The sequence below is a fragment of the Vicugna pacos genome, chromosome 11 (assembly GCF_048564905.1).
Source record: "Vicugna pacos chromosome 11, VicPac4, whole genome shotgun sequence".
NCBI classification, from domain to species: Eukaryota; Metazoa; Chordata; class Mammalia; order Artiodactyla; family Camelidae; genus Vicugna; species Vicugna pacos.
Window position 1 is genome coordinate 17,694,307 of NC_132997.1, and position 144,179 is coordinate 17,838,485.

The following is a 144,179-nucleotide window of genomic DNA, read 5'->3' on the forward strand; positions in this document are numbered from 1 at the left end:
AGGAGCATCAATCAGACTGATAGCTGTTTTCTCAAAAGAGAACTAAGAACCAGAAGACAATGTGATGATGTCTCCAAAATGCAAGAGAAAAAAACAAAAATATCAACCTGAAATTGATTATCTAGTGACAACATTTTTCAAATGTGAAGGTGAAATAAACAGTTTTCTAGACAAACAAAAACAGAGAAATTCATCACCAGGAGACCCACACTAAGATACATGCTAAAGGGAATCCTTTGGACAGGAGGAAAGTTACCCCAGAAATCCAAAAAGGAATAAAGAACAAGAAAAAGAGTAGGTGGTAAGCACAATGCTATCGATAGTTTTGCAGGGCTTAAAATATACAGAGAATTACAGTTTAGGAAAACCGTAACACAAAATTAGGGCGGGGTGTCATTTAGACTATCATTTATTATTGGAAGACAAAAAACCTCAATCAAATTGAATTGGTCAAGGCTTTGTGATCCCTCTGAAGGTATCTGGGCAGAGTTCAGTCCCAGTGAAGTTAGGTACAAAAGGGGCCAGGGGACCTTGGGAGCATCAGGCTAAGGGCAGTGTCCAGGGCTGAGGGATAACAGGATTACACGGCCCTCTCTGAGCAGCAGGACTACCCGTGCAACCAACACTCTCATGTGTAGACTTTTAAATACCCTTACGTGAAGAAATATTTTTATTAATACTCTTTCATTGTTTTCCCCCTCAAATCCCAACTCGATTTATGTTTGGTTATTATACACAAGAGTCATTTGATGAATAGCAGGCTCTTCTATTTTCATTTTGTTATCTAGAAAAAAAACTGAAACTGAAGTTTAAGAACTTGAATGCCATTCTGGCAGATCAAGTGAATTTGATCACAAGACCGAAACTCCTAGATAGGACAGAAGGAACAAAGTCCTGGTGGCCTGATGGGGAGTTTGTCATCAGGAGGCAGAATGAAGCTCCAAAACTGTATAGAAAATCATCAGTTTAAGGTGGGCAGGAAAAGATGGTAAGTTTTCCTCTCTCCCTTAGCAATATAAACACATATAATCACAAAGTTGGCCACATATTGAAAAGTTAGTGGAATGTTCAAATCCAAAGAAATAAACTTATCATTTCGGGGCCCTTGCTACTTGTGGGCTATTGGGCACCTCTTCTCCAAATATGGGGCTACCAATATCTAATTCTCTCTTATTGTGTGTCTAATCTGCTATTAAAATTTTCTATTAAGTTTTTAATTTTTGGTTGTTTATTTTCCTTTTTTAGATGTTCTATTATTTCTTAAAAGAAAAATTTACACTGCCATTTTTATGGTTTTCTGCTATCAATCCTGCTCACTCTTTTCCTTTAAGAAGAGTAGACACTCTTGCTCTCTAAGTTGTCTCTGATACTTCTAACAGCCAAAGTATTTGCAGATCTGTTCTTGTTGACATCCTGGTGCTCTAGTTAATTGTGTAGCCTATTTTCTTGCTGACATGCTAGGTCCTCCTGCTTGGGAAATCATTTATAGGAGTAATCTGAGGCCCAGAATAAAGTATATGTGCCTTCATCCAGATGTGACATATCTTTGCTTCTGAAAGATGTCTGGAGGAACTATCACCTTCAGCCAAGTTCAAGGCTAGAGGGCCTTGATCCATGTGGGGGTGTGAAATGTACCTGCTTATTTGCAGGAAGTCAGCTTCACTGCTGGCTCCCTTTTACCCCTGGGCTTATTCCCTTTGAGTTTCAAGTAGATACTACTGGTGATTTTTTAAAGATTTTCTAGCTTGTACAGGCCCTAGGCTTTGATTCAGCCCTGATCACCCCATGAATTACCAAAAGCAAAGTTCAGTTTTGCCAGGATCAGCAAATAGTGTCAGGGCAGAAGCTGCTTCTGAGCATCTTAATATTTTCTCTCCTTTTAGGTCTGGTAGTTTCTTCCTACCTTGCTAGCTGTCAGGTGCTTTTAGGTAGATGCTTTTTGTATTATATTCAGCTTTTTCTGTTGTTTTCAGTAGGATACTTGGTATGGCTAACCACCCACTATCCCCAAAAACCAGAAGCCCGAGATAATAAATAATCTGCACTGTGATGATGTTAGCTCACAGAATTTGCAGTACAAGTAGATAATATGTACTTTCTAAGCTGAAAAAAGCTGTTAAATTATCAGTTATTATTATTGTTAGAAAGTAGAAGAAAGAAACCCAGTTATTTTGTGCTAGCTACCACCTCATATGGGGCTGTGTCATCCCCTCAGGATGGCTTTGGTTTTACAAGCTCCCATTCACTATTTAGCCAAAGAACAAAATTTATCAGGGCTTTGCCAGGAAGCAGAGGTGAGCAAACCATTACCTAAGAGCCAAAGCTGGTCTGTGGCTTGTTTTTATAAATAAAATTTTATTGCAACAAAGACACACATTCATTTACGTATTGGGTATGGCTGCTTCTCTGTTAATAAGGACAGAATTGAACAGTTTCAGCAGAACCAACATGGACCACACAACATATGATATTCACTCTCTGGCTCCTTACAGAAGAAGTTTGCAGTCCCCTGATGTGAAGTATTATTCCACCCAGCTCTTGCCTGACAAGTGGATGAGCTGGGAGCAAGTCAATTGTTTTCTGAAATATTTTCATGTAATTTTAAATACTAGAAGCTTAGGCTTGATGTGATAGACCCTTCAGTCACATTGAAAAATTTAAATAGGAAACAGCAGTAATGCACACAATAAGAATGTCTTCAAGTAGCAACATGGTAATTAAATCTTCACTCTTATTTAGCTTAAAAAAATCTTTTCTTTATCCTGCACTGCATTTAGTTCACTTAGTTTTTGCTTTTTTAGAGAATGTATTTTCCACTCTCTTTATAAAGTCATGATCTTCATTTTTTCATTAACCTCTGCTCCTTGGGGCTACATGAGGAGAGAAGGCTTGGAGGAAATGAAAATTCACAAGCAGCAAAGAAAAGGGAATCCAGGTACCCATATTTGTGGGAGAGTGGCTTTGAGCAGACACACAGCCCTCTTCCTCTACGCTGGACTAGCAGGGTTTGTGGGGCAGGATGAGTCAGCAGGGGTTTCTGCCAAAGAGCAGGATACTTTCTGAGATGGTTCCTGCTTCTCAGGAATACTGATAGAGACCTTAGCACAACAATCAAAGAAAAAGAAACTGGAAGAGGAAGTAATGTTCAAAGCCCAGTACATTTCTTTTTTATTCAGCACCAGCTCTAGTGAACAGATCCCCTGTTTCTGTGCATGATGCCCATTAAGCTCCTGCTCTGGCTCCCAGACGTGCAAGGGCTTTCTATATGTAAATGGTGGTGATGTCATTCATTCTATAATTGTTAAGACTGTATCAGTGTCTCTGCAGAATTTTGGTTCAATTGTGAATACCACAGAGTCTAGAAGACGACCAGGTTGAAATGCACCTTTCTGAGGTGAATCAGGAGTTGTGAAAAAATGCACTGGTCCCGTGGTGAAAGTGTGCTGCTAAATTAAATACAAGGAACACAGTAATTTCCCCGACCCAGAGCCCTGTTGGGCAGACGCCTTCCAAGATGTGGTGAGTATATAATAGGCACGGGATCCAGGACTGAGGAATAAAGAAATAATTAAATCATTTCTTTATAATCAATTGCCTTACATGCATGCCACTTTGCTTATTAAGCCATCTGAAATTCCCTGGGGATCTGGAGCTGGCTCTTTGCCTACTGATGAGTCTGTAACTCTGTGATAATTAACTGTAATGACTTTGAGAAATGCCCCTCTAAATCACCACCCCATCCTGGGTTGTCAAATGCCACCTGCACCTAGGTGGCTGACTAAGAGCACCCCCATTTTATTCCATTTTTCATGTGGGATCCATTGTCCTCTGTCTTTGCTGGAGAGCCAAGATGCCTCTAAATTCCCTTCTGTGATGTGGTGTGGTAGCGAAGGAGAAGCTGCGGCCACAGAAGGTGGGTATGTGGGAAAAGCTAAGGGGTTCTCTTCTCTAAGACCAGGACACAAAGCCCCCTCTGTTCCTGACCACCTGGGCTCACCATGCTTATTCTGTGAGAATGTGGGTGTTGACCAGACAGTCTGAGGACCCAGGAGTGTCAGAGAAGGGAGTTCTTATGTGGCCAGTTCCTGGTGGCCTGGTGCAAACTACATGAGGCTGCTGGTAATTTTCTGGGCACTCAGCGTGCCCTGTGGTGCCCCTGATGCAGGCACATGGCCACGTGGCCAGGGAGCCAGGTGGACTCTGTTCTAGGCAAAGGCAGGAAAGGGATGAGAGAGTCTGGGTTTGCTTAGCCCCTTAGCCTTGCTGCTGGCCCTCTGTCTTCCAGGGCCAGATTTACCTTTCAGTGGTCCCCAAAGGGAGGGCACAGCCCAGCTGGGTCCCCTGGGAGCTGTAGATTTGATGACTTGCACCTTTGTTGTGCATATATCTATGTGGGCTGGGAAAACAGATGGCTCCATCCAAGTTGCTGAAAACCCAGCTGGTTACTGCTACACTTGAATGACCTGGGTTTGGGGACCTGAGTTTTCCTTACCAGAGCCTTGGGCAAGTTGGGAAATATGTCAGTCTTTGAGTTGGAGCACAGGTGGATGAGGTCTGAATCACTGCATCCCTCTGTCCTGTGTGTGGTGGGGATTACAGGAAGAGTGATGCTCAGCATAGTACAACACACCCGGTGCCCCTACTCCCTTACACCCTTTTGTTTTAAATTAGGCAGGATAAAAATTAATTCCAATCAACCAACCAACCAACCAACCAACAACAGAACCATCCTATGGTCTCTCCCACATTTTAAACCAAACATGCACCCCACCCTCCATTCTAGGTAATGATGAAATAGACCTTCATAAAAGAAATTCAGAAATCATTTCAATTCAACATTTACAGAGCACCTATGTTTCAGCTGGGTGCTGAAAATACAACATTGAATAATGCAGGCCTTTTTGATCAGAGAGCTCCTAACCCACCTGGAAGAGATATGCATAAAAAGAAGATGTCTGTTTAAAAAAAAAGAAGATGTAGGAGCTATAATAGAGGCTGGTATAGAGTGGCATGGAGGCATAAAGAGGAAAGAATTTCTTTTCCTTAATAGCAGGACCCAGCCCTGGAGCGGTGATGTTTGTGGGAAAGTAAGCCTTTGTGTCCACTCCCCCGGCTCTCCCTTCCTAACCTCCGTCTATTCGGGTGTCTACCTCTGCTCACATAATTCTGGGGAAGCCTACCCCACCCCCAGCTCTAGGGGACAATCCCGGTGAGTGTAAGATAATCACAGCAGCCTCATTTCTGCAAAAGTTAGATTTAGAAATGGGTACTTGACCAAAATATTCTGGCCAGTGAGACAGCTGCTTTGCTGTGGAATACCTAGAAATCTCTCTCCTTCCTTAGAACACAACCCTTGAAGAAAGTTTCCCCTTTCCCCCACACATGTTGCCTCATCTTCCCTAAGCAAAGGGAGGGTTTTCAGGAGGGAAGAGATACGGTTTGCCTGGGGTTAAGTTTAACCAGAGCAGGAAGCATCACGGGGAGATGCGGAGATGGGGAGATGGCGGGAAATAACTGCTGGAGGGCTGTGGGTGCATCTGCGGCCCTGCTTCCCAAAGCAGGTGATGGGGTTGTTACAGTCCTGGCCGCGGCACGGCAACAACACAGCACCTTGACTCAAGGCGACCTTGCGCTGGGTTGTAGGAAACGGTGCAGGCAGGGGAGGTGGTGCAGCTCTAGAAACGGAGGCAGCTCTTTCTAGCAAAGACTATGGCAAAACAACAGCCTCTGTAGGAAGCCTTAAAGCCACACACTTGCCTTTTCAGCCACTCATTATAATTACTCACCACTGGCATACTATGCGTAAGGTGCTAAGTATAGTATCAGGAGCAGGGCAAGTGCTCAGCACACATTAGCTACCGGCAGTATTGCAGACAGAAAAAGATCCCTCCCTGATAATCTATAAAAATATCCCCGGGGGATCTGTCTCCCCTTCTCCGCCAGGTGGGAAGTCGGATTACCCCGTTGTATCGTTACGCTGGGAACGCTCACCTTCTTCCTCCGGTCTCTCACTGTGCTGCTGGGCCCCCGGACTGGTGGTGCTGGCAGGGCCCTGGCTGCAGGCTGCATGCGGCCTTGCTGGTCCAAATCCTCAAACTGAGGTTGCTGATCCCACAAGCACAACCCCCTTGGCTCCATGTCTGGGTCTCTCTGCTTTCAGTTAGACAGGAAACCAAGGCTGGGCAAACCTCCAGGGTTTCAGATAGGCCTTCTGTTTAGGTAAACTTCCAAGGAAGCTTCTGCTTGGGAACAGTAACAGCTCAGGTTCCTTCCTGGGTTTTGGCGTGTGCCTCTGTGACATACCACCCGGTTTGAACTGATGTTGTACTTGGAGTGAAAATGCCCACACGTGACTTGAATTAAACAGACCTTCGTGGATGAGAGATGCAAGGCTAACTAATCTCAGGGTGTTAAACTGACGTTTTCTGAATGGCACCAAGCCATCTTCCCTGTGGGAGGTAGGTCTTTGGCCCATGTGCTTGTTTTTAACTGAGTTCAGCTTCATGTTGGATACAAAGCAGCTTCCTGGTGTCCTAGGGAAGCAGCACAGCAAGGTGGAAAAATCAGCTTTAGCCTCCTTCTGCCCTGAGTTTAAACCCTGCTCCAGACCCTGGTAGGAAGGTGTGATGAAAGTATTGAATTTCTCTGATCGTATGGCCTTCCTCATAGGATTATTGTGAGGATCAAATTAGTATGTGCTGAGTGACCAGAATGTAATAAATTCTCCACAGATGGTGGATATTATTTCTAAGGCCCCAGGAGAGGAGATTGCTATTGTACAAATTTATTCTATAAATCAAAAATAATGTAAATAAAAATAATGGCACTATTGGAAATAGGCTAGTTTGCTCAAGAGAAATGCTTTCAGACTTTCTCATTACACCTGATTCTTTCCAAATCTTTCCTACTGGTTACCCAGGCTAAAGAATGTCCTCTAGAAGCAATATATGGGGAAGAAGTTCTTTAAAATGCTACTAAAACTAACAACAGTGTTTTCCAGCTCAGTTTGGAAGAATGAATATAGCCCTGGGGGAAGAAGTTCTTATTTTACCTTTGCAATCAATTCAGTTTTATCAAAAACATGGGGAAACAAACTAGCATTCAAAAAATAGACAACTACTTTGACAAAGAGAGAAATTCAGCATTTGTCCCCTTTGAAAACAGAGCAGGGACCCTATCCTGACATGGAGATCTCTTTATTCAGGTTCAGCTTCAGAAAAATGTGTGATGTTGAAGTATCTATGAGGATTCGTTCAGCAAATGATATTTGAGCACCAACATTGAAGGGTTCAGTAATCATAGAAAAAGAGCCTATGTCTTAGGTCAGGTTTGAATCAGAGGGGCTCTAAAGTGAGGCATTTGCAGCCAAGAATCTGAAATTCAAAATTCAAAATCGCTCAGTTCCGTGCAGCACTGCACCTTTGGGCTGGCTGTCCCCAAACCATGCCCTTGGGCCATCTCGCTCATCCTTCCACCTTTCTTTCCCTTATGAGAATTTGTCAATTTTATAATCATTTATCAATTATCTGAGAAATGGCTCTCGTGATATAATTCATGGGACTCCAACTGGTAAGACCTGTTCCTAAAAAAATATTTTTTCCCATTTTTATTTTATTTTTTTGCCTTCATTTTTGTTTATTGAGTTATAGTCAGTTTTAATGTTGTGCCAATTTTTGGTATAAAGCACAATTCTTGTCATACATGAATATACATATATTCATTATCATATTCTTTTTAACTGAGCTACTATGAGATATTGACTATGTTTCCCTGTGCTGTACAGTATAAACTTGTTTATCTATTTTATATATACCTGTCAATATCTGCAAATCTCCACCTCCCAGTTTATCCCTTCCCACCCCACTCCCCCCGGCAACCACAAGTCTGTATTCTAGGTCTGTGTGTCTGTTTCTGTTTTATATATAAGTTCATTTGTATTCTTTTTTTTTAGATTTCATATATGAGAGATATCTTACAGTATTTTTCAGTGAAAAAGGAAGAGAAATTAGTATCAAAAATCTAAAATAACCAATTAGAAGCCAACCACTCTGCTTGATGGATACAAATAAATGTTGGTTTTTGCAAAAGGAAAGTATTGTTTTCTATTTGGAAATAGGTGAACCCTGTCAAGCCAATAAAAAATAAGTCAATTATGAAGACAAAGAAATACTTTACAAAAATGTATCATAAAAAGATAAGGAATAACTACATACCTATATACTGGCCATGTTAGGCTACATGAATAATTTTCTGGAAACAAAAGTTACAAAATTGAGTCTCGAGGGGAGGAGACAGCTCAAGTGATAGAACGCATGTTTAGGATGCACGAAGTCCTGGGTCCAATCCCCAGTACCTCCTCTAAAAATAAAATCAAGTGAATAAACCTAATTATCTCCCCCCCATAAATAAAATTCATGGATCCAAAATTGAATCACAAAAGGAAAGAAACTTCGGACAGACCACTTTCTTAAAAGAAATGGAGAAGCTGGTTACATCCACCTCGGATGTCCTGAGGAGCTGATGCCTTTGAGTTGTTGGAAAACTTAGCAACTATTTTACAAAGGTAGCTTCTCCCCACCCCAGCATCCACCAGCTTCCTCAGGATGATACTGGGGCTTGTTTAAGTTTAAAACACACAAGTAAACATTCCTATAGACACAGAGATTATTTGTTTTATATGTAGTACTTTGTGTCTCTTAATCCTTTACCCCATCTTGTCCCTTCTTCCTTCCCTCTCACCACCTGTAATAACTAGTTTGTTCTCTATACCTGTGAGACACTTTGGGTTTTATTATACATGTTCACTTGTTTTATATTTCAGATTCCACATATAATTGATAACATCCAGTATTTGTCTTCTCCGTCTGACCTCTAAGCACAATATCCTCCAGATAATTCCATGTCATTTCAAATGGGAAAAATGTCATTCTTTTTTATGACTGAGTAGTAGTCCATCCTATATGTATAAATGCAAATAAAATTAATTATGTATTCATTCATTCATTCACCTATTGTTGGACACTTACATTGCTTCCATTTTTTTGGCTATTGTAAATAATTCTGTTATATATATTGAGGTGCAAGTATCTTTTTGAATTGGAGTTTTTCTTTTCTTCAAATATATATCCAGGTGTGGAATTTCTGGATCATATGAGTTTTACATTTAGGCTTTGAGGAAGCTCCATGTTTTTTCCAAAATGGCTGCAAAAATTTACATTCCCACCAATGGTGTACAAGGTTTCCCTTTTCTCCACTTCCTCGTGAACATCTGTTACTTGCGAACTTTTTGATGACGGCCTTTCTGGCAAGTGTGAGATGAGATTTTATTGAGGTTTTGATGTTCATTTCTCAGATGATTAATGATGTTGAGCATCTTTCATGTGTCTGTGGGCTATCTGTATGTCATCTTTGGAAAAATGGCTACTTAGTATTTGTACCCATTTTTCAATGAGACTTTGTGTGCTATTGAATTGTGTCAGTTTTTATATATTTTGGATATTACCCCTAATCAGATCTGAACTGCAGATATTTTCTCCCATTTCATACCTCAGCTTTTCAGGGTGTGCATGGTTTCCTTGGCTGTGCAGAAGCTTTTCAATTAGATGTAGCCTCAGTTGTTAATTTTTACTTTTATTTCTTCTACTTTTTGTAGTCAGAGCCAACAATTAAAAACCAAATCTGATGTTAAGGAGCTCACTACCTAGTCTTTCTTGCTGTTTCATGGTTTCAGGCCTTCTATTCAAGGCTTTAATCCATTCTGACTCCCGTTCTGTGGATGATGTGAGAGAGCAGCCCAGTGGGCGTCTCCTGCCTGTGACCGCCCAGTGGTCCCCACGCTGTTTATTGCAGAGACTGTCCTTTCCCCGACTCTGCATTTGAGGCTACTTTGCTGTAAATTTCTTGACCACACATGTGTGGATTTACTTCTGGGCTCTGTAGTCTATTCCATTAGTCTAAGTGCCTGTTTTTATGCTGGTACCATTCTGTTCATGTCACTAAACTTGTGGCTTGCTTTCTCCTTCTCTAAATTACATGTGGAAAACCAGCAGGGGCCAGGGCTCCTAAGCAGTGCAGGGCCTTTTATCCTGGGGTCGCCCAGGTCTGTAGAGCCCACTGGGCTACCTGCTAGGCAGATGCAGGATGAGTCATGGGACTGGGGACCTGAGGTTTTCTAGAGCCCCAGCTTCCTGCCACTTCCCAGGCAAGCCCTGGGACCCATAAAACCAGACTGACATCTCCCAGGACTATGGAAAGAGCCCTGGGGGAGGAACCGAGGGCCTGGGGCAGAGCAACCTCCAGCATTTCAGGTAAACCTGAAGGAGGAGTCACCCAGGTAAAGAGCTCAATGGGCTCCCAGCTTAGGGCTTTTGAAGGTAGGGCAGGGGGTGGTTCTTGGAAGAACAGACAGAGGCCAGAGTGGATGGACTGAGGGCAGCAAAGCCAGGTGGGCTGCTGGCAGGAGGAGGGCCTTCAGGTATGGCTGAGGACTGGGGCTTTTCCCCAAAGTGCCTCTGAGAGGTTCCCTGTGTGTTAGCAGAGTGACAGGAACAGATCTGTCTTTTAACCATCCTTCCCTTGGGTCAGAGGGAGTGAGAAAGGGAAGCAAAGAGCATGAATCCAGGACAGTGTCACTGGTGGCCTGGACAGGGAGGGGAGGGAGATACAGAGGGGTGATGAATGCACTTGGCGTTGGGACCCAGGGACAGGGGAGGAGCTGGCTGCATGTGAGGGTGAGGAGGACAGAGGGAGCAGACAGGGCCCCAGGGTCTGGTTTGAGCAGGTGGGGAGATGGAGCTACTGCATGGATGGGGGAAGGGTGGGAAGAGAGTTCCAAAAGGCACATAATCTTGGACACTTATGAGATTAGACCAATTCTGATACACTTTATTTTTACATTGAGGCATATTTGATTTACAGTGTTGTATAAGTTCGTGGTGTACAACATATTGATTCAGTTATACGTGTATATATGTTCTTTCTCACATTCTTTTCCATTATAGGTTATTACAAGTTACTGGATATAGTTTCCTGTGCTCTGCAGCAGGTCCTTTTTTTTTTAAATCAATTTTGTCTATACTGCTGTGTATCTGTAATCCCACACTCCTGATTTCTCCCTGCCCACCACCACTTTCCCCCCCGGTAACCACAGATTGTTATCTATGTCTGTGAGTCTGATGCTGTTTTGTCAATAAGGTTACTTGTATCTTTTTTTTTTAGATAACACGTATAAGTTATAGATTTATGTTTCTCTGTCTGACTTACTTCACTTAGTATGCTAATCTCTGTGTCAATTCCATTTAGCTGGAAGCAACATTCTTTCACCCCCTGTAGTGACTACTTACTATTCCGAGGTGCGCATATACCACGTCTTCGTTACCCACTCACTGCAGATAGACACTGACTGCGCTTCCACCTCTTGGCTGTCGTAAACAGAGCTGATGTGAATATTGAGCTGTATGTCTGGGAAGTCTAGAGATTATTATACTACATGAAGTAAGTCAGACAAAGAGAAATATTATATGATATAATTAAGATGAGGAATCTAAACAAAGGTAAAAGTGATTCCATTTTATTGAAGTCACTGGGAGAAACTGCTTCCTGGGGATTTCAAGCAAGATGCAGTACTGCTGGTGACAAAGAAAGACTCTGTACCTGTTGACCTGGACTCTGTTAATACTGGGTTTGGATAAAACCTGACAGCCATCCTGACGCTTGGGGAGAGTGACTTAAGGACAGGAACATAAAGAAGCAGCAAATGAGACTGACAAGCCTGTCTGGTGATGGCAGCCATCATCTATCTGTCCCTGAGCCACTGTGCATCCAGCCAGAGAAGCCCAGCCTGCCATTCTGGGTGCCCCATGAAGGGGACAGTCTCCTGCCTCCAGCACTGTGGTTTTGAGTGTAGACACTTGAGCCAGACTGTCTTTGAGTCTTTGATTCCATCTCCAGCCCCTGCTACCTGTATAGCCTGAGTCACGGTGCTCTGACCTGCTATCCAAGACCTCAACCCCTTTCAGCAGCTTTTCTTTGGAAATTAGAAGCCCTCAGGCCTCAGGATGCTCTTGCCCAACCCTCCCACGTGCGGGCAGTTTTCTGCTGACCACACAGAGAGTGAGCACTGGCTTATAAGCCTGAAAACACAACACACAGACACACAGACACACAGACACACAGACACGAAGATTGACATTAAATATGGGCCATGGGGTGGGATCAAGAGAAAAACAGACACAGAGGAGGAAATAAGAGGGAGAAACGGTACTGGAGTCATCATCTTAATGTGAGACCGCTCCTACACTTTTCAGGTCTTATCTGACAAGCGCTTGAGGATGTCCCTAGAAGTACCATGTAGAATCACCCCCACTGTGCAGGCGGGGAGACAGACAGGCCTGGACAGACACCAGGACTTATCCAGGGTGGAGAACAGGTAAGAAGGAGGAACTGAGTCTGGAAGCTAGGGCGTCTCCTCACAGCTGTGCACAGAGCCTCCCCGGGAGCTGTGGGGAGGGCACGGCTGCTGTAACTGGAAGAGGTGGGTCTGCGTGGACAAGGGGGTGAGCAGACAGCAGTCCAGAGGGCTGTGTGTGGAGGTGTTGTCTGAGGAGGGGGGTCAAGGAAGTGGACCCCAGGAAGTGACATCACTTCCTTGATAGCAGACCCCAACAGAATTGGAACCCAGTAACCAGGCACCCACATTCTAGTGACAGCCCCTGCGCCAGCTCACTTGGCTGGAGACAGTTGAGAGAGAAACATGTTCTCCTTCTGTGTCCTGAACTCCTGGGCTTCACCTTCAAGAAAACCTGGCATGAGAGGTGTCTCAGAGGTTGTAGGTTTTGGTTCAGCCAGCAACTAGGCCACCTCTGGGCTTTAACCAGGAGGTCACCTAAGGTAAAAAATGTGGACTGGAGCAGGCCAATCTGGGCCCAGCCTCCTCTGGGAGCCACCCTGGGCAGGCCCACTTCCCCTCATCTCCTTGTGGGGGAAGGAGGACTTGCGGGGAGGTGTCCCCTCTGGGCAGGAACCAGTCATTGAACACGTGGTAACCTGGTGGTCCTGTCATGGCCACATCCGAGGACAGGTCTGGCCGGGGAGAAAGAGGACTCCTGAGGGACATCTTACATGTGCCAGTGGGAATCCAAGGACTTCAGGTTGTCAGCTTTTTTCTCACTAATGTAGATCTGTGCAGAGTGGTATGTGTGAGTCTGGGGTGGAGATGTCCTGTGGATCTGAGAACCAGCTGAGACATTCAGAAAGGGCTCTGAGGTTTCTACCTGGCTGCTGGGGACTGTGTTTGCAGGACTCCACACAGGAGATCACACAGGACCTTGTTCATGGAGTCCCCTGCTCCATCTCCTTGTAAGAGTGGCAGCGGTCCCAAGACACCAACAGAACCCAGGACGGGCTCAGGGTGAGTGCAAGCAAGGAGAATCCACGCCCTGGAAGCCTTGGGTCCCAGAGCTGCCCTCCACCTCTCCTGGTCTCCCTCTTGAGACCTGCTGGCAAAGAATCTGATTCCCCATCTCTCCCACTCGCCATTGCAGCCCAGGCCTTGCCTTAGCCAGATGCAAAGTCAGTGCCCACATATGAGACAGAATCTCTGAAAGAGTCTTTGATAGAATTTCAGTTCATGTTATGTCAAGGGTGTTTCTGTATTTTTGTACAGATTTTCATGTTTTCCTTCCATCCCCATGTGTCCATGTTGGCCCGACAATCCTGATCCCACACAGTCCGGGAACAGCCTCTGGGTTCTCATCTCTAAAATGAGATGCTTTGATAGCAGTCAAAGGGATGATGTAGTTAATAGAGGGAGGTGCTGTCAATACTGGGCTGACACAATGATCTGAGAAACTGATGCACTTAGTCATCACCCACTGACAATTTTTCTGCTGATACTGAGAACCTTTATTCTGCCGAGAGCTCTCTTGTCCCATCTCTTGGCACAAGTCCCTGAGGCTTGTGGATTCAATCTGAGCTCCAGCCCTAAATCCCCTGGTGGTCTACGGTGTTGCCTCTGACTCATGTCTCTCCTCTGTTCCACCCCAGGGGGAGGATGTGTCAACAGGGAGCAGGAATGAGGACTGCATGGTGTGGAGCATCCAGAGAGACAGACTGGAGATTCTTGTGGCAAATTTGGTGCCTGCCGTCCTGGGAAGCAACCCCTCCTACCTGCACACACTCCTGGGCACCTATAGAGCTTTGGCCACTGCCTACAAGGTGCTTAACCTTCTATTCCAAAGGTGAGCACTCTGCCCTCATGGGACATCAGTGATGCAGCCACATACTAGTGGTGAGGTTTGGGAATGCCACTCCACCAATGTGAATCTGGTTTGCTGCTCTGCACCCTAGGGTGAGAGAGCATCGGGCCCTAGGATGATACTAAGAACAGAGAGGGCCCTTCATGGAAAGTGCTTTCTGGGGCCCTGGCCCCTGGAAAGGTCAGCAGGAGGGGCTGTGGTTGTGCTAACTGGTCATCTCCTCCTGTCCTTGAGGCAGTTACTGCATCACTGAATGTGGCCTTGGGTTAAAATGTTTTCCTATTTCAAGTGTAATTTGTGATTCCATTAGCTGCCCCTGTCCTAGGTCAGTGAGAGCAGGGAACCCTGGGAGGGAGAAGTAGGGTCCTAGGCCCACTCAGCTCTGTGTGGTGGGGTTGGTTGGGCTCATTCATTCCTCAGGTATATAGGAAGGCCCACCAGGGACAGGCACATTTATGGGAACAGAACAACCACCATTTAATGCACTGAGCAGACAACAGCCCTGCCCTCCAGGGCTTCCATACTCCCAGGAATCACACTGTCACACTAGACATCACATCCAGGTCGTGTTCTCAGGACAGTCCATGTGACAGAGTGTTGGCTTACATCCTCCCTTACACTGATGAGGATGGACCCCTGTATGAGCTGAAATGGGGAGTTTCTTTGATTGAAGTGAGGGGCTCCCTCTCTTGTGGAGCTGTGGTCTGTGTTGATAGTTTAGGAAGGCAAACCCTGAATCCCACACATCTTATGATTTTGGCTTGAGAGTAGAAGTGTTAGGGCTTCTTCTGGCAAAGGGGAAAGGTCTCTGGAGACCCAGAGAGCTGTTGTTGGGGCTGTGGTGCTGTGAGAAACATCTGAGAGGTCAGAGGGCAGAATCAGCCCCTAAGTGAACCCACAGCCATTCCCTCTCCATCCCAGCCCTGTCCCCACCCCGTTCCTGGGACCCAGAACACAAAGGGTAGAGAGCATTCTGCCCACCCTCTGGTGGAGCCTCAATGGTGGGGACTCAGCTGGTGCTCAGGGGACCCAGTGAGCCTCAGGGGACAGCTGAGTCCACCCTGTGGGAGGTGAGTGGCAGGGACAGGAGGGGACCCAGGCAGGCTCCCTGGAGGATTAGGCAAAAGGCAGGGACAGGAGCTAAAGACTGAGGTGTGAGGAGGCCCATGGGAAGCCTGGGAGGCAGACACAAGCTTCTATACCCTCCTGGGTCAGACACTCATAGAGCAGCTCCTGTTTCCCCAAAAGGGCAGTGCCCAGAGCAGACAGCCTGCCTGTCCTCACAGAGGTGCCATCCAGTGGGGAGAGGCTGGGGGGACAGAGCAGTGTGTCAGACATCCCTGAAAAGGGGAGAAGTGGTCAAACTGCAGATAAAGGGATATCCCTTCAAAAGGCTTGTAGCAGCCCCTCCTCTGAGTCCAGGCCCTCCTCTGCACAGACTGCCAGGTGAGATGGGACATGGAGCAAAACTGGCCTCTGGATGGGCAGGAGCCAAGGGCGGAGTGGCCCATGTCCCCACAGGGTTGCCATGAAAGCACAGCATGGAAGGCAAGGCCAGGTCTGTCACTCTGCTTCCCCACAACTACCCCCAGGGCCATGTCCTCCGTCCTGGGAACCGGGCTGTGCCAGTACCCAGAGGATTTCCACCAGCCCCCAGAATTTCCCTGCCTGAAGATGGTACTGGCTTATGCAGAGCTGAGCATGCCTGGCTCAGACCTGGAGCACCAGGCCCATCTTCTGGCAGAGCTGGAGCTCCCAGAGGCAGAGGGTGATAGTGGGGAGGATGCAGGGTGGGTGATGGGCTGAGTCAGGAGGGGAAAGCACTGGACCACACAGAGCAGAGCCTCCTGAGGCTGGAACTGGACCAGAAGCAATGCGGAGCCTCAGATCATTTGCCCTGGACTGCATCTGAGAATGCTTCTTGGGCATGGGATCTTGGACTGAGGCTTCACTGACTGGCAGTGAGGACTTTTCTGTTTGGGGAGACACGTGGAAAAGCATTCATATTGATGAGAGTTTCCCTTCTTAGAGCTACAGCAGCAGCTCAGAGCAAGCTCTGGAAGCACCTGGAGACCTAAAGCCTGCTGCACCTCTCCTGCCCAGGACAGCTCCAGAGCCAGAGCCTGCACCCGCCCCAGCTCTCATTTAAGTTCAAAGCCAGGAAAAGCACCCGCACAGGCGCCAATTCTAGAGGAGGTTCAGGCAACAACTGTCCTCCATCTCAGAGCCTGAAACATCAGGAACAGCTGCTCTAGCACTTCCTCTACCACCTCAGCCAGCCGCCTGCCCGGCCTCACATCCAGAGCCTCAGCCAACCTCAGCCAGAGCTCCCCCACTGGCCCTGGGGTGCCACTGTGCTTTGGCCCAGCTGTGACCCCACAGGGTTATCCAGTTCTAGATCAGAGACCACAACACACCCAGTTCTCCTAGTTACTCAGGTGTTAGAGCCAGGTCCTCCCCGGATACACCTAGAGCTGCTACCCGATCAGCAAGGAGCACCAGCACACGCAGTGCCTTCAGGGCCGGGGGCTGAGCTGCCCCGGGTGCCAGCAGCTGCACTGGAGACGTCCTTCCCCTTCCTTGTAATTCCTTATTTAAAAAAAAATAAATTTGCTCTCTTACATACACTAAATTATTTATTCTATGATATAATGACTTTAAAGTTTAATTTTTTGATTATTTTAAATTGTAAATGTACTTGGCATTAAGTACATTCACAATGTTACAATAACCCCTTTTAACGTCCATTCCAGAACATTCTCATCAAAGGAAAGTGCTGTACGCACCAGTCAGGCTCTGCTGCCTCCCCTCCTCTTCAGTGCTGGCACACCCGCTGTGCCTGATGTGCCTGTGAATTTACAGCCCCTGGGTATTCTTATTGGTGACATCATACTACAGTAGCCTGTTGTGTCTGGCTGAGTAATGTGAGGAGACTGATTATCATGGGTCTTTTTTTTTTTTTTTTGCTTTAAATATAAATTTTAAATATTAAAAATATGCCATGTCACCAAATTAAAGGCAAGGCCTTGGATGTGTTCCCTCCAGCGGAATTTCCTAGCTGCAGCAGCGGCTACCACTTGAGATCATATGAGCAGAAAGAGTTGTAATAAAACATATCAGGTGCTCAAGGAAACTGCAGGAAGGTCAGAGCTTCAGGTCAGGAGCTTCAGAGATGAGCACAGGCCCTTCCACACCTCAGGCTCCCCCAGCAGTGACTCCCTGCCTTATCCCTGATCCAGACCCCCCGTGGCTGACATCCTGTCATTCAGCTTCTGCAGGGGAAGGGTCTCTGCCTTTTGTCCAAAACCACAAATGGGGAGGAAGGAAGGCCAACATGTCCATCAAAGTAAGGTCAGGGGAGTCCCATGGTCTGAGTTAATGAGACCTCAGTCAGTGACCTCCCGCCTCACCACCCAGAGATGGAGCCCCCGATGCAGAGAACATAGGTCCTCACAAAGGAAATTCGAAGCTCTCCCTGGAGGGGGAAAAACAGAAGCCCTTGTTTAAACTGGAAGCAGATGAAGCAGAGATCCAAGGGCCCAGGGGAAGGCCTGCTTGGGCTGAGGCTCTAACCTGAGGCTTAGGAGCACAGGCTGAGTGTTGGTTTGTAGAATGTTACTAAGAATCATCATTCCAGGGTCTCTATGCAAAACCAAATTTGCCCCCAGAAAACACATTCAGTACAGATCCTCAAACATCCCTTTTCTACCTTAGATCCTGTAGAAGGTTGAGATGTGTAACTCGTAAGTAGAGAGAATGATAGGGGATGGGGTGTCCACAGAGCCAGGGCAGCTCAGGTTCTCTGACTTGGCAGGAGGGGACCACTCTCATTGGATGCTGATATTTCCCTAATAGAGCAGAAACCCAGAATACCACAGGCATAGAGTGGTAAGGTTTTTCCTTTCTCATGGAAAATAATTACGAGTGTAGAGAGTTCATACTGTCAACAGCACACCATGGTAGTCAGCCATTATCCATCTTTCTGTCCCTTTCAGTATTTTTAGCTGGTGTTCATCCTCAAGGCTGTCTCTTGGTCCAAAATGGCTGCTGGAGCACGGGACTTGATCCACCACCATGCGTTTACATCTGAGGCAGGAAGGAGGAAAGAGGAAGGGTCAAAGGGCCAACTCAGCTGCATCTACTCTATCTAAACAGCCTCCCTCAAACCCACATAGTCCACACAATCCTATTGCTCACTTCTAATCTGCCTGAAGTTCATCTGGCCACTTTCAGCTACAAGAGACCTTAGGAAGTCAACCATTGATATGGAGAATTTCTGTCCTCATTTAGACCATTTTTCTCTTCTTAAGTAAAAAAAAAAAAAATGAAAGCCATGTGGTGATGACCTGGGCTGTTTGCCTACACTAAACACCAAGAAGAAGGGGAGGAGATGGAGTGATTTTCAGATGAGTTGGGTTTCGTTTACCCACCATAGAGGCCCTCTGCTTGGTGTTTCTTCATTCCCAGGGGAATTAGAGATGCATTTTTTAACCAGGATTTTCTAGAGGCAAAGATTCTTTCATTTCCCAGGCAGGCGGCTGGAACCACAATGGGGCTTTCATCTGCCTGTTCCTTGGAAGCAGCTCAGAGAACATCCTCTTCTGTTCCCTGATGAGGTGGGCCGAGGTGGAGGATGGGAACTTGGGGAAGCAGTATGTCCAAATCGCTGGATCAAAAATTGAGATCTGCCAAAAAAAAAAATGTGTCATCAAAAATTAGGCTTATTGGACACCCAAACTTTCAGCCTAGAGGTACATACGACATCAGAGTGATTATTAGTAAAAATAGTTCACATCCAATAAAACTCCACATGGTCAAATGCACTACTGACTGATGACGCAAGGAAAATACACTACTGAACAATTTTGGTACCTGCTGTTTGACTCAGGTCAGTTGATGGAATCCAAATAATGGTCACTAAGGAAATCTTACAAAGGCAGACTCTTTAGTCATTAAATAATGTTTTGGACAAGAAATCTTACCATGTATTTCTTTTACATTTGATCCCAAGTGAAATACTTTCAGTAAATGAAAAATAAACATGGCTATCCCTGAGTCAGTCCTGAGGCTGGGAGCCGCCCCCAGCCCCCCATCCCACCCCCCCAGGAGCCAGTGCGCAGGCGTGAGCAGAGGCAGGTGTGAGGGCTGCGGGGAAGGGGATTCACCCCTGAACTGGGTGGGTTCCTGGGAGGCCCTGGGTCGTGACAAGGAAGTTGACGACTGAGTGGCTCACTGACTATGTGACCCTCCCGGCGGCCGGGGAGAAGCACAGAGGCTGGTAAGTGCAGCCCTGCCTGTCGCTCCTCCCCGCCCGCCTGCGCGCCAGCAAGGGGCCCGGCTCTCCAGCTGCCAGGCCGCGATCCTACCCGGGTCCTCGGCTCCGGGGCCGCCGCTACCAGTCGCAGCCGCTCCGCTGTCGGCAGCGTAAGGCCGTTGGGCTCGGGCCACGAAGGCGGGCGTTGCGTGGAGGGCGTCCCTCCTGCGCGCGCCCCGGGCCCACAGGGCAGCGGGGCCGTCCCCTCGGGCGCCTGCGGTGGCGGTGGGGGCGGGGAGGGACCTGGCCTGGGGCTGCGGGACCCGGACTTGGCCACTTGCCCCGAGGCTCGCGGGCTCTGGACCGGGCGGCCGCCTGAGAGGAGCCACAAAGTCGGGGCCGCGGGGCTCAAGTCTCCCCTCGATGTGTCCAGAGCTGTGATGTTGCCTTTGGGCTCTGGTTGCGCATAGATGGTGGGTGAGGAAACCGCATGATGTCCCTGGACCACCAGCTGCCTGGAGAGCGTATTCAGATAGCACTTCTTAAAAGACATAAGGGGTAGGATCAGATCCAAAAGGCTCCAGGTTACCTTTGAGCATTTCAATACTTTATTGACAGAAATGACAATTACTGACTCTCAGAGCGCCCCCTGGAGGGCAAGTTGTGACATACTAACATCTATTCAAAATTAGAAAGACATTGCCACCTTTTGACATTTTTGCACCTCGAGGGCCTTCTGAACAGTGTGTGTGTGTTTCCTGTTGGTGGTACTCTTTTCCAGCAACAGGCCGTCTTTTAGAGAAGCAAGGTTACTCTCAGTTCAATGAGCATTTAAAAATTCATTTTGAGCAGTTACCATAGACACTCAAATATTTGAAAATTCTAATCATTAAAAGGCTTGGTGGCTTTTTGTTTTGGCGGGGTCCTGTGATAAATTTTGCACTAGGAAGGGAAGCTGACGGAAGAAGGAGAAATGCTTATTTCATGACATTCTGCTATGCACTGTTTAAATTTTGAATATGTAATTGCAGGTGAATCTCAGATTGGCTCCAGCAAAGGCATATGCTCTTTGAGAATACTTTGTTTGTCCTCGGGATTTTTATGTGCTTTTTTTTTTTTGGTACAAACATGCCTCGTTAGCAGTCTTCAAATCATAATAGAAGATAGTTAAAACAAGGGATCACTGTAATTTACAATGCTTTGTAAGATATTGTCTTTCTCTATTAAAATTTTTTCCTGATGCACCAAATTTTCCACACAAAACACTCAGAAATGACTTAAACAAACAAACAAATGAACAAAAAAACCTACTACCCTTTGTCTCTGATAGTGAGGCAGCCAGCACATCATCTCACTGTTGAAGACAACGACCTGTGACTGAAAGATGGGGATGGAGTACAGAAGAGGCTCCTGACCTAGAAGTGGCTGTGGCCTGTATCCACCAAGAGGCCACTCCCAGTCAATGAGTCTTTCCCAGGCAGCATGGGATTTTAATTACTGTCATCTGGGTTTAGTGAATTTTTGACAGAGGCATTTGCCAGTGATTGTGTTTTATGAAACAGCCCTGCCTGTGGGGACCTGGGAGAGGCAGAGGCATGTTCATCAAGCATCGACCACAGCAAAGATGAGGCAAGAAGAGCAAGTGAGAGAAAGGGGAGTGAGAGAAACAGAGAGACACTGTGACAAAGACAGACTGACAGGGAGCAAAAGAGACAAAGAGAGACTCAGAGATCAAGACAAAAAGGCCAGGAAGGAAACTGCCAGGGTTGACAGTGAGAGGAAGCTGGAGAGAGACAGGGTGTGTTAGCCAGCTCATCCTGGCCTTGGGAAGGCCAGCACTGTCTCCCCAGTCCTGGGTACAGGGGAGATGACTGTAGGAGAAATGATTCCTCTCTTTGATTGCAGATGGTGTGTTTTCTAGAATTCTGTGTTCTTATTCAGAGAGAAAAGTATTATTCTTCAGATAGTCTAGAAATACCACCAGGGGACAGATGGAGCCTACCCCAGACTGCAGCGTGGTACCAGCACAGGTCTTTCTAATGCCACCTGCTTCTTGGTCTTTCTAGGTGCTTTGGTGAGTCTCCTGATATCTGGATGTCATTGCTTTAAATAATGTCCTGAATTGTACTGGAGCTGTTTTTGTTGGGACTTGGAGTCCTGGGAGGGTATTGGTACATTTCCTATGCAGGGACCTAGGGGGAAATTTGGAAGGAAGTGGGTTGGCTGTCCTTTTTCAATATTAGGCTTAAACTGGGAAGATTATGTACATATGGTCTGAACAAACTCTTTGCTGGTGACATGAGCGACTGAGTATGCTCATCTCTGAAGAAAAGGAATCTGCTTTTTCTGGCCACAAGGCATTCTCTGGCAACTGAGAACCCAGTGGAATGTCTGTGGATCTGTCCTCTTGATGGGTAGTGTTTCTGCAGGGGATCCCACTATAGCAATTATGTCAATTCTGCTGGACAGTGGGCACCGTAAGGCTGATCACCTAGTGCTCCAAATCCCCCCAGCAGTTCCTGCTGGAGAGGGACAGATTAGAGAGTCCAACAGACCCAAGAAGAACTCCTTAGGGAGCTAGACTCAGAAGCAGCACACTTTGGATCCATCACTAGGCCCTCAGAAAGTTTTTCAGATCATAGCTCATTTAGGACACCAAATTAATGATGAGAAACTGTAGCTCAAAAGCTGAATGGCTCCTGGAGAGGCAGCCACTTGATGGATCTCTGACTGGCTTCTTCTCTTGCCAATGCTGGCAAGAACTCAACACTGAAATGCCAGGATGGACCTCTTTCGACATTCCAAAACTGTAGAGAAAGCTGACTTGATCAGACATCTTTTCAAAATGCTGACCCTGAGAGAAGAAAACTATTCCTAGGAGAAAAATTCAAGTTATAGCTATTATCATGTCCTAGAAATGTATACACAGCCCTCATCACCTAAGACTACACACTTGGCTTAATTAACAGAACCTGAAAGGGGGGGAAAAAAGAGGCTTTTTGAATTTTTTTTCTTTTTATTGAGTTATAGTCAGTTTACAATGCTGTGTCAATTTCTGGTATACAGCACAATTTTTCAGTCATAAATTAATATACATATATCCATTTTCATGTTCTGTTTCACCAAGAGCTACTAGATCTTGAATATATTTCCCTGTACTATACAGTATAAGCTTGTTTATCTATTTTATATATACCTCTCAGTATCTACGCATCTCAGACTCCCAGTCTATCCCTCCCACACCCTTCCCCCAAGGCAACCACAAGTTTGTGTTCTATGTCTGTGAGTCTGCTTCTGTTTTTGTATTTAAGTTTACTTGTCGTCGTCTTCTTTTTTTTTTTTTTTTTAGATTCCACATATCATATGATATTTTTCTTTCTCTATCTGGTGGCTTACTTCACTTAGAATGACATTCTCCAGGGAACCCATATTACAGCAAATGGTATTATGTTGTCATTTTTAGGACTGAATAGTATTCCATTGTATAAATATACTACATCTTCTTTACCCAGTCATCTGTAAGTGGACATTTAGGCTGTTTCCATGTCTTGGCTATTGTAAATAGTGCTGCTGTGAACATGGGGTTGCAGGTGTCTTTTTGAATTAGGGTTCCATCTGGATATATGCCCAGAAGTGGGTTTGCTGGGTCATATGGTAAGTCTATTCCTAGTCTTTTGAGGAATCACCATACTGTTTTCCACAGTGGCTGCACCAAACTGCATTCCCACCAACAGTGTAGGAGGGCACTCTTTCTTCATTCTCCAGCATTTATCATTTGCGGACTTTTGAATGACAGCCATCCTGACTGGTGTGAGGTGATATCTCATTCTAGTTTTGATTTGCATTTCTCTGATAATAAGTGATTTGATCATTTTTTTCATGTGCCTCTTGATCATTCATATGTCTTCATTGGAGAATTGCTTGTTTAGGTCTTATGCCCATTTTTGGATTGGGGTTTTTTTTTTTCTTATTAAGTCATATGAACTTTTTATATATTCTGGAGATCAAGTCCTTGTCAGTTTCATCCTTTGCAAATATTTTCTCCCATTCTGAAGGTTATCATTATGTTTTGCTTATGTTTTCCTTTGCTGTGCAAAAGCTTGTAAGTTTAATTAGGTCCCATGTGCTTATTTTTGCTTTTATTTCTATTGCTTGGGTAGACTGCCCTAGGAGAACATTGCTGAGATATATGTGAAATAATGTTTTGCCTGTGTTTTCTTCAAGGAGGTTTATTTTGTCTTGTCATATGTTTAAGTCTTTAACCCATTTTGAGTTTACTTTTGTGTATAGTGTGAGGGAGTGTTCTAACTTCATTGATTTACATTCTGCTGCCCAGTTTTCCCAACACCATTTGCTAAAGAGACTGTCTTTATTCCATTGCCTCCTTTGTCAAAGATTAATTGACCAAAAGTTTGTGGGTTCATTTCTGGGCTCTCCATTCTGTTCCATTGATCCAAAAGATTGTTTCTCAGGAGGGCCAAAGGGACTCTTCTCCCCTGAACAGGAATTAGACTTGTGAGAAGAGGGGCAAATCATGTGATTTCACACCACCTGATTAGGATAAGGGGTGATCACCTGTGGCAGCCTGGGCGACTGCTGGCCTGAGAAGGGAAGCCACACAAAAAGTAAAGAACAACTTTTATTCTCAGGGATGCCATAGGAATTTTTCTCCCCTGAACTAGGGACTTAAGTCTTGTGAGAAAAGGTGCAAATCTTGCAAGATTTGCCTCCAACTAAAGAGGATTCAGGGTGATCACCTGAGAAACTGGGCTACAGCTGGCCTGAGAAATGAAGGCACACAGACAGGAAAGAAAAGCTTTAACACTCAGGAGAGCCAAAGGGATTTCTCTTGCTTGAACAGGGGACTCAGGCTTTTGAGAAAAGGGAAAGCTCTCCTGAGACAGCTGGGGCTTCTGTGAGAGGATGTGTGCTCACTGAGATGAGTCAGACTGGATTCATGATCATGTGAGAAGAAAATGCGTCCTTACAGGATAGGTCTTGTCTCCGGAGCTATGAATACCACCATCTGGCGATGGAGCCCTTTCATCCCTTCAGAAAAAGAACCGACCTGATTTCCAATAAGGGGAATGATTTTACACCAGAGGAGAGGCCTGAATTCAGCACGAAGAGGAGCAAATCTCATGAGACCTTAAGAGGTTTCAGGATGACCACCTGAGAGAGGCTGGGCTACAGCTCGCCTGAGAAGGGAGGATACACAGACAGTAAAGAAAATCTTTTATTCTCCGGAGGGCCGAGGGATTACTCCCCCCTGAACAGGGGACTAAGTATAGTGAGAAAAGGTGCAAATCACATGAAATTGCTGAGGCTTCTGTGAGACAATATGTGTTTACTGAGCCAAGGGAAGCTGGATTCACGCTCCTCTGAGTGCAAAAGTCGTAGAGGATAGGATTGGTCTCAGGAGTGAAACAGGGCACCATCTGAAGATGGAGTCCATTCTTCCCTTCAGATAAAGGACAGGCCTCATTTCCAATAAGGGACATGACTTTCCCATATAGGAGCAGCAAGAATCCATGTGAAAAGTGGCAACTCTCATGAGACTTGGCCCCACATGAAGAGGATTCTTGGTGATCACCTGAGAGAGGCTGGGCTACTCCTCGCCCGATTAGGTAAGGCATACAGACAGTAAGGAAAAGCTTTCATCCTAAGGAGTGCCAAAGGGAGTTATCTCCCATGATCTGGAGACTTAGTCTCTTGAGAAAACTGGGGCCTCTCTCAAGATCTGGCTCCACGTGATTAGGATTATTGGGGATCACCTGTCACAGACTGGGCTACTGCTCACCTGAGAGGGCCAGCCATACAGAATGTAAAGAAATGCTACTATTCTCAAAAGGGCTGAAGGGATTCTCTCCCCTGATCAGGGGACACAGTCTCAGGAAAACAAGGGGCAAATCTCACGAGGTTTGGCTCCACCTAAAGGTTATTCTCGGTGATCATCTGAGAGGCTAATTCTGGCCTGAGAAAGGAAGTCATACAGACAGTGAAGTAAAGCTCTTATTCTCAGTGGCTCAAAAAGGCTTCTCTCTTCCAAACAGAAGACTCAGTCTTGAGAGAAAAGTGGAAAAACTCACGCAAGTTTGCTCCACCTGATTAAGATTAGGGGTGATCACCTGTGAGATGCTGGGCTGCTTTTTGCTTGAGGAGGGACGCCATGCAGACAGTAAAGAAAAGGTTTTAACTTCAGGAGTGCCAGAGGGATTACTCTCCTCTGTACAGGGGATTTAGTCTCAGGAGAAGAGGGACAAACCTTGTGAGATTTGGCTCCACCTGATCGGGATTATTGGAAATCATCTTTGAGAGGCTGGTCTACTGCCCACCTGAGAAACGATGCTATACAGACAGTAAAGAAAGTATTTTATTTTCAGGCAGGCCAAAGGGAATTTTCTCCCCTGTACAGAGGACTTAGTCTCATGAGGAAAGGGACAAATCTCAGGAGGTTTAGCCCCACTTGAAGATGATTCAGGGTCATAACCTAAGAGAGGCTGGGCTACTGCTCGGCTGAGAATTTCCACTGCAGCCACTGAAGCCTATGTACTGCTCTCCATAAAAGAGGCACATCAGTGTCACCCAGGGCTCTGTGACTTTTTTCTGTCTGCCAGATTCTGTCAACCTGCCAGGCCTTAAAAGAATGCAATACACCACCCCTCCCCTATTTCTTAAAATGTAGAAAGCTCTTGGTTTCCTCTACATAAAACCTCTTTTTAATGCCTTGACTGATTTAGAAAATGCCACAAAACATGGAGAAGAAAATAACGATCACTTCTGACACCACCTCCATGTTCTCCCCCACCCTCCTGCAGCTAAAAGCTGCCACGTGGCCCTCTCTGAACAAATACATTGTCTGAAGCTCTGATCCTGGATGATAAAAAGGTAAAGACCCCAGGAGAAAGACTTTTCCCTTCCGCCTTCCCCGTTCTTTCTTCAGACCTGGAATGTGGACAGCAGATCCAGAAGAGGCTGCCATGTGACCTTGAGGAGCCAAGCAGAGACTGACAGCCTCACCCCAGATGGCAGTGCTGCCAGATGACAGTGGTCAGCTTTCTCAGCCCTGGACACAGGACAAATGAGACAGTTCAACCATTGACTTGTTCAGCTCCTGCAGTAAAGTTTTCAGTTATTAGTAACAGAAATGCTAACTGTTAACCACCAACATGAAATGACTGTTTATCTTATGATGTTTCTCTTCCTGTCATTTTCTCTGTTCACTTATAATTTTTACATACAAGCTGACAAAAGGATCATACATGAAATTATTTTATTTTCATTTGTTTATTATCTGTCTCCCCATAGAGTGGTAAGACTCATGAAAAGAAAGATAGGGTATATCTCATTTATGATTTTATTTCCTGTGTCCAGAACAATGCCTAACAGGTCTCAATGTTCAATAAATGTTAGTTAAAGTTAAGCCAATGAATTAATTAGTAAGTAAATGAACATTTTAATATGAGCCCTTCCCTGGCTGTGAATTTATTTTCTGTTACCTTAATTTTTTTCCCCTGATGACAGTTCTCTCCCATGCACATGTCATTATTTAACCGGTCACTTGCTGATGGACTTTTTTTATGCCACTATAAAAGTAGTCATATATGCATTTTGGGTCTTACGCAATTATTTTTATGATAAATGATTAGAGAGGAATGCATGATTTAAATATTTTAATACATATTTCCAAAATTGTCTTTGAAAGCAGTTTTTAGAACCAATTTACATTTCCAAGAGAAAATCATGACTGTTTCTCTGCATCTCCACCAACATTAGGTGTTAATAATTTCTAAAGTTTTTCATTTTGGTAAGTGAACAATTATGTCTCAAAGTTGTTTTAATGTGCATTTCCAGATCACTGGAGTCACAAAGTGTTCTTTTGCCAGTCTGTGGCTCTTCTGCAGGGCTTTTCATGTCCTAAGCTTCTAAGCAGGGTGCGGGACCTGCATCTGCCATGGTCTATTGGAGGTGTGTGACCACAGATGGTTAAAGTGGGGTTGGCCAGTATTCAAGGCCCTAAAGGAATTGTAGGGGAGGAAGCCAAGAGCTAGACCCCTGAAGCCCCTGAGATTCCAGGACTAGAACCATTGAACTGGGACTCTTCTTTACTGGAAGCTGGACCACTTCCCTAGTCCCTTGCAAAGGGCCATGTTGGGACAGACACTTGTTCTGGTTTGAGGTTCAGGCGTGATGGCAGGAATTTGGGAAGCCCCAGATGGGGCTAAGACTGCTGTTGGGGGCCGGCATGGGCTAGGGGAAGTTTATGTCAGGCCCTGAGCTACCTAGAAGCTGTTAAGAACTTCTGAGAAGCCCAAGCAGGGTTAGAAGATGATGAAGGAGAAAGGGAGGGCCATTCCAGGAATCAGAGGAAAAGGCACTGAGCCTCTTCAAGAATGAGGTATGCTCATGCCCAGATCAGCCCTGTCTTCAGGACCACACAGCCAGCCACAGCCTGGAGCCATCCTCATGGCCACACTCTACATCAGCAGGTTACAAGTCCAGAAACACAACCCCTCACACCGCATCTGCCCACTCCCTTAACTCCCCCCCAAACCCCACCAGATGACATCACCTCCCAGCCCAGCCCTCTCCCTAAAGAAGGCCATGGTGGAAGTTGTTTAAATATCTCCTGCCCCCACCCTACAACCCTAAGCCAAGCCCTGCAACACAGCACAGTTGTTCCCATTTTACAGATGAGGAGATTGTGCACCAAGTCAAGACCATTTTCTAGTGCCTCCAGGCTGCACAAAGGGCAGAGAAAGAGCTACAGGAGCCCCAAAGTGTTGGGAGCCTCCTGAAGGAGGATGCCAGGAGCTGTGCTGGCAGAGACAACAGTCTCCAGACACCCATGCCCAGCATGGCCAGAAGGGATCCCTCCAGGGACACAGACCCAGACTTCCCAGACTGGACCTACTGCTCTGAGCAGAGACAGCATGCTGCAATGCTGCCCTATGCTGGCAGCCTGGGATCAGGCCTGATTATGATGGGCATGAGAATCCCAGGAGACAGGACCCGGTTGGAGGATACAGGCACCTTGACCTGGGTGGGGACTGCTGTGGGAAGCTGGGCAGTAGTTCGATCAGAAGCTGGGTAGGCCCTGATCTCAGTGAAAATGGCAATACTTGCCATAATTTTCCATGAACTAGGCATGGCTCTAATGTTTACATACATTATTAACTCATTTACTCTTAATTCTTAATAGGGGAAGCATGCTAATTTTTCTCATTAGAAAGAGGAGGAAACTGAGGCACTAGAAGGTTATGTAAGTTGCCCATCTACTAAGTGACCAAGTACTATTTGACCCCAGGCAATCTGACTCTACAACCCTTTAAACTATCTGCTCATCAAAAACAGCAATAGGAGAGTCTGCTTTTATGTGTCCCAACATGGTGTCACTTTCTGTGGTTTCTAGAGCCTATCTCACCCCCTGGCAACTGCTGCAGAAGAGCAGACATCATATAGCCCTGACTATAAACCATTCTCTGCCTGGGTCACTTGGAAGGACCAAAACCCTGGATTTCACATGGGCCTGGGACTACTTTGAGCCTTTCACGGGAGTTAACAAGGCGAGGATCTTGGCAGAGCCCAGACTTTAAGGGAATGGCCTAGGTCTTCCTTGTCCAAGGCCACCCAAGATCCAGAGGACAGCCAGGTGGGCCTTTGTGTAGAACACCTGTATGTGCAGGGTGCATCCTCTCAGCTGCAGACAGCTCTGGTCCTCCTCTACTCTTGCCCTGGTTACTGCAAAAGTTTCAAGCTCAGTCCTCTCCAAACCATAGGTGAAATGAGAACATCCTGCTTAAGCCTTTACTACAACTCAACAACAACAAAATAACTAAATTAAAAATGGATGAAGAATAAGACCCAGCAATCCCACTCCTGGGCATACATCCAGAGAAAACTCTAACTCCAAAAGACACAGGCACCCCAATGTTCACAGTAGCACTATTTACAATAACCAGGACATGAAAGCAACTCAAATTTCCATCAAAAGATGAATGGATGAAGGTGTGGTACGTATATACAATGGATACTACTCAGCCATAAAACGAGAATGAAATGTTGGCATTTGCAGCAACATGGATGCGTCTAGAGGTAATCATACTAAGTGCAGTAAGTCAAGCAGAGAAAGATAAATATATGATTTCACTTACATGTGGGATCTTTAAAATTAAAACAAGAAAGAAAGAGACTCATAGACATGGAAAACCAATCTAGAGTTACCAAAGGGGAAGGGGAAGAGGGATAATTTAGGAGTTTGGCATTCATAGATAAAGACAACTATATACAAAATAAACAACTTTCTACTGTAGAGCATAGGGAACTGCATTCAGTATCTTGAAACACCTACAAATAATGAAAAAGAATATGTATTTCTATGTATGTATAATTGAATCACTATGCTGTACACCAGAACACAACATTGCAAATCAACTAATCTTCAATTAAGACAAATGGGTGAAGGATTTTAAAAGATATTTCTCCAAAAAAGATACAAAAATAGCCAAAAAAAATATAAATAGAAACTCTGCATCTTTAGTTATTAGGGAAATGCAAATTAAAATCATCATGTGAGATAACACCTCACACCTATTAGGATCTAAAAAAATTTTTTAACACAAGTGTTGGCAAATATGTGAAAAAATTGGAACTTTTGTGTACTGTTGGTAGGAATATACAATGTTGCAGACGCTATGGAAAACAGCATATCAATTCCTCAAGAAACTAAAAATAGTATTGCCAAAAGAATAAATTGTGTAACCACCTATGGCGGTGAATGTTAACTAGACTTATTATTGTGATCATCTCACAATGTATACAGATACTGAATCATGATGATTTACACCTGAAACAAATATAATGCTATTTTCAATTCTATCACAATAAAAAAAAAACAGCAATATACAGACTAAAAATTACATATGATCTAGCAATTCCACCTCTGGGTATATACCCAATATAACTGAAAGCAGGATCTCAAGGAAATATTAGTACACCCATGCTCACAACATTCACAATAGCCAAAAGGCAGAAGCTACCCAAACGTCCATTAATAAGAGGAACAAGCAAACAAAATGTGGTATGTATGTACAATCTGACCTCATAATGGAAGGAAATTCTAACGTGCTACAACACGGATGAATCTTGAGGACATAAGTCTTCCAGGATAAATCGGTCACAAAATGATAAACACTCTATGAGTCCATGCGTATGCAGTCCCTAGAGTAGTCAGAGTCATAGGGACGGAAGGTAGAATGGAGGCTGTAAAGAGCTAGGGTTGGGAGAGGAGGGAAAATGGGGTGTGGTGGTTTAATGGGTACAGAGCATCAGTTAAGGGAGATTATAAAAGCTCTGGGTCAATGTATAATTCTGTAATGTCTGTTTTATTCAAAATTTGTTCAAAAATAAATTTTGCTTAACTTTTTTACATTTAATTATATAAAATGCTGTTTAATGTGTATAAACATGAAACATCTAACAGAATCATCTAAATAGTATTTCAGTATCTAGTATATTAAGGTAACACAGATGTTTTGAATTAAAACTCATGCTGATGGCCTCCTGGAATACCAGTTAGAATACAGGTAAAAGGACTGTACTTACCTTGCTTTATCTCTTCATGGGAAAACACTATGTATTATTAGATTAATTAATTGTACAACTAAGGTTGAAAGTGACAGCAACATTATTCACTGAACCAGTGTGTATTTTATTACTAAGTAATCAAGCTATGAAAATTATACATGCCAGATAAATACCAATTTTACCAGTTTTGTACCTTTCAGGGCATAGATGGCCTTCCAGATGTTTTCCATGAGTAGTTAGCTCCCTCTGTATTCATAAGCAACACAGAAAGTTCTTAGTCTAGTCCATCATTATATATTCCCTGGGAATCCCCTCAGAGATTGACAAAAATGATAAATTAGCTGTTGATTCAAGATCTGTTCTTTTTCTTTTATGTAATTTCCTAAGAAGCTTGAAAGTCAAAATTCTACCATATAACTTGTAATAGAAAATATCCAAATGCACAAACTGGTGCAGAGGGTGTGTAACTAAATAAAGTGGAAGAATTGATAAACAATACAAAAATCATGCTGAGTAACTTTTATGATTTACCACAAATGAGTCAAATAGCAACTTGCTTTTACAGCTCTGGAGATGGATGGTTGAACATCTGTGTGACTATACTTAAGGGCCGTTGAGTCGTTCACTTTAAAATGGTTAAAATGACAAATTTTTTCTTATGTGTATATTATCACAATTAAAAATTTAACTACAATTAATTAAATTAAATGAATCCTTTACTGGCTCCTCTGACTGCTAAAAAGTTCAGACTGCTCAAGCTGCAATGAACACCTTCTGGACTGGCACCCAGTAACACCTCCTCCCCTGGGAACTACACCAACAATCAGGGCTGCAGCAGTAGTGGAGGTCTTGCAAGAGCCTGTCCCAGGCTACACACGATTAGTCTAGAGATGGCCACTCATCCAAACTAAGCCAATCAGCACCCTTTCCAAAGGCTTCCCCTCTCCCATCCAAACAATTCAGTACCACTAAAGAGCCATGCTCTTCCCCACCTTTCAGCCCTGGCTCATGCTCTTTTCTCTCCTACAAATACCTTCTCTCCTGATTTGTCCAGTGAAAATTTACTCAACCTCTAAGATAAATTCAAGCCCCATCAACCAGGAAGTCTTTGTGACCCACACCCCGGATGGCAAATACAACCCACCATCTGGTACTGCCTTTGGCTGTAATGATCCCCTCTCTCCGCACATGTCTGTTAACAAGTCTACTGGAACCCAACTTGCTGGAAGAGTCTCAGAAGCAGAGGCTCATCTTTGTGTTCACACTCCCCAGGTTAGGATCTGGCACCTAGTGGGTGCCCTGAGTTTACAGAATAAATACATAAATTCCAAGTAAATATCACCAAAGCTCTTTCATAGAGCCAACAACTGAGGCTCAAAGATGTGGAAATCCCAGTCCAAATTCCTACAAATTCTAAGCATCTCTGTGTCTCATCCTATCCCCCAGGCCTCTCAACTGCAAAAACACTTCACTAAGCACTTGGAACTCCTGGTTAATCACATAGTCAATAAAAAGCCCACATGTTGATATAATGTAAAGTACAACAGAAAACTAAGACAGAGAAAATTCTTTAAAGCAGGAGAGAAAATAACAGACTCCTTAGACTGACAGTGGGCTTCTCAAAAGTGTGCACACACACACACAGGGCAGAAAATAGTGGTATGAAACTCTGATGTACTAAAGAACATTTCTGACCTAGAATTCCAGACTAGGGGAAAAATAGCTTTCAAGAAAGAGGGTGAAATATTGATTTTAAAGCAAACAAAACTGAAAGAGTTTACTGAGAAGCAGTTTGCACTAAAGGAAATGCTAAAGGAGGTATTTCATGCAAAAGGAAAGTGATCCCAGGAGGAAGGACTGAGACACAAGAAGGAATGGAAAGGAAAGGGCATTTAATAGGTTGGTAGATATAAATGAGCACTGTCCACAACAGTGATGTCTGTGGAGTAAAGCAAAAGTAAAAGAATGAAAATACGAGGCAGCAGATGTGTTGTCCAGGAAAATAGTAAAAATACTGGTTAATGGTAGAATTGGTAAATTAAGAACGCAGATTTTAATTTAGGGGAAAATAACAGACACAAACAAAGAGGGGCAGAGAGGAACATCAAGGGGGAAAGTGGAGAGACAGATAACAAACCGAAGGAAGCAAGAAAGTAAAGGAAAGAAAAAGAAAGATAGAAGAGGATGAGGAATAGAAAGAACAAAATAAGATGTTATTTTTAACATGAATACATTGATAACTATATCAAATGTAAGATAATTAAATGCTTTAAATGGCAAATAGTTGTAAATCGGACTTTTAAAAATTAAACTATATCTTTACAAAGGTCACATCTAAAACATAAAGATACAGAAAGACTAAGTAAAAAGGAATAAAAGATATACGCTGTGTGAACACTAACCCAAAAAGAGCTAGTGTGGCTATGTTAATATCAGACAAAATAGATTTTAAAGTAAAAAAGTATTACTAGAGATTAAGAGGGTTATTACATGGTAATACAAAGTTCAACTTACCAAGGAGATGTAACAATTTAAGGTGGATAAGTACTTAAGAAAGGAATCTCAAAATATGTAAAACTCAAAACTACAGATATAGAAAAGCCAAAATATCATTGGAAGGATTTAACACAAGCCTCTCAGGAATAGCCAGAAAAAGCAGTCAAAAGCAGTTAAATTCAGTGAAAAAAAAAAGACAATTTGATCAATATAGCTATTAACACATTTAATCTAATGACAGAACTACAACTCACACCCAGTGAGAACAGATTACACATTCTATTTGAAACATTTACAAAAAGACCATGCTTAATTGAAAGAGTAGTAAACATGATTTTCAACAATGCAATCAATAATGGCAAGACATGATGAAAAGATAATGAGAAAATCCCTATATATTTCAAAATGGAGAAATACATTCTTAAACAACCCAGTGGACAAAAAGGAAATACCAAATGGAACTTAGTAACTCTTTAGAACATAATAATAACAAAAATTCCACCAATAAAATTGGTGCAGCCACTATGGAGAACAGTATGAAGCTTCTTTTAAAAACTAAAAATAGAGTTACCATATGATCAAGGAATCCCACTCCTGAGCACGTATCTAGAGAAAACTCTCACTCAGAAAGACACATACAGCAGCACTGTTTACAACAGCCAAGACATGGTAGCAACCTAAATGTCCATCAACATATAAATGTATAAAGAAGATGTGGTATTTAGGTGGAATACTGTATAAATTAATGCCATTTGAAGCTACATGGATGGACCTACAGATGATTATCCTATGTGAAGTAAGCCAGACAGAGGAAAGGTAATATCATGTGATATCACTTACATGTGGAATCTAAAAAAATGACACAAGTGAATGTATTTATAAAACAGAAATAGACCCACAGACATAGAAGACAAAATTAAAGTCACCAAAGAGGAAAGGGGAGTGAGGAGGGATGAAACTGGAATTTTGGATTAATAGATACACACTACTATATATAAAATAGATAAATAATAGGAACCTACTGTATAGCACGAGGAACTAAATTCAATGACTTGTAATAACCTATAATGAAAATTATCTAAAATATATGTTTATATATATATAACTGAGTCATTTGCTACATACATGAAACATTATAAATCAACTGTCAATAAAGAAAATTTCAATGTTACATGTCAAAATTTGTGCTTCTAAGTAGATTTTTAGTCTTGAAGTAAGAAATGCAGCAAACTAATGAGAAATCATCCATTTTAGACATTAGGGAAAAAAAGTAAAATAACCCAAAACCATAGAATAAATAAAATAATATGAGTGGAAATTAATAACCTATAAAAAAATGCAACATATAAAATGGAGAGATCAAAAGAAAAGAAAAAGCAAGGTTCTTTGAAATGACTAATAAAGTTGAAAATCCCTGGCTGGCAAGAGTGATCAGAAACTGAGAAACAGAGAAAGAAAACAAAAAACAACCAAGATTTTAAAAAGAGAAATTAATTAAGAATCCTATAGATATGGAAAATAATGAGAAAATGCTATGAACAATATTTAAAAATTCAGATGACATGGATATATTTCTTTCAAACATACAATTACCAAAATTTATACCAAAAGAAATGTAAAATCTAAATAGTCCTATAATCATTAAAGAAATATACATCTTCCAGATCCAGTGGCTTCACTGATGAAGTCTACCAAACATTTAAGGAAGAAATAATGTCACTAGTACAGGAACTCCTAGGAGAGCAGAAAAAGAGGAAGCAAACCCCAGCGTGGTCACAAAGCCAGCACAGCCTTAATACTGAAACTTCACAGAGACAGAGAAATAAAAATTACAGGCCAATGGCCTTCAAGTTAGTAAATGCCAAAACTGTAATCATAACAGTAGCCAACCAAATCCAACAATATATAAAGAGGATACTACATTGTGAGCAAACCAGTCTATTCTAGGGACAAAAGTAGTTTAACACTGGAAAATCAATCAGTGATATTCATCGCATTGTAATGGACTGAAAGAGAAAAAGAAATAGGATTTACACTGGCGTCAAAAACTATGAACAATGTATGGACTATATGGATTGAAAGTGTGCAGGAAGAAAACCTTACATCAGCCTTTATTGACAAGTATCAAAGAAGACCTAAGTAGATGGAAAGATATGTGATGAATAAACACTGGAAAAGTAAGTATAGTATAGATTTCAATCCCAGTCAAAATCCTAGCAGAGATTTCGGTAGAAGATGTCAAAAGATTCTAAAATTTGTAGGGAGTGTAGTGCCGAGATTGCCAAGACACTCTTAAAGAATGAGATGGGAAAACCTAGTCTACTAGACAATAACACCTATTATAGTGCAATAGACATTCAGACAGCATGCTGTTGATCTAAGGATATAAAGACAGAATGGAACAGAACAGAGAGCCCAGAAAGAACTCTTATGTATACCAACACTTGATATCTGGCAGAAATGCCACAGCAGGTCAGTAGGGAAACAGCATTCTTTATAAATGGTACTTAAATATTCACATGGGAAAGAGACTACTGCTTCACACCACACACCAAAGTAAATTCCAGGCAGACTAAAGACCTAAATAGGAAAGAAGCTAGAAGGCATTTAGAAGTTTAAAAAACTAGAAATTTTTTTTAATATGGATAATTTTTATTCCAGTCATCACTATTAAGAGTAGGAAGCTCAATTCAGTTTAAATTTTAATATTGGAATCCACATTTTTCTACACAATTATCTTGGTAAAGGAAGTAGTCAAATGACACTTCAAAAGAAAGAAAACTCTTGCTTATTGACACCTGAACACTGCTAAATGTTGGGGTTTTTTGTTTGGTTGGTTTTTGCCACCTTACTTTTAAAAATTGGTATTTCCTGACAGCTATTTTAAGTGACTCTTCTAGCCTCTAGGAGAATCTCAGTCCCAGAGCCCCACGAGGACTCTAGATACACGCTGCACTAAACTTCCTAGTGCAGTTTTTTATTTCTCCTTCAAGGACTTCAGACTTGAATAGTCTCAGCATTCCTTTAATCCTATAGAATTGTCTCTCCCAAGTTTTTTTAAGTTACTATTGCGATTACTTTAGTGCCTTGTATGTGGCCTTCAGAACAAAGACGAGGTCAAAGTAATGAATATTGGGTGCAAAGTAATCAAATTTTGTGAAAGGAGATTCTCCAACCTTAAAGGTACTCTTTTTTTTAATCCAGAGATTTTTGTGGGTTTAAATCTAAAAGTAAAATAAATGTAGCAGCTGCCTTAGTTCACACCAGGAGAAAAAAAGCCTCCAAAGTAGAAGTTTGAAGAAGTTTGCAGCACGAAATCAGCAGATAACCAAGCAGCAGCACTATGTAAATAACACTTCAAGCTGTGACTAATATTTCTTAGGACGAAGACAAGTTACCATCAGTGATACTGGAAGGTACTGAACGTACACCAAATGGCAATAATGAAATGGCTTCCCAGGTTCCAGACAAAATACTTTATAACTCAGCAATCTGAAAAACATCAGCCCAGGCTTTATCAAAGGACAGCCATCTCTTCAAGTTGCTGTCTAGTCTGAGCCACTGCTATTCATGAGACAAAGCTCTCATTTTCACTAAAACCACTCCTGGATTTCCTTTTGCAGACCTCTGCATACCAGCAGGCCAGCCTCTCTTCATTCACTGCTCACAAACGGGGGGCGGGGTGGGGGAGGCCACAGATGTCTGGAAGATACAAAGTAGGAGACAATGCTCCCTCCCAGAGGGAACAGGAAACAAAGGACACACTACACCCTACAGCCAAAGCTTTCAAGGTGAGCGGATTCAGAAGCGGGCTGTGAGGACTGAACTTCCAGAGTCTATGTTCCCAGTCTCCCCAGACAAAACACGCCCAGGAGTTGCAACACCGGAATCTCATTTGGGCAATTTCACAGCAAGAGAGATAAAAATCACTCCGCTGAAAAGTGCTCTAAAAATGAAGTTTAGCCGACACAAAACTATCCGAATAAATAATCCCTATGAACAGCATTCTCCAAGTAGTCAGAGCCCGCAGGTCACTTGATAAGGGCCAGTAAGCCAGTTGTCCTCGCCCTTATTTTCACTAGGGCCTAATACTCACCGCCAGGAATCCAAAACTCTCAGAACCTTGCACGCCGCTGTCACTCACCTGCACTGTGCAAGAAAATATACATACAAGATACGGATTTTATACGTGCAAACCTTCCTGGCACATCGCACCATCTGTACTAGAAGTTTGGATCCTCCAAGATTTAAAGTTGCTGGGAGTTAGACAAGTGCCAGTGCCAAACTCACATAGGCAGAACATTGAAACAGATAATAACAATTCTCCTAACAATTTGTCCTTAAGAAGGAAGGAGGGAACCTGGTGGGAAAGTCCACTGGCCCCATCCCCATGGCAGACAGGACCTAGGGTGGCGTCCCAGGCCCAGCGCCCTAACCCCAACCGCCTGCGGAGGCTGGCGCAACCAGAGGCAGTGTCCCTCCCTCAGACTCAGCCGCAGCAGCCCCGGACAGAAACCACAGGCCCCCCGATCCCCAACACCCTGCCCGCCAGCCCAGCTCCCTGACGCGCCTTCGCAGCACTCCCTCCCCACAAGCCGAGCCCCCAGGGACCCCGAAGAGTGGCGCGACAGGAACCCGAGCCCGGTCGCCGCCCTCTGTCCCCCGGGCTAGACCCCTGCGCCCCCGGCCGGCACCAACCGATCCTCACCCCAGGCCTCCGGGCTGCTCCGGGGGGGTGCGCCTACAATGAAGTTTGGCTCCGAAGAGGGAGCAAGAGCAGCTCCGAAAGGGTAAGGAAAGGAGCGCCCCGCCACCTCGGGGGATCAGGCTCCTCCCGCCACGGGAGTCCTACTGCCTTCCGCCTGCGGTGGCGGCGCAGCGGGGACCACAGCTGCTCCTCGGACCCTCCTCCGTCTCCGCCTCCCCTCGCTCTCCACTCCCTGAGCGGGGCTAACGCGGCTGCCACAGACCCAGAGGCTTAAAAAAATAGATGTTTTTAAGAGAATATTTTCATGGCCTTGAGGGTGAGAAAACTCTCTTCAACAAGACTCAAAAAGCACTAGTCACTAAGGGGGGAAAGACATAAAGGAAGTGAAAGAAAGCCACGCTGGGAGAGGTCATTCCAAACCATGCAACCGACATTAGATTCACAAAGATTCTATAAGGAAATTCTGTAAATCAATAAGGAAAAACTGGACAAGAGCAGGAGATGAACAATGACTACAAATTGCTTGCTGGTCCTCTCACTGGAGGGTGGACTCTAATTTCCCTTCCCTTAAATCTGGGTTGGCCTCACAGACTTGCTTGATGAATACACATGTCTGGAACATGCACGATTAGATCAGAAGAAGCCTTGCAGCTCCCACCCTGATGCATGTGTGCACACAGTCTGTTCTCTGTTTCTGTGCAGGAGATGCACCTGCTCCTGGAAAATCAAGCTCTCCACCCGAGGACATCACTCCAGTAACTCCCTCCTCTCCTGCATCAGTGTGTTCACCTCTCTATGGGACATGGACCCTTGTATCTCCATCAGCTGCTGCCCTATCCCTCCTTCCCTTTAAAGCAGACATGGTCAGAGCTTGTCCAGTCTCCCCTCCAAATGCTCTGCCACTTCTTTCTAGAACCTACTCCAAGCCTCACACCCAACATTCACCCAATCACCCTGTCAGGGTCACTTGTGGCCTCCATGTTGCTGAATCCAGTGGTCACCCCTCAGTTCTCATCTTGCCCCATCACCATTTGGTACAGCTGACATCCCCTTCTGCATGGAACAGTCCCTTCACCTGGCCCGACTCTCCCTGCCCTACAGCTTCCTGATTCTTACCTCTGTGGCTTCTCCTGCTCAGTCTACTCCACTTCCCACCACCGCAACACACACGTTTTGTTCTTTCCTTTTCACATTTGGTCTTGGAATGATCTCACCTAGTTCCAAGGCTTTAAGTGCTGTCTCTCCCTGACCCACAAACCTTGATTTCCAGCCCAGACTTCCTTTGAATTCCTCTGCTTTATTGTCAGCACCTAACAGGCATCAGCACTAGAGTTCTTGTGTTCAGCTCTAACTGGACTTGTCCAAATGTGAGCTCCATTCTCCATCCCCAAGCCTGCTTCTCCAATAGCCTGCCCCCACCCAGACAGTTCCACCTTTTCTGACGTGGTAAAACTTATCAGTTTCCCTCAAAACCCACACCCAATCCAACAGCAAACTGTAACGTCTCTAGCTTCAACTGAGATCTGGAATCCAACCTCTTCTCACCCATCCACCAGCACCACCCTGGTCTCCTGACAACACAATCACCCCTGTCTGGACCCAGGACTCCTCTCTTGCCCCCTGCAGTCTGTTCTCAGCAATAGCAGCCACAGGGACTCAGTTACTAGGTGTCTATCCTGTCACTCCTGGGCATAGAGCCCTCCTGCCTCTCCCTCTGGCAGAGCAGAAGCACACCTCTCTCTAAGGTTCCCTCCCAGGCCTCATCCCTGCTGCCCTGCCACCCACCCCAGCACCCTGGACTATTTGAATCCCTTGAACACCCCTGTGGCTTGCTGTTTGCTCCACTCAGAATGCTCTTCTCACAGACAGATAATTCCATCAGAGCAGTCAGAGCAGAGTCTAGACAAGCGTCTAACAGTGTCTGCTTTAAAGGGAAGGAGAGATGGGGAGCAGCTGGAGGGAGAGGGCAGGGGTCAGACCCAACAGAGATGTAAACATATTAATGATCACTCTGCCCTCGCTGGACTGTAAGCTCCAAGCAGGCAGGCTTTGTAGGTTTCATTCACTGCAGTATTGCCAGTGCCTGGAATAGTGCCAGGCAAGTTGTACCAGCCACATCATAAAACAAAAGAAGTGAGGATTGCACCCAGGTGACTAGGAACCCTGAGCCCTGGAAGACCAACCTAGGAAACTAAAAAAGAGCTGGGCTTGTGATGGGCAGGTCAGGATCTGGAAGCCCCTCCCACCGCTCTGGCTTTCCCCTCCTTTTAATTCCCCTTGGAATCCCAGCAGGGAGGAGGGGCTCTGGAGGGCTGCAGGGCCTTTTCTCCCAGGTTGACAGGGGGTGACAAAGCCCTCTGGGTCACCTGCAAGCTAGAGGCAGGAGGAGTCACAGGGCTAGGCACCGGGAGGTTGCCCAGGATCCCAGGTTCCTGAAATTTCCCCAAACCAAACCTGGGGCCCAGCAGACTAGAATAATGACTCCCTAGTTGATGGAAAGAGCCCTGGGGGAGGAGCTGAGGGCCCAGGGCAGACCAACATCCAGCATTTGAGGTAAACCTGAAGGAGAAGTCACCCAGGTAAAGAGCTCAATTGGCTCCCAGCCTGGGGCTTTTGAAGGCAGGGCAGGGGGTGGTTCTTGGAAGAACAGACAGAGGCCAGAGTGGCTGGACTGGGGGCAGCAAGGCCAGGTGGGCTGCTGGCAGGAGGAGGGCCTTCAGGTCTGGCTGAGGACTGGGGCTTTTCCCCAAAGTGCCTCTGAGAGGTTCCCTGTGTGTTAGCAGAGTGACAGGAACAGATCTGTCTTTTAACCATCCCTCCCTTGGGTCAGAGGGAGTGAGAAAGGGAAGCAAAGAGCATGAATCCAGGACAGTGTCACTGGTGGCCTGGACAGGGAGGGGAGGGAGATACAGAGGGGTGATGAATGCACTTGGCGTTGGGACCCAGGGACAGGGGAGGAGCTGGCTGCATGTGAGGGTGAGGAGGACAGAGGGAGCAGACAGGGCCCCAGGGTCTGGTTTGAGCAGGTGGGGAGAATGGCACTGTTGCATGGACGGGGAATGGGCGGGAAGAGAGTTCCAGAAGGCAGCTTGGGTCAGACTGAACCTTAGACACTTAGGAGATTAGATTATATCTGATACTTTCCTCATGAAATCACTGGGAGAAGCTGATTACCAGGGAATTTCCACTGACATTGAGGGTCTTCTTATGCCACTGGATAAAAATCCTCTTGTTCCTGGGGAAGGTGACTGTTTATACTGGGGCTGGAACTTGGGGAAAGGCATGTGAGGACAGGAACATAGAGGCAGCACCAAATGAGACTATCACATCTCTCTGGTGACAGCAACCCTTCAACTGCCTGTCTGTCCCTGGAGCACTGTGTGTCTAGCCAGAGATGACCCTGTCAGGCTTTGTGCCCATGAAGCAGACAGTCACCCTGCCCCCAGCACTGTGGTTCTGAGTGTGGACAGTGGAACCAGACTGTGTGAGTCTGTGACCCCAGCTCCAGCCCCTGCTGCCTGAATGGCCTGGGGTCACGGTGCTTTGACCTGCTGGCCAAGAATTGAGCCCCTTTCATCAGGTTTGCTTTGGAAATTAGAAACCCTCAGATGTCAGGAAGCTCTTGCCTAACCCTCCCATTTGGGGGGAGTTTTCTGCTGGCCACACAGAGAGTGAGCACTGGCTTGCACACGTGCAGAAGCACACACACAGAAACACAGACACCTGCACCCCAATGTTCACAGCAGCACTATTTACGATAGCCAAAACATGGAAACAGCCTAAATGTCCATCAACAGGTGACTGGATAAAGAAAATGTGGTATATTTATACAATGGAATACTACTCAGCCATAAAAACTGGCAACATAATGCCATTTGCAGCAACATGTATGCTCCTGGAGAATGTCATTCTAAGTGAAGTAAGCCAGAAAGAGAAAGAAAAATACCATATGAGACTGCTCATATGTGGAATCTAAAAAACAAAAACAAAAAGAAACAAGCAAACAAAAACAAAGCATAAATACAGGACAGAAATAAACTCATAGACAGAGAATAGACTTGTGGTTGCCGGGGGGTGCAGGCTGGGAAGGGATAGACTGGGATTTCAAAATTGTAGAATAGATAAACAAGATTACACTGTATAGCACAGGAAAATATATACAAAATATTATGATAACTCACAGAGGATAAAATGTGACAATGAGTGTGTATATGTGCATGAATGAAAAATTGTGCTGAACACTGGAATTTGACACAACATTGTAAAATGATAATAAATCAATAAAAAAATGTTAAAAAAAAAGAAACACAAACACATAGACACACATGCACAGTGACATTAAGGACTATGGGGTGGGATCAGGAGAGGAACAGATGTGAGCTTGGTTATAAGACAAAAAATCATGGGGTTGGAGGCATCACGTATAAGTGACACCACTTCTACAATTCTCAGGTCTTATCCCACACGCGCCTGAGGACATCTCCAGAAGTATGACTAGAATCAGCCCCACTGTGCAGATGGGGGACCGTCCTGGAGAAACACCAGGATAAATACAAGACGTAGAACAGGTAACAATGAGGAGTTGAGTCTGGAAGCCAGGTCCTCTCCTCATAGCTGCACACAGAGCCTCCCCGGGAGCCGTGGAGACGGCACGGCTGCTGTAACTGTGGAAGAGGTGGGTTTCTGAGGAGAAGGGGGTGAGCAGGCAGCAGCCCAGAAGGCTGTGTGTGGAGGTGTTGTCTGAGAAGGGGGTTCCAGGAAGTGGACCCCAGGAAGTGACATCACTTCCTTTACCACAGACCCCAACAGAAATGGAACCTGGCTACCAGGCACCCACATTCTAGGGACAGCCCCAGAGCAACATCACTTGGCTGGAGACAGTTCACAGAGAAACATGTCCTTTCTGTTTCGTGAACTCCCGGGGCTTCTACTCCAGGAAACTATGTGGTGAGAGGTTTCTGAGAGGCTGTAGGCATTGGTTGAACCCTCAACCCCAACACCTCTGGTCTATTATGAGGCGGTCACTTAAGGTAACACCGGCTGGCCTGGAGCAGGCCAATCTGGGACCAGCCTCCTCTCGGAGCCCTCCCTGGGCAGGCCCACTCCCCTCATCTCCTTGTGGAGGAAGGGGGACTTGAGGGGAGGTGTCCCCTCTGGGCAGGAATGAGTCATTGAATACATGGTAACCTGGTGGTCCTGTCATGGCCACACCTGAGGACATGGCTGGCAGGGGGGAAAGAGGACTCCTGAGGGGCCTCTTCTCTGTGCCAGTGGGAATCCAAGGCCCTCAGGTTGTCAGCTTTTTTGTCCCTGATGGAGGTCTGTGCAGAGAGTGGTGTGTGCGTGTCGAGACTGGAGCTGTCTTATGGGTCTGAGAACCAGTCAGGACAACCAGACAGGGCTCTGAGGTTTCTGCCTGGCTGCTGGGCACTGTGTCTGCAGGACTCCTCACAGGACCTGGTCCATAGACTACCCCATGCCATCTCCCTGCAGGACGGGCATGTGACCCATGACACCAACAGAGCCCAGGATAGGCTCAGGGTGAGTGTGACCGAGGAGACTCCACACCCAGGAAGGCCCGGTTCCCAGATCTGCCCTGCTCCTCCCCTGGGCTCACTCTTAGAGACCTGCTGGCAAAGGAATCTGATGCCCCATCTCTCCCACCCACCCTCACAGCCCAGGTCCTGCCTTGGCCAGATGCAAAGTCAGTGCCCACATACGAGTCAGAATCTCAGAGACTTTGACAGAATCTCGGTTCATGTTAAGTCAAGGAAGTTTCTGCATTTTTCTATAGACCGTGCTGTTTCTCCTCCATCCCCATGTGTCCACATTGGCCTGAGGACCCTGATCCCTCCCACCCTGGGATCAGCCTCTGTGTTCTCATCTCTAAAATGGGATGTTAAGGCAGCAGTCACAGGGATGAAGTAGTTCATCAGGGAGGTGCTGTCACTGCTGTGCTGACACAATGATCTCAGACACTAATTCTTTTAATCATCGCCCTCCGCCCCTTGTACTGGTGATGCTGAGAACTTTGAATCCGCTCAGGGCTTCCCTCTTCCACCTCTGGCACAAGAACTTTAGGCTTAACCATTTGGTCTGAGCTCCAGCCCCAAACCCCTGGGGGTCCCTGGTGCTGCCTCTGACTCATGTCTCTCCTCTTTCCACCCCAGAGGGGAGCTGGACCATCAGGGAGCAGGGATGAGACCTACAGGGTGTGGAGCCTTCAGTGACACAGGCTGGAGAAGCTGGTGGTGAACCTGGTGCCTGCCGTACTGGGAGGCCACCCCTCCTACCTGCACACATTCCTGGGCAAGTATAAACTTTCGCCACCGCCTAGCAGGTGCTGGACCTTCTGTTCCAAAGGTGAGCACTCTGTTCTCATGGGACATTGGTGACTCAGCCACTTACTAGCAGTCACATGTGGGATTGTCACTCTACCTCTGTGAGCCTCAGTTTGCCCCTCTGCACACTGGGGTCAAGAGAGGATCAGGCCGTAGGAGGGCAGGAACAGAGGGGGCCCTTCATGGAAAGTGCTTCCTGGGGCCCTGGCCCCTGGAAACGTTACCTGGAAGGGATGTGTTTCGGCTAATTGGTCATTGTCCTCCTGCCCATGAGGAAGCCTCTGCCTCCTGGGTCACTGGGGCTTTGGCCTTGGGTGGAACTGTTTTCCCATTTCAAAAGGGACTTGTGGTCCAATAGCTGTCCCTGTCCTAGGAGAGTGAGGGCAGGGACCCCTGGGAGGGAGAAGTGGGGTCCCAGGTCCACTCAGATCTGTGTGATGGGGCTGATTGGGCTCATTCATTCCTCAAATAGGAAGGTCCACTAGGGACAGGTGCTTTCCTAGGAACAACCATCATTTAATGCATCCAGCAGACAACAGCCCTGCCCTCCAGGGCTCCTATTCTCCCAGGAGTCACCGTCACACAAGATGTCACATCCAGGTAGTGCTCTCAGTACAGTCCATGTGACTCCTTCCTGATCTCCTCTCTACGTTTTCCATGCAGGCCCATTTCAATTCAGCAACCTGGGTGTTTGCTACTGAACATCATCCAGTGCTGGGGAGGCAGGGTGTCCCGAGATGATATTTGCTCCAGTAGCAGCTCCCCGCTGGGGACAGTACCTCTCAGACCTTGACTGTCCCCAGCACAACCTCTTCTGATGCCTCTGTCTCTGCTCCCTTGGTGGGCTCCAGAGCCCAAGTCTTTTTCTCAGAATGGCCTGTGCCTCCCTTACCCTTCAGGTTCATGGAATTTGAGGCAAAGGAGGAAATGTAGACTCAGCAGGTGCAGTGGATGAAGGGGGTGCAGGGCCTGCCTCCTCCAGCCCCACCAAAGCCAGAACCTTGGGGACCCCCAGCCCCAAATGTGGGCCCTCAGTCAGGTACTTACGTGCCCACTGGAGCTGAACACAAAGGTAACAGGGGGTTAGGGCAGCCACTGTCCCCCCATCAGTCCTTTTCCCTCAAGGGGGTTACTGGTCTTTCACCCTCAACAGCCATCGAGGGGTCTCAGCTGTCCTTTGTCACCCTGGGGTACTGATTTGGTCAGTTACAAAACTCCCACCTCCCTGTCTAAGGCCACCACATACAGCCTGCCTGAGAAGCGGGCTGGATGGGGAGACGCTTGGAAAATTGGAGGTTCCACACTTGCTCACATGTGACTCTCTTAGAAGCTCCCCCTTACCTCTCCCTCCTCATTCCCCAACACTGTGGGTGAAGATGCAGGTGGTCATGACTCCGAACCACACCCACATCCATGTTGTTCAAACACTGTCTGAACCAGCATGTGCACTGCGTGGTCAGGAGCTGGATGCAGGAGCCCCTCACCTTTATTTCCTCCTCGCGCTCTGCCCCAGTGTGTGTGCCCAGGAAGCTACACAGATCCCAGTATCCCTGGGAGAACATGGCACCTAAGGAGATTCCCCCTGAGGCTGTGAAACAGTATGTGGACACCATGGAGGAGCTGGTGGGGCCTGCCTCCTCAGCCACTGGGGAGCTAGATGCCAAATTCCAAGAGGACAGAAATGAACTGAAGCAGGAAGAGAACGGGACCTACATGGACCCGGATCTCCTGAGCTACACTGACAAGCTGTGCTCCCAGGAAGCCTGCGTCACCAAGGTGGGCTGGGCCTGGAGCCTGGGGGCTGCAAGATTCCAGGGATTGGCACTCAGCACTGGGGTTCTGCCCGGGCCTTTGGGACTTAAGTTCTGATCCTTATCCCTGAGTGCTCTCGCTTGCTTTCTTGCTCTCTCTCTCTCTGTCTAGATGACTGCCTCGGTGGTTTAAAACAAGCTACCTTGTGGAGGACAATGGGGTGGGTCTCTTTTTCACTTTCCCTCCAGGTATTCATGACTCAAAAGTTACTCCAGGCCTCTTCCTTCCTTCTTAGGGAGAGGCAGTCATTCACCCTCGATTCCTGGCAGAACCGCTTTCCACAGAAACACAGCTGGACCTCCTGGCCCTAGCTGAACAGTTGCAACAGAAGGAAGGACTCACCCTTGAAGAGGTGAGCCAGAGGAGGGAGGGACACTCAGGGAGACAAGGGAGGGATGGACCCCAGGTAGAAAAGGGAAGGCGAGAGACACCCAGGTAAACAAGGGAGGCAAGGACCCAGGTCAGCCGTGGGAGGGATGGGACCACAGAACAGGAGGCCCACCTGGTTCTGTTCATCCCTCCCCTGCCTGAAAGGCCTGGCCTTGTGGAGGGCCTGCTAGGGACTCGGTGCGATGCAAGACCATAGGAAGGAGAGGATGGGGGCCCAGAGGGACAGGAAGGACACACAGCTGGGAATAAGGCCCAGGAGGACAGCAGGAGTGCTCTAGTGTCTGTACTTTGACTGGAGTCCTGGTGATGCCCCCTTTCTTGCTCCCCAATGCCATCATCCCCCTACCCAGCAGTCCTTCTCCCCTCACTCATGTATGTGGGGCCAGTCACTGTCCACCTCCCTCCTACCAGCTGGTGCAGAAACAATTCCCGGCCCTGAAGGAGGAGTTGGGTGTGAGGGCACCCACCAGTCAGAGTGCACCCCATTTGGACTCAAGCACTCGTGAGTCTAATGTTGGCCAAGATGCCAGACACGTGACCAAGGCCCCCAGCTAGGGGTTAGTGATAAAGACAGCCCACCAGACACTGATTTTGAGGAACTTCTAAGGCACTACTTAGCAGACAATGGCCTGTTCAGGACCAAAGGCTTTATTCTCTCTCCAGGACAACACGATTTCCCTCCATTCTGAGCTGGACAGCGCCTTTCGCCTCCCCAGGGTCGAAAGCGCACTTCAAGGAGCCTGGGACCCAGTGATGCTTCAGTTCTCAGAGAGATGTGTCCTCTTAGGGAGGCCCCAGGGCCAGGGGATGGGTCCAGTGAGCACAAGGAGGAGCTCCGCAGCCTGGCCTTCCTCTTGGCCTCTCAGTCCTGCCTGTGGCCCTGGGGGATGTCCTAGAGCTCTGCCCCAGGGCCCTTAGATTTGGCTGCCCTGAAGGTTGGGGGGCTCCCCAGGCCCCTTCCCCTCAAAGAACTGTCCTCAGCCCAGCAACTCCACCAGCTGTTGAGGAAACGGCCTCTAGTGGAGGCCCAGTGTCTGCTGGGAAGCTGTCCCTGACTAGGCCTGACCTCAGGATCTGGGGGGCCTGCCTTGACTCTGGGGCTGGCTCGACCCTCACAGGCAAAACAGACAAGGTGTGACCTGTATGTTGCAGGGAGGAGGAGGAGGAAGAGAAAGAGGCACTGCACCCAGTAGGGAACAGTGGGCCAGCCCTCCACTATCAGCCCCCAGGGGGTCCCCAGGGGAACTTAGGGACCCCTCCTCATTCAGTGCTGACCCCAGCTGAAGTGGGGGGCAGGGAGGAAGGGCAAGGAAGGAGGGGGCACCATCAGGGCCAAGGTGGGGTGGGGTGGTGGGGAGTTAGAGGCTGGGGGAGGTGGGTCTGGGTGGCTGTGGGTGGGAGCAGCACCTTGGGGTGATATATGTAAAATGTTAATAATGAAAGTTTTGTTTGGAAATGATCTCAGAACACTGCAGTCTTATTCATGTGTGTGCTGCTCTACAGAGACGGGTCCTGAGAATGAGGCTGAGGAGGTCCCAGTAGCTACAGATCCACAGGGGGCTGACTAGACCTTCCTCCGCATTGACATGGGGTCCTCAGACAGCTCCTGGGAGCCTGAGGCTCTCACTTTCCCCAGGGACCCCTGCATTGTCTTTTCCCTCAAGCCTGATTGGCCAAGGGCCTGTGGGACATCCCATCATCTGCACCCCTGAGCAAACAAGTGATGGAGAGCTGTTTCCATGCCTTTCAGCCCTCTGGACACTAACCAGTTCTCTAGAATGGAGCCTGGAGACAGCCCTTGTCCTTGGGGAGCTTCAGTCTGCTTCTCTGAGGCGGCCAGACGACAGGCCAAGGTTTCCTGTCTGGGTGTCCTGACCAGAGGGGAAGACCTGGCCTGAGAGACAGGGCTTTTTGCCTCTCTGCACCATTGTAGAGGGAGCCTCTTCTAGCCTCCTGGGATTACTGCAATGTGGGGAGTGGTGGAGGCAGCTCCCTCTTAATCCCAAGGACACAAGGGGAATGGGCTGAGAGGAAGTTCATGGGGTGCCTGTTAAAGGTGCGTAAAAGGGGAATGAAAGTCAGCATCGCTGTGGGATTTGTGGGATTTCTGTGCGGGAGCTTCTTGTCCAGGTGAGGGAGGACGACCCATCTTGCTGTGGCCTTAGGGACTAACGAGTCTGCAAAGACGCCCCACAATTACTATTTGTTCCCTTCCCACCCATGGCTGGACCTGTGTGTGGACTGGTGTCAACACAGAATTGTATTTGCATATGAAACAGTTTCTCCTATAAGGGACCCCCCCCTACACTGTTGGTGGGAATGCAGTTTGGTGCAGCCATTACGGAAAACAGTACGGAGTTTCCTCAAACAACTAAAAAGACTTACCCGATGACCCAGCAATCCCTTCTTGTGCATATATCCAGAGAAAACTCTAATTGAAAAGATACATGCACCACAATGTTCACAGCAGCACTACTTACAATAGCCAAGACACAGAAACACCTAAATGTCCAACGACAGATGGCTGGATAAGTAAGTTGTGGTACATTTACACAGTGGAATACAACTCAAGGCATAAACAAGAATAAAATAATGCCATTTGCAACACATAGGTAGACTTGGAGATGGGCATTCTAAGTGAAATTAGCCAGAAAGTGAAATATAAATACCATATGATATCACTTAAGTGTGGAATATAAAGGAGAAGAAGCAAATGGACTTATCTGCAAAACAGAAACAGACTAACAGACAGAGCGAACAAACTATTGTTATCAGAGGTGAAGGGAGTGGGAACGGGTAAATTGAGAGCTCGAGATTTGCAGATACTAACTACAATACATAAAATAGATAAACAACAGATTTATACTGTAAAGCACAGGGAAATAGATTCAACATCTTGCAGTAACCTTTAATGAAATAGAATATGAAACCAAATACATGTATGTTCATTTATGACTAAAGCATTATACTGCACACCAGAAATTGACAGAACATTGTAAACCGACTACAAACAGACACACACAGACACACAAATGCAGGGAGAAGAAACATGAAGTGGGTAAATTCCTTGAAAACCACAAACATTTATAAAGAATAATATGAATTCCACAAAATCTGTTCCAGCAAGTAGAAGCACAGTGATTATGTCCCAACTTATTTTATAAGGCCAGCATAATGTAACACCAAAACCTGACAATGACAGCTCAAAAAAGAAAATTTCTGACAAATATAACCAGGATACACACCCAAATTCTCAACAAAATATGTGTGTTCATTTTCTCTGGCTGTTATGACAAATTATTATTAAGTATTACAAATTACAAACTGTATCATTAAATTACAAATTACTATTTACTAGCTTAAAATATCTCAAATTTATTATAGTAATGTTTTGCAGGTCAGTAGTCTGATGTCAGTCAACGTGTCAGCAGGGCTGATTGCTTTTGAGGCCTCACAGGAGACTGTTCCCTTTCCCTTTCTGGCTTCCAGAGGATGCCTGTCATCCTTGCAGTTGGTCCCTTCTTCCATCTTCAAAGTGCATCACATTAGTCTCTGCTTCTATCATCACGTCTCCCTGACTCAGTTCCGGTGTCCCACCTTTTATATTAAGTAAAGCCAGAAAATTTATGGTAAACCCATCTCAAGATTTTTAACTTAGTTACTTCTACAAACTCCCTTTTGCATACAAGGTAACACTCACACATTGTCATAGAAGTGATTAGACATGGACCCCTTTGGGGAAACATAATTTAGCCTACAGCAAGAAATCCACAAGAACACCTACCATAAGCATCTACATGAATAAGACGATCACCAAGTGGAATATATTCCAGGAATGCAAGCCTGGTTCAATAGTCACAAAACAACACTGTGACCTACCCTATGAAGAGTCTAAAGAAAAGAACCCATGCAGTCACATCAATACAGAAAAAGCATTAAACAAAATTCAACACCCATTCATATAAAAAATGCTCAGAAACTAGGAGTAGAAGCCAACTACCTCAACCTAACAAAGAACAAACGCAAAACACCCATATCCCACATCATAATGGTGAAAGAATGAATGCTTTTCTTGGTTTGAAAACGTTAGCATGTCTGCTCTCTTCTGTAGTGTGCAACTTTACTACAGGTTCTAGTCAGTGCAGTGCGGCAAGAAAGGAAATGAAGGCACACCGACTAGAAAAGGAGAAATATAATTGTCATTATTTACAGATGACATCATTGTCTATGGAGAAACTTCAAGGAATCTGTAAGAAAACTCATAATAAATTATAATAAATAGTTTTAGAAAGATCCCAGAATATGAGATCCATACATACACATGAATACACAGCATTAATCATACTTCCATATACTAGCAATGACCTGAGCAATTGAAAACCAAAGTTTAAAACATATATAATAGGTTTGAATTCAAAGTGGCACCATGGAACCATCCTGAATTCACCTCCTCCCACAAACACAACAAATCTACAGCTACACGTGGAACAATTGCCTCTGGAAAAGCCTGAGAAATGGTGGAGCAACCCCTTCACATCAGGCAAACAAGAGGGAAACCACATCAAAGCAGGTGGGAAAGGCTGAGACACAGTTTCACCAGAAACCCCACCCCTGGTGTACACAGACACACTCAGGAGGGAACTCAGAACATGGAACTTCTACCTGAGGTGTGAATGGTTTGTACCCCTGCACTGGGGACTCAAACTTTGAAGACTGACAACTGAGAGAGAAACCCCCAAAGCATCTGACTTGGAAGACCCTCAGGACACATGGCTGTGAGACCCACTGGGCTGCGGTGAATTCAGGAACCACTCTTAAAAGGCCTGTGCTCTTGGTCCCAGGGCCAAGTGCAGAAGTGGCCCTTGGAAAAGCACCCAAACTTTATGTGAAAGAGACTCATTTCCAAAAGTTAAAGCATTGGTCTGAGGGGCAGGGGCTGCTGGGATACTCTCCAGGGGCTGAGGCTGGTGGTGGGTGCCATCCTCCTGCTCTCCCTCTGCCTTAATAAAACTGGCAGGTACCATCTCTTTTTCCCCTTCCCTTTGGGTGCCAGCTTTATGCTCCAGCCAGCAGGTGCCATCTTCCCCGCTCTCCCTCTGTCTTGCTGTATTTCTTACTTCATCTTTTCCCATTTCTTCTGCTCCCCTTTATTCAGAAGGTGTCATCTTTGCACTCTCCCACTGCCTCACTCCAGCCATATTTGCACTCTCCCTCTGATAGGCTGCAGAGTGAGAGTATCTCCAAGCAGGGAATGTCTACACACTGGTTACCCAGGCTTTGTGGCTTCCACTCAGGGCATGCTCCTTGATCACCTGGCTCTGGAGGCCAGGACCGACTGCATGTCTCACTCCCATGGATCTGTAACAGTTGGAGAGACACTTCCTGGCAGGCTACCACTTTCAGGCCTTGCACATTAGACTGAGACACATCTCCAGGCTTTACGTGAAAAAAGGCCTCCTTTTCTAGTCTAAGAGCTTTGGACTTGGAGGCAGGCTTCAGGTTTGGCACACATCAGGAGGCTACCGAGGTGCTCTCAGGGAAGGTAGGCTGGGGGTGCCATCATTACACTCTCAGCCTGTCTTGCTACAGCTCACTGACATTTCCCAGAAAGGAGCTTGTATACTTATCTGAAGCCCTGTTCTTTGTGGCTGTTCTACAGGGGACACCTCCAGACTTCCTAGCTCTGGGGGCCAGCAGGGACTACATTAGCAGTCCCAAGCCTCAAGATATTTATATTCTTCAAAAGCTGTTACTGGGGGGTATGGAGTCCAATCAGTCTGAAACTTTATGTTGAGATCCTCACCTTTGAGATACTGACTGATCTTGGCACACCCTCAACTGCTGAGAGCTGTCAAAATAAAAGTAGCTGCCTGGATAGTCATAGTTTCATTGACAACCAAGAGTAGGCAGGGCTAACTGACAAAGTTCATCTCCCACACAACTCTTCAAGACTGGGAGAGGTGGCTGTTTTACTTAATGCATAGAAACCAACATAGAGAGTCAAGTGAAATGAGAAAAACAGAAGACTGTGGACAATGTTTCAAATGAAAGAACAAGATAAAACCCCAGAAAAAAAAACAATGAAATGAAGAAAAGTAATTGGCCTTATGAAGAATTCAAAGTACACATACATAAAGCCCACTGAACTCAGAATAATAATGGATGAACACAGTGAGAACTTCAACAAAGAGTTAGAAAATATAAGAAAGTTCCTAACATAAGTCACAGAACTAAAGAATACAATAATTGAACTTAAAAATATACTAGATGAAGCACAAGAAAGAATCCGTGAACTCAAGGACAGGTATGAGGAACTCTCTCAAAGATAGAAGCAAAAAGGGAAAGGAAGGGAAAAAAAGTGAAGGCAGCTTACAGGATTAATGGCACAACATCAAGCACAATAACATTCTCATTATAGGAGCTCCAGAAGGAGAAGAGAAAAGGGGGCAGAAAACATATTTAAAGAAACGAGCTCAGAAACTTTTCCTAACCAGGAAAAGGAAACAGACACCCAGTTACAGGAAGCCCAGAGAGCTCCAAAGCAGACTGGTAACTAGTAAGAATCAGTAAATTTTGGAACTTCCTACAAACAAAAATCCAGGACCACCAATATCACAGAAATACAAAATATCGTATGAGGATACTATGAACAACTACATAGAAACAAAGTGAAAAACTGAGAAGAAATGGACAAGTTTCTGGAAATATACAGTCCACCAAGATAGAATCAAGAATAAACTGACCTCTTGAACAAACCGATCACTAGACATGAAATCTAATTAGCAATAAAAAACCTCCCTACAGATAAAAGTCCACGACCAGATGGCTTCACTGGGGAATTCTACCAACCATACAAAGAACAACTCAAACTAGTCCTACTCAAACTCTTCCAGAAGACTGAAAAAGAGGGAGTACACCCAAACTCATTCTATGAAGCCACCATCACCCTGATACCAAATTATGCAAAGACACTACCAAAAAAGAGAATTATAGGCCAGTATCACTGATTAAAATAGATGCAAAAATCCTCAACAAAATATTAGCAAACAGAATCCAGCAGCACATAAAAAAGTTCACAAACCATGATCAAGTTGGACTCATTCCAGGATCACAAGGATGGCTCAACATAAGCAAATCAATCAATATAATACACCACATCAAGAGAGAAAGGACAAAAAACACATGATCATCTGAATAGATGCACGAAAAGCATTTGATAAAATTCAACACCCATTTATGATAAAAACTCTCAACACAGTGGGTATAGAGGGAACATATATCAACATAAGAAAAACTATTTATGACAAACCTATAGCCAGCTTAGTACTCAATTGTGAAAAACTAAAAACTTTCCCACTAAAATCCAGGGCCATCAAAGTTGTCCACTCTAACCACTCCTATTCAACAGAGTCTTGAAGTCCTAGCCACAGCAATCAGGCAAGGAAAAAGAAATAAAAGGAATCCAAATTGGAAAACTAGAGGTAAAATTGTCACTATATACAGATGACATGATACTATAGATAGAAAAACCTAAAAGTGCCACACAAAACTACCAGAACTAATCAAAGAATTCAGCAAGGTAGCAGGATACAAGATTAATGTACAAAAATCAGTTGCACTTACTTACACTAACAATGAATCAATAGGAAAAGAAAGTAAAGAAACAGTCCCTTTTTAGACACCACCCAAAGTAATAAAATACCTAGGAATAAATCTAGCCAAGGAGATGAAAGACTTATACATAGAGAACTAGAAAACATCGACTAAGGAAATTAAAGAAGACTTAACAAAATGGAAAGATATCCCATGCTCATGTATTGGAAGAATCAATATTGTTAAAATGGCCATTCTGCCCAAGGTAACATACAGATTTAATGAAACCTCTATTAAATTACCCAGGGCATATTTCACAGAACTAGAACAAATAATAATAATAACATTTATATGGAATCACAAAAGACCCAGAATTGCCATAGCACTGCTGAAGAAAAAGAACGAGGCAAGAGAAATAATCCTCCCAGACTTCAGACAATACTACAGAGATACAGTCACCAAAACAGCATGGCATTGGTACAAAAATAGACCTATGGAACAATGGAACAGAATAGAGAGCACAGAAATGAACCCACGAACTTTTGGTCAATTAATCTTTGACAAAGGAGGCAAGAACATACAATGGAATAAAAGACAGTCTCTTCAGCAAATGGTTTTGGGAAAACTGAACAGCAGCAATGTAAATCAATAAAGCAAGAATACTCCCTCACATCATGTACAAAACTAAACTCAAAATCGATTAAAGACTTAAACATAAGACAAGACACAATAAACCTCCTAGAAGAAAACATAGGCAAAACATTATCTCACATATATCTTGTCAATGTTCTCCTCGGGCAGTCTGTTCAAGAAATAGAAATAAAAGGAAAAACAAACAAATGGGATCTAATTAAACTTACAAGCTTTTGAACAGCAGAGGAAAACATAAGCAAAACCAAACAACAACCTATGGAATGGGCTCACTCTAAGCCAGGCATCCACCATACATGAGCTGCTGGGGACTAAGTGTTTTATTCACTGAAGTAGCTGAACAACTAGTACATGTCCTAGTGCATACCGACACCACTTGCTGAATTAATTACAAACTGGGAAGCCCAGGAGGAGTTAGTGGTTCTGTTCAGAATTCTCTCATATCAGAGTTTTCACCAAGTGACACAGTAATCTATTTCCTTATCAGTCTGTCTCCTACACCACCTGCAGCATTCCTAAGGGTGGGTGGGAACATGGACCAGGGCCAGGCAGAGAAGATGCTCTAACTGATAAATCTCACCAGGAGAGGATGTTGCCCGAGACCACACAACCGTGTGACCCAAGTCTAACAGTCTCACTTCCACAGACTCTGCTTCACACTCCAGGATAATGTCCAAGAGACTGAGGGGAGGGAGGACACTGGTCTCACCAGGCCTGCTCACTTCCCAGGAGTAACAACTAGAGCACTAACCCGAGGCCAAGGGCTCAGCACTCACTGATGTGTTTCATTCAATCCTCCCAACCCTGAGGCGGGTATCACTACCCTTTCTCTACAGAAGAGAAAAACAAGCTCAGTTCACATAAGGTGTTCAGAGCCCACACTATTTCCTGCTCTACTGTGCAGACTCCCAGCCAGAGATTAGAACATGTACCTCTGACAATCTGGTGTGAAGTCAGTCAGTGGGTGGTGGGTTCTTGGGTGTTTATTGATAGGCTGCATAACTCACATGTTAGATACATATCAAATATTAAATACATTGTAAAGAATGCCACCCAGTTTGGCTGCCACCCCCATACTGCCAAAGACAGGAAACCAGAAGCACCCTAAAATCAGCCCAAAGCCCCTCTCTTGCCTAAATGACTTTGCCCTCCCCTCTTCTCCTCCCCCACAGCCCCCATCAGCAGGCCTCATCCCAGCACAAGAGCTGGGGAAGCAGCACCAAGAGCTACCCTGGTAAGTGTCAGAGGTCAGCGGGAGACATCTCATGACCACCCCCACCTCACTGCACCACCTTAGAGAAGTTCAGCCTTATCAGATGACTCCACCTGGGCCTCAGCTGCCCAGACCAGCGGTGGACACTAGCCCAAGCTGGATTAGATTCTCTCCCCCAGGAATCAGACTGCTCTGAAGACACATATCTCTGGGGAGCGAGGGTCAGCTCTCTTCTGCCAAGTGCATGGGATATGGTAAAAGTGAAAAGAGAAGAAACAAACAAAAACAGCTATGCAGAGATGCAGGATACAAGAAGATTTTCTAAATGTACAAAGGGTGGGGAGTAGATGCTTTGATCTAGTTTTTAGTTCCTACCTTCTTACCATCCATTTCCCACAAGTAGTGCCTGAAACACTTTAGCACCCTTCCCTATCTTTCACTCAGCTAGCTCTAAGTCATTCTCCAGGTCCCAGCTTAAACAGCACTTCCTCCAGGAAACTGGCCCGGACTACTCCTCAGAGCTTTGCTCCACTTTTTAGGGGTATAAAGGGTAGCACTCTGCACCTCATCATTTTCAGTAAATGTGATTACTTTCCTGTTAAGACTGTAAGCACCAAAAATTAAAAACCACTTCGATTGTATTGCTTACTACACAGGTCAGGTACATGCTCAGTATCATTACTAAATGAGTGAACATCAAGAAACTGGTGGAGGTACGTAGGAGGAGAAGGATTAACACTGATAAACAACCTTCTGATAAAAATGAAGCTGCTTTGACCCTACCTTCCTCACCCCTTCCAAGTGTCTGCTTCCTCCTTCTTCCATCTCCACAACAGGCCCAAGTTTGCCATGACAATCATCATTTTATACTTTGGTGACAACACATTCAGGAACCCAGGCTGGAAGAAGCACGTTTCCAGGTAACTCACCACAACAGAGGAAAGTCTACAGTAGTTTAGTAAAAAAAAAAATAATAATAATGACAGGTTTTGAGATCTAGACAAATCCCAGTTCTGCTATACATTTACTGGCTGTGAACCCTGGACAAGTTACCTAAGACCTAGTTTCCTCATCTGTACAGTGAAAAAAATAATAACTCAAAGGTGAGGATGAAAATGAATTTCAAACCACAGCACCTAAGGCAAGCTTGCAAGTAATGTTAGTCAGCTGGTGATGGTGAAGTCCTGCAGACCTCACACCGACACCCCACCCCCAGCTCCTATCAGCCACGGATGGGCTCAGAGCCCAGAGCCTGCCCTTAACACTGAGCATCTGAGAGACCCTGGAGAACATCTAACCTGTTGGATTTCCAACGTATGGGAGCCTCAAGAAGTGAAAGAGAAAAGAGAAGCCAAAAGGAAGAAACAGTATCTCAGGGTCAGGCAGGTGGGTGGGCAGAGCAGGCTGGATGGATGGTGGGGTAGCTTGAGATGTTTTGGGGGAATCGCTTGATTTTTACTTAGTAGGTACATTACTGCCAGCCAGGTGAGGAATAAACTATACATAGTTCCTGGAAAACTCAACTAGAATGCTTTTCATTAAAGTATTTTTATTAATACTTGAGAATTGAGAACATACAAATTCAATTCATCAGAATGGCATATATATTACAGCTAATCACCAGGAGCACATTAGGGATGTTACTAATATCAAAATGAATTTTGTTTCCATTTTACTTGCACTCAAAACTGCTCAGAAACTCTGGATTTTCTGTTGCTTATGTAAAATGGTCTCGTCCCATCTCTGAGCTCTGAAAACCGGACAAGAGACTTCTTTTTTAAAAGTCAAATTAACAGCTAAACCAGCACAACTAGGAATCTGGTCTGGAGCCTCTGTACATGATTTATACCACTGCTGGTCCTGCCTTTCAAACAGGTGGTACCAATACCCAGCAAAGTCCCAGGGAGGGATGGAGGGAGGGCTAGAGCTGAAAGTAATAAGGACAAGTTGTTGGAGGAGATCAATCTCAGAGGAAGGCAGGACCTGACTAGGACCCTGCCCTTCTTCATGATGGGCTGGAGGGAAACACCACTGGCATCTAAACAGGATGATTCTCTGGTGCAGGGACTGAATGTGCTGCGTGCAAACTGCATGTAGGTCGTTTGGCATGTTGGCCTCCACCTCATACACACCAAAGGCCAATAACACCTCCAATCAATGCAACAACAAAAAGTAAAACAAAACCTACATACATTTCAATGCCCCTGGAGACTGGATAAAAATCACACCCACTGAGTAGCCCTAAGTAAGTAAACAGAACAGACAAGCGCAGCGAGTAGAAAGTCAAAGAAAGACAAAGAGGGAAACACAAAATTGGATGAGGAACCAGCAGAAAAAGGGCATCCTTCAGGGACCTTCACCGACCAAATCAAGTCCCAACTCCATTGAAAACAAAGCCCTTAAGAACTCGGCCCCACCCATCCCAGCTGCCTCCACTCCAGCTTTCTCCCCATGGCAACCACCCACAGCCTCACTTCTCAGACAACTCCTGCTTTTCCTGACCGGCTGTGCCGTGTTCAGACTGCTGTGCCTCGGCGTGCACGCTATCCTCTACCTGGAGCGCACGTCTCACGGCAAACTCCCAACTCACACACCAACACCCAGTACGAAGGTTTGCGAAGCCAGACACGGACAGCCGCACGCCACTCAGGCCTCTGTCACCCACGGCACTCTACAGGGGCATTTTGTGTTCCCGCCCAACTGCACCCCATTGTCTGGAATAACAGCTACTGAAGGGCAGGCGCCATGTGAGTCCTTGCAGAGAACTGGTGCTGAATGAATTCTAAGTGAATGACCTTGCATGAAAGGTTTTTAAAAGGCTAAAAAGCAAACCATGCAAAAAGCAGACAATAGATATTTTCTGCTATTGAAAGCATGCATTTTCTCAACTCTACTCTTTGGCTGAGTATCACTTAGGAAGCAGACACAGATGCTCTACCACTTCCTAGTTGGGTATCTGTGGGCAATTTAAGTAACCTTGCTGTGTCTCAGACTTCCACTTACCGAAAGGAACCACTCCTGCAGTGTGGCTAAGAGGACTAATGAATATATGCGTAAAAATATAACACAAAACATTGACTAAATGGTAGTTCTTACCAGACTGCTGTGATCACAGAAACATTAACAGGACCAGATACTGCACCATCAGAAATATGAGCACGACAAAATTTTTGTTAAAACTATGTTTTTTCAGGAGAGCTGAAAGTCAACAAATCCAACAGCTTGTCTTCCAGCTGCACCCTGCTCTCTACAGTCCTCAGGACTGATCCCTACTGACCAGTTTGTCCACGGCTCCTCAGAAAATGTGGACTCCCAGGTCTCTGGCCTCTGACCACACCTCCTCATCCTCTTCTGTAGCTGCCCACTAAGGACACCTAAAGTCAGGCATTCCCTCAGCTCAGCTCACACATTTTTTCTCATCTTGTCCTCTCTCAAGCCTACAATTATCATCTCTATGGAGATGACCCCACGACCTCTCAGTTACACTCAGAAAATGTTTCAAGCCGAATTTACCCAAAACAGATGGTTATCTTAATTAGATGATGAAGCATACAGCTTCAACTTCTCTCTTTCATACCATTTTTTTCCCCTTTTCTCCGGTCTTGTACATCTCACCAGTCCTAAGCTTCCTCTTCCTTTCCCACCTCTTAGAACTACTTGCTTGCCAAGGCTTCTTATTTGGTCTTTCTGTTCTGTCTCACTGGTTCTTAAATTCCCTGGGATAATAAACTCTTTGAAAATCTATGAATGATATGGATTGTTTACTAAAAAGATAATCAAAAAGAATATATGTATGCAATTTCACCTAACCAATGATCTCAAATAAGAATCTGTGTTCCTATGCACCAGAATACCACTTACACAAATTTTCATCTCCAGATTCTATGTCCCTCTTATTTCCAGGATACCTGTGGATACAACCCAAAGGATTTACTGGCATCATAAACTTAACAAGTCCAAACCAGAACTCACTAATTCTCCTTAACAAACCTCCTCTGCCTACAGTATTCCTCCTCTAATAATGGCACCACCATGTCCCTAAGCTAGAAGCCTTGCAATGAACAAACTTCCCCATAGCAAATCACCAAGTCCTGTCTCATAATCTCTCCCAAATCCATATCCCACCTCTTAAGCCTCTTATCCTGTAAGACCTCATCATCCTTTGCATCCCATACCTGCCATGATGAAAAGTCCACCCCTCCTCTGACAAGAGCCCATTATTGACTCTAACATCTCCATCCTCCACACTGCTACCTCACTTCACCTTTAGAAGGCCACTAGCCTAGTTGAATCCCTATCTTAATTTTCTCCTGTCATTTCCACCAGTGTCGATCTAGATTCTCCCAAAATTTCAAAACTGATCATGTGCCTGCCTCTTTTCAAAAACTCTGATCCTTCTCCATCGCACAAACATAAAATCTAACTCTATTCTGCCTACAGAGTCCTCCACAATTTGCCACCTAAGTCCTTTTGCAGGATTGGATTCCATAGCTTAGATTGTCCCTTGCACCTATTATCTTTCTATCAAAATCACACCACTCAGAAAGGCTCAATTCAAACTCTACTCTTTATATCCCATACGTAATGTTTAGGGAAGGACTTTTCATGGAAAAGGCAAAATTCCTAATGAACAGATTCAGAAAATAAAAAAAAAATTCTTCCTTAAAATTTTAAGTCCTTCTGGAAACATTAAGCTTTTTAAAATGTCAGTTCTTCAAATATTAATATTTCAATCGAGAAATCCTTCAAAAACCCAGCATCGTTAACCAACATTTACTAAATACTAATAATGCACAATGTAGATTAAACTCTTATATGAAATATCATCAATCTGAAGGTAAAAAGTTATAATCTGGTCCCAGGATTCTAATTCCAATATTATTTGTACTTGGATCTTTCTTAAGAAAGGAAAATATATATAAAGCAAGCGGACTTGACGTTTCACCTAATAGAGACTTAAGTCACGTAACTCCACAGCCGAGATAGAAAGTTACCAGATCTAAATCATCTTCAGGCTAGGAAAAATTCTCATCAGTTAAAAAACATTTTTTGACTGAGATGTCATAAAATTAGGCTTTTTCAGTACACATTTAAGCATTAATTTTTTCTAAGGGCCCAAGGATGTGATGGGCAATTCCGAGCTTCTCACAACGAGACCTGGTGACTAACACACATACCGGCAGGTGCACAGCAATCAGACCTACTCCAGGTAAGTGATGTTGTGGGCAGTACTGTCTTTCTGTTACCTTCTAGGACCTTATTTCTTTTAGGCCTGACCTAATTTAATTACTCTTATGGTTCCCAGCCTACTGACTTCACGTGAATCTTCACAGCTGTGTACTGTGAAGCACTCTGCTCCTGAAGAGAATGCAAATATTCAAGTATTTTTTTTAAAGAATTTTAACTAGTCTTTGTACCTAGCTAACATACGTGGTAAAATATTCCCTCTATGTATTTCTAAAATTATTACCGTTCAAATTTGAATGTTTCTGAAATAAATTTGCTTGTAAGAGTAAAATATGCTAAAATTTCAAAATTATTAACAATACTAATTAAGGAAAATAGGGAGTAATGAAAAGAGCTCTGGCAACTGAAACAGGATCTCAGGCTACAATCTCAAGTCTGACTCTTTAGTTGTGGGACCTTCAGAACTGGCTTCACCTCAAAACACTTTCTCATCTGAAATAGAGCTAGCATTGCCCTCCCCTCTCTGCTGGTGGCTGTTCAGGTAACATGAGATAAGGTACATAGCACAATATCTGACATGAAGTGATCATAAATAGTCTGCTTCCTTCATATAACACAAAAGACACACATGAAAGTTTAGGCATAAGGAAGCCTACACCACAAATCTGCATGAGCACAAAATATCACAGGTAGTTGGTTTTAACAACAAAAAACAAACAAACAAAAACCACCATCAACCCCATCCCAAGCACACTTCTGAGGGATCTCGAGCCAGACAAGGGCGCCTGCATGTGGTTCTGCAAGAACTCCATCAGGGCGGCATACACACAGACCACTAAAGCTTTAACAGGGAAAGTCCACAGTCATTATGCTAAAACCTCTGGAAGCCTTTATGCCAGTATGAGAGCTCACGCCCGGTAAAAGGGGGGAAAAGTCAAATTAGGCCCAACTCCAAGAGACTCCTTAAATAAGTCACAACAGCGATGCTGACTTACCCTTCCTGAAACGCGAACAGTACCATGCCCAAACCCATTTAAACACTTCAAGATGGAGACATTCCACACCCACACTGGTGCCACTACATGCCTTTTAGAGAGCCTGCGCAGGGGAGCACCCCTGGCACCACGGAAGATGCTGAACCAAAGCCGACCGCGGAAAAGGCAGGGGAGGGGGGAAAACAAGACGATGACTTCGGGGTTGTGCACTCGCGCCGCTGAGAACCGCTGTCCAGACCGCAGCCGCCTCCTCAAGCATCTGAAGTACTTCGCGGCTTCACTATGGGGACGTCAAGGGAAGGCCGCTAGTCAAGTACCCTGGGGGTGGGGGCCGTTCCCGTCCCGGGGGTTCCGGGTCCCGGCCTCCGACCCCCGCGCCGCTCCCCTACTCCGCGCGCCATCGAGGACCGCCCGGGAAGCACCGCGAGTAACGACCCGGCCGGAGCGGCCCGGCCCCGCCCGAGACCCCCGGCGCGCGGACGGCGGGCAGCCCGGCTGCGGTCCGGCCAGGGTCGGGGTCGCGGGTCGGGCACGACGCCACTGCCGCAGCCAACGAGGCGGAGCGGGAGGCCGGGCGGGCGTGGCCAGCACGCGGGGCGCGGACACTCACCACACCACGCGGTAGGAGCCCTCGAGGATGAGACTGCTGGAGCGCGGCCCCACGTCGAACACCTGCTAGCAGACCAGCTCGGGGCCGCCGCAGCCGCCGCCGCCGCCGCCGCCGCCGCCGCCGCCGCCGCCGCCGCCGCCGCCGCCGCCGCCGCCGCCGCCGCCGCCGCCGCCGCGCTGGGTTTAACGCTCCGCGGCTGCCGCTCGGCCCACGCCGCTCCTCCCGGAGGGACCGCGCTGCCGCCGCTTCCGCCGCCGCCGGCGCAGCAGCAGCCGCCGCCTCGGGGGAGCCGCGGAGCTTCTGAAATGACGGCCGCTCACCCCAACTGCCTTCTGCCAACTGACGGGGCGGTAGGCGGAAGGAGGGGCGCGGCCGAGGAGGGCTCTGGGGCGGGGCCTGTCCTGGCAGCGAGCGCGCGGATTGGCTCCTGTGGTCTGGGGGCGGGGCTACGACTCAGGATGGAGACAGGATACCTGAACTTGTGTCCACACAATTTGTATTTTTTTCTATTAGGAATAATTTTGCTGTGAACATTTGTAAACCAGTTTTTTGGGGATCTAGGTTTTATTTCTCACAGCTGCATACCTTAGATTGTCATGGCTGGGTTATAAGGAAACTCAATGGTTGGCCTTTCTAGAAACTCCAGACTGCTTCCAAAGTGGCTGCACCGTTTTACATATTTCCACTAGCAGACTATGAGGGTTCCAATTTATCTCGACATTATAGCCAACACCTGTCATCATCTGTCTTTTTGATGATAGTCGTCCTCATGTTTCTGAAGTGGCATGTCCTTGTGGTTTTGGATTGCGCTTCCCTGATATTGAGCTTCTTTCATATGATTGTTGGCCATTTGTATATCTTCTTTGGAGAAATCTGTATTAGCAATTATGTATTCTAGATAAAAGGCTCTTTTCAGAAATAAGATTTGTAAAAAATAGTCTCTCATTCTGTGGCTTGTCCCTTACTTTCTTGAGAATATGCTGCCCCAGGGCCTGACATTAGCTCTTCCCTCGCATTGAATCCTCCCTGGACACATACGTGGTGGTCTCCCTCCTTCCTTCAGGTCTTGGCTCAAATGCCTGCTTGTCAGTAAGATCTCCTTGGATCCCTTGTAGTGATCACCAAGTAACAACAATGATGACAGTCCCATGCATCACCATCCGTCCCACTTCCCTGCCTCATTTCCCTTCAAGCTTTTATTACCATGTGCATGTAAAGTAGCCTTTTGTGAATTGTCTAATTCTTAACTGAATTGGAAATTTCATAAAGGATTTTTTTAATCAGTTTGTTACTACTTTATCCCAAATGTAATTCACTTCACGTAATCCAGTATGAATGCAAATGGAAGAATGAATGAATTGCATGAGAAACAATAATATATTTCACTTTATTTTAATAAACCTATGACTTTCTCCAAATCTGCATGTGAATGTACATGCCAGCATAGTTCAGTCATTCTATAGTCGGCTGATACAAAGCTAATTTCTTCATTTTTCTTGGAAAGTAACCTTTGGCTTTGGAAGATTTAATAGAAAATAATAGATGAAAGGCTAAAATAAATAAATAACTACTTAATAAAGACTTAAATGGGGCTACCAGTTGTGCAAATTGAGCTGATGGAAGCTAGAGGATGGGTAGATCCTGGGAAGGGTCATCATCTGCCACTGTGTCTCCCCTCTGAGTGTGAGGGAGTTTGTATGTCCATGGATGCATGTGTGACCAGGCTGGGAGGCCACAGGTCAGGAAGGCTTTTCAGTACCAGCTTCTGCTCTTTCTTGGCCTGGCCTTGTGTAGATTGACAATCAGGTTCAGTCCCTAGGAGTTTTCTGGGAGTGTTTGTATTTCCCTGGGTTACAACTAAATAATTACAGCCTAATGTGGTAAGTGCTAGGCTCGAGTTCTATGGACAGAACAGGATAGTTGCTGAAGAGGCCATGATTTCTTGATCTTGGGGGACCTGGTATAATCTTCATGATGAGGCAATATTTGGGGCTGTTCTTATAAAATGTATTTGGGGTCAGGAATTCTGAGTTGGAGGAAGGTAATATATAGGGAATTGGAATGGGATCTGGGTAGGAGTTGAGACTGACACAGATGGATGTGGCCATAGCATTCTGGAGTGGCAGTGAGATTGGAGAGGGAGAAATCTGCTTTTGAGATTTTTTTTTAGGGCTGACCTAGATAGTAAGTGTTGCCTAACTGGATGTGGAGGGGAGAGACTGGAAGAAGACTTCTTGCTTGGGTGTTTGGACCAGATGGCCATAAATCAAGAATGGATATTCAAAGGATGGACTCTGGGGACATAAAGGAACAGAAGATCAATTGGTCACATTGATCTCTTTCCTTTTAAGTTTTTATTTTGGAATAATTATAGCATAATTAGTACACTGAGATCCTAGGTAGCCTTCACCCAGTTTTCCTGAATGATAGCAATTACAAAAGTGTAGTACAGGTTAAAATCTGCAAATTGACATTGGTATGATCCATAGAGCTTTTTGGGACTTTGCCGGTTTCCCGTGCACCCGTGTGTGAGCATGCACGTGTATACCTGTATGTATCTGTGCAGTTTTATTACATGTTGATTTGTGTAACCATCACTACAGTCAAGATATAGAATTGTTCCTCATCTGCAAAATCTCTCACATTCTTTCCCTTTTCCTTTTCCTGACCCCTTGCAGTCACGAATGTGTTTTCCATCTCTGTAATTCTTGTCATTTTTGAGAGTGTTAAATAGTATGTAATAGAGTATGTAACCTTTTGATATTGGCTATTTATCACTCAGTAGAATTAATTCCCTTGAGATCTATCCAATTGTTGAGTGTATCAAAAGTTCACTTCTTTCCATTATTGAGTAGTAGTATTCTGTGGTATCAATGCACCAAAATTTGTTCCATACATTGAGGGACATTTGGGTTGTGTTGAAGTTTTAGCTATTACAAATCAAACTGTTACAAATATGCATATGTATTAACTTTTGTGTGTGGATACATTTTCATATCTTTGTGAGAAGTGACCAGCATTGCATCGGCTGTGTTGCATATTAAATGTATATTTAGAATGTATTTTTAAGAAGCTGCCAAACTATTTTCCATAATGGCTGTACCATTTTAACATTCTCAGAAGCAATATATGAGGTATCTAATTTTGCCACATCCTTGGTATTGTCACCATTTTAAAAAGTTTTCACTGTTCTAATAGATAGGTATAGAGTAATATCTGATTGTTATTTTAATTTGCAGTTTTCTAATGGCAAATGACCATCTTTTCATGTATTTGTCTTCTGTGTATTCTTTGATAAAAACATCTGTGTCTTTGCCCAAGTCCTAGTTGTATTGCAGGGCTCAGTATCACCACTATGAGACTCCTCATTCTGCCTAGTTGCTGCTGGGGGAGGGGGTGAGGAAGCACCTGCTGGCCCACCAGACCCTGCGGGGTGGAGGATGGGGGAGGCAGATTGCTGAGTAGCACTCCTCCCACTCATCACCTTTACCTCAGCACTGCCAGGTCAGGCTGAAGGTCCAGTTCTGCACGTGGCCACACTGATTCCACAAGGGGCCAGTTTTCATTTGGTCTTGGCTAGAGTAGAGCCAGTATTAAGAACAAGGTTTTTCTGCCAGATGTCCTTTTCCCTGTCCCTGGGCAAGAGGTGGAGAGAGGCTGTACTTACAACCTTTATCTTCTGGTGGTTCCAGATCCAGGCTTCTCCAGCACCTCGTCAGGGGTGAAGGGGGAAAGAAAACCCAGGGAGCTTCACCACTCCTCACGTTGTCAGCTTCCTGGCCAGTCAGACTTCCCTCCATTTTTCATAGCTTTCCTGTGTTTGTTTGTGGTCTTAGTGCCAGGATTTTTAGTCACAAGAAGGACTGGCAGCAATGGAGTGACTTCATCTTGGCCCCATGTTGGTTTTTCAGGACCTGGGCCACTTCAGGAGGTGGTCTAGACTCAGTAGAGCTTTGTGAAGTGACCTCAGCCTAGGGCCATTGACACCAGGAGATGATGGATGAGGGCTTGGGAGCCACTCCAACTTTGTCTGAACCTTGGAACCTGTGCTTACTGATTGGGACTTAAGAATCAGCTTTCTCATCGTTCAAATGGGGATGATGCTGTTGCTGCTAATAATGCCTGTGTCTGTGACATTAAACATGTAGAGTAAGTTGCAGAATACCTGATCATTACTAAGGGCCCAGTAAAACTGAGCTCTTGCTTTATCTGTAGTTGAGATTCTTGGCTCTAAGAAGATCATTTTTGGGCTTAGTGAGAGTGATCTAAGTGAGAACAAAAGCCAGATTACAGGGATTCAAAAACCAAGCAAAAGATGACAAAAGAAGTCAGTGTACCTTCAAGATATTTCGCTGGACAAGTAGAGAGAGGGTTGTGAAGGGATTCAGGGAAGTGACTAGGGGAGAAAGGAGTGTGAAGTTTTGGTAGGAAAGAATAAAGGACTGAAGAGGGAGAAATAAACAGGTAAGTTACAGAAAGAGCCAGGTTGCTGCTGATGCTTCATTAAATACCCAGTACAAAGAAAAGAAAACTATTCCCTGAGACCAGGCACACTCTCCCGTGAACCCCGTCCAGCACAGAACCCAGTTCCTGGCTGTCATCACTGATGTCACCAAGTATGTTGACCTTTACCACTTCCAAATCAGACACCCACTGGAACTGTAACCCACCACTTCAGCTCCGGGTAGTCTGCAGCTCCTGTTGCAGAAAGGAGAGAAACAGAGGAAAGGTGAGACTGAATGAGGAGCTAGGACATCAGGAATTTTTATATAATAAGCTCCAGTCATTTATTATTATGCCATCAGACATTTACTAAGCATCTGCTTCATTCCAGGCATGTGCTCTGGTTATGATGATGACAAAATAGACATTATCCTTGTGCTTATGGAGCTTTCCTTCGAATGTGGGAGTCAAGCCTTACGTATTCATGCACGGTTGTGACACGTGCTGTGAGGGGAAGGGAATTTGTACAGTGGGGTTATATTACCAGAGGGATTCTGCATGGATGTGGAGGGTAAGGAACGCCTCCCCAAGGTAGAGAGATTGGAGCTGAAATGAGGTAGTGGGAACTGTGGAAGCTGAGAAGCATGGGGAATGTTCTAGACACAGGGCACAGCATTTATGAAAGAGGAATGTGGAATGTTTGTGGAACTGAATGAAAGCCACCAAGACCAATGTGTTCAGCACATGGGAGCAAGACCTGAGATGGGAGGCGGAGGAAGGTGAGCCATGCGGTCATCGTAGGCACCCAAGGTCTAGGCTGTTATTCTAAGTATGGCAGTTAGTGGTTATACAGTCATAAGTAGAGTGACATAGAGTACATGCTCTGGTCCACATTTTTTAAAAATGACACTGTGTGCCCTGTAGGACTTATATTAGAGAGAGCCACGGATGGCTATGAGGAGACAAAGCCCAGTATCAAAGGAGGCAAATTGAGAGAGGAGGGAGTTTGGACAAGGGTTACGGCCGTGGAAATGGAGGGAAGTAAGTGAACTGGAGACTTAGTGATGCATCAGATGCGGAGGCAAAGTAGGGAGGGATGTTTAGATGACTCTCAGCTTTGTGGCTGGGTGACTAGTTTCCAGTTTCCAGTAATCAGGATCACTGAATATTTGGGGGAAGAAAGCATCAGTGTATTTTTAGACTTTTATTTGGTCCAAGATGGATCTTGGACATGATGAAAATCTGGATGCCTGTGTGGATATGAAGGGAAAACAAAGGCTTATGATGGAAACAGGGGCTTTAGCCTGGGCAGTGAAGACTGGGGAGGCCAGCAGAGGGGTGGGTGGAAATCCAGGAAAGAGGGTATAGTACTGTCATCAAAGGGGACAGTATTAGGAGGCAAGCCTAAGAGTGAGAGGCATGGTGGTGTCTGAGGAGAGAGGCAAAGATATAAAGATTAGATTTAGAATAGAAATAGTATGAACATTGTGGAAACTGAATGAAGAAAGTGCTAAAAGGCTGGCCTGGCACAGTGTTTTCACTGATATCCCTTAGAGCACTGCGTCCTTGGGAGTGTTACTGTCATGTTCTCTCTCTGTCTCTGTCTTTATCTTTTTCACTCTCTCACACAAAATCATGTTTCATGCAGGAGTAAGTATGGGGATCACTGTTAAGATGGAACAGTTTGTCAACAACATAACTTTTAAGAGTGTTTGTCTAGCACCATGAGTCTCAAGGTTGACGGCCCATGCAGCAGTACTTACCGATCCTCAGGGATCCAAGTTCGTGTTCTCTGGAACAGCACTGAAGAGACACCTACTGGGTGTCATTAAGAGACTCGGCCACAGAACTGTGCATCTGTCCCTCTCAACATCCTCCCCTCCGTCTCCACTTCTGCCCCCCCACAACCTCCCTGGGAAAGGTACAGTTTTTTCTCAGGCGTTGAAATAGCAGAGTTCAGTGTCAGGGTTCTGTGGGTTTAGGGCAGTGGAGGTCAAAATATTTGGTGAAATCAGGGATGACAGCCAGGAATCTGGATCCATTCTAGCCAGTGGTAGGGTCAATAGTATGTCTGGGTGTTGGGTGGGATGAATCTTTGGTAACCAGTGAAAGCCTCCGACTTAGCAGCAGGGCTCTAGCTCATTCACAGGCAAACAGGAAACACTCAGAAAAGGATATTCTGGAAGAAACCTTCTGCAGATAATTGGGCTGGGGGTGGGAAGGGGTGAACAGTAAAAGAAAGGAAATAACCAAAAGATAGCCCCTGTCCTGTAGACTGAAATGATTTAACCTTAGAAGGTATGTGCCTGGGTTTTGGAGATTGAAGGTTTGTTATTTAAATGTTTAGAACTTGGAAGTTCCTTTATGTTGGTAATCAATGTGTTAGTGTGTAGCTACTTTGCACATAGCTTTGGCCATAAGGGAAAATGAACCTATTTCAATAAGTAACTCTCATCACCACTGGTATGGCAGTGAGATCACCACATCCTCTTCATAGAGGGTTATATACAGTTTTAAAAAGCAGAAGAAGAAGATCACTATAGAAGGCTTAAGCAAACAAGAGTGGTATTATGCGCAAATGGGTATTTTGTGAGGTGGCATTTTGCTGGAATCTGAAGCCCAGAATTTATCTTGCAATCTCCAGTGCCTAGTGTAATGCCTGGTAAAGTCAGCTTTTGATTGAATGGGTGGATGAATAAATAATCCCTAAAATTATTTTTTTTAAAAGAAGAACCAGAAGAGAACACTTGAGACTATATTTACTTTGGAGGTCAAACATAGTCAAAATTATCCAGATGACCTCTAAGTTCTGGTATGAATTTGTAGAACTAGTTTTACATAGTTGATGTTGCTGATAAAAGTGAGAAATGGGTTTTTAACAGGTAGAAAATTACTGACTTTTGCTTGATCCCACATGTCTTGCAAGGAGAAAGCCAAGATGTCAGGCAAGAAGAAACAGCTGGTCTTGCTGTAGCAATGAATAGCAGAATATTGCAGACTTGATTAACATTAAGTTTTAATTCTATTTTTGTAACTTCCTACACATACGTATTCCTGCATAAGAGATGAATGATATGCACACGAGAGCGTTTTGTTGAGTGAATGTATAGATGAGTGAATTCACATGTAACTTTGCTGGACGCAGCCTTCTTATTTCTTAATTTATCTATTTGTATCCTCGTGTTTGACATGACCAGCTCTCTCTCAGGCATGCATAAGTATCTATTTGGGATTCAAATTACCTCATAAGGACCCTCATTTTACTGTAGGATGATGGTAAACTCTTGGCATTATCTGTATATCATTATGTCCTCGATATTTCTTATTTTGATTGTCTTGTCATTAACTTTCCTCCTTTAACCCCTCTCTTCCCCCAGGACATGGAGGCTTTCTTTTTTCCTACTCAATTAGTGATCTAATTTTTCTGTCTTTAAAAAAAATTACTGACTTCTAACTACATACAGTCATCCCTTGGTATCTGCAGGGAATTGCTCCTCAAATCCCCAGATGCTCAATCCCTTAAATAAAATTGTTTGTAGTTTGCATATAACCCACAAACATCCTCCTGTATACTTGAAATCACCTCTTAATTACTTATAATTTCTAATACAACATAAATGCTATGTAAATTGAAGCTGGAGCACAACAAATTCAAGTTTGCTTTTTGGAACTTTATGAAATTTTTTGCCCTGAGTATTTTGGATCTGTGTTCGGTTGAATCCACAAATGCAGACCCCACGGATACAGAGGGCTGACTGTACCATGAATCATACTGGTCACTAGGACCACAGAGATACACAGGACATAGCCCTTCTCTCCAATAAGCTCCAGTCAGTAGATGAAGTAGACATACATGTGTAGCACCAGTAAGACATTGTAGAAAGCACAGAACAGAATATAAGGTTCTGTGTTATTCTGGACAGAGACTTGTTATAATGAGGATCAAGGTGGGCAAGGCAGGCTTTTTAGTGGAGGTTATACTGAAGTCAAACCATCTCGTTTACTTCTATGTATCTTTTGTGGCATCACATTCCAAAAGCAAAATGGAGCAAGCCCTCAGAAGATCTATTGATCTGTCATCAAATCTTCTTTCCCTTCTGACAGAAGCTTCCTTTGAGGAGCTAGTCTTTGCTGGGTAATCCCATCAACAGAAAAGCCTACATTTCAAATCAGTCAGTGAACACAAAACACAAAATAGCTTTATTAGAAATCTCTCAGCTTCTATCATTTACAGGAGTTTATGGCTGAGCTGCCTTATGTTTAAACAACAGAAAATGTTGAAGGGATTTTAACTTCTGAAGACTAGACTCAAACCCAAGATATGGTGGTTGACTCAGACTTCTTAATGCACTTAGAAAATGTAGGATTTTGACTGTTTTGAAACATCTTTGTGAATTATAGATATAAGACTGAAAATAAAAATCATCTAAATTCTGTATTAAGAATAAATTTTGTGTTGTTTTAAACCTGTAAAATATTCTGCCTTATGTTAAAATGCAGACGATCCTCTCCTATAAAGAACTAAACTTAGAGCAAGAAATTTGTAGCTTGGGTTTTAAAGGGTGCAAGAGGACAAGTAGAAAGAAAAGAAGCCTGGAGCATTTTTGTGATGAAAAAATTTGAAATAATCAAAATCTTCTATTTTTGTTCCATGACTTAATAATTAAATTGTACTTTTCTTTTCCCAAAACAAAGAGGCAGAAACAATGATTGCAATAGTTAAATACATATTTATTTCTTTAAAAAAGTTATAACACCTTTAGAATCAAATTACTTTCAAATTTAACTTGATTACTTTCTGAGAGAAATACCACTTTAAAATAAAAGTCTTGCATTCCAGAGAGCATTATAAATACCTAAAAACAAGGGAGGAAAACTGTACTGTTTTAAAGCATGCTGGAATAAATAAAAATATATTTTTTTTGGTGCATGACTAATAGCGAATAGCAATTAGGAGATTTGGAGATGATCTAGTTTGCATTAAACATATTTAAACATTTTAAAATGTGTCATGAATTAAGTCAAGGTTTACCTCAAATAGATGCTGAAAATATCAAAATACACAGAGTTTTCCTGTATTTAAGATCATGATTATCTAACAACCACTTGGCCTTTGTTTTTCCTCAGAGCACAATCAGATGAACTGGAAAAAATAGAAACGCATGGCCGGTCCTCCAAAAACAAGGAAAATGACAAGTCTCTGGACGAACCTGAGCAGTGAGCGCATCATAGGACCCTGTAGATGGCATCCAGGCTATGGGTGGGCTCTTTCCATTTGGAAAATGCAGTATCTTCTGTGCACACGTGTCATGAATAATGTGAGGATAAACGTGTTTTGTGCATTGTCTTTTACCTCTTAACTTGGCTTTCATCGGGCTTCTATGTAATGCCACACACTGTGCTTTCCCAAAATTGGGGAAGACATCATCCTTGCTTAGGACACCAAGAGCATGTAATTTTTGTGATTTTTTATGGTTATATTTGTTCAAATGCTGTTTATCTGTTTGATACACATTTTCATAGGAATCTCCACTTTGTCAACCTGATAAATCACATTTATTTAAAAACAAAAACTTTCTTCTAAACACATGCTAACTCCTGAATAGTTTTTAACAACTGATTTTTGGATTGAAACAAATAGTTTTTGTAAATGTTACTCATAAAAATGAATCTGAAACAGAGTCTGAGAATCATAACTGTATATGAATAAAGGATTCTTTTGTATTGGTAAATATATCTTATTCAATCCTCCAATAAGTTAAATTTCATTTATTTAAATAATTAGGAAGTAATCTGAATAAAAAGTAATGAAGCAAGAAGCAAGATTTTTGTATAATTTCACAAAAGCTATGCAAAGTCTCTCTGATTTCATTCTTTCTCTATAAAACACATGTAACTATATTCATATAGTTATATATGTAAATAGTTAGTCCTATTTGTATAACCATGTGGATGGAGCTGTTACTCCAATCACTCGGAATTAATTTTACCGAAGGTGGTCTACAAATTCAATGCAATAACTTACAAAATAACAAGGGGATTTTTCACAGACCTTGAATAAGTTATTAAAGTTTGTGTGGAAACACAGAAGAATCCAAATAGCCAAAACAATCTTAAGAAAGGGGAACAGAAGTAAGGGAATCATGCTCCTGGACTTCAGAGTATACTACAAAGTTATAGTAATTAAAACAGTATGGTACTGATCCATTTTGATTCTTGAATGCACTCTTTTCTTTCATAGTTAAAGCAGATGTACAGTGCATGTTTGAAAGCCTCAAAACAGTCTGTTGTAGCTAGCATAAACTTTAAGCCAAATCATGTATAAGCCAGAATGACTTATCCATATCTCAGCATGTGAAAATTTCCTCCATCATCTGTCATCCTGTAGTCCAGTAATATAAGGTTAATATTTTGGCATCTTTTTATCTAGTGTGTGTATATGTTGCACATGCACAAATTATTCCATCGACACCATGATGCATACAATTTTTGTAATTTTTATCCATTCTTACATTCTCTGCTCTAAAATTGGATAATATATTTATGTTTACATTATGTCTTTTTTCTGGCTTTCTATTGTCTTAAAATTTTGTCAACATTCTCTCTCTGACTCCTGCAATACATTTTGAAAGTTATAGACAGTGTTACTGTTAATTTGTTGGCTGATCTTAATTATGAACATATTTTCTTAATGTATATAGTTTTAATACCTGCCATAAATTTACTCAATATATTTACCTTCCCAAATAAGATGAAACTTTTAGAACATTCTGACTAATAATTAACTACTCTTTTCTTTCTTCTAATGTTTTTCCAGTCTTTAACTACTATCATTTTTCTTTTAAAAATTGCTGATATTTTATAATCCTTAAATAATAACATTTACCAACATATTTAATCACTCTGCCATCACTTTTGCATCTCATTTTTCCCTTCTCACTTGGTTGTTTGCTCAGTGAGGCTTGGTGGATGTTAAGTTCTCAGTCTGGAAATGACTGCAAAAATTTTCTTTCTTATTTTTGAATGATTAGTCTGCTGGACATAGAATTGTAGATTGACACATTTTCATCAATATTTTGAAGATACTTTTTTTCCTCTGCCATCTCTTATCACTGATAAATCTGTTTTCAATCTGTCATTCTTTTGTAAATAATGTCTTTTATATTTGTTGACTTTTGTAATTTTCTCATCTTTATTCATGTTTGGCTTTGCTTTAATGTATGTAGTATGACTTTATTTGTTTATTTGTTTTTTTGTTTGTTTGTTTGTTATCTTTCCCTGTACTTAGAACTTTTATTTTAAAGACTGTTGTGTACCTTAATGTTTCAAGAATTCTTGGCAATTACCTTTTCATATATTGATCAGTTTCTCCTCTTTTCCTGAAATTCCTCTTAGATGGGTATTGGAGCCATTTGGTCCAACATTCTATGTCTCTTAACTTGTCTTTTATATTTTTAAAATCTACCCTACTCCTTTTGCTATACTTCTTCATGTATTTCTCAACAATGTCTTCCAGTTCATTAACTCTATGACTCTGTCCAACCTAATGTTTATATTTTCAATGCAATTATCTTAAAATCATAATAATTTTTTTTCCTTAAGATTTATAATTTTTTTACCATATCTATGATTACTTTTAAAATAATTTCTCATTCTTATTTTGAATATTATCTTTCCTTTATCTCTTTGATGCTTATGAAAATATAAAATTCTGTTTGGATTTCCTATAGTTTTTGTTTCATCTTTCCTTTGTTAATAGCTGTATGCTTTGTTTCTACTCATTAGTTTTCTTTAAGATATTACAATGTTGATTTAAAACAGGTGTCAGAAGATGTCAGAAGTTTACAGCCTGTGGGCTTTTTGTAAATAAAATTCATTTGAAACATAGCCTTATACATCCAATCATTTATGAATTATGTATGATTGCTTTTGTGTTACAACTGAAGAGTTAAGGAGTTCTGACAGAAACTGACTGTCAGGCTGTTTGTCCCTTGCTCTTTCCTGTCCCCTAACCCCACAGATCTGCACTCGCATAATTTTTTCAATTATTTTGACTTAGTCTGCCTGGGAGTCCTGCCATGTGGACATGTTTAGTTATTCAAGATTCGGTCATCAAGCTAGTGAACGACTTGGCTCAGGTCATGCCTGGAAAGCTGTATCTGTCTGCTGTTGCTGCCCTAGACACACAGCTGTGTATGGACCATAGCTCTTTTCACCCTCCTTTCATGAGTCTAGAGCCCAGTCACAGCTCTGGGTTTCCAGTGGTGAGACCAGTTCCATTCCCTGCTGTGTGACCTCTCTCCCCACCAGTTTCCATGTAAGCCAAGATCTTTACCTTCTCCTCCATGTGCACACTCCAGTGACCTCTCACCTCCACATTATTTATTCCCTTAGGCTTCTCTGCTATTTCTGGTCCAAAGAGATATTAACATTTTTTGTAAAGCACATTGTGTTGGTTTTATTTTCTCTTTTATGTTCCCATTCATTGCTATGTGTTTTCAGCAGAAGGAAGGCTCAGCCTATGAATTCATCATTCCATTTGACTGGACATCTGTATTCACTTTTATATATCTTTTCCCACTGAAAGTTACACCATGAGCATTTCCTATGTCATTTACTGTAATTCAAGAACTGTTTAAGATGGTTTAATAATAATCCATCTTATGATTGTGCTGTAATTTAGTAAGTCATTTAGATTCTGATAGGAAATTAGACTCCAATTTTCCCTGCTCTTAAGAAATATTTTGTTGAACATCCTTATTGATAGCCTTTTTTATTTCACTATATTTCTGATTATTTCCTTAATATAGATTATTAAAATTACAATTACTGGATCAGATTTAATGGACATTTTGTAACATTCCTAATACTTTTATTACCAAAATGCTTTCTAGAAAGGCAACTTATGAATTTAAAGGTTGGTTTGTCTCCTAAAATAGAATTGAATATTAAAAAATTTATGAGATTTAGATCAGTAAGGAATCTCAGAGATATTATAGTCTAATACCTATCATTTAACAACTGTTTTATTAAATTAATAGAAAATAAAAAATAGAAACATAGACCCTTCCTTCACAGTTCATAGACTAGTAGAGAACTGATAGAAATCTGAGTAACCACTGCCCAGTATAAAGGTTTTTTTTAGTTATATAAATCAGATACTATAGAAACACAGGAGAGGAATGATTAAATATACTTGTAGAATTATACTTAAATTGGATTTTGAAAAGTAACCAATAAAGTGACAAGAAATGGATGGTAAAATCTGATATAGCTAGAACATAAGGTGCTCAGGGAGATAGAATCAGAAAATGGCAAGCCATCTTTGCAAAGGGTCTTAAGGGCCTGCTGAAGTGTTTGGACTCCATTGGGCAGTCACTGCTTAGCCACGGGAATGCTTCTAGGCCAGGATACAGTGCACTCAGATAGGCTTTTCTGAAAGGCCATCATCAGGCACTTGTGAATAATGGTTTAGAGAGGAGACTTGAAGCTGGAGAACTAGCTAGTCAGATATTATGGTGCAAGCTAAGGACCCTGGGTTAGGATGAAGAGGAGAAAGGGATTTGGGAGTCCTTGGAGATGCAATGGAGCAAGATTCTAGCCAAACAGATATACAGGGTAAGGAATTGTCTTGTTATTTCACACTTTGAAAAAACAGGCTTTTTCCCAAGAGCAGTATATCAGGGACTCCTGGGCACCCAAGTCAGGCACTGGGTCCCATGGTAAAAAAGTCAAAGCCTGGGTGGAATGGGAAAGTTCTGGTTATACCTGACCTACATTATAGCTCTGTATGTCTGGCAAAAAGAAAATAGAGTATCAGGGGGGTCAAGATGGCAGAGTCATAGGACCATGAGTTCACCTCTTCTCACAACTAAAAAAATCCCCACAATGAATGCTAAACAACCATTGAGAAAAAAGACTGGAACCTTGCAAAAAAGATCTTCTTCAATTGGAAATATAGAGAGAGACCTGCAGGGGACAGTAGGAGGGCATGCTCACAATAGAATCAGGCCCCAGAGCGCCTGGGTGGGTGACCCACAAGCTGAAGCATAATTAAGTCACAGAGACCCCCCCCCCACAGGACTGAGAGTGCTGAGCCCCATGTCAGGCTCCCCAGCCCGGGGTCCAGCATTAGGAAGAGGAGAGCCCAGGACATGTGGTTTTGAAGGCCAGGGGGCTTAACTCCAGGAGCCCCACGTGAATGGGGCAAACAGATTTCATTCTCTTGGGACACATACACAGAATTTTGCATGTGCCAGGTCCAAGGGCAGAGACAGCTTGGGAGGTCTGAGTGGAGTGAGGGCACAGCACAGGTTTAATACGAGTGCCCACTCCTGGGAAAGGGACCATCAGGACTTGGTGCTTGGTCCCCTGGCTGGTTTGTAACAGCCCCTTGTGATGTGCTGATTCTTGTGACCTCCTCCAGGAATGTGCGCACTTTCAGCATCTCAGCCACCTCTGCTTGAATAGACTGCAGGGATCTCTCTTTCCTCAGTTCTTCAATGACAAAACTGATTTCCTTCCTTGAACTCAGGTTGACCGTCATCAACTGTCTGTAAGCGTTAGCGAGGCTGGGTGTATTTACTGGCTCCTTCTCTAGCCCGGTGTTCTTTAAAGTCATCTCCATGCTGGCACACTCCTGTTTAGCCACTTACAGCTGGTCGATGAGGTGGCACTTCTCTTCAATCTGGGCAGCCAGTGTTTCAGCCCGCTGCTTTTCATAGCTTTGATAAAGGTGACTTCTAACACACTGAATAAGTCTGCAGGTAAATAAGACACTCACCAATGAGGTGAAGACAGGGAGACTCAAAACTGCTTCCCACTGGAGGCTCTGGAACATGAACTGAGAACACAGGCCATCGGGCAGCAGCACCACCAGGACCGCACACACCTCCCTCAGGATCAGCCCAAAGCCAAGCTCCATGGAGGACAGCAGCCCCTCCATGGCACTGACCCTCCCAGGGCTCTGCCCGGTTACCGTGGAGCCCCAGCCACAAGCCCCAGGGGACACCCCAACATTCCACTTGGAACCCAGCCAGCAACTGACATCCCAGATGGGTCAGTTACCAGTGTGTGGGGGAGGGGCTGTGCCAGAGGGGAGGGTTGTAACCAAAGTGTCATTCTCTCCATTACTGTCCAATGATAACATTCCTTACCTCTTTCTTTTTGTGTTTATATCTACATACAGTAAAAAATAGAGTGAAATGTATCGATGTTAAGTTATTGATTTCACAAATTTTTCAAATTCCTAGCCTTCCACTGTATCCAGAAAGTCAATGTGTGAACCATATGTTTGAATCATATCCATTAACACAGAATATATACTTCTGTCACATTTCAACTGAACCACACCCTCTGACAACATGCATCCATCAGTTTGATGGTGGCTGAACTTGATAAAAATGAAATAAATCACACTGTACACTGTTATGTCTGTCTCTTTGGCTCTAACTAACATTTTTAAAGATATATGTTTTTAATTGAATATGCTATTCATTCTGTTTGTAGGCCTGAATAATTCATCCTTGTAAGATTATATCACAAATTGATCCATCCTCGTTTTTTTGTTAATAGACTTTATTCTTTTAGAGCAGTTTCAGGTTCACAGCAGAAATAAGCAGACAATACAGAGTGTTCACACATAGCCCTCATCACCACCACACACATACTCCCCTAGCCTCAACATCCCGCATCAGTGTGGCATATTTGGTACAATCGATGATCCAACATGGGAAAATTAATATCAACCAAAGTCTATAGTTTACATTAAGGTTCACTCTTGATGTTGTATATTCTGTGGGCTTTGACAAATGCATAATGACATGTAGCCACTATAGTATCATGCAGAATAATTTCATTGCCCTAAAAATCCCTTGTGCACCATCTATTCATCTCTCCCTCCCTCTCCCCAGGATCTTTTTATTGTTTCTGTAGCTGTGCCTTTTACAGATTGTCATTTGGTTAGAATCATACAGTTTTTAGCCTTTTCAGACTGGCTCTTTTCATTTAGTAATAGGTCTTTTAAGTTACTTCCCTGTCTCTCATGGCTTTATCTTTTCTTCTTTTCTTTTTACTGCACCTATATTTTTAAAATTTACCTATATATACTGTTTATTGTCTCTATGAATGTTTAGAGCTTTAGCTTTGAAACTTACATAATTGTCAAAGGAATAAAGCCAACCACAAAATAAGAATTAATTTAAAAAGATACATACACCTCGCTATTAACACATTATTTATAATTACTAAGATAAGGAAGCATCCTAAGTGCACATCAATAGTTGAATAGATAATGAAGATGCAGCATATGTGTATATAATGGAATTAACTCACCTATAAAAAAGAAAGATATTTTGCCATTTTGGCCCTTCATTCACTTTTTTTCCCACTTCAAAAACCAGACATTTTTAACTGGCAGAGACAGTTCTACTACATCAAAAACAACAAAATACCTAGAAATAAACTTAACCAAGGAGGTTACCTATACCCTGAAAACTGAAATGATACAAAGAAATGGAAAGATTTCTTGTGCTTTTGGATTTGAATAATGAACACTATCAAAATGGCCACACTGCCCAAAGCAACTCACAGATCCAATGCAACCCCATCAAAATATTCACAACATTCCTTACAGAACTAGAACAAACAATTCCAAAATTTGTAAGGAACCACAAAATACCCCGAACAGCCAAAGCAGTCTTTTGTAGGTCTTTTTTTTTCTCTCCACTTTCTTCTTTTTGTTCTCTTTTCTTATGGTTTGATGACTAGAGAAGGTCCTTTAACATTTGTTGTAAAGCTGGTTTGGTGGTGCTGAAATCTTTTAGCTTTCGTTTATCTGTGAAGATTTTGATGGAAAGTGTTCTTGGCTGTAAGTTTTCCCATTTCACCACTTTAAATATTTCGTGCCACTCCCTTCTGGCCTGTGGAGTTTCTGCTGAAAAATCAGCTGATGACTTTATGGGAGTTCCCTTGTATGTTTTTTGTTGCTTTTCTACTGCTAATTTTAATATTTTCTCCTTATCGTTTATTTTGGTCAATTTGATGACCATGTGCCTTGGTGTGTTCCTCTTTGGGTTGATCCTGTGTTGATCCTGAATATCAACAATTTTCTATGATTCAACATTATACAGTAGAGATTTAGACCATGAGGAGACTATGACTCTATAACAAAAATTACAGAAAGCAGCCATATCTACACTCATACATCTGCCTATGTATCTGTATATAGAGATGCTTTTATTATTAAACAAAGAGAATTAAAGTCTGGGCTCAACTATAAGATTCCTTGGGACAGGGCATCTTTGTCTGCTGACCACTGCATCCCCAACACCTGGCACAAAGCCCAGTGTGTGAAAGGTGTGCAATTGAATTTTCAATAAATGAAGATGCTATGAGATCAGCAAGAAATCCTAAAAGAATGTAAAAGTAGGAAAAATTAAAACAGATATGAATGAATGAGAGAACTGAGAAATTAAGAAAGAAAGAAATCTAAGGGCTGGTTCCTTAAAAACAAACAAAACAAGCAGCTGCCTGATGAAACCAAGGGAAAAAGACAAGAGTCATAGCAGATACTGAGCACGTGCTAAGCACAGTCTGAAACATATTTACACACTTTTTTTCATTTACACCTCACGGCTCACAGCAGATATCAAGACAAGCTTGGGATGGACTAACCACAATGTGCAAACTATACATATCATTGCAATGAACAGACTTTACTTAGGTGCTTGAACAAAACTGAATATCTGAACAAATGAAATGCCAAACAGAAACAGAAAAACACACTTATTGAACATCTGGAGAAATTTAAACACTGAATATTTGATATCAAGAAATGAATTAACACTTTAAGGTGTGAGCAAGGTCTTTTTCTTAGACCCTTTAAAAATCTTACGTTTTAGCTGTACACATTTCTAGATAAAATAAGATTTGGAGCAAAAGTCCAACAAATGGAACTGATTAAATAAGCTGTAAAATAGTTAATCAGCTGAATTTTTATTTTATTTAGTTTTTAAATGGAGGTACTGAGGATTGAACCCAGGACCTTGTGCATGCTAAGCATGTGCTCTACCGTTAAGCTATCACTGCCCCAACTGAATTTTTAAATATCACATAGTGGAAAATTCTTTAGCAACATGCTGTAAAATACTTAAATATATGTAAAGATGAAAAACTTCAAAACAGTATAATGTTAATTTGCTTAGAAATATGATATATACTAAATTGTCATTTAAAATAAATGTATATAGTCAGAAAGCAAGAGTGAGAATACATACATTCAAAAATTAAGAATTAAACCAAAAAGTATGGATTTGATGGTTGGCACTACAGGTGATTTTTACCTGCTTTCCATAGTTCCAAATTTTTCAGATTCCGCCTAATTAGATGTACTATGTTCAAGAAAATAAAGTGAAATTCAAACTTTTAAAGGCCCCGGGTAGCCCCTTCCTCACCCCCTCTGCCATTACCCTAACTCTACACCCTCGTTATTTTGTGCCTGAATTGTGTTAACATAGTTCAACCTGATTTCTCATTTTTCTCTGTGCCCCCGAAGCTGGAGGTGCTTTCTAAAGGAAATAATCACATCCCGAGTCTCAGTCGTCTCTTAGGCACTGGAGAAATACAAAATTAAAAAAAAAAAGATTCCTGTCATCAAAAATATATATAACTTATAGAGGACATAGGTTAGAATTTGGCCGAGTCTCTAACGGAGAAGTGCTAACATTTCAGTATGGAACATCAGACAACATGGAAAAATGTGGAGAAGAAAATATATTTATTTTTATCAATAGAAATAATCAATAAGCAATTTACAGTAGGAACAGAGAACAGATTTATTTGAGCCAATCTGAGGATTGTGGCTTGGGAGACAAAGAATTGAGAAGCACTTGGATTATGTTCTGGTGAAGCACAAAATGGGGAAGACTTATACAGGCAAAAACTGCAAAATTACATATGTTGTTTGTCAAGAATTAGAACTGGAGCTGGCAAGGTGTAAGGGTGTTTGTTAAGCAAAGAATGGTCTAAAGTGGTTGCATAGTTACGAGGGGACACCCTGAGACCATGAGGTTACAGCTTGCAACTACTAGCAAATATTGCTCTGAGAATGACTGGTGGTGTCCTCGAGTATGATTCAGTGCAGAAAATTCAAGTTTTCAGTAATATAGGAACACATCTATAGTGAAACTGATGAAAGAAGTTGAAGACAACACAAATGAGTGGAAAGGTATACCATGTTCTGGGATTGGAAGAATTAGTATTGTTAAAATGACTGTACTACCCAAGGCAGTCTACAGATTCAATGCAATCCCTATCAAAATACCAAGGGGATTTTTCACAGACCTAGAATAAATTATTAAAATTTGTGTGGAAACACAAAAGCATACAAATAGACAAAACAATCTTAAGAAAGTGGAACAGAACTAAGGGAATCATGCTCCCGGACTTCAGAGTATACTACAAAGCTATAGTAATTAAAACAGTATGGTACTGATCCATTTTGATTCTTCAATGCATTCTTTTCTTTCATAGTTAAAGCGGATGTACAATTCATGTTTGAAAGCCTCAAAACAGTCTGTTGTAGCTAGCATAAACTTTAAGCCAAATCATGTAAAAGCCAGAATGACTTATCCATATTTCAGTATGTGAAAATTTCTTCCATCATCTGCCATTCTGTAGTCCAAAAATATAAGGTTAATATTTTGGTATGTTTTTCTCTAGTGTGTGTATATGTTGCACGTGCAAGAATTATTCCATTGACACCATGATGCATACGGTTTTTGTAATTTTTGTCCATTCTTACATTCTCTGCTCTGTAGTTGGATAATATATTTATGTTTACATTATGTCTTTTTTCTGGCTTTCTATTGTCTTAAAATTTTGTCAACATTCTCTCCCTGACTCCTGCAATATATTTTGAAAGCTGTAGACAGTATTACTATTAATTTGTTGGCTGATATTAATTATTAACATATTTTCTTAATGTATCTAGTTTTAAAACATGCCATAAATTTACTCAATTTATTTACCTTCCCAAATAAGATAAAACTTTTAGAACATTCTTACTACTAATTAACTACTTTTTTCTTTCTTCTGTTTTTCCAGACTTTTACTACTATCATTCTTCTTTTAAAAATTACTGATATTTTATAATCCTTAAATAATAACATTTACCAATATATTTAATCACTCTGCCACCACTTTTGCATCCCATTTTTCCTTTCTCATTTGGTTGTTTTCTCATTGAGGCTTGGTGGGCGTTAAGTTCTGAGTCTGGAAATAACTGCAAAATATTTTCTTTCTTATTTTTGAATGATCAGTCTGCTGGATATAGAATTGTAGATTGACACATTTTCATCAATATTTTGAGGATACTTTTTTTCTTCTGCCATCTCTTATCACTGATACATCTGTTTTCAATCTGTCATTCTTTTGTAGATAATCTTTTATTTTTGTTGACTTTTGTAATTTTCTCATCCTTATTGATCTTTGGCTTTGCTTTAATATATATAAAATATGACTTTGTTTGTTTGTTTGTCTGTTTGTTTATTTATTATCTTTCTCTGCACATAGAACTTTTATTTTAAAGACTGATGTCTACCTTAATGTTTTAAGAATTCTTGACAATTACCTTTTCATATATAGATCAGTTTCTCCTCTTTTCCTGAAATTCCTCTTTGATGGGTATTGGAGCCACTTAGTCCAACACTCTATGTCTCCTAACTTGTCTTTTATATTTTTAAAATCTACCCCACTCCTTTTGCTATAATCTTCAAGCATTCCTCAACAATGTCTTCCAGTTCACTGACTGTCTCTATGACTCTTTCCAACCTGGTGTTTATATTTTCAATGCAATTATCTTAAAATTATAATAATTTTTTCTTAAGATTTATAATATGTTGTTTACCATATCTATGTTTCTTTTAAAATAATTTTTTAATCTTATTTTGAATATTATTTTTCTTTTATCTCTTTCATGTTTATTAAAATATATTAAAATTTTGTTTGGATTTTCTAGTTTTTGTTTCATCTTTCCTTTGTTAATAGCTGTATGCTTTATTTCTATTCATTAGTTTTCTTTAAGGTATTTGAATGTTGATTTAAAACAGGTGTCAAAAGATGTCAGAAGTTTACAGCCTGTGGGCTTTTTGTAAGTAAAGTTCAATTGGAACATAGCCTTATACATCCAATCATTTATGAATTATGTATGATTGCTTTTGTGTTACAACTGAAGAGTTGAGGAGTTCTGACAGAAACTGTCTGTCAATCTGATTGTCCCTTGCTCTCTCCCATCCCCTGACCCCACGCATCTGCACTCTCTTAATTTTTTTCAATTATTTTTACTTAGCCTGCCTGGGAGCCCTGCGATGTGGACATGTTAGGTTATTGCAGATTCGGTCATCAAGGTAGTGAATGACTTGGCTCAGATTATGTCTAGAAAGCTGTATCTGTCTGCTGTTGATGCCCTAGACACACAGCTGTGTGTGGACCATAGCACTTTTCAATCCTCTTTTCATGAATCTGGAGCCCGGTCACAGCTCTGGATTTCCAGTGGTGAGACCAGTTCCATTCCCTACTGTGTGACCTCTCACCCCACCAGTTTCCATGTAAGCCAAGATCTTTACCTTCTCCTCCATGTGCACACTCCAGTGACCTCTCACCTCCACATTATTTATTCCCTTAGGCTTCTCTGCTATTTCTGGTCCAAAGTGATATTAACATTTTTTGTAAAGCACATTGTGTTGGTTTGATTTTCTCTTTTATGTTCCCATTCATTGCTATGAGTTTTCAGCAGAAGAAAGGCTCAGCCTATGAATTCATCATTCCATTTGACTGGGCATCTGTATTCACTTTTATACATGTTTTCCCACTGAAAGTTATACCATGAGCATTTCCTATGTCATTTACTGTAATTCTAGAACTGTTTAAGATGGTTTCATAATAATCCATCTTATGATGCAGCAGAGGTATGCCTACTTTGCACTATGTTAGGGAGAGTGAGGGCGAGTGCATCTCCCGCTCCCCACCCTCCCATCTAATGAACTTGAATTGGATGGTCCCAGGACAAAAAAAAGAAAAGAAAAGAAAAAAAATACTAAAAAAATAAAAGGATCTGACTGCATTGATAGTGAACTTTTCATACTCAAAGAAATGTCCCCCAAATGTCAATTCTCCCTTCTTAGTGAGAAAAGTTACATTATTTATGTAACTGAAAGTATCTCATTTTTAGAATAATTTTAATATTCTCCTTTAAGCATCCAGGTATCCACCTACTGTCCCTTATTACAGCAGATTTCTAATTTTGAAAGGGAAGTGAGGCTCCTGCTCCGGGTTAAGACACATGTGACATTGCTTGCATGGGCTCTAATGTTCTGGCTAAAGGATGCTCAACCCCAGCCCTGGGAAGTGGGAGGTAATAGATTCAGAGTTTCATAGGATGATAGTGTGGAATTCACCCTCAGAAGCATAAGGAAAGAAGGATGTCTTACCATCTCAAGATCACCTGATAGGGGAACAAGGTGCCTAGAGGTAGAACTGAGTTCAAACCCCAACTTCAGGCTGAGTCACCGTGTCAAACACAGGATGCCATCATTTTACAAGAGCCAAAGGCAACAGGAGCACTTTCTGTGCCATGACTCTTGTGTGATGTGTCACACCACGTTCCTTATTGCTCTTGAGGGCTTTGTGACTACCTGAGGTGTCACTTCCTTTGTTGTGAAAAGGGACCAGGGTGGGGATTCTGCACAACTCAAACCCCAGCATGTGGGGACAGACTCAAGGAGGCCAACATTGTGGCCCTTTGTTTTATTGTTGATACTGGGAAACCCAAGTTGACCTGGGAGCACAAACAGGCCATTGGAGTTTCCCCTCTAAAGTTGACCCAGCCTTGGTCTATGTCTCTGCTAGAGTAACATTCCTCCCTGAGTTTGTAGCTGCCCTTCTAATCACTCCCTGACCCCAAGATCTTGGCACCCCCTCAGCACTGGGCATTTCTACTGTGGTGTCATGGGACCTTGTCTAAAGTCTTCTTCAAAACAGTCTCTTTCCAATTTCTCTTCTAAATGCACTCCTGTTTTCATCCCTATTTCACTGGAAGTCACCACCTCTGATGCAGATGCTTCACTAGGATTTCTTATCTTCATCCTGACTCTTCACTTTCCTCAACCCACAAACCTCTTTATGTCCCATGGTCTCTGCCTGCAGGACTCAAGGGGGAACCAGTTTCACTGCTCCACCTGCACTTCCATCACTCCCCTATTCCAGTCAACACCATCATCAACCTCAAATCATAGTCATGCTGTCCTACCCTTTTTATCTTTTTTTCCAAAGTGGTAGCTAATAACTGTTCAAATTGAAATCAAAGTTTTGTGGTGTCAGCTCCTTCCATCTTCTGACCCCTGGTAGCCATACCCTCACTTCTCCCATTCTTTCACTGCATTCTGGAGACTCTGCGTTTGACTGGTCCTCACACACACTGTGATCATGACAACTCCTACAGAGCTGTCACCTGTACTGTCCCCTCAACCTACAACGCTTCTCTCCAGGTGTCCTTCATGCTCAGGTGTCCCTTCCTGGAAAAGGTCTTTCAGGGCCACTTCTGCCAAGGCCAATCCAGATCCACTGCTTCCACTTTCCCTCCTTATATTTACGTGTATCACCTCTGAAATGCCACATCTTCTGTTTATTTTGAAATGTGTTTGGAATCATCCTTTCCTCCCCAACAGGAAGACAGGACTTTCTTTTTAGTTTTAATTAATCTTCTCCAACCCAAGCACAATTTTGCTTTAGGAAATGCCATATATCTTATGATGATGGTCCGTCATTTATTCATGTGATTCCCTCCAGTTACCAAAGTGTTATGAGCTCCTTCCCTTCTACCATAATAAAAACCACTTTGTGCCCATTGTGCAATGAGAGCACATCATTTGTGAATAATGATACTTATTATGGACCCAAGACTTAATTATGTATGAAAAGAAAACTGTATGCCAGATGGCAAGGGAGAGATAAGGGCAGGTATGTGGAGGTTCCCACAAATTGTCCAGGTGGATTTCTTCTTGGTCAGAAAACTCATACTACAGCATTATTGAAGGAAAAAGAAATAATTTCTATGAAATTTATCAAATTTATTTTGAAATATATCTATTGTTATAGCACAATATAAATATTAAATAAAAATTCTTATAAGAATAAACTATTACCATCTGAAAAGATGTTGTCTTTTTTTTACTACAAAACTCAGGCATAAACATTTGTTTAACTTCAACTTATGACTTTTAAGAAATTAACTTTAGAAAAAATGCTATAGCCAACTAAAGTTTTATATTGAAAAACTACATATATTATGAAATTATAATGCAATATTTGTACAGAGAAAACTATATATACAGTTCTCTTATACAATTGATGTATAATAATTACCAAAACTGTCTTGAGGAATATGGTTTAATGAAGGTTGAAACTGAGTAAAAGATTAGTCTCTTAAATACATTTCTTTCACTGCTAATTAGAGACAATCCAAGCATTCTGTGAATATTGAGGAAGTCCCACATTACTTGGTGTTTTCTGGGAATTCCAGTACATTTTAGATGAAGCTGACCATGAAAAAGTTCACTGCTGTGCTCACTGGTAAAGTTGGAGGAACTCTGGTCCAAAGGAGGGATTTCCCCTCCATCCACTGGCCTACGTGCAGCGCAGGTGGAGATCGGACTTACTGAGTGAATGCAGCCTGGTAGCTTGGGAGGCCTGAACTGAAGGAGAGGGAACAGCACAGCTTTACTAAGAGGGCCCAATCCTGGGAAATAGACCAGCAGGGCTTGGTACCTGGTCTCCTGGCTGGTTTATAAAAGCCCCTTGTGATGTGCTGATTCTCATGACCTCTTCCAGGAACTTGAACACTTTTAGCATCTCTGCCATCTCTTCTTGTATAGACTGCAGGAATGTCTCTTTCTTCAGTTCTTGAAGCAGAGAATTGATTTCCTTCCTCAAACTCAGGTTGATGCTCATCACTGTTCTGAAAGCGTCAGCGAGGCTGGGTATGTTTATTGGCTCCTTCTCTAGCCTGGCATTCTCTACAGATGTCTCCATCCTGGCACACTCTTTTTTAGCAGCACAAAGCTTGTCAATGAGGTAGCATTTCTCCTCAATCTGTGCAGCCAGTGTTTCTGCCAGCTGCTTTTCATGTCTTCCTTTCTGGTGACTTTTATGGTGACCTTTATGGTGACTTCTAACAGACTGAACAAGTCTGAAAGTAAATAAGACACCAAGCAATGAGCTGAGGACAGGCAGACTCAACACTGTTTCCCACTGAAGGCTCTGGAAAGTGAACTGAGAACACAGACCAATGGGCAGCAGCAACACCAGGTCTGCACTCACCTCTCTCAGGATCAGCCTAAAGCCAAGCTCCACAGAGGACAGCAGCCCCTCCATGGCACCGACATACTCAGGGCTCTGCCCAATTACCATGGATCCACCACTGACAGCAAGCCCCAGGGGACACCCCAACATTCCACTTGGAACCCAACCAGCAACTGACATCCTGGACTGGTCAGTTACCCAGTGTGTAGGGGAGGGGCTGTGTCAGAGGGGAGGGTTGTAACTAAAATGTGATTCTCTTTATTACTGGCTACTGGTAATTCTTCTTAACTCTTTATGTGTTTATATGTATATAAAATTAAAATGTAGTGAAATGTGTGAATGTTAAGTGTATGGCTTCAGAAATCTTTAACTTAACCCTCAACAATATCTGAAATTCAGTGTATGAACAATATGTTTTTTATCATATCTGTTAACACAGAAAATACCTCTCTGTCACATTCCTATTGAAACACAAACACTCTCACAACATGTATCCATCAGTTGGATGGTGGCTGAACTTGATAAAAATGAAAGAAATCACAATATACACATTGATGTCTGTCTCTTTGGATCTAGATAATGTTTTTCAGAATTACTTGTTTTTATTTGAATATTCCATTCATTCTGTTTGTAGGGCTAAAAAAAATTGTCCTTGTAAGAATATATCACAAAATATTTATCCATTCTCTTAATAATAGATATTTGGGTTAGTTCGAGTGTGGGTTATGAATAAATATTTTTTAATAATTATACATGTGTCTGTTTTTAAATATTTGTTTTCATTTACTCTGTGTGATGAATACCTGGGAGTAGCTATATTAGGTAGATATGTGTTAAATGCTCCTTTATTTTGCAAGATTTCTTGAGGTATAATTTACTTGCCAGAAGTTCAAGCATTTAAATACACAATCCTTTGGTTCTTGTGTGTGCAAATGTGCTGAACTGTGTCTCCCTCACAATCCCATTTTAGGAAAATTCTATCACAGAAAAATAAAGATTTTTCAATCTTCACTTTTCTTTATTGGCTTCATTTGACACAGTCAATCTCTCTCTTTCTTTGAAATGCTTCCATCATGTGGATTCCAGTTCAATACATTCTACTATTTTTATAATTGTTTTTGTGGCTGTTTTCTGTATTTTTAGAACTCACTGGCCTTTCATTCTGTGACTCTACTGATGGTTTCTACTTTTCTTTATACACTTTAGGATTAGTTTTTACCCAGGAAGTAGTTCTTGGACCAGTTTTCTTTCTCAGCAACTCATCTCCTTGCTGACCTCATCCAGACTTGTGGCATCCATGACATCTAGACTGTCATGACTTGAAATTAATTTCTTCATTCCAAACATTTCCATACAGTCCAGATTTATTCTATTCCAGCTGTCACCACAATATCTCCATGTGAACACCTAGCATGCCAAAAACAGATTAAACGTCTCCCCTGAACCTGCTCTCCCTCTGTCTCCCCTTCTTTTTGTGACAGTAACTCCATCCTGACAGGTGCTGAAGCCCCAGCTTCATGGTCTTTCTTGACTTCTCCCCTGTCTCCACCTCATCTCCTCGCCATCACTGAACTCCATCCCCAGCTTCAGAATATGTCCCTCATTCGTCTCCTTCATTCTACCTGCTCAGAGTTACCACCACCACTTGACAGGATGGCTGTGGTTGCCACTAACCATGCTCCTTCCCCTGCCCTCGCTCCTTCAGGCTGTTTACCACCCAGCACCAGGGGATCCAGTCAGGTCACTCCTCAACTCACTCTGCCCATAGCTTTCCACTTCTCAGAGATCAAGCCAAAATGCACACAGCGTTTTGATTCCCACGTCATCTGTTAGGTGGTTACCTCTCTGATCTAACTCTACAGCCTGGCCGGGCCTCACGCTGCTCCAGCCCTACAGGCCTCCTTGCTGCTCCACATCCCTATTTCATTCCCTTCAAGATTTTATTACATTTCCTATGTAAAGTACAGTCTTTTGTGAATTGTTTAATTCTTAACTGAATTGGAAGTTCCATGATTTTTTTAATCAATTTGTTATTGCTGTACCCCAAGTATAATTATCATTACATAATAGATGCAGTATAAATGCAAATGAAAGAAAGACTGAATTGTATGAGAATTAAAAAATATATTTCATTTTATTTAAATAAATCTATGACTTTTTCCAAATCTGCTTGTGGACATATATGCCAGCACAGTTCAGTCACTCTTTAGTCGGCTGATATAAAACTAATTTCTTCATTTTTCTTCAGAAGTAACCTTCTGCTTTGGAAGATTTAATAGAAAACAGTAGAGGAAAAGCTAAAAACAAACAAACAAACAAAACTAAACTAAACAAAAACCTTAATAAAGTCTTTAATGTGGCTACCAGTGGTGCAACTTGAACTGATTGAAGCTTGAGAATGGGTGGCTCCTGGGAAGGGTCATCATCTGCCACTGTGTCTCCCCTCTGAGTGTGAGGAAGGTCGCGTGTCCATGGATGCGTGTGTGACCAGTCTGGGAGGTCGCAATTCTGGAAGGCTTGTCAGTTCCTGCTTCTGCTCCCTCTAGACCTAGCCATGTCCAGATTAAAAATCAGGTTCAGTCCTTGGGAGTTTTCTGGGAGTGTCTATCTTTCCCTGGGACACAACTGGGAGAATAAAGCCACCTGGCTCTCCTGTGGAAGGTAGAAGTGAGATGTGGGGGTCACCGAAGAACATTTTCGTGCATACACAAAATTCAGATTATGAAGGAAGAGTCATATAAGGAACTGAGCAAGTTATTCATTATACAGTGTGCCACAGATCATATTTCTGGCATTTGGGGCAGGATCCAAGTCTAGCTTGGGTCTCAAATGTTTGTACTTCTTCCCGGGATTTGGTTCTATTCTCTCAGCTGTACATTTGGTTCTTTCTGGCTGTGTCCTGGTGATGGTCCTCAGTCAGGACCTTTTCTTTTTTTGTATCCAGAGTCAAAAGCCAAGGCACTGAAAATTATGGATTGTGTCAACATTTTTTCCAACAGCTCCATAGTGTAATGGAAATAAAAGCAAAAATAAGCAACTGGGACCTGATTAAGTTTAAAAGCTTCTGTAGAGCAAAGGATTCCATAAACAAAATAAAAAGACAATCTACAGAATGGGAAAAAACATTTGCAAATGATGAGACTGACAAGGCATTAAGTTCCAAAATATACAAATAGCTCATACAACTTAATATAAAAGAAAACAACCAACCCAATCAAAAAATGGGCAGAAGACTTACAGAGACATTTCTCTAAGAAGACAGACAGATGGCCAACAGGCACATGAAAAGATACTCAACATTACTAGTGATCAGAAATGCAAATAAAAACTACATGAGGTATCACCTCACATCAGGAAGAATGGCCATCCTTAAAAAGTTCACAAAGAATAAATGCTGGGGAGAGTATGGAGAAAAAGAGACCCTCCTACACTGTTGGGGGTAATGTAAACTGGTGCAGCCAATGTGGAGAATAGTATGGAAGGTTCCCCAAAAACTAAAAACAGAGTTACCATATGATTGAGTAATTCTACTCTTGGGCATATATCTAGGTAAAACCATAACATGAATTAATACATGCATCCCAGTGTTCTTAGCAGCAGTGTTTACAATAACCAAGATATGGAAGCAAGATAAATGTCCATGAGCAGATGACTGGATAAAGAAGATGTGATATATGTATACAATGAAATATTACTCAGCCATTAAAACAATATTATACCATTTTAAGCAACATGAATGGACATAGAGATTATAATATTAAGTGAATTACATCTGACAGAGAAAGACAAATGTCATATGATATCACATATATGTGATATCAAAAAATGACAAAAATGAACCTTTTTACAAACTACAATTTAACTCACAAACATAGAAAACAAAGTATGCTTACCAAAGGGGAAAGTGTATGGGGGGGTGGCGATAAACCGGGAGTTTGGGATTAACATATATACTATACATAAAACATACTACTCAGCCATAAAAACCGACAACATAACTCCATTTGCAGCAACATGAATGCTCCTGGAGAATGTCATTCTAAGTGAAGTAAGCCAGAAAGAGAAAGAAAAAGACCATATGAGATCGCTCATATGTGGAATCTAAAAAAACAAACAAACATACAAAGCATAAATACAGAACAGAAACAGACTCATAGACATAGAATACAGACTTGTGGTTGCCAAGGGGCAGGGGGTAGGAAGGGACAGACTGGGATTTCAAAATCTGTAGATACAACAGGCATATGCAGAATAGATAAACAAGATTATACTGTATAGTACAGGGAAATATATACAAGATCTTATGGTAGCTCACAGGAAAAAATAAAGGGACAATGAATATATATATGTTCATGTATAACTGAAAAATTGTGCTCTACACTGGAATTTGACACAACATTGTAAAATGACTATAATCCAATTTTAAAAAATACTAAAAAAAAAAGTACTTCCTTAAGTACTTGCCTTCTGTCACTATAAGAGCTCACATTATATAATTTCTGTTCTAGCCCTAGAATCAGCCATTTCTGCAAGGAGCCTGGTTCTTTTTGCTGGGAAAATGGTATTTGAAACCAAGATCTGGGCCTTAGATGTTCTTGTTGCTACTGGGATGTCACTGCTTCTAGGCTCTTTCAGAGAACAGAGTGTTAAATACATGTGTGTATAGTAACCTAGGCACACACATATATTTTTCTATAACCAATAAAATGTGAGTTCTTATTGATGTCTCCAACTTTGATACATTACCACATGGATCACTGTAGCCTCCTCCTTTGCTTATCTGTGAATTTCCACTCCAATAGTGAGAAATCTTTCTACCTACTGCTATTCATTTACCTAATAGTTCAGTTCCAGTGTACACGTATAGCAGTATCAGAATTAACTACTGTAACACGGAAACAGCTTTATCAACTGGAGTACAGTGCTTATGTGCAGTTCCGTTTGCCTTTAGTTTTATGCATTCTGTTTATTTCCCAAGTTACTTAGGTCAGCATCTTCTCCCCCACCCCTTTCAGTGAGATTGCTTGATGCATTGTAATACAGAGAGATCCTTTTGTTAAATTCTACATTCCTTCCTAAATTATTCCTACTGAAAGAGGGATGTTGAAGTTTCCGAATATAATAGTGGACTTGTTTATTTCTTTTTGCTGGTCCCCATGTATATTTCCTTTTTTATTGAAATCATTTTCCCCAAGCACAAAATGAAAGTGGATTTCATTGACTTCTAAGTGACCAATACATGGTACAGATTTATCTTTTGTAAGCTGTGTTAGTTGAGGAATTTTAATTTCACAGTTTATGGGAATGGTTCATTTTCAAAACAGACTTGCAAATTTGTCAAGAGGGAGAATATTGTTCCTTAATGATAAAGTGGGAAACTGGGGCATCTAAAAGTTAGTTATTTAAAGGGTCTAGATGTCTAGATGTCGGTCCAATTACTCTGTCTCCATCATGTTTTGCTGAATAACAAGAGACACCTCTATTTCTGAAGAAGTTGATCTGAATTTACCCTAAATTAGAAATTTTAATTAGTGTTGGCATAATGGAGTTTATGGGGTACTTGATTCTCTACAATTAATGTTCTGTCATTTAGCACAAGAAAACTTCAAGGATTTTGGCATGATAGGGAAATGAAAATTTTTATTTAAATTCAGATATATCTTTCTTAAAGAGAACTTGTGAAGTCAGAACATTACTGAATTGAAGTGGAACAAGATAAATGATATTTGATTTATCTGTATAGTGCCTACCGGTCTGCCATGAATAATGAGAACATTTATGACTAATAGCAGATTTAGTGCTTGTATCACACTGGCATTGGATTAAAGTGCTAACACTTTATAACTGCCTTTTTGTAAACTTGTGCCTTGAAAATAAAACATAATTTTTTAAAGTAAAACAAAAAAAGTAAGGGGGAGAAGCCAGCGGATCAGCCTGCAGGAACTGCCATTGGAATCTGTCAGAAGCGCGCCAAGGCCCAAGCACGCGCACGCGCACGCCTTCCTTTGGGCGCCCGGCCTCGGCGGCTCGCGGGAACGCTGCTCGCGCAGAGCCGGGCCCCCCGGGTCCTGCTTGGGGCGCTGTGCCGCGGGGACGCTCCCGCGGAGCGCGTGGAGACGCTGCGCTTTCCTCTGCAGCGACTCGAGGACCAGGAGGCGAGCGGGGGCGGAGGCGCGCGAGGTCGCGGCCGGGTACCTGGTGCCGCTGCTGTGGAGCCTGCGCGGGCGCCCCGCGGGCGGCGCGGACCCCGGCTCCCCGGCCCGCCAGCGCCAACGCCTGCTGAGGGCGGCGGGCGCGGCCCTGCGCTCGTGCGCCCGCCTCGCCGGGGGCCCGCAGCTGGCGGCCGCGCTGGCCGAGGAGGCGCTGCGCGACTTAGTCGCCGTGGGGCCGGCGCCCGGCCTCGAGGGGGCCTCCGAGGCGGCCATGGAGGTGCTGGCGGCCGTGGGGCCCTACCTGCGGCCCCGCGAGGACGCGGCGCTGCTGGAGCGGGTGGCGCAGGCCGCCCTCGGCCTGGCGCTGGGCGGGGACGCGGCCGCGCTGGTGGTCGGGCGGCTGCTGCCGGCCCTGGGCCAGTGCGGCGGGGCGGCGCTGCGGGACGTGGGGGAGGGGCTGGTCGCGCCCGGGGCGCCCTCGGGGCCGGGCCGCGTCGGGCCGCAGCTGCTGGTGCTCAGCGCCCTGGTCGAGAAGCTGCTGCCCGAGCCCGGCGCGGAGCTCTTCTGTAGGACCGTGCAGGCAGGGCTGGCCCAGGCCGAGGACGCCCTGACGCGCAAGCGGGCGCGCTGCCTGCTGCAGCGGGCGGTGGAGGTGTCGGCGGAGCTGGGGGCGCCGTGCGCGTGCGCCCCCCAGGAAGGACCTGGTACTTGCCCCTCCATCCCCAAAGGGCCCATCCCTGCCTTTCTGGGAGGGAGTTCCTCTGCTTCCGACAGTCAGTTCCCGGGGTCATCTCCGCGAGCCATACAGAATTTGGTTATTCTCATGGTACCCAGAAAGTCCGAAAAACCTGGGTAACCTCATCTCAATGTTGTTCTTCAAAGTGCTAACAAATCACTGCAGCCAAGAGCAGTCTGCATTTCCTCACCTTTCTGACCCACAGCAGTGACATACTGCATCCACGCAGTAATTCAGGAAGGGGACTGAGCCCCTGCAGGATTTTACAGACCAAATTTTTACTATATCGTGGTAGGTCCGTTCTAATGAAGGGTTAGAGCCCATCAGAGGGGTAGGAAAACTATTTGCAAGTACTGATCAATGAATTGACTCCTGAGTGTTAGGAGGATTTTGTCCTGGAAACCATCACACTCTTGAAATTTCCCTTGGTAGTTCTCTAAACAGGGTTTGTTCAGCATATGTGCCTTAAGTAGACATTTTGAGGGTATTTTTGCAATTCATTTAAAAGAAAAGAATGAAGTTTTAATTTTTTTCTAACATTTTGATCCTGTGTATGAGTAAATTCCTACCGCTTTATTGCAGAACAAGAGCAGATGAAATAGCAAGGCCCTTCAGTTTGGTTTCTTCGCTGAAATATGTGAAAGTCATCTTAAGTTCATTTTGAGCTGTCAGAATCCAAAGTGGATGAGTGATTCAAAACTGCCTCAGTAGATGCAAATTTTCTAGTCTTTCACCTGTAGCTATGTAATTATTTATACTGGTAAAGGATATTTGCTTGGTTGAAGTTGTGAGATTAGATTTTTATGTAAGTTAAAACATGAGATAGTAGTATTTTAATGGTCCATAAGTTGGTAATCATCTAATGAGAGTTGTCACTGGAAAACATTTTTAAAATTACCAAAGTTAAACTTGCATTTATTTTAAAGAGTCAATCATTCTACACATTTAAAGATAATGGTCTTTCCATGCTTGCCCCTCCCCCCTAGTTTCCTTCCTTTCAGAGAGATCAACCACTTTTACTCTTTTAGCTGATTATTTTGGTATTTGCTCTCTATCTTGAAATAATCTAGTTATATCATAAAATCCTTTGTCATACTTATTTTGGTTAAGTGTGGGCTCAACATTCACAAAATTATGACCATGAAAATACTGTTCACAGATGATGTATGTAGTAAACTATGATGATTTTTTTTCCTTCCTGCAGGTTTTTCCTAGATTTGTGTCATTTTAAAATTTGGTTATCTCCATCCTTATCACTAATTCAGCCCCAGATTCTTAGTTGTCTAAATCTTTCCTGTACAAAGTCAGATCATCCGGCATTATAAACTTTCCCAAAGAAGTCTCTCCTGCTGTCCTCTTATAAGCTTAGCCTGGTGCACAGCTGACATTCTTAGATCTGCCTTCACCATCATCCAGGGGATTCCCTTTACCTGAGTCCTGTGTTGGAGCTCTTGTTTCCTTGAGTTCATCTCTTCTTTTTTGGTTTACTTATTTGTTTTGGTGTAGTTCATTTTCCAGTAATTTCCTGAGATAAAATTTTTTAAGATGTTGCTTATCTGATAATTTTGTCAAAGGATCCTTAATTTCTGATGTTTTTATTTTTCTCCTTTCCATCTGACAATTTTTAAACATAGTTTTCATCTCCTGAAAGTCCCCATCTGTTTATACATGTTGTCTTTCTTTTCTGGTAGATTCTTTAACATACTAATCATCATTATGATTATGTACAAGTTCTATATCTGGACCATTGCTAAGCCGGGTTTTGTTTTCTATTTTATCTCTCGGCATTGGGACCACTTGACTGTTTAACATTTGTCAAAGTTTTATTTTATTTCTTAACTGCCTTTTTTTTTTTTAAACGACCATCGCATCCTGCCCTTTGGAATTCACAACACCTGGTTGCACTGCAACCTCAGCTCTCTGACGGGCACCCCCAAAAGCTTAGACTTCTATAGATTATCCAGCCTTTTCTCTTTGTTGGTATGGCAGTCCTGTTCTCATGTGGCTTTTTATGTCCCAAGTGGGAGCCAAGACCAAGCATATCTAGAGCCTTTGTTTTGCTCTCACATTTGATCATTTGATCGAAGGTTTGATTGGAGTAGAGGTCTAGCTTGGAAAACATTGCTAGAGTTTCCGTTGTTACTGGGTAGAAGTCTGGAACCATCCTGAATCGTGTTTGTTTAGATGTGATGTTTTCTCCATGGAAGATTGTGGAGGCTGTGTCCCTGGGGTCCCGCTGTTCCAGTTTTGGCATGGGCCTGTTTAAACCCCTGTGCTGGGCACTTGGTGGGCCTCTTCCATCTGGAAATCACGTCCTTTGGTTCTGGGAAATTTTCCCAAGTGACTTTGCTTTCCTTCCTCCCTGTTCACTTTCTGTCCTCTTTTTGAACTTTGGACCGCCTGGACTGGTCTGCAAGGCATCTTTTCTCTCCGATTTTCTATGGTTTTGTCATTTTGCTCCACTTCCTGGGTGATTGCCGCAACTTTATTTCCAGTCCTTTATTTGAGTTTCTTGTTTTTGCTGTCAGTTTGTGTTCTCATGAGATCTTTTTCATTTTTGGATTCTCCTCTTTTTAATAGTATCTTGTTCTTATATCATAACTACACTGTTTTATCTCCCCTTAAAATACTTGTGAAAGTTTTTTCTTGTTTAGGTTTTCTTTTTCCTGCATAGTTTTGTTTTTTCTGGACTTCCTTGTTTGTTTGTTTTAGTCTCAATCTTTGGAGGCTTCTCTGGATGTCTGGTGACCCTTAGATACTTGCTCACATTTAAGAATGTAGAACCAAAAGTCATGTTTAAAGCTTGCCATTATTAGAGAATACAATATTTGGTAATAGTGGCATAATTTTTAGAACTACTGTCATTTAGAAACTTAATGAAGTTTCCTACTTTAGGAACTAAATCCTGGAACTAATTTTTTAAACCACATTAGGCCCAAATATGTGTTGGTGGTCTGAGAAGGAAAAAGATGAGCTTCTAAAGTTTTGGGAAAACTATATTTTAATTATGGAAACTCTTGAAGGAAATCAGGTAAGTGTTTTCCTATATTAACAATCCTATGTAGATACAGGTTTTTTATTTTCTTTTCTTCAAACATTCTGTAAAATTAAAAAAGACAAAAAGACCAGCCTGGATATAGCATAATAGAATACAAGTGTACTTTGTTTCCTGGCATAGATACAATTTAAAATTGAATATAAGCTCAGGAAATTAAAGAATACTTTCAGTTGACTTTAATTATCATTCAGAGAATTTGTTGTATTCGATCTTCCTGACATTTACTTCTTAAGTGTTTGTTGATTTTTAGTTTCTTGCTGTTATGAGTAATCTCCAAAGAAATACACACTTAGGAAATTAATACTTGAAGTCAGAGGTAAATTGTTATTAATTAATTAATAGTCCTTTGATTTTGTTTTTCTTTGCTTTGCTTTTTAGTTTTTCTTTCTTTTTTTTGGGGGGGGGGGTTTCTTTGTCTTTGCATACCTGATCCTGAGGATGGAAACTTGAAAAATCATTTTCAGTTGAATTTGAGTTCGTTTCTTTAGCATCATGGAGTTTTTTAATTGAGAGGAATCTCTTAAGATTACCTAATGCAGTGCAGTAGTTCTCAAACTGTAACAGTGCTTAAAATCTCCCAGGTGGCTTAAGTATAAATTGCTGGGTCTGGTACCCCAAGTTTCTGATTCAGTAGGTCTGGGACGGGACCTGAGAACTTGAATATTTTACATGTTCCCAGGGGAAGCCCTGGTGTAGGGGTTCCCAGTATGTAAGCTGCAGGCCACTCTGGGGCCAGCCGTCTATGGAGTCATTGTCAGGTGTCAGTGCAAATGCACACTGAGTGCTGTGTGGACCGGAATAAGAAATTACTCTCATGTGCTAAATATATATGCAGATGCTTGGATGAGGAGTAGAGAAAGCATTTCTAAAGTCATAGAGAATTTTACAGTTTTCCTTAAACCATAGATCTGTTAAGATCTCACTGTTCAGAAATTCTGATTTACCTTTAGTTGGAAGGACGTAGAAATTGGCCTCTGGCATCTACAGCGCAGTCTAAGAGTAAGGAGCACTGAACTCTGAGTGGCTCTGCTTCTAAATGTGTGACCCTGAACGACTTGAGTGACTAAAGTGTTTCAGTATTTTTTCCTCCTTGTGGTGCAGTGGTATTACCAGCCCTGCCTGTTTCCCGGGACCGTTGAGGATTGCATGATGTCCTTTATGCTGAGGCCATAATTGTGACATGACTGTAACTGTGTTCTGGGTCATATTTGTTAGTTTTGCCATGCTCTGTCTTACAGACCTGAATTTATACAGTTGAAAAACTGGGCAGTCGGGCACTTTCTGTATACTTTTTATGCATAGTGGGGAGGTGGGGGGTGGGAAACAGATGGGCTACTGTTACATAAATAGATGAAAAATTCTTTTGAGTTTTTAAAGGTGAATTTTCATTTCTTATGGCTTTTTGCTTTTGTTTTCAGATACATGTTATAAAGCCAGTTTTATCAAAGCTAAACAATCTGTTTGAATATGCAGTGTCAGAGGAAAATGGTAATACTTCCATTTTGATTTTTTCTAGCATTTCCAGTTTTCCCCCTTGATTTTATAACTAATCCCGTTCACTGTGGAGAATGTTGTATGAATATATGAATTTGCCGCCACTAAGAACCAGCTGTTGACATTCCAGATACATACCTTGTGGATTGATTGTAGTATTTTTTTTCTCACTCAGTGGTGTATCCAAATGCATTTACCTGTATCCTTACATAGTCCTTGAGAATTTAATATCAAGTGGCTGCAGAGTTTTCTATAATTTAGAGGTATGGTAATTTTATAAACGTTTGATTATAGAAAATTTCAGACATTTACAGAAGACGAGTTTGTATGATGAACCTCCATCACCCAGCTTCCACAGTGAACGGCTTGTGGCCAGCCTCTGCCTTATACGTAACCTGCTTCGAATGATTTTGAGGCACATTGCTAGACAGAACATCATTTCATCTGAAATTATTTCAGTATATAGCCTTAAGGGATAAGGACTCTTTGGTAATGTTTTAATGATGGCATATTATGCATTTTTAATTTTATATTTTAACTGCTTTCCATTCTTATTCTCCATATCTCTGTTTCATTGTTCAAGTTACTTTCTTGGGGTTTCAGTTATTGTTCTATAGGTTGGACTTCTTAGGAAGAGAACATTCCAAGGTATTGTTTTAAATTTGGTTTTAGGTCCTTAACCAGTACGGTATTATGTGAGCATTTTAGGAGAAATAAAATGAAGCCCGGAGAGCTTCCTAAAATTATTTTATGAAATTAGGTTTAGATCAGTGGAAAAGCTAAATGCAGGCTGACGGTGTCTTGTATTCACATGAATGATAAAGTGCTTCATGATCGTGTTTACACATGAGATTAACCTAGGTAAGTGAGTTGTAGGGCCTGCTTTAGGTAATTACAGCTTTAACAGTTTGAGCCCTTAGGGACTGAGCTCTACTAGCTGATTGCTGTACTTGTTTTCTGATACACTGGGGTTTTTCTTAGACTGTAAGAATCTACAGTCCCACCTGGGGCTAGAATTTAATTCAATCCTGTTGTGACTTCACTTATGCATTTACTATTAAAATGATTCTCTTATTACCATGTTTTGCCCTCAACTCTTGGCAAACCAAATCAAATAGCAGTGACAGATTTTGAAAAATTAACCATTGCCAAAGAACTGAACAGGCATCTTGCTATAAATTACACACACACAAATGGATCGATTTATTTATAGAATGGGAGAGCTGGAAAAAACTGCTATATTTTCAAAAATAGAATTAAAGAATATTTCAAAAGAATTAAAGTATCTCTAAAGTGCATATTTATTTCATTTTTTGTTCCTCACTCATTTATGTATTTATTTAATAGGTACTGACTTTAGTGTCCAGAGCATCCTAAGCACTGGGCTAAAGTGGTGAGACAGATGCGCTGTTCTGCACTTGATTTGTTTTCCATGAACCAATAGTTTTGATCATAAGTCCCATACAAGAGGCTGAAATGGACTGTCCAGGGAGCAAGGCCATGCCCTGGAGAGGGCAGGCAGGAAGGGCCTGCCTGAGGAATGATGTGGAAGTTGAGGAGGGGTTTATGGGTGCAGGAGCCCTGAGATGGGACCACAGGAGCAGACCAGGGAGGCACAGGATAGTGGTGTGGGGTGGGGGGTGTAAGGCTGGGACAATTGTCAGGGTCAGTTCCTGCCTTGTTCTGATTATGTTATGGGTTTTGAGAAGCCACTCAAGGGTGTTCAGCAAAGAAGAGTGTCAGGTTTGTGTATGAGAAACAAATGGAAGTAAGGTGAGAGAAAAGTGGACTGAAACCACCCCAGATCTAAGGTGCCAGCCCCCATGTGTGAGGTAACATTTAATTCTTGTACCCTGTAGCTGCCGTAGCATCTGCTTGCAGTCTTTCTAAATAAAACTATCTGAAAATGGAATACTGAAGTTATTTTGGTTCCTCAGTAATTAGACACTCTTGGATGTGATTAAAAAGAAACTCAAGTTTGTAGCGGTGTGGGGAAATTAACGTTTGTGCGTGTGATTGTTTATGAATATATCGTCCCTGTGGAGGGACACAGTGTGAGAAGCAAATGTCAGTGCTGCGTGTTTATTTCCACGAGTTGCTGGCTCTTCCACCCATCCTGGCACCTGTGTATTTATAAAAGAATGTTTGAAAGTGGAAACAAAGTCCTGACCAAAGAAGGCGTTACCCATTTTTTGGAGCTGTGTGAAACAAAGGTTCTCCCATTTTCACCAGAATTTTCTGAGGTAATGACAGTCTTTCCGTTCCTGTGTTGCCTCTGTCAAAGGATGAAAGGCGAAGCCATACGTTGTAGCATATGAGATCTTCACAAATAAATACTAGGGCTCTAACGTTACAAGTAACATTTTACAGATTTGCGTACATCAAATCCTATTTCTCTAAACTCAGCTATTGTACTTGAAAAGACTTCCTGTAATGTAGTTTGTCGACAGGCTGCCGGCCTCATGACCAGTGAGAAAAAGCAGCTCTTCAGTATCAGTGTTCTGAGCATAAGTCAACAGCATGAAAACTGGGCCAGAAGCTTGTCAGCGGTCCTGTTCCACAGTCCTGAGTCTCTGAAGTCTTGCTGCTTGTCCAGTGATGCTGCTCCTCCAGTTATCCACTGTATTGAGCATACGTGGCCTTTTGAGCTGTGTTATTAGCGTCTATAATTCCATTTGTCAGAAAGCACCCAAAGCAAAGAGATTGTGACAATCACAGTTGTGCTTTCACGTTTTATATTATGGTGCCTGTGAGTCATTCGGTCACTGAGTTGGGGATAGTAATTGAGCTCTCCTTTGGAGGGAGCCTGAGTAAACTTCCCTCATCGTCCCACTGTGTGGACAGTGCTGGACTAGGCGTCGTTCCCTCCGTTCCCCACCTCTTGCTCTCCTGTGAGCTTGCTTTTGTCTAGTGATGGTTTTGAGGATAGACTTCCACATTTTCCACCATGTATCTCTCCTTTGGATTCCTTCCTTCCTTCTTAATGTGTATTGTCTTCTCATTGTTCTGTAGGTTTTTATCAGGTGGGGAAGTTCGGTGTCTTGTCATTCTGGTGGAATTTAGGTGTCCTCCAAGGCTGTCATAAGCTAACCTCCAGCAGAACAGTTGAGCTTTGCTTATAACGGCTCTTCTGTAGCCTGTGTAGGATGTGCAGGTGGGGCAGGCTGACTTTTCAAAATTACAGTTACAACTCAACACCAAATACTGTTTTCCCTTTTTTTTTTCTTTAGTTTATCGTCAGACCATTGATGGACGCACTTTCAGAGAGCTCTCCGTATTGTAGGTAAACACTCATTGTTACCAAGCAGCTGTGCAGTGTGATACGTGCTCCATAGACAAAGTCAACATGAGTATGACAGGGACCAGGCTGTTTAATGCGCTTGGTGCATAAGTACACGTTGCTTCACAGACGTCCAGCTCTTTCCTGCCATGTCGTCCCTTTTGCGTTTGTTACTCCTTCTGCCTTTCTTTTAGTTATACCAGGTGTTCCTCTTTTTCTTTTCTCTCCTACTTGGAGCCCTTCCGTTCTGGGCTTCTGGAAAGGGCATCTCACAGAGCTTCCTTTCCCTCACTCCTGCCTGGTTTCCGCCCTCCTGAAAATCATAGTGGTTTTGGCTGACCAATGCTTGACACTTTATTTTCTCCTCCTTCTTTTGATTTCAACTCATAGAAAAGTTGTGAGAATAATATAAAGATGCTCATTTACCTTTTACTCACTTCCCTACCTGATACTGTTTTATCACATTTGTTTAATCATCACCTCTCTCCCTCTGTGTGTGTATGTGGTATGTGTGTACATCTGTTTCTTAGTTCTGTCCCCGAGCAGATGTACTCATCTGTATCTCAGTGCCTCTCCATTGTTCATCCATCCATGTTAAAAACCATCCATTAATGCACCCACTTCCAGAGCAGCACCAATGGCCCATTCTAACTTGCACATTTCCATATCTGATGGGGCGGCCATTCTACAGAACACAGCATTTATTTCCCACCTGTACCCTTTGTCAAGGTTGATAATGAGAAGAGCTGTTCTGTAGCTTGCTAGAGCTTGGAAGTTTACAGTCTGGGGATGAGTTTGCTGATCCCGTTGCCTGTAGCACAGTGAGTGAGAGGATAGTGGTCAGCGCCCCTTAGAAGTTGGGGGCCTGGTGTCTCTGGCAGTGCTGGGCACCTGGTAGACCCTGGTCCACGTGAACAGTGAAATGGAAGCTTGGCTGTGACCACATTCCTCGTGTCATGAGGGAGGTGTTAGGCCACCAGAAGGGAGGGCAAGTGAGACGTCTACTTACACTTTTAACTTTGTAGTTTTTTCAGTCAGCAATTTCCAGTGAATATCGTAAGCATATCCAGTGTTGTGCTAGGCACTTTGGGAAATATAAAATCCAGGTAATACCCTTCTAGGCACTCCTAAGGATTTCCTAAAAATCGTTCTATAGTGATGATCTGAGGAAGCAGTCAGATTTTCATTAACTACATGGCTTCAAGGTCCTTAAGATACCACACATTAGCAGAGAATGCATGATAAAGTACCACCCCTTTGTTGTCTCAAAATAGTATAATTATAGCGATTAGATCCATGGTAGGGAAGAAATAGCCTATTAGAATGATCTAATATTATTGTTTGCAGATACCAGAGGCCAGTTACCCTTGGTATTTATCCTGTTTTTGGTTTTTGTTTCTGTTTTTTCTTCTGCTTTTTTTTTTTAACATCTACAACAGAAGAATGGCTTCCAACAGTAAAAAAAAAAAGTATCTTTTACCTTAACTTAAAAAAAAATATATATATATATATATATAGCTGCATGGTTATCAGAATCTCTACAATATAGAAGAATACTTATCTTACTAAAAGGAATGAAATTGAAATAATGTTGATTCTTTTTCCAACAGCCTTTTTAAGATACAATTCACAAACCACAAAATTTATTCTTTTAAATTGTTCAATTCAATGGTTTTTAGTGTAATTACAAAGTTGTACACCAAATCACCAGTAATTCCAGAGTATTTTCATCATCTAGAGAAGGAAACTCTATGCCCATAAACAGTCACAACTCATTCTCCATGTCCCCAGCTGCTGTCAACTAATTTATTTTCTGTCTATATTCTAAATTTTTCATATAAAAAGATTTGTGTATTTGTATAGTCCAAACATTTCATATAAAAGGAATCATAATATGTGGCCCTTTGTTTTATGTCCATCTTCTTTCACATAGTATAATGTGTTTAAGATTCACCAGTGCTGTAACATGTCCATATTTCATTCCTTTTTGTAGCTGAATAATATTCCACTGCAGAGATACTTCACATTCTATTTATCCACTCATCGGTTGGTAGATGTTTGAATTGTTTCTGCTTTTAACTACTATGAATAACTACTTTGAATGTTCACTGAACAAGTTTTTATATGAACATAATCTTTCACTTCTCTTAGTTATATACCTAGGAGTGGAATTGCTGGATCGTATCGTAACTCTGTGTTTAGTTTTTAGAGAAGCTGCCTGTTTTCCACAGTAGCTGCCCCGTTTCGCATTCCCACCGGCAGTAGATGAGTTTAGTTTCTCCACGTCCTTGTGAACAGTGGTTACTGTCTGTTCTTTGGATTAGAGCTGTCCTAGTGGCTGTGCAGTTACATCGTTACGGGTTTGATTTCCATTTCCCTGCATGATGTCTGATGGTGTTGAGCATCCTTTCATGTGCTTCTTGGCAACAGTGATTCCTTAAAACTTTTTCCTTTAGGTAGTTTCCTGTTAAAGTTTATTCAGAGGATGACAAGTAGACATTGGTGTGCTGTCCCCATTCTGTTTCTGTCTAAGGCTTTGGCAAATGTCCCAAGATGTAAAGCCCTGGGTATAGAAGGCCTTCTCGCCCTCAGGTAATTTACTCTGTATACACACACATATATAAAGCTATGGTAAAATATATAAAACTAATACATATATAGTGTATACTAATATATGCTAATTTAAACATATAATGTAAATGTATTTATATATTCATATAAATTTAATCTATTTAAACAATAATTTAAATATATTAAATACTAATTTAAATATATTGAATTTATATAAAAATATACTGTTGAATTTTCACCTCTTAAAAATAAGGCCAGTAAGTTGTTTTTATTACCTTGGTATGTAGGAAACTAGAGATAAAATATCCAATATATATGAATTGTCAGGCTGGCCCTGAGCAGGCATTTGGGACCTTGGACTCCGGGAGGGCTCCCTCCAAGCCCCCCTCCTCCGCTTGGGGGACTCAATTCAAGCTACTCATAAAAAAGTTATTTCAAAAAAAGCTACTGGTTGTATTGGAATTAAGTTTATAACATCATTTTATCTTTTCTCAAACAAAAATAAATAAAATCAGAAATCTACAATTATAAATGTAAGTGTTCCAAACAAGTACAAATCAATACAAATAAGTCTATGGGCTGATTTTTCCTGTGTATGTCTGTACAAAGACATTATTCAACTTGAAGATATAGGTAATGAATTTTAAATATTTTCAAGTCAGATACTGAAGGTGGGGGAGGGCAGAGGATACAGGAAAGAATGTGCATGAGAACATTTATGTCCAGTTCTAGTAACTTAATTACTCAATGCTCTGTTCATGTTAAGTCATGTGGCAAGTGGAATGATTTCTACCCAAGAAAGGAACGGGAACAGAAGGCATCATGGGGCATGACGGCATCAAGAAGAGCTACTCACAGTCGGAAGAGGCACAAGATGACTAGGCTGGTAAACCAACTACATGTCACTGAGCTCGGAAAGCCAGGGAGCTCCCAGGGGAGCTGGAGATAGCGTGGCAACAATATACATACCAAACACAGCGGATGCTCATATAAAGTGCTAAAATGAGATTCAGTTGTCTTATTAAAATGTCTGAGCCATGACACATTATTTCTCGATCTTTCCTTAGAAATAAAAATTAAGACTGGAAGCAAAAATAGTGACAGAGCCAGAAGATGGGTGACTTGGGGCTGACAGCTTATCTGTCTTTATCAAACTAATTACACTCTTTATTCTATTTTCCTTATTATAAATAGCCAATGTTTTTGAGATATTTATTATATGGAAACTATTGGGATAAGTTCTCTACATATATCATCTAATTTTCTAAGTCTTCTTTAAAAATGTTGCTTCTGAAAAACAAAAGTGTACAGGCTATTTGAATCTTCTGAAATGAATTACCTAAATTGATCACTCAAAAGGGATCATTATTAGGGTACATTTATCAAGGTAGATATTAATTTAAAGTAATTGTATCCAAAATAACCTCCTATTTGACTCCTATTTAGTCAAATCAATGTATATTTATACCCATCTCATTCCATAAAGGGACACGAGGCAGTTTTATTCTACACCTTGTTGATATGGAATGCTGCCTTCATGCTAGATCCTTCCTAGAAATAGAATTTAAATTCCAGATCACAAGATTTCCTTACTTGTGTCACAAAACATCTTATTTTTATGAAAAAAATTTGGAAAAGCAAAAAATAAAAGGCCTAATTTGTTCTGAATTTTGTCAGTTTTTAAAAGATCGCTCAGAGTTTGACAGCCTTGTCAACAGCCATTCAAGCTGATCTCAGTTTACAAGAACAGTAACATGTAATGAGACTATATCATGACCTAGTTTCATTTCCCCACCTTTACTGTAAGCCCCTCTGAGGCACACACCATGCTTCTGTTACTCACAGGGCAGCAGGCCTGCATTTCTTGAAGTGAGTTCCTCCGACTACAGCACCTACCAGACACACTGGGAAAAGTGCCCTATGGTCAAGTGGGCTGGGAACTGCTGCCGCCCTTTGTCCAGAGGGCCCTGGAAATGCCTTCAAGCTTATCTTAGCCCAGCAGTTCTCATACTCATTTAGCCATGAAATCCCCCATTTCTAGGGCACCAAATTGTAACAGCCTATGGACAAACTTGAGAAATGTGGTGCTGGGTACATGTAACAGGTGCTAGTTGAGGGAACGGACCATTCAGAAAAGTTCTTCTTATCCCAATATAAAGTATAAACCCTTGGGGCTAAGATCATCACCTTCTTAACCCTCTGAGGTGCTCAGAAATTGCTAAGATGCTCCTTCAATAAGCGATCATTGCTCGAGAAGACAGACATGCAGGAGGAAGTAGTTCTCATCGGTGCTGCCTACTCGTCCTTTCCACATCCTTTCCCCAGTGGCTGTTAGTCCTCCTCCTTTAGCTCTGATTCTTGTGAGTTAGAAATGTGAGCATTTTCATGACCTTATGTAACTATAGCAAGAAAGCATGTAGATATGGAAAGTAAATGAGGTAACATTCCAAAGTGCAGCACCAACCAAAGTAAACATAAATCCCCTGTTAATGAGCTCACCATGACACTTGTTTAGAAAATCATTTGTCAATAAAATCCTGCTTTGCAAGGCTGAATTGATTAAGTGTTAGACATTTTCCAGATACCCCAGAAATGTCCAGCACTACGTCTGAAGCAGGGGTTGGGGAACAGAGAGAGAGGGAGAGAGAGAGGAATTTCATAAGCAACTCAAGATAACTGGCAAAATTTTGAGATATGATAAATATTATACATGAATGGTTTGGGTTTTGTATTGCTGTAAGAAATCATACTTAAATGCATAGTAACATAGCATTACATAAACATAATGTAGTTTTAATTGTTATTTTTTTAAAAAACAAGGCAATCATTCTAGGGCTCAATGAGCACTCATATTAGAGGCTCTAAGGTGGAGCATCTTGATGACAAGTCTTCACCCTCCCTGGACAGCTATGGCTGCATCCTTGGGTACCCACAGCACCTAGCAAATACCTATACTGCATCAGGCCTATAATAAATGCTGAGTGTTTACAAACTACAAGCAGACTATATAATGTTACTATTTTGATTTAAATCCATATAAAAACATCTCTAACTGGAATATAACAACTCTGTAAATTTGAGTATAGATCAATATCTTTGAATAAACACTTCAGCACTGATACTGACTCTCTTAAAATTTTTTATCATTTTTTTTTGTTTCTGGGCAGCAGTAACCAAGCCTCTTCTTATCAAGTGAGACATGAAATGAAAATCTCACATAAACTTACTCACTTCCTTCCTGTACTTAAATAGTTAGAAAGAGGATTAAATAGGTAGATGAGGTGTCTCAACTCCATAACAAGAAGTCTCATGATAAGAACATTAAAGGGATGAGTAAAAAAAATGAAGGAAATTAGGAGGTACAAACTGCCAGTTATAAAATAAGTAAGTCACAGGGATGTAAGGCGCAGCATAGGGAATATAGCCAGTAACACTGTAATAACTTTGTACGGTCTGTCAGATGTGAAAAAACTGAATCACTAAGTTGTGCACCTGAAACTAATAAAATAGTGTAAGCCAACTGTACTTCATCAAAAGGGGGGAGGGGATGAAACAGATTTTTTTCACACACAAAAAAATCATAAATAATTTGCTTTTATATATTACTTTGAATTTACAAATTCAAAGAATTTCAAACTCTCTTCAAAATGGTTTGATATAGCACTTCTCAACTAACAATAAAGCATTACACATGCATGTGTTTTTTGATCAAATATGTGAAAGAAAATATTTTCTTTCCAGGAAAGTTCACAAGCCACAAGATCCTGGGCAGGTGCACCAAGGGCAGAGTGGGGGGATTATTTATCTTTTAACAATGATGTGACAGAAGTCTGTCCTCGCACTGAAAAAGCATAAATAACAATCATGAGTTTCTTTAAGACTGTACATTACCTCTCATGTCTTTCTTTAGTTTTCTGAGGTCTTTTGGAAAATCTTCAAACTTCATCTGTGAGGTCTGAAGGTGGTCCTGGTGTTCAGGCAGTGGAAACACACACTGTTCCTTTCCAGTGTCCTAATCAGCGAGAAGAACAGGATGTTCAAATAATTGAGAAGAATACAATGGCAGCAGTGACAAAACAATGACACACACTGTCAAATCGCTCACCAGTGAAGAACAACACGACTCTATGTAAAACCGTCTGACCTCATCAAAATTGTGCAGATAATAGGAAACAATATACGACAAAAGGCTTCTGCTATTTTCCTAGGCAGAAAGACCAAAGTAAGTAGAAATAGATTTTGCAAATTATTACATATACAGTGTCAAATAAAATTAATTCCAGTAAATCCACATATTTAGATGAGAATATTTAGAATGAAGGGTGAAATTCTGTGTTTCATGTTACTTTAGCTTAATAGCACAGAAGACCTTGTGTTCCCCTCTGTTCCAACCTAATCTCCAAGTGGAAGCACAGCTGTTTCAGGGTGGAGTCTCAACTGTGTCCACTTTCCTGTTTTCACCCTCCTCGATCAGAAATTAGCTCATTATTTTTTATGTTTTATTATTAAAAGTATAACTACCATCTAAACTGAAAAGGCAAACTCTCTCCAGCATTTCTGCACAGCTGGACCAACAGGTACCACTCCAACAGTGAGTCTGACTGAGGCTTGTTAGTATGTACATGAAGAAAATTTAAAAGTTAATTATTATTTCAAGTAAGCTGGAGCTTTTAAAAAATGCATATACAAAAATGGGCAAAAGACCTAAACAAGCAATTCTCCAAGGAAGAAATACAAATGATCAATAGGCACATGGAAAAATGCTCAATATCACTAATTATCAGAGAAATGCAAATCAAAACTACAATGAGGTAACACCTCACACCTGTCAGAATGGCCATCATTCAAAAATCAACAAATGACAAATGCTGGAGAGGCTGTGGAGAAAGGGGAACCCTCCTACACTGATGGTGGGAATGCACTTTGGTACAGCCACTGTGAAAAACAGTATGGAAATTCCTCAAAAGACTCGGAATAGACTTACCATATGACCCAGGAATCCCACTCCTGGGCATGTATCCAGAAGGAACCCTACTTCAAGATGACAACTGCACCCCAATGTTCATAGCAGCACTATTTACAATAGCCAAGACATGGAGATAGCCTAAATGTCCATCAACGGATGACTGGATAAAGAAGAAGTGGTATATTTATACAATGGAATACTACTCAGCCATAAAAACAAACAACATAACACCATTTGCAGCAATGTGGATACTCCTGGAGAATGTCATTCTAAGTGAAGAAGCCAGAAAGAGAAAGAAAAATACCATACGAGATTGCTTATTTGTGGAATCTAAAACAAACAAACAAGCAAAGAATCAAACAAAGAAAGCATAAATACAAAACAGAAATAGACTCATAGACATAGAATACAAACTTGTGGTTGCCAAGGGGGCAGAGGGTGGGAAGGGATAGATGGGATTTCAAAATTGTAGACTAGACAAACATGATTATACTGTATATCACAGGGGAATATATGCAAGATCTTATGGTAGCTCAAGAGAAAAAAAAGTGACAATGAATATATATATGTTCATGTATAATTGAAAAACTGGATTCTACACTGGAATTTGATGCAATGTAAATTGATTATAAATCAATAAAAAATGTTAGAAAATAAGCAAATACATATTATAAATCACATTAGCAATTGAGATATAGGAATTAACATACAGGCAGCTATATATAATGCAAAATGTGTGTAGTTCTTAAGAAAAAATGTGAAATTGTTTCAAATCTAACAAAGAAGATGTTCATCTTCTTTCTGGCACTTTTAGAGACATTAATTTTTATTCTTTTTCACTGCTCAAAATCTGGATGTGAAACCTAATACATATTTTTAAAATGCACTCTGTAATACAAGCTTTGTTTTCTACAATATTCAGCCAGGACTTTTTCCCCCCATTGATAAAAAGAGCAACATCGCTTTATAATCATCTTTGACATGACATGATAATATATCTATTAGATTACCCATATAGTAATAGATTCTATACTACTAACATATCTGTATACAGTATATGTACAGCTATGATAATAAAAGTGATACATTTTTAAGAAACAGGATTGTTTGTAAAATGATTTAAGCAACTTGACTTTGTCTTTCCTAACTTGTAAATCAGTGAACTGATTAGCAATACCTGAATCAATTAACAAAACATGTAGTAAATGACTGCTGATAGGTATGCTGAGCAAAAATTAATTCTGAGTGATTGGAGTAACAGCTCCATCCACGTGGGTATACAAATAGTACTAACTATATACATATATAACTATATAACTATAGTTACATGTGTTTTACAGAGAACGAATGAAATCAGGAAGATTTTGCATAGCTTAATTATAAAAAATCTTGTTTCTTGCTTCATTACTTTTTAATCAGATTACTTCTTAATTATTTAAAATAATGAAATTTAGCTTATCAGAGGATTGAATAAGATATATTTACCAATACAAAAAAAATCCCTTATTCATATACAGTTATGATTCTCACACTCTATTTCAGATCCATTTTTATGAGTAACATTTACAAAAACTATTTGTTTCAATCCAAAAATCAGTTGTTAAAAACTATTCAAAAGCTAGCATATGTTTAGAAGAAAGTTTTTTTTTTTTGAAGAAATGTGATTTATCAGGTTGACAAAGTGGAAGTTCCTATGAAAATCTGTATCATACAAATAAACAGCATTTGAACAAATATAACCATAAAAAATCACAAAAATTACATGCTGTTGGTGTTCTAAGCGAGGATGATGTCTTCCCCAATTTTGGGAAAGCACAGTGTGTGGCATTTCATAGAAGCCCGATGAAACCAAGTTAAGAGGTAAAACACAATGTACAAAACACATTTATCCTCACATTTGTGACATGTGTGCACAGAAGATACTGCATTTTCCGAATGGAAAGCACCCACGCATAGCCTGGATGCAATCTACAGACTCCTATGATGTGCTCACCACTCAGGTTTGTCCAGAGACTTGGCATTTTACATGTCTTTCGCAGACCGACCACTCTTCTACATTTTTTCCAGTTCATCTCGTTGTGCTCTGTGGAAAAACAAAAGCCAAGTGGTTGTTAGATAATCATGATCTTAAATACAGGAAAACTCTGTAAATTTTTATATTTTTAGCATCTGTTTGAGGTAAAGCTTGACTTAATTCATGATGCACTTAAAAGTGTTTAAATATGTTTAATGTAAACCAGATCACCTCCAAATCTTCCAAATGTTATTGTCTATTAGTGATGTGCCCAAATAAAAAAAATTGTTATTTATTCCAGAATGCTTTAAAACACTACAGTTTTGCTCTCTTGTTTATAATGCTCTCTAGGATGCAAGATTTTCATTTTCAAGTGGTATTTCTCATTCAGAAAGAAATCAAGTTAATTTTGAAAGTAATTTGATCCTAAAGGTGTTATAACATTTTTAAAGAAAAAATTACTTATTTAACTATTGCAATCATCGTTTCTGACTTTGTTTTGGAGAAAGAAAAGTACAATTTAATTATTAAGTCATGGAGCAAAAATAAAAGATTTTGATTCTTTCAAATTTTTTTTGACACAAAACTGGCTCTAGGCTTCTTGTCTTTCTAACTTTCCTCTTTCACCCTTTAAAACCTAAGCTAAAAATCGGTTGCTCTAAGTTTGGTTCTTTATAGGAGAGGATCCTCTGTATTTTAACAAAAGCCAGAATATTTTATAGGTTTCAAAAAACACAAAATTTATTCTTAACAGAGAATTAAGATGATTTTTATTTTCAATCTTATCTCTGTAATTCACAAAGATGTTTCAAAACAGTCAAAATCCTACATTTTCTAACTGCATTAAGAAGTCTGAGTTGATCACCATATCTTGGGTTTGAGTCTAGTCCTCAGAAATTAAAATACCTTCAACATTTTTTGTTGCTTAAAGATAAAGGCAGTTCAGCCATAAACTGCTGTAAATGATAGAACCTGAGAGATTTCTAACAAAGCTATTTTGTGTTTTGTATTCACTGATTGATTTGAAATGCAGGCTTTTCTGTTAATGGGATTACCTAGCAAAGACTAGCTCCTCAAAGGAAGCTTCTTTCAGCAGGGAAAGAAAATTTGATGACAGATCAAAATTATCTTCTGAGGGTTTCATCCATTTGGCTTTTGGAATGGAATGCAACAAAAGAGACAGAGAGGTAAAGGAGATGGTTTGGCTGCAGCATAACCTCCACTAAAAAGCCTGCCTTGCCCACCTTGATCCTCATTATAACAAGTCTCTGTCCACAATAACACAGAACCTTATATTTTTTGTTCTGTGCTTACTACAATGTCTTACTGGTGCTACACATGTATGTCTGCTTCTTCTACTGACTGGAGCTTATTGGAGAGAAGGGCTATGTCCTGTGTATCTCTGTGGTCCTAGTGACCAGTATGGTTCATGGTACAGTCAGCCCTATGTATCCACGGGGTCTGCATTTGTGGATTCAACCAAACACAGATCCAAAATACTGAGTGTAAAATTCCACAAAGTTCCAAAAAGCAAACTTGAATTTGCTGTGCTCCAGTAACAACTTACATAGCATTTATGTTGTATTAGAAATTATAAGTAATCAAGACGTGATTTCAAGTATACAGCAGGGTTTATGTGGATTATATGCAAACTATGAACAATTTTATTTAAGGGATTGAGCATCTGGGGATTTAGGTAGCAATCCCCTGCAGACCGAGGGATGACTGTATGCAGTTAGAATTCAGCAATTTTTCTTTAAACATGGAAAAATTAAATCAGTAATTGAATAGAGAGAAAGAAGGCCTCCATGTCCTGGGAGAAGAAAGAGGTAAAACGAGGAAGTTAATCACAAGACAATCAGAATAAGAAATATAGAGGACATAATGATATACAGATTATGCCAACTGTTTACCATCATCCTAGAGTAAAATGAGGGTCCTTATGAAGGTAATTTGAATCTTAAATAGATACCTATTCATGCTTGAGACAGAACTGGTCATGTCAAACACTAGGATACGAATAGATTAAGAAATAAGAAGGCTGCGTCCAGCAAAGGTGCATGTGAATTCACTCATCTATACATTCATTCAACACAACGCTCTCGTGTGCATATCATTCATCTCTTATGCAGGAATACATATGTGTAGGAAGTTACAAAATAGAACTACAGCTTAATGTTAATCAAATCTGCAATATTCTGCTATTCATTGCTACAGCAAGACCAACTGTTTCTTCTTGCCTGACATCTTGGCTTTCTCCTTGCAAGTCATGTGGGATCAAGCAAAAGTCACTTATTTTCTACCTGTTAAAACCCCCAATTTCTCAATCTTATCAGCAACAATCAACTATGTCAAACTAGTGCTACAAATTCATACCAGAACTTAGAGGTCATCTGGATAATTTTGGCTTTGTTTGACCTCCAAAGTTAATACAGTTTCATGTTCTTCTCTGTTTCTTCTTTTAAAAAAATGAATTTGAGGGATTATTTATTCATCCACCCATTCAATCAAAAGCTGACTGTTTACCAGGCATTACACTAGGCACTGGAGATAACAAGATAAATGCTGGGCTTCTGACTGCAGCAAAATCCCACCTCACATAATACCCAGTTACTCATAATACCACTCTTATTTGCTCCAACCTTCTATAGTGATCTTCTTCCTCGGCTTTTTAAAACTGTATATAACCCTCTATGAAGAGAATGTTGGTGATCTCACTGTCATATCAGTGGTGATGAGAGTTACTTATTGAAATAGGTTCATTTTCCCTTATGGCCAAAGCTATGTGCAAAGTAGCTACACACTAACACATCAATTACCAACATAAAGGAATTTCCAAGTTCTAAACATTTAAATAAACTTTCCCTCTCCAAATCTCACTCGCATACCTTCTAAGATTAAATAATTTCAGTCTCCAGGACAGGGGTTATCTTTCAGTTACTTCCTTTCTTTTACTGTTCACCCCTTCCCACCCCCACCCTGATTATCTGCAGAACATTTCTTCCAGAATATCCTTTTCTGAGGGTTTCCTGTTTGCCTGTAAATGAACTAGTTCCCTGCTGCTAAGTCGGAGGCTTTCACTGGTTACCAAAGATTCATCCCACCCAACACCCAGACACGCTATTCACCCAACCACTGGCTGGAATGGATCCAGATTCCAGGCTGTCATCTCTGGTTTCACCAAATATTTTGACCTCCACTGCCCTAAACCCACAACACCCTGACACTGAACCCTGCTATTTCAACACCTGAGAAAAACTGTAACTTTCCAAGAAAGAGGGTTGGGGAGCAGGGGTTGAGAGGGTAAGGAGGATGTTGAGAGGGACTGATGCACAGTTCTGTGGCCGAGTCTGTTAATGACACCCAGCAAGTGCCTCTCCAGTGCTGTTCCAGAGAACGCGGACTTGGATCCCTGAGAGTTGTAGGAATTGTTAAATGGGCCATCCACCTTGAGACTCACAATCCTAGACAAATACTCTTAGAAGTTATGTTGTTGACAAACTGTTTCATCTTAAGAGTGATCTGCATACTTACTCCATCATGAAACATGATTGTGCGTGAGAGAGAGAAAAAGGGAAAGACAGAGAGACAGAGACAGAGAGAGAACATGACAGTAACACTCCCAAGGACCCAGTGCTCTAAGGGATACTGATGAAAAGACTGAGCCAGGCCAGACTTTTACCAGTTTCTTCATTCAGTTTCTACAATGTTCATACTATTTCTATTCTAAATTTAATCTTTAAATCTTTGCCTCTCTCCTCACACACCACCACGCCTCTCACTCTTAGGCTTGCCTCCTAATAGTTTTCCCTTTGATGTCAGTACTATACCCTCTGTCCTGGATTTCCTCCCACCCCTCTGCAGTCCTCCTCAGTCTTCACTGCCCAGGCTGAAGCCCTTGTTTCCATTGTAAGCCTTTGTTTTCCCTTCATATTCACACAGGCAACTACTTTTTCAACATTTCCAAGAAGCATCTTGGATCAAATAAAAGTCTAAAAATAAACTCATGTTTTCTTCCCCCAAATATTCAGTGATCCTGATTACTGGAAACTGGAAACTAGTCACCCAGCCACAAAGCTGAGAGTCATCTGAACATCTCTCTCTACTTTGCCTCCGCATCTGATGCATCACTAATGTCCAGTTCACTTACTTCCCTCCATTTCCATGGCCGTAACCCTTGTCCAAACTACCTCCTCTCTCAATTTGCCTCTTTGATACTGGGCTTAGTCTCCTCATAGCCATCCGTGGCTCTCTCTAATATAAGTCCTACAGGGCACACAGTGTTATTTCTTAAAGACGTGGACCAGAACGTGTACTCTATGTCAATCTACTTATGACTCTGTAACAGCTAACCAGCATTCGTAGAATAACACCCTAGACCTTGGGTGCCTATGATGTCTGCATGGCTCACCTTCTTCCACCTCCCATCTCAGGTCTTGCTTCTACTTGCTGAATACATTGTTCTTGGTGGCTTTCATTCAGTTCCACAAACATTTCCCATTTCTCTTTCATAAATGCTGTGTCCTGTGTCTAGAACATTCCGCATGCTTCTCAGCTTCCACAGTACCCACTACCTCATTTCAGCTCCAATCTCTCTACCTTGAGAAGGCCTTTCTTACCTTCTACATCTATGCAGAATCCCCCTGGTAATATAACCCCACTGTACAAACTCCCTCCCCTCACAGCACGTGTCACAACTGTGCATGAATATGTAAGGCTTGACTCCCACATTCAAAGGAAAGCTCCATAAGCACAAGGATAATGTCTATTTTGTTATCATCATAACCAGAGCACATGCCTGAAATAAAGCAGATGCTTAAGAAATGTCTGATGGAATAATAAAGAATGACTGGAGTTTATTATATAAAAATTCCTGATGTCCCAGCTCCTCATTCAGTCTCTCCCTCTGTTTCTCTCCTTTCTGCAACAGAAACAGTGACTACCAGGAGCTGAATTGGTGGTCTATAGCTCTAGTGGGTGTCTGATTTGGAAGTGGTAAAGGTTCACATACTTGGTGACATCAGTGATGACAGCCAGGAACTGGGTTCTTTGCTGGATGGGGTTCAGGGGAGAGTGTGCCTGGTCTCATGGAAGTTTTCTTTTCTTTATACCGGGTATTAAATGCAGCATCAGCAGCAACCTGGCTCTTTCTGTAATTTACCTGTTTATTTCTCCCTCTTCAGTCCTTTATTCTTTCCTATCTAAACTTCACACTCCTTTCTCCACCAGGCACTTCCCTGAATCCCTGCACAACCCTCTCTCTACTTGTGCAGCAAAATATCTTGAAGGTACACTGACTTCTTTTCTCATCTTTTGCTTGGTTTTTGAATCCCTGTAATCTGGCTTTTGTTCTCATTTAGATCACTCTCACTAAGCCCAAAAATGATCTTCTTAGAGCCAAGAATCTCAACTACAGATAAAGCAAGAGCTCAGTTTTACTGGGCCCTTAGTAACGATTAGGTATCCTGCAAATTGCTCTAAATGTTTAATGTCACAGACACAGGCATTATTAGCAGCAACAGCATCACCCCCATTTGTACGATGAGAAAGCAGAGTCTTAAGTCCCAACCAGTAAGCACAGGTGCCAAGGTTCAGACAAAGTTGGAGTGGCTCCCAAGCCCTCATCCATCATCTCCTGGTGTCAATGGCCCTATGCTTAGGTCTCTTCACAAAGCTCTACTGAGTCTAGACCATTTCCTGAAGTGGCCCAGGTCCTTAAAAACCAACATGGGGCCAAGATGAAGTCACTCCATTGCTGCCAGTCCCTCTTGTCACTAAAAATCCTGGCACTAAGATCACAAACAAACTGGAAAGCTATGAAAAATGGAGGGAAGGCTGACTTGGCCAGGAAGCTGATAATGTGATGAGTGGTGAAGCTCCTGGGTTTTCTTTCCCCCTTCACCCCTGATGAGGTGCTGGAGAAGCCTAGACCTGGAACCATCAGAATATAAGGGTTGTAAATAAAGCGTCTCTCCACCTCTAACCCAGGGGCAGGGAAAGGAGATCTGGCAGAAAAAAAACCTTGTTCTTAATACTGGCCCTACTCCAGCTAAAAAACAAAAACAAAAAAACTAACCCCTTGTGGAATCAATGTGGCCACGTGCAAAACTGGACATGCAGCCTGACCTGGCAGCTCTGAGGTAGGTGTGGTTAGTGGGAGGAGTGCTACTCAGCAATCTGCCTCCCCCAACCTCCATCCTGCAGGGTCTGGGGGGCCATTAGTCGCTTCCTCCCCCTCAGCAGCAACAAGGCAGAATGATGTGGCACAGAGTGGTGATGCTGAGCACTGCAATACAACTAGAACATGGGCAAAAGACATAGATCTTTTTTATCAAAGTGAATACACAGAAGACAAACACATGAAAAGATGATCATTTGCCATTAGGAAACTGCAAATTAAAATCACAATGAGATATTAGTCTATAGTTATCTATTAGAACAGCTAAAATTGTTTAAATTGGTGGCAATACCAAGGATGTGGCAAAATTAGTTATCTCATATATTGCTTCTGAGAATGTTAAAATTGTACAGCCATTATGGAAAATAGTTTGGCAGCTTCTTAAAAATACATCCTAAATATACATTTAATATGCAACACAGCAGATGCAATGCTGGTCACTTTTCACAAAGTTATGAAAACCTATCCACACACAAAAGTTAATATATATGAATATTCATAACAGTTTTATTTGTAATAGGCAAAACTTCAACACAACTGAAAAGTCCCTCAATGTATGAAAGAAATTTTGGTGCATTCATACCACAGAATACTACTACTCAACAATGGAAAGAAATGAACTTTTGTTACACTCAACAATTGGATAGATCTCAAGGGAATTAATTGTACTGAGTGATAAAAAGCCAATATCAAAAGGTTACATACTGTATGACTCCATTTATTTAACACTCTCAAAAATGACAAGAATTACAGAGATGGAAAACACATTCGTGACTGCAAGGGGTCAGGAAAAGGAAAAGGGAAAGAGTGTGAGAGATTTTGCAGAGGTGGAACAATTCTATATCTTGACTATAGTGATGGTTACACAAATCAACATTTAATAAAACTGCACAGATACATACAGGCATACATGCACACACACATACACGGGTGTACGGGAAACTGGCAAAATCACAAAAAGTTCTCTGGATCATACCAATGTCAATTTCCAGATTTTAACACTTTTGTTAGTGTTATCATTCAGGAAAACTGGGTGAAGGCTACATAGGATCTCAGTGTACTAGTTATGCTATAATTATTTCAAAATAAAAACTTGAAAGAAAAGAAATCAATGTGACCAATTGATCCTCTGTTCCTTTATGTCCCCAGTGTCCATCCTCTGAATATCCAACCTTGGCTTATGCCAATCTGGTCCAAACACCCAAGCAAGAAGTCTTCTTCCAGTCTCTCCCCTCCACATCCAGTTAGGCAACACTTCCTATCTAGGTCAGCCCCGAAAAAAGTCTCAGAAGCAGATTTCTCCTTCTCCAATCTCACTGCCACTCCAGAATGCTATTACCACATCCATCTCTGCAAGTGTCAACCCCTATCCAAATCCCATTCCAATTCTGCTTTGTATTACCTTCCTCCAATTCAGAAGTCCTCATCCCAAATACATTACAGCTTTCCACATCTATGCCTTTGATCAAACGGCTCCATGTACTGTGAAAGTCTCTCATCTCTTCTCTTAAGTTTATAAGAACATTTAAGAACAGCCCCAAATATTGCCTCGCCATAAAGATTACCCCAGGTCCCCCAAAATAAAGAAATTGTGGCCTCTACAGCAACTATCCTGTTCTTTCCATAGAACCCTAGCCTAGCACTTACCACATTAGGCTGTAATTATTTAGTTGTGTCCCAGGGAAAGACAGACACTCCCAGAAAACTCCCAAGGACTGAACCTGATTGTCAATGTACACAAGGTCAGGCCAAGAAAGAGCAGAAGCTGGTACTGACAAGCCTTCCAGACCTGTGACCTCCCAGACTGGTCACACATGCATCCATGGACATGCAAACTCCCTCACACTCAGAGGGGAGACACAGTGGCAGATGATGACCCTTCCCAGGAACTACCCATCCTCAAGCTTCAATCAGCTCAAGTTGCACCACTGGTAGCCACATTTAAGTCTTTATTAAGTAGTTAATTATTTTAGCTTTTCCTCTATTATTTTCTATTAAATCTTCCAAAGCCAAAGGTTACTTTCCAAGAAAAATGAAGAAATTAGTTTTATATCATCTGACTAAAGAATGACTGAACTATGCTGGCATATACATTCACATGCAGATTTGGAAAAAGTCATAGGTTTATTACAATAAAGTGAAATATATTACTGTTTCTCATGCAATTCATTCATTCTTCCATTTGCATTCATAGTGCATTACAAAAAGTGAATTACATTTGGGATACAGCAGTAGCAAATTGGTTAAAAAATCCTTTATGAAATTTTCAACTTAGTTAAGAATTAGACAATTCACAAAAGGCTACTTTACATGGAAATGATAATAAAAGCTTGAAGGGAAATGAGGCAGGGAGGTGGGACGGATAGTGATGCATGGGGCTGTCATCACTGTTCTTACTGGGTGATAACTGCAAGGGATCCGGGGAGATCTTACCGACAAGCAGGCATTTGAGCCAAGACCTGAAGGAAGGAGTGAGACCAACACGTATGTGTCCAGGGAGAATTCAACGCAGAGGGAAGAGCTAATGCCAGGCCCTGGGGCAGGACATTCTCAAGAAAGTAAGGGACAAGCCACAGAATGAGAGACTATTTTTTACAAATTATATTTCTGAAAAGAGCCTTTTATCTAGAATACATAATTGCTAATACATATTTCTCCAAAGAAGATATACAAATGGCCAACAAGCATATGAAAGAAGCTCAATATTAGGGAAGTGGAATCCAAAACCACAAGGACATGCCACTTCAGAACCATGAGGATGACTATCATCAAAAAGACAGACAATAACAGGTGTTGCCTATATTGTAGAGCTAAATTAGAACCCGCATAGTCTACTAGTGGAAATATGTAAAACGTTGTAGCCACTTTGGAAACAGTCTGGAGTTTCTAAAAAGGCCAAACATTGAGTTTCCTTATAACCCAGTCATGACAATCTCAGGTATGCAGCTGTGAGAAATGAAAACATAGATCCCAAAAAAAACTGATACTCAAATGTTCACAGCAAAATTATTGGTACTAGAGAAAAAAAGAATACAAATTGTGTGGACAGGAGTTCACATACGTGTCTCCATCCTGAGGCGCAGCCCCGCCCCCAGACCACAGGAGCCAATCCGCGTGCTCGCTGCCCGGCCCCGCCCCAGAGCCCCTCCTTAGCTGCGCCCCTCCCTCTGCCTACCGGCCCGCCGGTTGTTCAGGCAGGCAAGCGGCAGTTGGCAGTTGGTCTTAGCAGCCGGTGGTTCCGACGTCCCGCAGCTCTTCCGAGGCGGCTGCTGAGGCGGCGGCAGTGGCGCGGTCCCTCCGGGAGGCGCGGCGTGGGCTGAACCGCGGCCGCTGACCGTTCAGCCCAGCGCGGCGGCGGCGGCGGCGGCGCGGCCCCGAAATGGTCCGCGGGTGGTGGTCCAAGTGGGGCCGCGCTCCAGCAACCTCATCCGCGAGGGCTCCTACCGCGTGGTGTGGTGAGTGTCCGCGTCCCGCGTGCCAGCCGCGCCCGCCCGGCTTCCCGCTTGGTCTCGCCTAATGCGGCCGTTGCACCCGCCCCGACCTGCGACACCGACCCTGGCCGGACCGCAGCAGGGGGTCCCGGGTAGGGCCTGGCCGCTTGGCCGGGGCGTTACTCGCGGCGCTTCCCGGGCGGCCCTCGCTGGGCGCGCAGACAGGGGGAGGGGCCCGTGGGCAGAGACCGGGACCCGGGAACCCCGGGACCCCCGGGACAGGAACGGCTCCCTGCCCCAGGGTGCTGGCCTCGCGGCTTTTCTTTGATGTCTCCATAGTGAAGCCGCGAATTACTTCAGATGCTTGAGGAGGCGGCTGTAGTCCGGACAGCGGGCCTCAGAGGCCGGTGTGCAGAACCCCGAAGTCATCGTCTTGTTTTCCCCCCTCCCCTGCCTTTTCCGCTGTCGGCTTTGGTTCAGCACCTTCCGTGGTGCCCGGGTGCTCCGCTGAGCAGGCTCTCTAAAAGGCATGTAGTGGCACCAGTGTGGGTGTGGAATGTCTCCATCTTCAAGTGTTTAAATGGGTTTGGGCATGGTACTGTTCGCTTTTCAGGAAGTATAAGTCAGCATCGCTGTCTTGATTTATTTAAGGAGTCTTTTGGAGTTGGGCCTAACTTGACTTTTATTCCCTCTTTTACCCTGTGTGAGTTCTCGTGCTGGCATAAAGACTTCCAGAGATTTTAGCACAATGACTGTGGACTTTTCCTGTTGAAGCTTTAGTGGTCTGTGTGTATGCCGCCCTGATGGAATTCTTGCAGAACCACATGCAGGCTCCCTTGTCTGGCTCCAGATCCCTCAGAATTGTTCGTGGGATGGGGGTGATGCTGTTTTTGTTTTCTTATTGGAACCAACTACCTGTGGTATTTTGTGCTGGTGCAGACTTGTGGAGGTGTAGGCTTCCTTACACCTAAACCTTCATGTGAGTGTGCCTTTTGTATTGAATGAAGGAAGCAGGCTACTTATGAACACTTCGTGTCAGGTACTCTGCTAGGTACCTTATCGCATGTTATCTGAAGTCACCAGCAGAGAGGGAAGGGCAGTGCTAGCTCTATTTCAGATGAGAAAGTGTTTTGAGGTGAAGCCAGTTCGTAAGGTCACACAACTAAAAAGTCAAACTTGAGATTGTCGAGTGAGATACTGTTTCTGTTGCCAGAGCTCTTTTCATTACTCCCTATTTTCCTTAATTAGTGTTATTAATAATTTTGGAATTTTAGTATATTTTACTCTTAAAGCAAATTGATTTCAGAAACGTATTCAAATTTGAATGATCATAATTTTAGAAATACATAGAGGGAATATTTTACCACGTATGCTAGCTAGGTACAAAGACTAGTTACAATCCTTTTTAAAAATGCTTGAATATTTGCATTCTCTTCAGGAGCAGAGTGATTCACAGTACACAGCTGTGAAGATTTTCATGAACTCAGTAGGTTAGGAGTCATAAAAGGAATTACGTTAGGTCAGGCCTAAAAGAAACAAGATCATAGAAGGTAACAGAAAGATGGTACTGCCCACAACATCACTTACCTGGAGTAGGTCTGATTGCTGTGCACCTGCTTGTATGTGTGCTAGTCACCGGGTCTCATTGTAAGTGGCTCGGAATTGCCCGTCACAGTCTTGGGCCCTTAGAAAAAATTAACGCTTAAATGTGTACTGAAAAAGTCTAATTTTGTCACATGTCAGTTAAGTTTTTTTTTTAATCCGATGAGAATTTTTCCTAGTCTGAAGATGATTTATATCTGGTAACATTCTATCTCAGCTGTGGACGTGACTTAAGTCTCTACTAGGTAAAATGTCAAGTCCACTTACTATATATTTTTTTCCTTCTTAAGTAAAATTCAAGTACTAATATTATTGGAATTAGAATCCTGGGTCCAGGTTATGACTTTTTATCGTCAGTTTGATGATATTTCATATAAGAGTTTAATCTACATTGTGCATTATTAGTATTTAGTAAATGTTGGTTAACGATGCTGGGTTTTTGAAGGATTTCTTGATTGAATTATTAATAATATTTGAAGAACTGATGCTTTAAGAAGCTTAATGTTTCCAGAAGGACTTAAAATTTTAAGGAAGAAATTTTTTTTTTAATTTTCTTAATCTGTTCATCAGGAATTTTGCCTTTTCCATGAAAAGTCCTTTCCTAAACATTGTGTAGGGGATATAAAGAGTGGAGTTTGAATTGAGCCTTTCTGAGTGGTGTGATTTTGATAGAAAGATAATAGGTGCAAGTGACAATCTAAGCTATGGAATCCAATCCTGCAAAAGGACATAGGTAGCAAGTTGTGGAGGACTCTGTAGGCAGAAAGAAGTTTGATTTTATGTTTCTGCAATGGAGAAGCATCAGAGTGTTTGAAGAGAGGCAGGCACATGATCAGTTTTGAAATTCTGGGAGCATCTAGATTGACACATGTGGAAATGACAGGAGGAAATTGAGGTGGGGAATCAGCTAGACTCGTGACCTCCTAAAGGTGAAGTGAGGTAGAGGTGTGGAGGATGGAGATGTTAGAGTCAATAATGGGCTCTTGTCAGAGGAGGGGTGGACTTTTCATCATGGCAGGTATGGGATGCAAAGGATGATGAGGTCTTACAGGATAAGAGGCTTAAGAGGTGGGATATGGATTTGGGAGAGATTATGAGACAGGACTTGGTGATGTGGTATGGGGAAGTTTGTTCATTGCAAGGCTTCTAGTTTAGGGACATGGTGGTGCCATTATTAGAGGAGGAATACTGTAGGCAGAGGAGGTTTGTTAAGGAGAATTAGTGAGTTCTGGTTTGGACTTGTTAAGTTTATGATGCCAGTAAGTCCTTTGGGTTGTATCCACATGGTATCCTGGAAATAAGAGGGACATAGAATCTGGAGATGAAAATTTGTGTAAGTGGTATTCTGGTGCATAGGAACACAGATTCTTATTTGAGATCATTGGTTAGGTGAAATTGCATACATATATTCTCTGTGATTATCTTTTTAGTAAACAATCCATATCATTCATAGATTTTCAAAGAGTTCATTATCCCAGAGAATTTAAGAACCAGTGAGACAGAACAGAAAGACCAAATAAGAAGCCTTGGCAAGCAAGTAGTTTTAAGAGGTGGTTAAAGGAAGAGGATGCTTAAGACTGTTGAGATGTATAAGACTCAGGAGAAAAGGGAAATAAATGATATGAAAGAGAGAAGTTGAAGCTGTATGCTTCATCATCTAATTAAGATAACCATCTATGCTGAATAAATCCAGCTTGAAATATTTTCTGAATATAACTGAGAAGTCGTGGGGTCATCTCCGTAGATCTGATAATTGAAGGTTTGAGAGGGGACAAGTTGAGAAAAAAGTGTGAGCTGAGCTGAAGGAATGCCTGACTTTAGGTGTCCTTAGTGGGCAAGCTACAGAAGAGGAGGAGGAGATGTGGTCACAGGCCAGAGACCTGGGAGTCCACATTGTCAGAGGAGCCGGGGACATAGTGGTCACTAGGGATCAGTCCAGAGGACTGTAGAGAGCAGGGTGCAGCTGGAAGACAAGCTGTTGGATTTGTTGACTTTCAGCTCTCCTCAAAAACATAGTTTTAACAAAAATTTTGTCGTGCTCATATTCCTGATGGTTCAGTATCTGGTCCTGTTAATGTTTCTGTGATCACAGCAGGCTGGTAAGAACTACTATTTAGTCAATGTTTTCTGTTATTTTTTTAAGCATATATTCATTAGTCCTCTTAACCACACTGCAGGGGTGGTTCCTTTCGGTAAGTGGGAGTCTGAGACACAGCGAGGTTACTTAATTTGCCCACAGATACCCAACTAGGAAGTGGTAGAGCATCTGTGTCTGCTTCCTAAGTGATACTCAGCCAAAGAGTAGAGTTGAGAAAATGCATGCTTTCAGTAGCAGAAAATATCTATTGTCTGCTTTTCCCATGGTTTGCTTTTTAGCCTTTTAAAAACCTTTGATGCAAGGTCATTCACTTAGAATTCATTCAGCACCAGTTCTCTGCAAGGACTCACGTGGCACCTGCCCTACAGTAGCTCTTGTTCCAGACAATGGGGTGCAGTTGGGCGGGAACACAGAAGCCCCTGTAAAGTGCTGTGGGTGACAAAGTCCTGAGTGGCGTGTGGCTGTCCGTGTCCGGCTTCGCAAACCTTCGTGCTGGGTGTTGGTGTCTGACTGGGAGTTGGCCGTGAGACGTGTACTCCGGGTAGAGGAGAGTGCGCACGCCAAGGCACAGCAGTCTGAACACGGCACAGCCCGTCAGGAAAAGCAGGAGTTGTCTGAGAAGTGAGGCTGTGGGTGGGTGCCTTGGGGAGAAAGCTGGAGTGGAGGCAGCTGGGATGGGTGGGTCCGAGTTCTTAAGGGCTTTGTTTTCAAAGGAGTTGGGACTTGATTTGGTCGGTGAAGGTCCCTGAAGGATGCCCTTTTTCTGCTGGTTCCTCATCCAATTTTGTGTTTCCCTCTTTGTCTCTCTTTGACTTTCTACCCGCTGCACTTGTCTCTTCTGTCTACTTATTTAGGGCTACTCAGTGGGTATGATTTTTATCCAGTCTCCACAGGAATTTTGAAATGTATGTGGGTTTTGTTTTGCTTTTTGTTGTTGCATTGATTGGAAGTGTTATTGGACTCCGGTGTGTATGTGGTGGAGGCGGATGTGCCAAATGACCTGCATGCATTTTGTGCACAGCACATTCAGTCCCTGCACCAGAGGAACATCCTGTTTAGATGCCTGTGGTGTTTCCCTCCAGCCCATCCTAAAGAGGGGCTGGGCCCTAGTCAGGTCCTGCCTTCCTCTGACATTCATCTCCTCCAACAATGTGTCCTTATTACTTTCACCTCTAGCCCTCCCTCCATCCCTCCCCGGGACTTTGCTGGGTATTGGTACCACCTGTTTCAAAGGCAGGACCAGCAGTGGTATAAATCATGTACAGAGGCTCCAGACCAGATTCCTAGTTGTGCTGGTTTAGCTGTTAATTTGACTTTTAATAAAGAAGTCCCTTGTTTGGTTTTTGGAGCTCAAAGATGGGAGGAGACCGTCTTAAATGAGCAACAGAAAATCCAGAGTTTCTGAACAGATTTGAGGGCAAGTAAAATGCAAACAAAATTCATTTTGATATTAGTAACATCCCTAATAATGTACTTCTGGTGGTTTGCTATAATATATATGCCATTCTGATGAATTGAATTTGTATGTTCTCAATTCTCAAGTATTAATAAAAATACTTTAATGAAAAGCATCCTAGTTGAGTTTTCCAGGAACTATGTATAGTTTATCCCTCACCTTGCTCACAGTAATGTACCTACTACATAAAAAACAAATGATTCCCTAAAAAACATCTCAAGCGATCCCATCACACATCCAGGCTGCTTTGCCAACCCACTTGCCTGATCCTGGCATGCTGTTTCTTCCTCTTTGCTTCTCTTTTCTCTTTCATTTCTTGGGGTTCCCATACATTGGCAAGCCAACAGGATAGATGTTCTCCAAGATCTCTCTCAGATGCTCAGTCTTAGGGCAGGCTCTGGGCTCTGAACCTATCCGTGGCTGGTAGGAGCTGGGGGTGGGATGTAGGGGTGAGGTCTGCAGGACTTCACCATGACCAGCTGGCTAACATTAGTTGCAAGCTTGCCTTAGGTGCTGTGGTTGCAAAATCATTTTCATTTCAATACCTTTGAGGTATTATTTTTTTCACTGTACAGATGAGGAAACCAGGACTCAGGTAACTTGTCCAGGGTTCACAGCCAGTAAATGTATAGCAGAACTGGGATTTGTCTAGACCTCAAAACCTGTAATTATTATTTTTTTCCCTAAACTACTGTAGACTTTCCTCTGTTATGGTGAGTTACCTGGAAATGTGCTTCTTGCATCCTGGATTCCTGAATATGTTGGTACCAGAATATAACATGATGATTGTCATGGCCCACTTGAGACTGTTGTGTAGATGGAAGAGGGAGGAACCAGAAGCTTCTAATGGGTGAGGAAATTAGGGTCAAACCAGCTTCATTTTTATCAGAAGGGTGTTTATCAGTGTTGATCCTTCTCACTTCTCCTACGTACCTCCACCAGTTTCTTGATTTTCATTCATTTAGTAATGTTACTGAGCATGTACCTGACCTGCGTGCTGAGCAGTATGATCGAAGTGGTTTTTTTTTTGGTGTTTGCAGTCTAACGGGAAAGTAATCACATTTACTCAATATGATGAATGCAGAGTGCTACCATTTATACCAATAAAAAGTTGAGCATAGGTTTGAGTAGTCTGGGAGGGTTTCCTGGAGGAAGTGCTGTTTAAGTCAGAATCTGGAGAATGACTTGCAGTTAGCCGAGTGTAAGATAGGGAAGGGTGCTAAAGCATTTCAGGCACTACATTTAGCAAACTGGTTGTAGAAATCAGGGAGTTTGCGATTACGATCCAGGGATATTTCTCATGGTGTTGCACAGACAGGAAGAGCAGTTAAAGCTTCAGGTATGGATGTAAAACTAGATCATAGAAACTAAAATATGATAGGAAGGTAGGAACTGAAAACTAGATCAAGGCATCTACTCCCCACTCTCTGTACATTTACAAAATCTTCTCGCACCCTGCATCTCTGCAAAGCTGGGTTTTTTTTTGTTGTTGTTGTTTCTTCTTGTTTCAGTTTTACTACATTCCCATGCACTTGGCAGAAGAGAGCTGACCCTAGCTTCCCAAAGGTATGTGTCTTCAGAGCACACCAACTCCTGGGGGAGAGAATCTAATGCAGCCTGGACTAGTGTCCACCACTGGTCCAAGCAGCTGAGGCCCACGTGGAGTCATCTGATAAGGCTGAACTTCTTTAAGGTGGCACAGTGAGGTGGGGGTGGTCATGAGATGTCTGCTGCTGACCTCTGACACTTACCAGGGTAGCTCTTGGTGCTGCTTCCCTTACTCTTGTGCTAGGCCGAGGCCTGCTGATGGGGGCTGGTGGTAGGAGAAGAGGGGAGGGCAAAGTCATTTAGGCGGGAGAGGGTCTTTGGGTTGCTTTTCAGGTACATCTACTTTCCTGTCTCTGGCAGTATGGGGATGGCAGCCAAACTGGATGGCGTTCTTTACAATGTATTTAATATTTGATACATGTCTAACATGTGAGTTATGCAGCCTAAAAATAAACACCCAAGAACCCACCACCCACTGACTGACTTCACACCAGATTGTCGGAGGCCCATGTTCTAATCTCTGTCTGCGAGTCTGCACAGTAGATCAGGGAAGAGTGTGTGCTCTGGACACCTGTATGTGACCTGAGCTTGTTTTTCTGTGCTATGGAGAGCGGGTAGTGATAGCCATCTCAGGGTTGGGAGGATTGAATGAAACACATAGGTCAGTGCTGACCCCTTGGCCTCGGGTTAGTGCTCTAGTTGTTACTCCCTGGAAATGAACGGGCCTGGTAAGACCAGTGTCCTCCCTCCCCTAAGTCTCTTGGACATCGTCCTGGAGTGTGAAGCAGAGTCCGTGAAAGTGAGACAGTTAGACTTGGGTCACACGGTTGTGTGGTCTAGGGCAACATCCTCTCCAGGTGAGATTTATCAGTTAGAGCATCTTCTCTGCCTGGCCCTGGTCTATGTTCCCACCCACCCTAAGGATTGCTGCAGGTGGTGTAGGAGACAGACTAATGAGGAAATAGATTACTGTGTCACTTGGTGAAGACACTGATATGAGATAATTCTGGAAAGAACCGCTAACTCCACCTGGGCTTCCCAGTTTCTAATTAATTCAGCAAATGGTGTCAGTATGCATTAGGACACATACTAGTTATTAAGCTACTTCAGTGAATAAAACACCTAGTTCCCGGGAGGCTTATGGACAGTGTATGCCTGGCTTAGAGTGAGCCCGTTCCATAGGTTGCTGTTTGGTTTTGCTTATGGTTCTTTTGCTGTGCAAAATCTTGTAAGTTTAATTAGGTACTATTTGTTTGTTTTTGCTTTTTTTTTTTCTATTTCTTGAGTAGACTGCACTAGGAGAACATTACTGAGATAGATGTGAGATAATGTTTTTCCTATGTTTTCTTCTAGGAGGTTTAGTGTGTCTTGTCTTATGTTTAAGTCTTTAATCGATTTTGAGTGTATTTTTGTATACGATGTGAGGGAGTATTCTTTTTTCATTGATTAACATTGCTGCTGTTAAGTTTTCCCAAAACCATTTGCTGAAGAGACTGTCTTTATTTCATTGTATGTTCTTGCCTCCTTTGTCAAAGATTAATTAACCAAAAGTTTGTGGGTTCATTTCTGGGCTCTATCCTGTTCCATTGGTCCATAGGTCTGTTTATGTACCAATGCCATGCTGTTTTGATGACTGTAGCTCTATAGTATTGTCTGATGTCTGGGAGGATTATTCCTCCAGCCTCATTCTGTTTCTTCAGTAGTGCTATGGCAATTCTGGGTCTTTTGTGATTGCATATAAATTTTATTATGATTTGTTCTAGTTCTGTGAAATATGCCCTGGGTAATTTAATAGAGGTTACATTAAATCTGGATGTTGCCTTGGGCAGAATGACCATTTTAACAATATTGATTCTTCCAATCCAGGAGCATAGGATATCTTTCCATTTTGTTAAGTCTTCTTTAATTTCCTTAATCAGTGTTTTCTAGTTCTCCATGTATAAGTCTTTCACCTCCATGGTTAGATTTCTTCCTAGGTATTTTATTACTTTGGGTGGTGTTTAAAAAGGGACTGTTTCTTTACTTACTTTTCCTGTTGATTCATCATTAGTGTAAATAAGTGCAACTGATTTTTGTACATTAAGCTTGTATCCTGCTACGTTGCTGAATTATTTGATTAGTTCTGGTAGTTTTTGTATGAAACTTTTAGATTTTTCTATCTATAGTATCATGTCATCTGCATATAGTGACAATTTTACCTCTTGTTTTCCAATTTGGATCCCTTTTATTTCTTTTTCCTTGCCTGATTACTGTGGCTAGGACTTTCAAGACTATGTTGAATAGGAGTGGTGAGAGTGGGCAACCTTGATGATCCCAGATTTTAGTGGGAAAGTTTTTAGTTTTTCACCATTGTGTACTAAGCCGGCTATAGGTTTGTCATAAATAGTTTTTATTATGTTCATATATGTTCCGTCTATACCTGCTGTGTTGAGAGTTTTTATCATAAATGGGTGTTGAATTTTATCAAATGCTTATCCTGCATCTATTGAGATGATCATGAGTTTTTTGTCCTTTCTCTTGTTGATGTGGTGTAATATATTGATTGATTTGCTTATGTTGAACTGTCCTTGTGTTCCTGGGATGAGTCCAACTTGATCATGGTTTATGAACTTTTTTATGCACTGCAGAATAATGTTTGCTAATATTTTGTTGAGGATTTTTGCATCTATTTTAATCAGTGATACTGGCCTATAATTCTCTTTCTTGGTAGTGTCTTTGCCTGGTTTTGGTGTCAGGGTGATGGTGGCTTCATAGAACCAGTTTGGGAGTACTCCCTCTTTTTCAGTCTTCTGGAAGATTTTGAGAAGGACTGGTACGAGTTCTTCTTTGTATGTTCAGTAGAATTCCCCAGTGAAGCCATCTGGTCTTGGATTTTTATTTGTAGGGAGGTTTTTTATTGCCAATTCAATTTCATTTCTAGTGATAAGTTTGTTCAAGTGGTCTGTTTCTTGATTCAGTCTTGATGGACTGTATATTTCCAGAAAATTGTCCATTTCATCTAGGTTATTCATTTTGTTTCTATGTAGTTGTTCATAGTGTCCTTGTATGATATTTTGTATTTCTATGCTATTGGTGGTCCTGGATTTTTGTTTGTAGGAAGTTTTAAAATTTACTGATTTAGTAAATCTCCTTGCTAGTTTTCAGTCTGCTTTGGAGCTCGCTAGGCTTCCTGTAATTGGGTGTCTGTTTCCTTATCCAGGTTAGGAAAAGTTTCAGAGCTCATTTCTTTACATATATATTCTGCCCCCTTTTCTCTTCTCCTTCTGAAGCTCCTATAATGAGAATGTTATTGTGCTTGATGTTGTGCCATTAATCCTGTAAGCTGCCTTCACTTTTTTCCCTTCCTTTCCCTTTTTGCTTCTATCTTTGAGGGAGTTCCTCATACCTGTCCTTGAGTTCACGGATTCTTTCCTGTGCTTCTTCTAGTGTATTTTTAGTTCAATTATTGTATTCTTTAGTTCTGTGACTTCTGTTAGGAACTTTCTTTTATTTTCTAACTCTTTGTTGAAGTTCTCACTGTGTTCATCCATTATTCTTGTGAGTTCAGTGGGCTTTTCTTATGAGTGTACTTTGAATTTTTCAGCAGGCAAATTACTTTTCTTCATTCCATTAATTTTTTTTCCCTGGGGTTTTATCTTGTTCTTTCATTTCAAATGTTGTCCATAGTCTTCTGTTTCTTCATTTCACTTGACTCTCTGTGTTGGTTTCTATGCATTAAGTAAAACAGCCACCTCTCCCAGTCTTGAAGAGTTATGTGGGAGAAGAACTTTGTCAATTAACCCTGCCTACCCTTGGTTGTCAATGAAACTGATTATCCAAGCAGCTTGTTTTATTTTAACAGCTCCTAGCAGTTGAGGGTGTGCCAAGACCAGTCAGTATCCCAAAGGGGAGACTCTCAGTCAACACCAAGATTCAGGCTGATTGGAATCCAAACCGCCCAGTAACAACTTTTAAAGACTACAAATATACTGAGGCTTGGGACTGCAAATATAGGCCCTGCTGGCCCCTAGAGCTAGGAATTCTGGAGGTGTCTCCTGGAGAACAGTCACAGTGAACAGGGCTTCAGATAAGTATACAAGATCCTTTCTGGGAAATGTCAGTGAGCCGTATGTAACAAGGCAGACTGAGAGTGTAATGATGGCACCCGTAGCCTACCTTCCCTGAGAGCACCTCAGTAGTCTCCTTATGTGTGCCAAACCTGAAGCCTGCCTACAAGTCGAAAGCTCTAAGACTAGAAAGGAGGCCTTTTTTCACATAAAGGCTGGGCGTGTGTCTCAGTGCCCTGAAAGTCGTAGCCTGCCAAGAAGTGTCTCTCCAACTGTTACAGTCCCATTGGACTGAGACATGCAATCGGTCCTGGCCTCCAGAGGTAGGTGATCAAGGAGCATCCCCTGAGTGGAAGCCACAAAACCTGGGTCACCAGTGTGTAGACATTCCCTGCTTGGAGATACTGGCTCTCTGAAGCCCATCAGAGGGAGAGTGTGAAGATGGCTGGAGTGAAGCAGTGGGAGGGTGCAAAGATGCCACCTTCTGAATAAAGGGGAGCAGAAGAAATGGGAAAAGATGAAGTAAGAAATACAGCAAGACAGAGGGAGAGCGGGGAAGATGGCACCTGCTGGCTGGAGCATAAGGCTGGCACCCAAAGGGAAGGGAAAAAAGAGATGGTACCTGCCAGTTTTATTAAGGCAGAGGGAGAGCAGGAGGATGGCACCCACCACCAGCCTCAGCCCCTGGAGAGTATCCCAGCAGCCCCTGCCCCTCAGACCAATGCTTTAACTTTTGGAAATGAGTCTCTTTCACATAAAGTGTGGGTGCTTTTCCAAGGGCCACTTCTGCACTTGGCCCTGGGACCAAGAGCACAGGCCCTTTAAGAGTGGTTCCTGAATTCACCACAGCCCAGTGGGTCTCACAGCCATGTGTCCTGAGTGTCTTCCAAGTCAGATACTTTGGAGGTTTCTCTCTCAGTTGTCAGTCTTCAAAGTTTGAGTCCCCAGTGCGGGGGTACAAACCATTCACACCTCAGGTAGAAGTTCCATGTTCTGAGTTCTCTCCTGAGTGTGCCTGTGCACACCAGGGGTGTGGTGTCTGGTGAAACTGTGTCTCAGCCTTTCCCACCTGGTTTGATGTGGTTTCCCTCTTGTTTGCCTGATGTGAAGGGGTTACTCCACCATTTCTTAGGCTTTTCCAGAGGAAATTGTTCCACATGTAGCTGTACATTTGTTGTGTTTTTGGGAGGTGGTGAGTTCAGGATGTTTCCATGGCACCACATTGAACTGAAACCTATTGTATATGTTTTAAACTTTGGTTTTCAATTGCTCAGGTCACTACTAGTATATGGAAGTATGATTAATGCTGTGTATTCATGTTTATGTATGGATCTTATATTCTGGGATCTTGCTAAAGCTATTTATTATAATATATTATGAGTTTTCTTATAGATTCCTTGGAGTTTTGTCCATAGACAATGATGTCATCTGTAAATAATGACAATTTTATTTCTTCTTTTCTAGTTGATATGTCTTTATTTCCTTTCTTGCCGCACTGCACTAACTAGAACCTGTAGTAAAGTTGCAAACTGACAGAAGACAGCAGACATTCTAATGTTTTCGAACTTCGGAAAAGCATTCATTCTTTCACCATTATGATGTGAGACGTGAGTGTTTTGCAGATGTTCTTTGTTAGGTTGAGGTAGTACCCTTCTATTCCTAGTTTCTGAGCATTTTTAATATGAATGGGTGTTGAATTTTGTTTAATGTTTTTTCTGTATTGATGTGACTACATGGGTTCTCTTCTTTAGACTCTTCATAGGTTAGATTACAGTGTTGATTTTTGGCTATTGAACCAGGCTTGCATTCCTGGAATAAATTCCACTTGATTATAATCTATTCATGTGGATGCTTATGGTAGGTATTCTCGTGGATTTCTTGCTGTAGGCTAAATAACGGTTCCCCAAATAGGTCCATGTCTAATCACTTCTATAACAATGTGTGATTGTTACCTTGTATGCAAAAAGGATTTTGCAGAAGTAACTAAGTTAAAAATTTTGAGTTTATCATGCATTTTCTGAGTTTACTTAATATAAAAGGAGGTACACAGGAACTGAGAGAGACCATGAGACGATAGAAGCAGAGACTAATGTGATGCACTTTGAAGGTGGAAGAAGGGACCAACTGCAAGGATGACAGGCATCCTCTGGAAGCCAGAAAGGGAAAGGGAACAGAGTCTCCTGTGAGGCCTCAAAAGGAATCAGCCCTGCTGACACCTTGACTGACATCAGACTACTGACCTGCAAAACATTATTATAATAAGTTTGAGATATTTTAAGCTAGTAAATAGTAATTTGTAATTTAATGATACAGTTTGTAATTTGTAATACTTTATAATAATTTGTCATAACAGCCAGAGAAAATGAACACAACTTGTATTATGTTGAGAATTTGTGTAGATGTGTATCCATATTCCTGGGAGTATTTGTCAGACATGTTTATTTTTGAGCTGTCATTATCAGGGTTTAGTGTTATGTTATGCTAGCCTCATAAAATAAGTTGGGACATAATCGCTTTGCTTCTACTTGGTGGAACAGGTTTTGTGGAATTCATATTATTCTTTTGAAACATTTGGTGGAAATCGCCAGTGAATACATGGATCAGGAGATTTCTTTTTTGGATGGACTCTACTATGAATTGAATGACTTTAAGAGTTTTAATATGTATTAGGTCATCTAGTTCATCAGAGTTAAGTTTTGGTAGTTTGTGGTTTTCAAGGAATTTTCCCATTTCATGTCTCTTTTCCCTGTGTGTGTGTGTGCGTGTGTGTGTGTGCGCGCGCGTGCGTGTGTGTGTGTGTGTGTGTGTGTATATATATGTATATATAGAAGTGTAGTTGGTTTACAATTTTGTGTCGATTTCTAGTGTACAGTGTAATGCTTTAGTCATATCCCATGAATATACATACATTTACTTTCATATTCAATTTCATTAAATGTTACTGCAAGATGTTGAATATAGTTCCCTGTGCTATACAGTATAAACGTGTTGTTTATCTATTTTATATATTGTAGTTAGTATCTGCAAATCTCAAACTCTCAATTTACCCATTCCCTCTCCATTCCCCTATGATAACCATAAGTTTGTTTTCTCTGTCTGTGAGTCTGTTTCTGTTTTGCAGATAAGTCCATTTGTGTCTTCTCCTTTAGATTCCACATTTAAGTGATATCATGTGGTATTTATATTTCATTTTCTGGCTAGCTTCACTTAGAATGACCATCTCCAAGTCTACCTATGTGTTGCAAATGGCATTATTTTATTCTTGTTTATGGTTGAGTCATATTCCATTGTGTAAATATACCACAACTTATTTATCCAGTCATCTGTCGTTGGACATCTAGGTTGTTTCTATGTCTTGGCTATTATAAGTAGTGCTGCTGTGAACATTGGGGTGCATGTGTCTTTTCCAGTTAGAGTTTTTTCTGGATGTATGAACAAGAATGGAATTGCTGGATCATAGGGTAAATCTTTTTAGTTGTTTGAGGAATCTCCATACTGTTTTCTGTAATGGCTGCACCAAACTGCATCCCCACCAACAGTTAGTGGGGTTCCCTTATAGGAGGAACTGTTTTATATGCAAATACAAATTTGTGTTGCCACCAGTCTACACACAGGTCCAGTCAGCCGTGGGTGGGAAGGGAAGGAATAGTAATTGTGGGGCACCTCTGCAGACTCGTTAGCCCCTAAGGCCACAGCAAAATGAGTCCTTCTCCCTCACCTGGACAAGATGCTCCACACAGAAATCCCACAAATCCCACAATGACACTGACTGTCATTCCTCTTTTACACACCTTTAACAGGCACCCCGTGAACTTTCTCTCAGCCCATTCCCCTTGTGTCCTTGGGATTAACAGGAAGCTGACTCCACCACTCCCCGCATTGCAATAATCCCAGGAGGCTCCCTCTACAATGGTGCAGAGAGGCAAAAAGCCCTGTCTCTCAGGCCAAGACTTCCTCTCTGGTCAGGACACCCTGGCCTATCATCTGGCTGCCTCAGGGAAGCAGACTGAAGCTCCCCAAAGACAAGTGCTGTCTCTTGGCTCCATTCTAGAAAGCTGGGTAGTGTTCAGAGGGCTGAAAGGCATGAAAATAGCTCCCCATCCCTAGTTTGCTCAGGGGTGCAGATGATGATGGGATGCCCCACAGGCCTGTGGCCAATCAGGCTCGAGGGAAAATAACAATGCAGGGGTCCCTCGGGAAAGTGGGAGCTGCAGACTCCCAGGACCAGTCTGAGGACCCTGTGTCAATGTGGAGGAAGATCTAGTCAGCCCCCTGTGGATCCATAGCTCCAGGGACCTCGTCAGCCTCCTTCTCTGGACCCCTCTCTGTAAAGCAGCACAGACATGAATAAGACTACTGTGTTCTGAGATCATTTCCAAACAAAACTGTCATCATTCACATTTTACATACATCACCCCAATGTGCTGCTCCCACCCACAGCCATCCAGATCCACCCCCCAGCCTAACTCCCCTCCACCCTACACCACCCTGGCCCTGATGATCTGACCCTCCTTCCCTGTCCTTCCTCCCTGACCCCACATCAGCTGGGGTCAGCACTGAATGAGGAGGAGTCCCTAAGGTCCCCTGGGAACCCCCTGGGGGCTGATAGTGGAGGGCTGGCCCACTGTTCCCTACTGGGTGCAGTGCCTCTTTCTCCTCCTCCTTCCTGCGACAAACAGGTCACACCTCTTTTTTTGCAGTGAGGGGTGAGCCAGCCCTAGAGTCAAAGCTGGCCTCCCAGAGATCCCAAAGTCAAGCCTGGGCAGGGACAGCTTCCCAGCAGACACTGGGCCTCCACCTGAGGCCGCTTCCTTGACTTGACAGCTGGTGGAGGTGGTGGGCTGAGGCCAGTTCTCTGAGAGAAGGGGGCCTGGGGAGCCCCCCACCTCCAGGGCAGACAAATCTCAAGGGCCCTGGAGCAGAGTTCTGGGACATCCCCCAGGGCCAAAGGCTGTACTGAGAGGCCAAGAGGAAGGCCAGGCTGCGGAGCTGCCCCTTGTCCTCACTGGACCCATCCCTTGGCCCTGGGGCCTCCCTAATAGGAGATGTCTCTCTGAGAACTGAGGCATCCCTGAGTCCTAGACTCCGTGCAGTGCACTTTTGACCCCGGGAAGGGGAGAGGGGCTGTCCAGCCTGGAATGGAAGGAAACCATGATGTCCTGGAGAGAGAATAAAGTGTTTGGACATGAACAGGCCACTGTCTGCTCGGTAGCACCTTAGAAGTTCCTCAAAATCAACGTCTGCTGGGCTGTCTTCATCACCGACCCCTAGCTGGGGGCCTTGGTCATGTGTCTGGGCATCTAGGCAATCAGGCTCATGAGGACTTGAGTCCTAATGGGGTACACTGTGACTGGTGTGTGCCCGCACACCCAACTCCTCCTTCAGGGCCAGGAGTCCTTTCTGCACCAGCTGGTAGGAGGGAGGTGCACAGTGATTGGCCCCGCATACATGGTGAGGGAAGAAGGAGGGCTGGGCAGGGGGATGATGGCATTGGGGAGCAAAACAGGGAATGTCAACAGGCCTCCAGTCAAAGTACAGACACTAGAGCACTCCTGCTGTCCTCCTGGGCCTTATTCCCAGCTGTGTGTCCTTCCTTTCCCTCTGGGCCCCTATCCTCTCCTTCCTATGGTCCTGCATCACACCCAGTCCCTAGCAGGCCCTCCACGAGGCCAGGCCTTCCAGGCAGGGGGGGATGAACAGAGCCATGAGGGCCTCCTGTTATGTGGTCCCATCCCTCCCCTGGCTGACCTGGGTCCTTGCCTCCCTTGGTTACCTGGGTGTCTTATGCCTTCCCTCTTCTACCTGGGGTCCATCCCTCCCTTGTCTCCCTGAGTGTCCCTGCCTCCTCTGGCTCATCTCTTCAAGGGTGAGTCCTGCCTCCTGTTCCAGCTCCTCAGCTAGGGCCAGGAGGTCCAGCTGTGGTTCTGGGGAAAGCCAAGTCTGCCAGGAATCGAGGGTAAATGACTGCCTCTCCCTAAGAAGGAAGGAAGAGGCTGTGAGCATCCTTGGCCTGGAGTAACTTGTGAGCCATGAATACCTGGAGGGAAAGCAAAAAGCAGACCCACCCCATTGTCCTCCATTAGGTAGCCTGTTTTAAACCACTGAGGCAGTCAGCTACACACACACGCACACACACACAGTCACACACTCACACACACATACACACACACACAGAGCTTAGAGACAAGGTTCAGAACTTAAGTCCCAAAGGCCCGGGCAGAACCCCTGTCCTGGTGCTGAGAGTGCCAGTCCCTGGAATCTTGCAGCCCCCAGGCTCCAGGCCCAGCCCACCTTGGTGACGCAGGCTTCCTGGGAGCACAGCTTGTCAGTGTAGCTCAGGAGACGTGGGTCCGTGTAGGTCCCGTTCTCTTCCTGCTTCAGTTCATTTCTGTCCTCTTGGAATTCGGCATCTAGCTCCCCAGTGGCTGAGGAGACAGGCCCCACCAGCTCCTCCATGGTGTCCACATGCTCTTTCACAGCCTCAGGGGGATTCTCCTTAGGTGCCATGGCCTCCCAGGGACACTGGGATCTGTGTAGCTTCCTGGGCACACACAATGGGGGAAAGCGGGAGGAGAAATAAAGGTGAGGGGCTCCTGCATCCAGCTTCTGACCACGCAGCGCACATGCTGGCTCAGACAGTGTTATGAAGACATAGACGTGGGTGTGGTTGGGAGTCATGACCACCTGCATCTTCACCCACAGTGTTGGGGAATGAGAAGGGAGAGGTAAGGGGGAGCTTCTAAGAGAGTCACATGTGAGCAAGTGTGGAACCTCCAATTTTCCAAGCGTCTCCCCATCCAGCCTGCTTCTCAGGCAGGCTGTATGTGGTGTCCTTAGACAGGAAGGTGGGAGTTTTGTAACTGTCCAAATCAGTACCCCAGGGTGACAAAGGACAGCTGAGACCCGTCGATGGCTGTTGAGGGTGAAAGGCCAGTAACCCCCTTGAGGGAAAAGGGCTGATGGGGGGACAGTGGCCATCCCTAAGCCCCTGTTACCTTTGTGTTCAGCTCCAGTGGGCACGTGGTTACCTGACTGAGGGCCCACTTTTTGGGCTGGGTCCCCTGAGGTTCTGGCTTTGGTGGGGCTGGAGGAGGCAGGCCCTGCACCCTCTGCATCCACTGCACCTGCTGAATCTGCATCTCCTCTGCCTCAAACTCCATGAACCTGAAGAATGAGGGAGGCACAGGCCATGCTGAGAAAAAGGCCTGGGCTCTGGAGCCCACCAAGGGAGCAGAGATGGAGGCATCAGAAGAGGTGGTGCTGGGGACAGTCAAGGCCTGTGAGGTACTGTCCCCACCAGGGAGCTGCTCTTGTGGCAGATACCAGATCTGAGGCCACCCCTGCCTCCCAGCACTGGATGGCGTTCAATAGCATACACCCAGGTCACTAAATTGAAACAGGCCTGCGTGGAAGGCCCACAGAGGAGACCAGGCTGGAGTCACATGGACTGTACTGAGAACACTACCTGGATGTGACATCCTGTGTGACTGACTCCTGGGAGAATGGAAGCCCTGGAGGACAGGGCTGTTATCTACTTGATCCATTAAATGACGGTTGTTTCTAGGAAAGCACCTGTCCCTAGTGGACCTTCCTATTTGAAGAATAAATGAGCCCAACAACCCCATCATACAGATGTGAGTGGACCCGGGACCCCACCTCTCCCACCCAGGGATCCCTGCTCTCACTCTCCTAGGACAAGGACCGCTAATGGAATCACAAGTCTCCTTTGAAGTGGAAAATCAGTTTCACCCAAGGACAAAGTCCCAGTGACACAGAAGGCAGAGGCTTCCTCTTGGGCAGGAGGACAATGACCAATTAGCACAACCACAGCATCTCCAGCTGACCTTTCCAGGGGCCAGGGCCTCAGAAAGCACTTTCCATGAAGGGCCCCCTCTGTTCTACCCTGCTAGGGCCTGCTCCTCTGTTGACCCCAGTGTGCAGATGGGCAAACTGAGGCTCAGAGAGGTAGAGTGACAATCCCACATGTGACTGCTAGTAAGTGGCTGAGTTATCAATGTCCCAAGAGGACAGAGTGCTCACCTTTGGAACGGAAGGTCCAGCACCTAATGGGCAGTGGTGAAGCCTCTATAGTTGCCCAGGAATGTGTTCAGGTAGGAGGGGTGGCCTCCCAGGACTGTAGGCACCAGGTTCATCACCAGCTTCTCCAGCCTGTGTCACTGAAGGCTGCACACTCTGTAGGTCTCATCCCTGCTCCCTGATGGTCCATCTCTCCCCTGGGGTGGAAAGAGGAGAGACATGAGTCAGCGGCAGCACTGGGGACCCCCAGTGGGTTGGGGCTGGAGCTCAGCCCAAATCCTAAAGCCTCAAGTTCTTGTGCCAGAGGTGGAAGAGGGGAGCCCTGAGCAGATTCAAGGTTCTCAGCATCACCATAACAAGGGGCGGAGGGCGATGATTAAATGCGTCAGTGTCTCCGTCATTGTCAGAACCTCAGTGACAGCACCTCCCTGATGAACTACCTCAACCCTGAGACTGCTGCCACAACATCCCGTTCCAGAGATGAGAAGACAGAGGCTGATCCCGGGGTGGGAGGGATCAGGATTGTTAGGCCAACGTGGACACGTGGGGATGGAGGAGAAACAGGACGGTCTGTAGAAAAATGTAGAAACATTCTTGACTTAACATGAACTGAGATTCTGTCAAAGTCTCTTTCTCAGATTCTGACTCATAAGTGGGCATTGACTTTGCATCTGGCCAAGGCAGGGCCTGGGCTGTGAGGGTGGGTGGGAGAGATGGGGCATCAGATTCCTTTGCCAGCAGGTCTCTAAGAGGGAGCCCAGGGGAGGAGCAGGGCAGCTCTAGGACCCGGGCTTCCTGGGTGTGGACTCTCCTCGCTCACACTCACCCTGAGCCCATCCTGGGCTCTGCTGGTGTCGTGGGTCACCTGCCCTTCCTGCAGGGAGATGGCATGGGGTATTTTATGGACCAGGTCCTGTGAGGAGTCCTGCAGACACAGTGCCCAGCAGCCAGGCAGAAACCTCAGAGCCCTGTCTGGTTGTCCTGACTGGTTCTCAGACCCATAAGACAGCTCCAGTCTCGACATGCACACACCACTCTGCACAGACCTCCATCAGGGAAAAGAAAGCTGACAACCTGAGGGCCTTGGATTCCCACTGGCACAGAGAAAAACCCCTCAGGGGTCCTCTTTCCCCCTGCCAGCCCTGTCCTTGGGTGTGGCCATGACAGGACCACCAGGTTTCCACGTGTTCAATGGCTGGTTCCTGCCCAGAAGGGACACCTCCCCTCAAGTCCCCCTTCCCCCACATGGAGATGAGGGAAGTGGGCCTGCCCAGGGAGGGCTCCCAGAGGAGGCTGGTCCCAGATTGGCCTGCTCCAGGCTACCCGGTGTTACCTTAAGTGACCGCCTCATAGTAGAGCAGAGGTGTTGTGGTTGAGGGTTCAACCAATGCCTACGGCCTCTCAGAAACCTCTCACTCCAGGGTTTCCTGGAGGAGAAGCCCCGAGAGTTCACGAAACAGAAAGAACTTGTTTCTCTGTGAATTGTCTCCGGCCAAGTGAGGTTGCTCAGGGGCTGTCCCTAGAATGTGGGTGCCTGGTAACCAGGTTCCATTTCTGTTGGGGTCTGTGGTAAAGGAAGTGACATCACTTCCTGGGGTCCACTTCCTGGAACCCACTCCTCAGACAACACCTCCACACACAGCCCTCTGGGCTGCTGCCTTCTCACCCCCTTCTCATTGCAAACCCACCTCTTCCACAGTTACAGCAGCCATGCCCTCTCCACGGCTCCCGGGGAGGCTCTGCATGCAGCTGCGAGGAGAGGACTTGGCTTCCAGACTCAACTCCTCATTGTTACCTGTTCTACATCTTGTATTTATCCTGGTGTTTCTCCAGGATGGTCTCCCCATCTGCACAGTGGGACTGATTCTAGTCGTACTTCTAGAGACGTCCTCAGGCGCATGTGGGGTAAGACCTGAGAAGTGTGGGGGTGGTGTCACTTGTAGGTGATGCCTCCAACCCCATGATTTTTTGTCTTATAACCAAGCTCACATCTGTTCCTCTCCTGATCCTACCCCTTATTTAATGTCACTGTGCACGTGTGTCTGTGTGTGTGTGTGTGCTTGTGCACACATGTAAGCCATAGCTCACTCTCTGTGCAACCAGCAGAAAACTGCCCCCATGTGGGAGGGTTGGGCAAGAGCTTCCTGAGGTCTGAGGGTTTCTAATTTCCAAAGCAACCCTGATGAAAGGGGTTCAAGCCTTGGCCAGCAGGTCAGAGCACCGTGACCCCAGGCCTTTCAGGCAGCAGGGGCTGGAGCTGGGGTCACAGACTCACACAGTCTGGTTCCACTGTCCACACTCAGCGCCACAGTGCTGGGGGCAGGGAGACTGTCCCCTTCATGGACACACAGCCTGGCAGGGTCATCTCTGGCTGGACACACAGTGGTCCAGGGACAGACAGGCAGTTGAAGGGTTGCTGTCACCAGAGAGATTTGACAGTCTCATTTGGTGCTGCCTCTGTGTTCCTGTCCTCACATGCCTCTCCCCAAGTTACAACCCCAGTATAAACAGTCACCTTCCCCAGGAACAATAGGATTTTTATCCACTGGAGTAAGAAGACCCTCAGTCTCAGTGGAAATTCCCTGGTAATCAGTTTCTCCCAGTGATTTCATGAGGAAAGT

At 43.0% G+C, this 144,179-nt stretch overlaps 2 long non-coding RNA genes across 3 annotated transcripts; both read right to left on the reverse strand.

The window, feature by feature from the left end:
- Positions 1 to 16,873: 16,873 nt before the first annotated feature.
- On the reverse strand, positions 16,874 to 63,198 carry LOC140699195 (uncharacterized). 2 transcript variants are annotated; one of them, XR_012077206.1, is made up of 3 exons: positions 63,092 to 63,198; positions 18,686 to 18,940; positions 16,874 to 18,341 (listed from the first exon to the last, which is right to left on the reverse strand). It is a non-coding gene; the product is annotated as an uncharacterized lncRNA (long non-coding RNA). The 2 variants fall into 2 exon arrangements; XR_012077205.1 differs by lacking the exon at positions 63,092 to 63,198 and adding an exon at positions 19,622 to 19,693.
- Positions 63,199 to 105,791: 42,593 nt separating this feature from the next.
- On the reverse strand, positions 105,792 to 122,656 carry LOC140699188 (uncharacterized). The gene is made up of 6 exons (XR_012077197.1): positions 122,516 to 122,656; positions 113,142 to 113,231; positions 111,167 to 111,308; positions 110,288 to 110,386; positions 110,074 to 110,194; positions 105,792 to 106,075 (listed from the first exon to the last, which is right to left on the reverse strand). It is a non-coding gene; the product is annotated as an uncharacterized lncRNA (long non-coding RNA).
- Between the last annotated feature and the right edge of the window lie 21,523 nt (positions 122,657 to 144,179).